We start from the raw sequence: 142,215 nt of genomic DNA on the forward strand, positions 1-142,215 counted from the left end.
TTGTAGTAGTTATATTATTTTATTGTGATGTTTATATTATTTTATTGTGTTGAAAGCTAAAATAGATCCATTGCTGCAGCATGTGTGTAGGTAAAATAGATAAAGTAACTTTTGGTAGAGCTAAATTGTTAAATTTTTAGCTCCACTGCTGTGGATGCTCTTACACTCCATCCCGTTTGGCACCATCATTCACTTGTCATCACTCAATATTTTTTAACTCTTTGTGGGACCCATACACTGACCCAATGTCAATTGACTTTTTTTTTTCCCTTTGTTTTTCTCTTCGTTTTTCCCTGTTTTTCTTTGCTTTTCTCTTCATCCATGTTAACACATATTTTAATCAAGCCCACCATGACCCTTATTTTCATGCTTTTCTCAAATCTACAATATAACCAAATGGCTATTTAGTATTTCTCTTTTCCAAAAACCCAAAAAAAAAAAAAAAACACCGTTCCTTAAAGACTCTCAAACCCACCACAGCCACAACAGCAGCAGCAACAACATCAACATCAACAACGCTGACAACCTCGACGAACTCGAGAAGAAAAAAAAGGAATGGAAACCCAATGAAAAGGAAAGAAAAGAAGGAAAAAAAAAAGGAAAAAAGAAAGAAAAAGAAAACAAAGAGAACCCAAGCCTAGAACTTTGCTGTTGTGTTCGCCGCGAGTTGGATGAGGTGGGGGCTTGGTCAGCATGGCTAGGCAAAGGGGATGAAGTGTGATGTGCTTGGATTTGGGAACGGAGAAGAGTTTCTGTGGGTTGGGTTTTTTGTGTGAAGGAAAAACTGTTGGTGGGGATGTGAAGAAAAAAAAACTCTAAAACCCACCACAGCCACAATAGCAGCAACAACAACATCAACATCAACAGTAGTGACAACCTCAACGAACTCATAGACCAATGTTGATTATTTAATTCACATCATAAAAAAAATTATTTAAAAAAATATTGCATGTTATAGTCATAATTATTTAATCTAACAAATTAGTCATAGATCAATGTTGCAAGTCCATTTTTAAATAGGGGTAAATTTGTCTATTTAAATCATTTCCTCTCATTTCCATCCTAATTTTTAAAACCTCCAAACAAGGAAAATGACTAATTACTTAATTTCCCCTTATTAATTTTAAAAACATCCAAATAAGGTGGAGGATAACCACTTTCCTTTACTCTCCTCCCCACTACTCTCCTCTCTTCTACTTCATTCTACTCTCCTCCCTTTCTAAACTTCCAAACAAGCCATGAGTTTTGGAAACTGAAAACACCTAAAATGTATTTTTAGTTTCCATAACTCATAACTCAAAAATCAAAGAATTGATTGATGAAAACAAAAACTGGAAACAGAGTTATAAAAATCCAAACGAGCTTTTGAGTCATGATTCATGAGTCCCACCATTTTTGAGTTATGAGTTATGGAAACTAGAAATCCAAACACTTCCTTAATCTCCCCAATTATTTATTTATTTAATAATACCCAACTAAATTCTAATTTGAATGGAATTATTTTTCATTTTTTTCTTACCACAGGCGAGAAGGAAGATTCAAACCCAAATTTTCTGAAACGGTTAAAACCAAGTAATTTATTACCATAATTGTTTAGTTATAAGTTGTTCAAGACATGGTGTCTTGTATGATAAATAAAAAAAAAAAATAAAACACTTCAATACTTATTTGTTTGCATTCTAGTTTATAGAGTAATTCATCAAATTGATTAGATATAAAATAATAAGGGTAAATTATACTTCATTTTTTTGAGGTTTAGAGGAATGACAATGAATTCCTAATATGAAAGGAAAAAACACACCTTTTGACTAGATTAAAAAAAAAAAAAAAAAAAGTAGTTTACTTCCTTCCATTAATATTAGCAACAAAAAAAATTCTAAATTAAAAAAAAAAAATCTTTATCAAATCTTAACCATGATTAGCGATAACATAATTAATCCAATTTAGGATAAGAAGACAAAATTTCACCTTCCTATTAATTGGTGTTGCATACAAAACCATTTTGTGGTCATGGCTTTTATCATAACCACACTGTTTAAGCACTTGGACAATGGAAATCCTCTTGAAAACAAAAACTACTGTGTCATTTTTTTTTTTTTTTTGGTAACAATGGAAAATCAAAGAAGGGTTGCCATCTTCGCCAATTGCTGGACTTCTTTGAATATGGGTTCAGGAGCAACTTTGATTTGTAGACTTTGAAACATTCTATTTTGGGTTCGAATATCTTCTAGGAGAATCTCTGCTTCCTTGTTGTTTGTATTTATGGTTGCCAGCTCATCCGCTAAGTTTTCTGAGCTAACAAGTAAGATGACTTTTCTATATCCTTCCTTCCAAGCACCGTAGAGTGCTTCACGAATAGTTAAAAGATTGCTGGTCTTCTTATTCCTCGTATGCCATGAGAAACATCCCTTCTTGATGGATTGTCCCAAGTGATTTTTAATCACAAAGGCTCCTCCATCCCAATTTGTATTTTTTTTTTTTTTGAGAGGGAAATGAAATTTCATTAAGCAAGAGAAGAAAACAACAGGGCAGAGAATACAGTCCGAACACAGAGTCCACATAGGACAGAAACAGAGCACACTTAGAGATAGCATTAGTTCAATACAGAATGGAACAAGGAATTCAAAAACAGGGGAAAAACATCCTTCCATACATGACTAGCGTTATTCCATTTTGCATATTGGGCCAGCTCGTGAGCAGCACCATTGAATGCCCTGTTTACCTGCCCTGCTTCCAGGATACCTTGGATTAAGTGACCAATCTCTCCACCACAAGAGCCCTGAGAAATGGCCTGAATTGCAAGAGCAGCATCAGATTCAAAAATGACTTTCGAGATCGCCATTAGCTGAGCTAGAAAGATGCCTTGTTCTAAAGCAAAAAGCTTAGTCCACTCAGCTGGATAAATAGATGGCAGAGCCTTGCAAAGAGCTGCAACAACCTTTCCATCACTATTGCAAACAATTGCACCCACACTAAAGGTGCCATTGCCATCCAATGGCGACGCACCATCCACATTAACTTTGAAATATCTAGGCGGAGGGGCCAACCAGCCCACATTCGATTCATATTTCACATGACTGAGCTTATTGTTGGCTTCATGGATATCCTGAATAATACTTCTCGCCAAATCCCAGATTTGCAGCGGAGAGAGGCCCTTCTCATTATGCACTAGTTGGTTCCGGTTGTGCCAAATTGCCCAGGCAGTAGCAGAAAAATAATCTAAGTGCTCACCATTGGGGCTTGAACAGAAATGAAGAACTATATCAGTGAAGTCCAAGGCATTCAAAAGAAATAAGGGGCAGTTATTCCAAAGAGCCCAAACTGACAGAGCAAAATCACATTGGATTAATGCATGAGTTAGGCTTTCAAAATCTTCTCCACATACAGGGCAGTCGCAGCACAATTGAATTCCTCTATCCGCCATTTTCACATACACAGGGAGGCTATTAGCACAGGCTCTCCAAGCAAAGATCTTGATCTTTGGAGGGAGTTTCATTTTCTAAAGTTTTTTCCAAATAATGCTTTTTGAGTCTCCGGATGAGCTTTCTCCCAAATCCTTATCTGACTGAAGCTTGGCAGCAATGTGGTATGCACTTTTAACCGTGAACACCCCTCTTTTGTTCCCAATCCATATCAGTGAATCCTCTGGCAGCCGCTGGCCTAGAGGAATTTTTAGAATCATATCTGCTTCAAAGGGCAAGAACAGTGTCCTTACTACATTGGCCTTCCACCACTTAGTATCTTGGTCAATGAGGGAGGAAACCATAGGGTAATCTCCAAAATCTCTTGGAGGGGAAATAACTTTGAATGTGGAAGGGGTTGGGAGCCACTTGTCTTCCCAAATGTGAATTAGACGCCCGTTTCCAACTCGCCAACGAGTTCCGTTCTTAATGATTTCAATACTTTGGAAAATACTTCGCCACGTGAACGAGGGGCTGCTGTCTAGACCAGCATTCAGTATGTCTTCATATGGGAAATATTTAGCCTTCAAAGTTCGGGCAGCCAGGGAGCTTAGGTTCGTAAAAATCCTCCAGACCTGTTTTGCAAGTAAGGCCAAATTGAATGCATGCAAATTACGGAAACCCAATTCATCGAGGGATTTTGGCTTGCACATTTTCTTCCAACCAACCCAAGCAACCTTAGATTCTTGCTGCTTCTGACCCCACCAAAAGCTTCTCAAATCCCTTTCAAGGTCTTCACAAAGGCTCATTGGAAGAAGGAAACAACTCATAGTGTAGGAGGGGATGGCTTGCGCAACCGCTTTGATTAGGATTTCTTTGCCTCCCATTGAGAGAAGCTTACCTTTCCAACCAGCCAACTTCTTTCCCACCTTTTCTCTTATTTCTGCAAAGATTTGTTTTTTTGAGCGACCAATAATGGAGGGGAGACCAAGATACTTTGCGTGCCGCAAGTCGTTCATAGGCCCAAGAATGCTTAAGATTTCATCCTTTCGCTCTTGAGAAGTGTTTGGGCTGAAAAATATTGAGGACTTCTCGGTATTGATCTTTTGCCCCGAAGTCGATTCATAGATTCTTAGTATTTCCATCAGCTTGTTGCATTCAACTCTATTTGCCTTACAAAAGAGGAGGCTGTCATCGGCAAAGAAAAGGTGGCTGATTTTTGGTGCCCCTCTACAAATGGTTATGCCATTCAGCTGTTGGCATCTTATTGCTTCATTGATAAGAGCTGTGAAGCCTTTCGCACAAAGAAGGAACAAGTAGGGAGATAGAGGGTCGCCTTGTCTAAGGCCCCTAGTTGGCACAATACATCCATGAACCGAACCATTTATGATGACTGAGTACGTTACCGAGGTTATGCACTTCATCACCAAATCAATCCAAGACTCATTAAAGCCCATTCTCCTCATTACCTTGTCAATAAAGGACCACTCCACCCTGTCGAAAGCTTTGCTCATATCTAACTTTGCAGCCATAAAGCTATCATTCCCATCTCTTTTACGCTTTATATAGTGCATAATCTCATAAGCCACCAAAACATTGTTAGTGATGAGTCGGTTAGCCACAAAAGCACTTTGATTCTCTGAAATAATATAAGGAAGAATAGCTTTAAGACGGTTAGCCAAAGTTTTAGAAATGAGCTTATAAACAACATTACAAAGGCTAATAGGCCTAAAATTAGTCATTCTTAGAGGATTTTTGCATTTTGGAACAAGAGCTATATTAGTTTTATTTATTTCAGCCATGGACATTCCAGAATTAAGTACATTCAGCACCATGTTTGTTACATTATTGCCTACAATACTCCAATATTTTTGAAAGAAAAATGCAGACATACCGTCTGGGCCGGGAGACTTGTAAGGATGGAGTTGCTTGAGGGCTGAAAGAACTTCTTCTTTGGTGAAGCTTTTGGTCAACTCTAAGTTCATTCCTTTCGTTACCTTAACCGGGATGAGATTAGTAACTTCCTCAATCTTGTTCGGTAATGAAGTGGTATAAATTTCCTCAAAATATGAAATGGCAGCCTCGACAATGCTATCTTGGTCACCACACCATTTATCAAATTTATCCCAAATACCCAAGATAGTGTTTTGCTTCCTTCTTTCCGAAGCCCAAGCAAGAAAATACTTCGTGTTTCTATCCCCCTCTTTGAGCCAATGAGCCTTTAAACGTTGACACCAGTAAAGCTCTTCATTATCAATGAGATCATTAATGTCTTTCCTCACTTGCTTTATTTCCTCGGCAAAATGACCATCCCCATCCAGCTGAACCAGAAAATTAAGCCTTTTCCTTTTCTCTTGAATCTTCTTTGGGATTTGCCTGTATGTGACTCAACTCTAAGCCTTTAAGTCCATGGCACAAGCCTTCAATGCAGCAGCCATTCCTTCTGTCGTATTCATATTGCCTGCTGCCATCCAAGCAGCCTCAATAATGTTTTTACATTCATCATTTCTTGCCCACATAGCTTCAAAGTGAAATCGGTGGGTGTTGGATTGTTTAGGGGCTTTGGGGTCAGCAGCATAAAGCACACAATGATCAGAAGTGGAATCCACCAGGTGATTAATTTTTACTTCACTGAACTTATCAATCCAATCAATTGTTGCAAAAGCTCTATCTAATCTTAGATACATCCTGCTGCCACCAAATTGCATATTACACCAGGTGAAATCTGGCCTCAGGTATCCCAAATCTTTGAATCCACAATCATTAACTACTTTCCTAAATTTATCCATCTGGCTCTGTGATCTCTCTGCACCACCAGATTTTTCATCCATAGATAAAATCTCATTAAAATCGCCCATACAAAACCAAGGGAGCTGAAATTGATTCTTTAAGAACTCTAGCAAATTCCAAGACTGCTGTCTCATATGAGATTGGGGGTGACCATAGAAGCCAGTGAAACGCCAAATAAAATTAGAGGATTCTTCAGTGATGACAACATCAATGTGGTGATTGCTGTAACTTTTTATCTCTAAATTTGTATCCCTAATCCACAGGAGAGCCAACCCCCCACTACGGCCATGACAGGGAACATAGAGCCCATTTGCAAACCCAACTATATCCTTAATTCTCTCCATTCTGCTTTTTCTTACTTTAGTCTCCGAGAGGAAGACTATTTTGGGACCCCAGCATCGCACAAGATCGTGCAACGCTCGAACTGATCGGAGGTTCCCAAGCCCCCGGCAGTTCCATCCTAAGGAATTCATGGCTTCCGGCGGTGCTGTACAGCAGCCACTGCCGATATATCAGATTCATCATTTGTACCGAGTTTAACACAATGCACATTAAGAGCAATATCATTCTGAGCTTCATTAGTATCACTATTATTTGCATCATAAGCAATATCACTAACACAATGCACACTAGCATTATCATTATGATAGACACCATGATCAATGCAAACATTACTCCCACCTTTTCTTCTCTTAGCTGAGTTATCTAAGTTTTCAAGTTCCTTTTCAGAGAGAAGCAAATTAATTTGACGTTTTGTACCTGAGTTTGGGCCGAGTGCTTGCTTCTCCTTTCTTTGGGTAAGGCCTTTCTCACGGGCTATATTTTTTATTCGGCCCCTTCCTCTTTGGTTTTTCTTTGCTTCTTGGGCTGCTGCTTGTTCTGCTCTTTCTTCTTGCTTTTGGGCCCAATGCTGTGTCCTGAGTGGGCTTGTGTCTTCATTGTTATTGCCTACGTGTGAAGTAGATTGACAGCTCACTTGCAACATACTTCTTTCACCCACTCTAATAACCGGATTTGGCTCATCTATCTGAATGGGAGTGGGGCTCTCTGTATCTACCTCAGCCTTTTGACTAACAACTCCCATATCAATTTCTCTTATGTCTCTTTCAGCCCTGACTTTAGCCGACTGCCTGTCTTGAGTATCTGACACTCCACATATCTGATTTTGAGCTGACTTGTCCCCTAAGTTTGAACTTTGGAAAAAGTCTTCATTGTTGCTTTCTTCTCCACAACCCGCCGGTGAAGTATGCAGAAAATTTTCAGCTGCACACCGGCTTCCATCTTCATTTGTATTTTCCTTGGCACCTAAATTTCTAGCTTTAAAATTCATTTGTTTTACATTTCCACCATTAAAGGCTCCATTTGCCTTTAACCACTCCCCATATTGCTTCGGGGTGTTTTGCCAGTCAGAATAGATCTTGCAATGTTTGTCATCATGACCAAGCAGCCCACACAAATAACAGAAGGTAGGGAGCCTTTCATATCTAAATGTAATCCAAAACTTTTCACCAATCTTATTCACTACATTTCCACCTCTTCGGAGTGGCTTCTCAATTGGGAGATCCACTCTAATGCGTAGGAATTTGGCTTGATCTGAGTGTTTGGCTCTTTTATCTACTTCAATCAAACGCCCCAAACTCTTCCCAATATCCTGACAAACTTCCTCTGACATGAGCTCAAATGGGAGAAAACAATATTTGTTGCCGTGAGACCTTTCTTCCATCTACACAGAAGCAGCAAATTGTTTTCAAAATTCCATGGCCCACTGTTTTCCACCCAATCGCGTTGATAACTTGAGCCAAATTTAAATTGTAAGATGTTGCTCCCAACGTCAACAATTCTTAGTTTCGATCCCATCTTCCATGCTGCCCTCAGTGTGTTTTTCAGAGTTCTAATGTTTTGCTGCCTATCTGAAAGAAGCCTTCCAAACAAGCTTAATGAACATTCTTCTAAGAGGTCATCCCTATTTTGAGTTGAAATTATAATATCCTCTTCTTCCTCTTTAGTCAGACAAAGGTGCTGCAGCTCTTCGATGATATCTTGTTCCATTGAGAAGACCAGTGAAGTGAGAGGGTAAGAAAACCCCCACAGGGGAGCTTAGTTCTCTACCAAAAGGAGAGGGAAAGTTCTCTTACAAGGTGAGAGAGAGAGAGACTCCTACATGGGAGAGCGTAGTGCTTTCATCCCAATTTGTATTGCCGTGAAGGTTTTTATTTCCTATGATAATTAAAATCTGCCATTCCTTATAGTTTGAGATATTTCTATAATATCTTTTCTCTTGTGGGTCATAGTAGTGTTGCTCTTGGAAAGTCATTGCTTGCATCCATTCACTCTTTAATCTTTGGACTGTACGCAAAGCTTGATGGATGTCCGGCTCTAGTCTCTCAAAAATAGCTCTATTTCTTGTCTTCCAAATTGTCCAAAGAATGGCTCCTTGTTCAATCAATATCTCTATATCCCTTTGACTTTTTATATTACAATTTTCAATTTGTGACTTCATCCAATTAGCCATATCTGTTGTGTATATCAAATGAGTTCTCAGCCCTTGCGCAGCACCATACCACATAGCTCTAACAAAGTGACATGACATGAACAGGTGATCTAGAGTTTCCTGATCTTCTCCACAAACCGCACAAGTATCATCCGTAATTATCTGCCTCTTGGCTAATTCGGTTCTTGTAGCCTGTAGGTAGTCCACGATAAAGAATTTTCCACAAGAAGGGAGACACCCTAAAAGGAATCCCAAGTTTCCATAGATTAAGCCAGCATTTTTTCCTTGTGTAGTCATTACGATTTGCATTTTCTTGATTTAGGGCCGTTAACATCTTGTAGCCCTTCTTCACTTGGTATTCACCACTACTAAAGAAGGGCCAGATTACCTTATCAATGTTTCCAAATTTGGAAAAAATCGTACTCAGGATAGCTTCTACTTCAATCCTATAATAAATAGTATTAATCAGATTACTATTCCAGTTCCTCGATATAGGATCCATAAGGTCTTTAACTGTACCATATAGTAGTTGAAGAAGATCTAAATAGTCAGCACTCCTTGGCTTGTACCAAAAGGAGTCTCTCACTCTAATGCTGTCCCCTCTTCCCACTTGCCACTTTGCTTACGCCAGTGGGGAGTTCCTTGTTTGCCATATATATTTTCCACATCTTGCTGGAGTTTTTAGGAACTTGATCTATTTCCCATATATGGTTGATCTTGCGGAAATATTTGCTTTTCAAGGTTTTGGCTAGTAACAATTGCAGATTTTGCCCTATCCTCCAGAATTGCTTAGCTACTCAAGCTTGATTGAATGTTTCTGTTTACCTGATTCCAAGACCCCCATTGCATCTTGTTTGGCAAATCTTTTCCCAAGCAATTTTAAAATTTGTCCGCCTACCTTCTTTTTTTTAGAATACATTTGTACCCTAAATAGTAAATTTGGGTTAGATACTTTAAAATTTAATGCATTTTTGATATATGCTCATACTTCCTGAGACCTTTGCAAGTTAGCAGTATTTGGTGAAAAGAATGTCATTGGAATTTCTTGTTTTTTCCCTTTAAGTTTGGAGTTGACTGAGGTTCTCCCAAACTTGAGGGAGAGTATAATTGACCCAAATGATAATATCTATTTTGTATGATTTTCAGTGGATAAATATACATACAAAGTTACGGTTTACTAAACACATGATGAATCATTGTCTGTCATGCTATGCATAATGATGCCCGCAACGTTGAAACAAGAGAGGTAAGCCTCATCAATTTTTGTATTTGTATTTTCTTTTGTTACTATGGTAATCCAAGCCATTCGAGCACCCCATCATTCTCCCAAGTGTTCATAATTTCTCTGTCCCTATACATGAATAATACAAGGAAAAATCCTTTTGGAGCTAACTCCATGGTACTACTAGGAGAGGATCTGAATCCACGATTTTCACATATAACAAGGAAACTGAGAAGATTGGTACTATATAGCCACATCAGTCAATTTAATAAGAACAAGATTGATTGGTATCATTGTCATATAGACAGAAAAATTTAGTTGAAGCCAAGTCAATGAAATAATGCTTGACCTGAGCTCTGCAGGACTTACAACAAGCCCAATTGGAGCTGACTTGAGGAAAAAAAGCTCAACTTAAGTTCTGTGGAATTGGAATTGACAACAAGATTGGTTTATTTTATGATGTTTAATTTGTGAAAACAATAAACTTGGAGACAATATCAGAGTGATTCAGGCACTGATTCTTTGAATTTGATAATGCAATCCAATGCCCGTTCAAATTTGCTTTCTTCTAAAGCAATTGCGAACCTGCAATAGCCACGAATCCCAGTCCATGAGCTGCTGTTGATGCAAAAACCAGTGACTTTGAAGATGGCTTCCCTGATATTTATGTCATCAAGCTTGACTTCATAAGTTGCATCATTTTCTGTGCTTCCTCCATCTTTAGGCGATTTCTTGAGCTTAACAATCTTGTTGAGATAGGCAGAGGGCTTGGCCCCCATGGAAACAACAGCGCAGGATTCAAGAACATCCCACCCACAGTTTTCAAGTGTCTATAGCATTTACATGATGAGAAAGGAAGTTAAGACAAAAGTGTTAAGGGGAAAATAAATAAATAAATAAATAAAATGGAATAGAAATTAGGTCATGGATTGTAAAACAACAATACAACTGCTTGTTTTTAAGAGAGAAAGAGTGCTAAAACAACTAGTTTGAATTTAGCTTTCTGTTTGGCATTAGGAACAATGCTCAGAAAAGTTAAAAATAAAAAAAGACACAAAGGAAAGTTTTTAGCACGAAAGATAATTACCTCTTTTAATCGTCCAGATCTCTTTCTCAAATTCCTTATCTGTTCACCAACACCATCCAATACGTCTCCTGATTTCCGCTCTCCCAAACCCAACAACTTCTTTATAGCATATTCAACAGTACTATGAGGTTTGCTTAATCCAGGGAAATTATGAAATGCGTCAACCAAGAGAGTTTGGTTTAGAACAAGGAACCTGAATTTGAATGCTCCAGTCAGCATCTTAAGAGACAGTCCTCCAAGCAGAACGACACCAAAAAAGGGATTTACAGAAGTAAGCTTTGACAAGCTTCCATCCAAATCCCAACCACCCCAACTTTCAGAGTCAAATTCCAAACCCGAAAATGAAGTATGTTAGATGTTACAAAAGAACTCATTCGGATTGTGAAGTCCATCTCCTAAGTATTTTTTCTCACTTACTACGTTCAAATATATTTTATATGCAGATAATTTGTATAACTCTGGAAAGAAATTTACAATCATGATCTCTTAACAGGAAACTCTAGGAGCACGTTTCTTAAATTGTTCTTTTTGCATATCAACACCAGCCTTCTTTTCATTCAGTGGAGTTTGCTGGAGTCTTCCTATAATGACTCGTGAATCATGAAGAAAAACTAATACTAGAGTGTTGCCCTGAGAATATATATGAATTCTGAACTGAAAATTATTTTAGCCTCCCAAATATACAATGTTTCACACAATGTCCATACTTCCACACAAGGTGTTCACATTATATACATGAGGTATTGGATGTAAAGCAATCAAAACCATAAATGAATCATACAGTAGCATCCACATTGCCAGAGGTCAATCTATTCTGATGGTCCAAAGCTAACAAATGTGAGGAAGAACAAATTATAAAAACAAGTATCTAACAAATGACAAAAAGATAAAATCATTTACATTATACCAACTTAGTTACTATGAATTATATTTTTTTACATGTATATTTAAAAACGTTCAACTAATAAAATTTTTTGTTGTTTAATAAGGGATTTGGGTTTGAATCCTACCAACAAATAAATAAATTTTATAATATCTTAGGCTAATGATAAAGAGCTAATTTTGTGAAAAAGAGACCATTAGTTATAATTAAATTCTATTGTTTCTAATTTAAAAATAAATAACATAACATAATTTAAAAGAACGGGCACACAGAGAAGATAAAACTAATGATAGTGACAATGAAAAAAGTATATAAACTTGTCTTCTTCACCAGATGCAGGGCTGTCACAAGAAATACAAAGAAAACCTTTTTAAATGAAGTGGCAAACAACTATTCAAGATAATTCAAAATAATCCTTAACCACACATATATCACAAGTAACTAGCAACTAGTTTTGCAGAAAACACCGAAAAGACCAATGAGGTAACAAAATAAATACTACGTTAACACGATTATTAAAAAAGGCATCCCCCTGCTTTTCTCATCGTTATCAAAAGAAGACCTCCTGCAAGAGCAAGGAGTGTAAAAAGCACACCTCGCATAAGGTCACACAGTACAAGAAGGGAAAGGATAGCCTTGCTGCTCAGGGAATACGGCGTCATGATCGCAAGCATTTAGGCTATGGAGGGCAGACAAAGCCCGATGTTGTGGTGCCACAATGGGTTAAAGAAACTAGCTCGAGTATGTTTATATTATGATGGCTGATTAGATTTGTTATATGGATAATTTGTGACGTCTCTTTATATATTTGCGGCTAATTTCGGTTCAAAATTCAAATTTATTGGGAGAGATTGTAGTTATCTTCTTTATTACTTATACAAGTCATAGGGTTGAATAATCTCGGTAAAAAATGAGAATGGCTAAAAAATATAGTTAGATAATTCAGTGAAATTTTATATTATTTTTCTATCAATGCCTATTTTTGTACACGTAAGAAAAACACAATCCTCTAAGCAAATTGTTTTCCATAAGCATTAGATTACGCTCTAAAAAACTACTTAAATCCATTTTAATAATTCATTTCACAGTTCATCTAATATCTCATTTCTTATTCTTCACATTACATTCAACATTATTTATTTTTAATTTATTTCACTCTCTCTTTTTCAATGTTATTCATTGTCTCGCTCTTCACCATGACAATGCCTCTCTTCCTCTCTGTTTCTCCCCACATCACAACAACCATAGCTCACTACCACTACAACCATCGAAAATCACATACCTATACTCATAAAATCACATACCCATGTTCATACTAAAAATCACAACCATTAGCAGCAGCAGCAGCAGCAACTAGCTACCATCACCACCACCACAGCCATCAGCATACCCCTGTATTGAAAATCACATCCATCATTCGCAACCCAACCATCATTATCGCAAAACCAAACTGACGCACCATTGCAATCCACTACCATATAGACCGGAATCAACCATTGCACAACCCATCTAAACCCAAAACCCACATCCCATGACCAACGCCACCACCACCGCACTACCCTATGACCAAATAAATCTTTGGTTTGGGATGACTCAAACGAAACCATAAATCCAAACCAACATACTCTTGAATCTTTTGTTTTGATAGAGCAGCATGGAGAGAGAGAGAGAGAGAGAGAGAGAGAGAGAGAGAGAGAGAGAGAGAGAGAGAGGGGGGGGTGGGGTCAATGGCGGAGCTAGGATTCTAGTTTAGGGGGGGAAGATAAAATAAAGAGTTGAAGGCAAATAAATTTCAATTTTTTTAATTAGTATAATTAAAAAAATACTTAACTAATTTATCAAAAAATTTGATTAGCATATAAAATATAATGTAAGTGATAAGTTGTTTCTTTTTTTTTTTTCCCCTCGTGCATAGCATTAGATTTATTTATTTATTTATAATTTTTTTTAAAATTGATTGTATGGCATTTTTTTTTTAAATCATAAAAGTATTGATGTTTATTAATTCTATGCTATATTGTGTTTATCGTAAAAGCATTATAGAAGAATTAAAGAAAGCAACATAAAAAATTTGGCATATTGGTTGGAGATGTTGTGATAATATACCATTTTTTTAATTCCAAGATTACATAGAGTACATATAAGAATTTTTCTCTTCATTACATTAGCCGAGTTTGAAATATTTTCAAAATAAAATTTCAGGTCAAAGCTATTATTACTAAAAATGATATTTGTAGGGGAATATAATGAGCTTCTTGGTAATCATCAGCCAAGAAAAGTACATTACAAGTGGAGCCAAAAGTCACAACCCAGTAGCACAATATTACATGCAGAGTTGCAGAATATAAACTTATAGCAAACAGAAACATACACAAAGAAAATATAGGAAGATATGCATATTAAGGGGGTATGAGTTTGGGTGAGGTCAGGGGGGGCAATTGCCCCCTCTCGACCCCCCCTAGCTCCGCCCCTGGGTGGGGTTGAGGGAGAGAACTTAGTTTGATTGCATCAAGACCAGATCACAAAAACTTGAAATACAAAACCAAACTCCCAGTACAAAGGAGTGTCATATTTTGCTTGAAACATACATATTACAACACAAAAGCGAGACACAATAAAACATACAAAGCATTATGCATTATATCTCAGCCTTAGTAGCCTTAATGTCTTCACCAGAGGACCCCTCCACATCAATGTTAATCACTTTAGGCTGCCTCTTCTTCTCCTCAGCAAACTTTGGCACTGTGATCCTCAAAACACCATTCTCAAGATGTGCCTTAACATGATCCAAATCCGCATTCCCTGGCAACCTGAACTGCCTCCAGAACTTGCCATTAGTCCTCTCAGCTCTATGCCACTTGTCACCCTCAGCTTCTTCTTCACCTTTCCTTTCTCCACTGATCCTCAAAACCCTGTTCTCCTCCACCTCAATCTTGATATCATCCTTGTTTATCCCAGGTATGTCCAAGGTTATGACATGAGCTGTGGGGGTCTCCTTCCAATCTGCACGTGCAAAAGCAAGGTTCTCAACGCCTTTGGGGATGGTTAGTGGGGTTTGTTCAAGGATTCTAAAAGGGTCCTCAGATGGGAGCATCATGTCCCATAGGGACCTTGTGTATGGCATCAACGCATTGGCCTGTGTGGCCATAAGACCAACAAGTACCATAACAAGCAGAGACATGGTATAGCCTGGCTTGCCCATTTGGGGGTTTCGAAGTTTGGAATACAAATGTAGTCGTTGAGAGAAGGATATATTGAGTGGTGGGTTTGCTTCAATTTGTGAATTTGTAACTTGGTTTGTGTTAAAGGCGGGCTTGGGGTTGGGGTTTTATAGGAGATGGGAGAGGTCAGTTTTGTGCGTTTGCTTTTCTGGATTGTTCGTGATATTGTCCTGAATTGAACGAGTGAAATGTGGGACAGTGTAGAATGTTCCAGAGAAAGACCGTATGATCTGGAAGTAGGGTAGGACACATGCCACTTTCAACTAAAGGGCATTTTTTTTTTTTCTTTTTCTTTTTTTGAATGGAAGATATAGAACTAAAGGGCTTCTTTTTTAAACGGTTCTTTAACCACCAACCCCCATTCTTATTATTATTATTTTTTTAATAATACTCAACTAAATTCCAACTTGTATGGAATTATTTTTAATTTTTTCTTAAGACAAATGGGAAAGAAGGTTCAAAACTTGATTTTCTAAAAAGGTTAATACTAAGTAAAATAGAAGCTTTAATACTATCGCATACTCTTAATGTGATGATTACTCTACAGTTATAAGTGTTTGTGAGGATAAAGAGAAAATGTTGGAGTTTAAGTTTATAGGAGAAAGTTTGACACAAACACACACACACACACACACACACACACACATATATATATATATATATATATTTTTTTTTTTTTTGAAACAGACACACATATTTATTTAAATTAGGTTAGAATAGAACTCCTATCTTTTATTAAAAAAAAAAATAGAAACTTTAATTTATTACCATAATTGTGTAGTTACAGGTTGTCCAATATATGGCATCTTACGTGATAAAGAAAAAAAGTCACTTCAATATTTATTTGACTGTATCCTAGTTTGCAAACTAATTCATCAAATTGATTACATATAAAATAATGAGGGTAAATTATACTTTTTATTTTTTTAGGTTTAGGAGAATGATATTGAACCCCTAATATGAAGGGAAAAAAAAGCCTCTTGATTAGATTTTTTTTTATGTTTTAATTTACTCCTTTCTGATAATATTAGAAATAGCATATTTTTTTTCTTTTTTAAATCTCTTTTACCAAATCTTAACCATGAACATAACTAATCGAATTTAGGATAAGAAGACATAATTTGACCTTGCTATGATTGCTGCTGTCTCATCGTCAACCTTCAGAAAAAACACTTATTAAGCCAATTATTAGAATCGTTTAACTTCAGCCATTTGAAATGCTTTTAATCTATTAAACACCTATTAAGGTTTTAAATTTCAATTTTAACTATGTATATGGCGGCTGTACAATATATGGGCACTAACATTCATCATTAAACTCAGCATCCACATAATGAAACCAAAGGCAAAAAAAAAAAATAAATAATATATATATATATATATATACATACATACATACTGAGAAAACTTACATGTATTATAAATGGTTTTCACATACTGCAGGGAAACTGAGAAGATTGGTATTATAAAGCCACATCAGTCAATCAAATAAGAACAAGATTGACTGGTATAATTTTCATATAGACAGAAAAATTGAGTTGAAGCCAAGTCAACGAAATAATGCTTGACCTGAGCTCTGCAGCACTTACAATAAACCCAATTGGAGCTGGCTTGAGGAAAGAAAGCTCAACTTAAGTTCTGTGGAATTGGTACTGACAACAAGATTTGGTTTATTTTATGATGCTTAATTTGTGAAAACAATTAACTTGGAGACTATCAAAGTGATTTAGGCACTGATTCTTTGAATTTGATAATGCAATCCAATGCCCGTTCAAATTCACTTTCTTCTAAAGCAATTGTGAACCTGCAATAGCCAGGAATCCCAGTCCATGAGCTGCTGTTGATGCATAAACCAGTGGCTTTGAAGATGGCTTCCCTGATATTTATGTCATCAAGCTTGACTTCATAAGTTGCATCATTTTCTGTGCTTCCTCCGTCTTTAGGCGAATTCTTGAGCTTAACAATCTTATTGAGATAGGCAGAGGGCTTGGCCACCATGGAAACACCAGCGCAGGATTCAAGAACATCCCACCCACAGTTTTCAAGTGTCTATAGCATTTACATGATGAGAAAGGAAGTTAAGACAAAAAGTGTTAAGGGAAAAAAAGAAAAAAAAACGAAAAAGAGGAAGAGTACTAAAACAATTAGTTTGAATTTAGCTCTCTGTTTGGCATTAGGAACAATACTCAGAAAAGTTTTTTTTTAAAGACGTGAAAGTTTTTAGCACAAAAGATAATTACCTCTTTTAATCGTTTAGATCTACTTCTCAAATTCCTTATCTGTTCAGCAAAACCATCCAATACGTCTCCTGATTTCCGCTCTCCCAAACCCAACAGTTTCTTTATAGCATATTTAACCGTACTATGAGGTTTGCTTAATCCAGGGAAATTATGAAATGTGTCAACCAAGAGAGTTTGGTTTAGAACAAGGAACCCGAATTTGAGTGCTCCAGTCAGCATCTTAAGAGACAGTCCTCCAAGCAGAGAGACACCAAAAGAGGGATTTGCAAAAGAAGTAAGCTTTGACAAGCTTCCATCCAAATCCCAGCCACCCCAACTTTCAGAGTCAAATTCCAAACCCGAAAATGAAGTATCAATTACAACTCTAGCCCCGAATTTAGCACAAGTAGATAAAACATTTCCTATCTCTTTGTTGTTATAAAGCAAGCCAGTTGGGTTGACTGTTGGTCCAGAAATGTAGACCCATGGCTTATTTACAGTATCAAGTACTTCAGAAAGTGTCTTCTCTGTCAGCTTAAATCCATCTTCACATTTAGTAGGTATATTTACAATGTTTGCTTTTAAAAATTTGGCAGCAGAAACATAGTTTCCATTCGAGCCTGCCGGGAGGCATAAAGTTCCACCTTCTTGAATACAGCAGAGGACCACCTTATTAAACAGAGCTAGTGAGCTGTCAGCAAATACAAATTCTGTGCTGCTATCAGTTGGAAACCCATAATTTCTCTTGATAAAATGTTTGATGCTAGAGGTGACATCTATTTCTGAATCAGCCATGTTTTGTCTTGCAAAACTTTCGAAGATCGCAGCCTTTACAGCAGATGGTATGGGCAAAAAGCTTTGATCGACATCCATGTGAATCAGGGCCGTGTCCTCTGCCTCATTGATTGACAACTCTGAGTTATTTAAGACTGAGATAGCTGAACTGGCAAATCCAATCATCTCGACCGAGTCGCATTTTTTACTTTCCCTCTGAAGGACATGCATCAAACATCAATTTGATGAGCAAACTTGCCTCCAGTGAATACAAAGTGCACATCTATCGAGCATTTAAAGTAGCAAATCAAGACAACCATGTGACCTACTTCAACGTGACATTTATAGCACTCAAGTTAAAGTGAGGAGTGCAAAATGAGAAACTCCCAAAAGGCCACCTGTTATAGTACTACCCTTCTCAAGCATGTCTAATTGTGGAGTTCTGAACATTCAGAGAACATTAAAAGAATTAATTAAATTAAAGAAAGATCACATCCTAAAGGGGGAAAGTGATTGCTTTTCTAGTGGTGAATCCTGAGTCTCCGGAGGATTTCATGTTCAAGGCTCCCAAGTAGTCAGGGAAAAAATAAGATAAGCTCTAGAGATCATGGTAGCCTTAGATAATGAAATGATGCACATGAATCAAAATTTCCTGCTATATGTCTTTTTCTGGAGGGAGGTGAGTGCTGCAATCAAGGTCTTTTTTAATAACTCTTCACTGGATTATTTTTTTTCACCATAAAATAATTGAATGTATCATTTCTTTAATCCTTTTTTATCATAAAAAGAATATTTCCTATTTTGCCTGTTAAACTTATTACATGCCACATGATATGATTAAATTTCCAGATAATCTTCATGCCATGAATGGAAGAGCTACTCCATCAAAGACTATGTTTTCACAAAATAACATATTCAAGTGCAGTTAATGGGAAGGATCTTAGGAAGTAATTTAATGACTAACAAACCTCAACAGATGGACGTCGGTCAGCAAGTTGAAAAGATAGAAGCTCGTGGAAAAGACAACCGTAATAATATTGATTAATTGGTGCAGTGATCCCCTCTAGTAGTTCTACAGTCTTGGACAATGCCTTGAAGATGGCCTCTTCTTCTGAAATGATGAAAGCTACTTCCAGATCTGAATAAACCTGGTAAAAGGTGATTTGACTACCATTAATTAAAAGAAAGAACAATAATCTAACAATAAGATGATAAGATTGAATCTAAAGTTCGATAATACGGCTTGTTAGCTTGATTAGATACCTATTAACCTTCATATATGTCAGCTAGACTAAGTTATTTAATGGATTATATGAAAAGAGAAAAATACCTGATTTTTTACTAGGCCACAGATAATTGCTGCATGTGAGGGTAGACGAGTTCCTGCAAGATATTTGAGGACACCACTGGAACCTGGGAGGCTGGATAGCTCAAAATTATCAGATATGTCTAAGAAAAGACGACATCCAATTTCTCTCGTAATACTTAAAAGGTGCTCAAATGCTGAACTGGTAACGGCCTCAAAATGAGCTATCCCAGTGACCACCACCTGTGGTTTTAACTTCTTAATCACCTCTATCATCAAATCTGATTGACGCGGTGCTTCAATGACTGTAAGTATATCCTGTGAAGGGTTATCACTTCCTGTATTCTACCATAAAGAAATACATAGAGTTACTAACATCCCTCAATTGAAGTACTCAACAAAACACCAAATGGTGTTTTGACATCCATATACGCTTATACAGTAAATTGTCTATTATATTTTGACGCATCTGGAGGCACGAGTCATTAAAGAACCAGAAATGACATCATTAAAAAACATTGAGCGACCAAATAATTTTTTCTATCCTTGAAAATCTACAAACTTGTCCAAATTTATTATAACAAATAAAGTCTTTTTAGGTTATAAAAGAAAATATGCATTTATGTGTAATGCAAGATGCAGGGAATGAATTGACTTCATGTCAATTACATGTCACTACACCATGGTAAACATGCTGGCAACATCTATGTCCACAGATATGTTGAAAAAAGAAGAAGATACTTGACAAGGGGAGAGTGGATGCTTTTTACGAGCATATTTATTCCAAAATGCCAAAGGGTGAGGGGGTTGATAGTTTGTTTCGGAAGTTAACCCGAATGGGGTTTTTGATGTGCGCTCGTTCTATAATTCTTTATCTGCTCCTCCTACCATTCCTTTCCCCTGGAAGTGTATTTGGAGTGTAAAGGTACCTAGAAGAGTTTCTTTCTTTTTATGGACAACAACTCGGGATAGTATTCTAAGTATTGATAACCTTGTAAAAAGGAACCTGCCTTTAGTTAATTGGTGTTGTTTGTGCTGCTGTGATGGAGAAACAGTGGATCATCTTTTACTTCATTGAAAGTTCACGCATGCCTTATGGAGTAAAGTTTTTTTTATGTTTGGTATACAATGGGTGATGCCAAAGACGGTTGTTTCTCTTCTTTTTGCATGGGAGAATTATTTGGGGATACACTTTTCTTCGGTCTGGAATATGGTGCCAGACTGTTTGATGTGGCTAATTTGGAGGGAATGAAATACCTGCACTTTTGAGGATGTTGAGAAATTTATTGATCTTTTTAAGTCTTTGCTAGTTGGGACATTGTTTGAGTGGTCTCGTATTTGGGGTTTTATGCAATGTATTTCCGTATTTGATTTCCTGCAATCTGTTTCTGTTTCTCTATGATTTTTTTTTTTTTTTGTATCAAGTACGGTCTATTCATCATCGAGAACATGATGTACTTTTTTATTAATGAAAATATCTATTACCTATCAAGAAAAAACTTGACAAAGTCCAAACTGAATGAATGATGACATATACTGATAAATGTGTCAAATACATATATGTACGTGTAAAAAATAATAAATGAGTATGGTTTTACATAATTATTTGAGTCCATTGTCTTGAATATAATTATCAACATTAGACAAGAACCATGAGATATAATAAGAAACAACTAGAATTGATGACAACAATGTTTAGCTCTATACAAACCAAGTTCCAGATAACATAAATCAGTGAATTTTTAGCATAACCAAGAAAATGTTGATGACAACAATGACAATGATGAAGGGTACTATACATTGATTTCTATTCATTAAAAAAAAAAAAAAAAAAACACTGAATACATCCTGACATATAAAGCCTTGCATTTCGAGGCTACTAATTTGGAGCAAAAGATCAAATCATTATCAGCTGGTTAGCCATAACTAGAATTTACATAACAACAGCCCCACCACCCCGCCCCCCCCCCCCGGCGGGGGGCGGCCAACACATAGACTCTTATACTTTGATGCGGGTATTTCTGCATCGTGCACACAAAAATTTGGATGATTTTAAAAGCAACACAGAATATTTTCGCCTGTCCAAAGCCACTTAATTACAGAAGGAAATTAACCTATCCTTGGCACCTGAACACCAGCACCCATACCACCAGCCATGGGCTATTGGTAGCAAGATCTTATAAGTTTTTTACATTGATTGGAGAATATTTCTGTTCATGTGTGCAGGAATGGTTGCAAAATGCTTTCCTTTTTTATAGGAAAGAAAAAAAAAAAAAAAAAAAATTATTGAGAAAAGTCTACATGCAAAAAGGCACAAAGTAGCCAAAAGAAATACAAAGGAAACCAAAAGATCATGTACAAAAGAGATGAGAATCCATAAACATCGGGAGGAATTCACTAAATGTGAGTCCCCAAGCCCTAGATCAATTAAACAAAGATGTTACGACTTATGAGTGCATAATATTAGATTTTTTATTTATTTTAAAAAGTACATAATACTAGAAACTTTAGCTAGGCTATTAGATAAAATTGACATTTGAAGTTGAAACATCATCACAAACTAACATACCTCAATTACCAAAGATGTTAGCCATGGCCTAGGTAGGTGCCGGGTCAGATGTTCATCAACAACTGCAAGACGGGGTGAGAACAACCTAAGAGCATTCTCAATTGCCACTGCCCTTGAAGGAAAGACAACAATGTTCTGCACAAGAATTGAAGTTAAAAAACAAGTCAGGACTGCAAGTCATAATGAGAGATACTAGCATTTAGAAAAACAGACCGACCAGAAAGGCAAAAGATTATGCTCAGCAACTTTTTTTTAATCTGGAGGCAAGAGGAAGAGAGGGGGGGAGGGGGATTGTGAAAGAAGCAGGATAACTAGAAATTAACAAATATAGTTAAATTTTCTTACATCAGCATTCAGTGGAACATGGTGATATGTTTTCATAAAGCCTGCAATGAGATTACGAAATAGTTTGCTTCCAGCTGGTGGCTCGTACGGGAAAAAGGAATTCTCTTTCAAGATCCTGGCAAGATAAGCTAGGAATGGAATCTTCTCGTCAGCAACAGAATCATCGTCAAAAGATAAGTCTAAAGAACTGCTGATATCGTGGAAGCCATTTTTAAGGAACTCGAAAATTGTCTTGACCTGTCAATTAAAATTTTTGTACTTATGGTTGCCCTTTCCCATCAAGTGCAATAAACTTCTACTTTGTAAAAATGCGAACTTAAATCAAAGTGATCACCTGATTTGGTTGACGAAGCTGGCAACTGTAAACTGATAAAGCATGAGAAATACTGCCCCCAGCCTTCCCATAGGCCCATGCTGTTCGAGCACAAATAGGCTGATCTCCAGAAAGCCCCATGAAGAACTCAAAACGGTGTGGACTGTTCTTCTCAATTTCAACCAAGGCTGAAATATCTGTATCAGCAGCCTGTAACAGAGCATTTCAAGGGTAGTGCATTTTGGATGGAAAATAAAATAAAATCCAGTGAAATGGGTTTTGCTTGCCTGAATAACTTTAGTCTGCCAAATCTTGTTAACACAGAAACCACGACGCTCAAACAAGCGTTTACAAACAGCTTGTCCTGGACGGCCTCCCATATTGAAGATTAAAATCCCCAAAGGTTTAATGACAGATATTCCTTCCTCAACTGCCCTTGCAATTAGACCTAATCCAAACTGGTCCTCAACAAAACCCTATATAGAAAATAATATATAAATTATAAAGGTAACAACTATTTAATCAAGGTTATGAAGTTTTTCAATCCTCTCCTTTTTTTTTTTCTTTTTTTTTTTGATAAGTGAATAAATTTATTATCATGAAAAAGAAGCAATGAAGTACAAAAGAAGTGCAACAAAATTATAGGAAAGTTTTTCAATCCTCTTTTAAACAGGGGGTATCGATAAGATATAGTATTTTATCAGTCATTTTCATGGCTAAGCATGTCTGATTATGGAATCAGTTTGCACGATTAAGAAAGAATATAAAGAAATAGTTTTAATTAAAAAATGATGTTGCAACCATAGCATGTTCGGAGAAGCAATATCCTATGTCAAAAAATTTTCTCTAATTTTTATCCATTCAACCAACTGCCCTACAGTAAAGAACTCAACAATGAAATATTTTCTCGGCTATCAAATGGACCCTGTTCATTTCAAAGAAAATGGAGTGAATTTTATCCAAATCAGGAGCTGTTAGAACTGTTTGTACCTCCCTAGGATTGAAAAGGTGTGAACCACAATAGCATTAAGTACCTAAACAAGACTTACTGTTTTTCAATCAGTGAGTATACCAAACAATTGTGCATCAGATATTTATTTTTAATTCTTAATTTCTCTGCCCATACAACTTTGTTAGCCAAGGACAAATGACTTATAACTACAAGTTTAGGAAGCAATGTGAGATATAACCTTGCATCATACAATGCTAACTTACAAGCAATTTTCAGGTACACATTAACATTAAAATATTAAAGATCTCTCCCAACCTGAAGTGCACAGTAGTTACTCAACGAATACAGAAATTCCTCACTCGCATTTTCAGTAATCATCTTAGACATTGCATCAGGATTTGGGTTAAGAATCTGCAGGAAGAACACAGATAAGGGCAAACTAGGTAAATTAGCATTCCAATGCCATTGAATGAACCAACTTCATCAAATATAACACCCTAGGCAATACCTGAGGTATGCATCCAACAATTCGTTCAAGTTGAATGCCATTATCTTTACAATAAGAGAGTAGATCAGATTCATGAAACTCCACCCTGTCCAGCAATGTTTTCTTCTCTTCATCATAAACGGGTTGACCTTTCTCATCCAAAGCATTCAAGTATAAGTTTATCCCAGAAACCTTTACTGCTCGAGGATTGATATCAAGGCCATACACCTGTAAAGGTTGTTTAGGCATCACTTAGAGAACACAACAAAATGGTTATATCATATCTAGCAGGCATCTGTAACATTAAAGATGGAAGCAAACTTCAATTGTTACATGCATATCCATGTGCAACTGTGTATAAATACACTTATATTCATTTAAATAGTGATGAAGTGATATGTTATAAAACACCACACCATGGCCAATTGGCTAATATTTGCAGATATGAAGATGAAATATACAAAGGGGATCAAAGATAAATATGGCATTTCTACAACACAGGATAAAGAAAGACAAAGAACCAACCTTTGATGGCAACCACTTCTCAGCAATGGCAATGGATATCCATCCATTTCCACAACCAAGTTCAGCAACTGTCTTGTCCTTGAAGATAGAATCTGGGTGTCGATTCAGTCCTTCATAGAAAGTGAAGGACCAGTCTTCTGGAACAAAAATGCTAGGGATCACCATTGTTGTCAATTTCTTTCTTCCCCGATAGCCTGCATTTGGCCCCCAAGAGAGAGAGAGGGGAAAAAAAAGGTGTCAAGAAGCTAAGTCAAGAAGCATGCTAAGTCAGTGTATCAGAGGCAATTTTCTTATTGGGAAGTTACACACACCCATGACCTCACACTCCATCCATTCTTGTTGGAGGTGGAAGTTCCATTTGAGCCATAGCTCATTGGCCAGGCATGCTAGATGCAATTGATGACTTGATATTACGAAGGGGTAAAATGAACTATGATTTATGTATAGAGCAAAAAAGGATACAGCATGCCCATGATAAACGTAGTGAAATGTTAAGTCAACATGACTATGTTAATATACTGTGAAAGAGAAAATCATAATTAATGCAGCTTATCACACAGAGAAATAGCCCATGAGCTAATAAAACAGAGCGAACACAAATTCAAGAGGGTTTTAATGTTTATACATTATCAAACAATTTCTTGAGAGAAATGCAATTCAGCACAAGCTGAAGGTGCTCAAAAACACAGGACTCTCTTGTATCCCGGCCTAGAAAGTAGAATAATAAAGGGACTTACCTCTAGCAAACTAAAGGTGAAACAGAGAATGGCCCATTAAAGAACGAAAGCACGGAATCATCACTGGACTGAAATCTGTTTTGCTGACAGTTTATAAAATACAAGTAAATAATGTATTCATTAATGTACAAAAAGGGTGCAACCCCAGTACATTGGAAGTTATTGGCAAGTCACACATGCACACAATAGGTTTTGAACCCATAACCTCACACTCCACCCACTTTTATGGGAGGAGGAAGTGCAACTTGAATAAGAGCTCAGTGGCAAAATCTGTTTTGCTGACTGCAAGTGACTGCTATGAAATATTTTGGAACATGATGGTGACACAATAAGTTCGAGGATAAAATGCTAATTATACCCTCTAAGTTTTAGATTACATCTAAATCGGTCCCTTAAATATTGAAAAGTTGAAATTTACACCATTGAGTATCAGAACAATATCAATTTGTCACTTCTGTCAACATCATTAGAATTTTACCGTTAACCTACACAAAATGACGTCTTTTTGGGTGGGAAATTATTTAAGTGAGCTAATGACAAAACTATGATGGACCATAATGGAAAGGGGCATACTGCTATTGTTGCAATAGTCGATGTGTAAATTGCAAATTTTGGAAGCATGACCAATTTAGAAGCGGGTGCATTTTAACCTATGCTCTGTGTTATCAGACAGGCAAGATGAAAACTTTTCTGCCTAACTTGACTGTGAGATGAGCAGCTTAAAAGACCTGGAGGCAGGAATCACTAGACACATGCTTCTAACCACAAAACATTTGCAGGCAATCAATTTCGATCAATGAAAAAAAAAAAAAAATTTGACATGAATTGATAATTTCACTATTTCAACCAACTACTACAAGCACAGAATCACATTCTCTCAAATGATTTGAACCGACAATTATACTATTCTTTCATTGTGTTAAAGTTAACTATAGCTTTCTTTTCATCAGTTATTCAGTTATAAGGTTGTGTTCTGTTTGGTTTCTAGGAAAAGAACGGGGCTTAAAAAAAATGGCAGAATTCTCACCAACCCACTTGGTAAAATGACTCAAAAGAGCACCCACATGTACTTTCCTATGTTGTTTAAATATTTTAATAAGTCATAGTTTAAGTAAGGTCCGGTTAACAAATCCGTTTTTGAAAAAAAAAAATTCGGAATTGAAAAAATTGTCAAAATTTTTTCAATTTCTAATAATTTTTTTTTTTTAATGGTATATTATTATGTGTCCCTAGCCACACGTTAGTAAAATGAAGGAGATTCGTTTGGACGAAAACTTTGTGCAAAAAAATATCTTGAGGAAAAGGACAAATTTCAATGATTGGATTACCAGAGACCGACTTCATTTTAGTTATTGGTTTCTCTTTTTTTTTTTTTTTAATCGAACTTTCACACACAATGGTTGGTCAATGAGAAACCCAAAAGAAGAAAAGAAAATAAACGAAAGTAATGTATGTTCTGAGTAAGTCACCAAAATTAAAGAACTAGTCTTTATGATAAATAAAACTGACCCAAATAAACAAAACATGTCCTGATGTCCATTATGTTCTTTTAGCTCTGTTTTCTTAGTAACCAAACAGAAAAAGGGAAATTGGGTTGCTATAGTATACTGAAGAAAGATGTCCTAGATCCAAAAATGGCAAAAGAAAAAGCAAAGAAGATATATATATGTTAGCTCTGTTTTCAGAGTAACCAAACAGAAACTGAATGGAAAAAAAAAAAAAGAAAAAAAAAAAAAGAGAGAAAATGGGTGACCTTGGAATTGGTCGAGGTAGATGTCCTCGATGCGAAAATGGTAAGTGTGGAAGCATTGAAGAGAATCGTCATTGGAAGGAAAGCGTTTCCGGAGATCGGAGAGGAAGATCCGAGCTTGGACACGGGTATTCGGATCCTCGAGACGCTCCAAGACCGATCTGAAGGCTCCGTAGGCAGCGTCTCCGGACTGCGAACACTCCTTCAAGAACTCATCCACCGATCCCATTTCAATGCCAAGAGAGAGAGTCTCACACGCCAACACTCTGATAGAGAAAGAGGTCTGGTTTGTGGGCTAATTAATTTGTGTGTTGTGAAATAGTAGTAAGCTTTGACTTTTTCCTTTCCAAGAAAAGAAAGAGAAAGAGAAAGAGAAAGAGAAACAGAGAGAAAGAGAGAGGGTAGCTCTTACTGCTTCCTTGTTTTGGTATCATTCCGTGGTTCTGTATATAGCTTTCAATTTCGGTGTTTTGGAATTAAAATATTTGTTTGGGATTGACTTTGACTAAGATAAATCAATTATATTATTATTATTTTCTTAAAATTCAAACAATAACCAATATAAGTAATATGTTATGTCCGTAATATTTTCACAACAAATCATAATCAATAATAAATTAAGAAAAAATTGCATTGGTTTAGGAAATATTTTTAAATTTCTTTGATAAGAAATGAGAAAAATAACTGTTTTTAACTGTTTTTTATATTTCCTATGAATTATATAATAACTGTCTTAAAATGGTTCATTAATAAATACCATAAAAACAGGGATTAATAGGACCCACTAATTAAACTTTATACTTTTAATGAATTAGGCACTATAATTTTGTTTGTATTTGGATTTCTTTGCCTCTAACGTAGGGGGACGATGATTCTCAACAAAAAAAAAAAAAAAAAGTCATTCAAGAAATGATTGCTATGGGCACTTTTGCTTTGATATTTAGGAAGGAAAACGTGAAAACTTTGGAAGTCATTCTAAACGACATAATCGATAGCGAAAGGCAAATGGAGAAGAAACTACAACCAACCTCATTGGTTCTTCAACAACGTGTTGGTTAAACACTTAAACGTTGCACCGACACTTGACCTAAGACCCAAATTTTGCAAAAAGTAGTCAAGGTCCAAAATTTGTACATGATACCCCAAATTGTGTGGGTTTTATTGGATTGGATTGGATTGTATGGTATATGTTTTGCGGGTATGTAAGGAATCCTACATTGAGTGTTTAATATATGGATTTTAAGTAAATAAATGATTATGAGGATCGTTAATTGTAAATTTTGTTTTTTAATTCAACCTTAAATGCAATTTGATTAGTCATTTTATGGTCCCTTTATATGGCAGGATCTAGGCCATGTGGATTTGGATTTAATTATCTATATAATTTAAAAGGACAAGGATTTAGATTTGGCCCAAAACCAACAAGGATTTCAAGTGATATCACAACCCATGTAACTATGTGTTTTATTTTTTATTATTATAAGTGTGGGAGTGAGATTTGAATAGTAGTTTTTCTTATAAAGTAAACCAAGTTATACCAATAAATTACAAGTCTTTTGGTACTATGTACTTGAATTTAATCCGATAATCTAATTATTGTACATAATTAGTTCACAAAAGCAAGAAGAGCACATGATATCTATAGGCTCCAAGGACGGGCTTGCTGGACCAAACCGCTATTTGGGCTTACAGTCTATTTGTATGGTGGGTTTGGGTATCCTACCTTGGGTTATTCTAGGCTTAGGGACCCAATGGGGACACTTCACTCTCTCCCTCTATGTTTCCTTCTTCTCAAATTCTCTCTTTCTCTCTCCTTTCTTTTCCCAAAATTGCATCCCCTTCCCATTCATTTGTTTCTCTTATTTATAGCCTTTGTTAATGGGGTAATCATCATTATCTTCTCCCTTAGTGCAAAGAAAGGTCCAATGTCGATGGACTTAAGTGGATTTTTAGGTACGAGTGGCTTTGGGAACGGTTCCCACTACAGCAAATGTGTTCGGCCGCGGAGTTTCCTAAGGTTCTGCCGAGTACTTAAATGGCAATGTGACCGGCCATGTATATAGAGCCCGGAAATAGTTTCCTGAGTAGCATATGAGCGGGGCATACGCAGTCTGCTTTTTGAGTATCCGAACAACACCCAGTTCAGACTGGTAGTTATCGTGGACTTGGGCCGGGACTTTTAATGGTGAGAAGGTTGGACTCCCGGCCCATATCATTAATCCATGGCCCAAGGCCCAAATGAACTTGGACGTTAGGTGCCGTACAATATCAATCCCCAAAAATTAATAAAAGTCATGGGTACAATGATGTGCAATAATTAGGATTAATATCATGTGTTTGATTATGGTTAATCATGTGATACTAGGATTAAGGGTCTAGTTAATGGGTGCCTTTAGAGCATTTACCTTTATTAATAAACAATTTTAGGAAAATTTTGAAATTACTTTTATGAAAATATAAAATTTTTAGAAAAAAATAGTTATTTTTTTAATTTTTCCATAAAATGTTTTTAAAAATATTTTATAAACCAATGCCCTTAAAATATCCGTTAACTTTCCCCTATGATTAATATCACTTTTTGTTTTTATTTTTATTTTTATGGTTGACTAGTTGGGTTAATTTCTGTGTTTATAATTAATTGTCAAGACAAAATCACACGTCTTCAAGTTACTAATGGATGGTCTTCTCAAAAAAAAAAAAAAAAAAAAAAATTACTAATGGATGGACAATATTGTGTCCCTCAAATTTAAAGCCAAATACAAATCTTATGAGTCCAGTCCCACTTTTTGTATTCTATTTTATACACCACTAATCATGGTATGTCATGTGTTTGATTATTATTATTATTTTTTCATTTTGAACTTTGGTTACGTCAAATAAAAACATGATAAGTTATGATTGTTGAAGCATAAGGTGAACACAAAAAGTGCATAAATGCTCCAATCTATCTCATCCATGGTGTTACTAAATAATTGGGGCTCTTATGGCCATGCTACCCAAAAAATATTATTTATGTTCATTTAACCATTGTATTGGCATTTCTCATTACATTCATTATTCTCATCATGCTCAAGTCAAAATCACATACAAAAACCAAGCAAGAACCCCTGAAGTTGCTTGTATCCGTCTAGGAAACGTTCATATTAACCCAATAACTTCACCAGAAATTGCTAGGGAGTTCTTGAAAAAACATGATGCAGTTTTTGCAACATGACCTATTACAATGAGTATGTTAGTCAAGGATTCAAGTCCTTAGTTGTTGTTCCATGGGGAGAGCACCAAAAGAAAATGGAAAAAGTGGTAGCTTCTGAGAATAACTATATATAGAAGTAGAACAACCAAAGAGACAACTAAGGAAAAGGCTTGTGTGGCACTCCAAGCTTTGAGCTTTAGCAAAGAAAACAATATGGCTATTGGTTCCTGAAATGGAATTTCACCCCTTTTGGAGTTTTGTCAAAGTGGGTACTCCTGGTTCTCAAGCTTTTGTGGCTAGTGAGTGTTGGTTTTGAGAAATCTCGTTGTTTGGCTTGGCTTGGAAAATGGGATGGGTCGTGTGCTTTTGTTTTTGGGTTTATGAAGTTCGGGGCTAGTACACGAGGCTGAAGCCTCTCACCTATGCAGGAAGGACGTTGGTTTTTGAGTTTTTGAATTTGGGCTTTGATTACTGAAATCGAGTTCTTTGGATAAAATGAGAGTGATATTCTTGATTCTTAATAAACAAAGTGTAAAGTGGTGGGCTGTGCTAGTGATGTTGAGCTGCTTCCTGTGGCACTAAGCCTATGTTTTCTGGATAAGGGAGTTAGGACCGGTCCAGCTGCAACTCAAGTTAATCCGGTTTGTGCGCAAACTAGGCCAGGTCTGCCAGGAACGTGCTTATGGCAGACAGAACTGTTTCAGGCAAGTTGTGGCAGATAGACATAATAATAATAAAATAAACAAAATATCTGGCCACTCAGTGGGAAATGACCAAACAACCCTTGAATACAATTACAGCAGCAATATTAATCATTTTACGGAAGGGAAAGAACAGAACAAAAGTTAACAAGTATTAATATTTATGGGTTAATTAGAATGTTAGGGAAATCAACTAAAGTCCGGTCCGCAGCAACAAAGTCAGAGAGGAAAGAACGTTCCTTCTCAACGCAATTAATCTCTTAGGAAAAAGTCCTGCCGTGGAGATTGACTGCCCTAAGGGAACTGACCTGAGTGGTTTTTTGCACAGAGGCTCCTTGAGGTTTTCACAGAGAGCAAAATTTCATGAGGGAGAGAGGGAATCAATCTACCAGTACATGCCTGTCATTCTAATTCTCACTTTGTCTTTCTTTCTGGTTGTTTTCTTTCTTTCTTTCTTTCCCACTCGTTTCTTTTTCTATTTCTCAGTTTATCTTTTTAAGTTCCTATTTCTTAGTCAAAGTTCCCGTCGTTTCTCTATTTTTCTGCTCACAGCAAGACCCTCTTTTTATAGTGCCTGCCGTGATCGAATTTTACTGTTTTAGCCCTTAACTTCCTTTGTTTGGTCTGGGTATACTGGCTGACCATCATTGTTTCGTCTGTGTGCTACCCTCCCATCACTAGACAAGGAAGAGTATTTTGTTTGCTTGTCTGCCGTGGCACCCTTTCCTGCTACAGTTTGAGTTTTTTCTCTCTCCCTATCCCTCATGGCATGCACCTAGTGGTTCCAACTCAATTTGTCTCTTTTGGGTAGTAAGTCATCCCAGCAGGACACCTCCCCGAAAGAACCTGAGCCGGAACCTTCAAAATAGATTTTTCCCCTCCCCATCACCAAACCATGCCTTCTGAATCTCTGACCCCTGACCTCACCATACTTTGTATTGGCTGGGTACAGGCTGGTGGTGCCTAGGTCTTGCGCGTGCCTTCCTTCCATATGTGTCCAAAATCTGCCTCCTACCCATTCGTCTGCCGTGGTCTGGAGGCTTGCCTGCCCTCTGTTTTCTTTGACCTTTTATGTGGGCTGCTTTTTGATTTCCCGCTCCTTTTAAGAGCTGGGCTTTATTTGATAATGGGCCTTATATATCTTTGGTCCACTTCTTGGTTTCCCTCATTTCCTGCCATATTTGTTCTGTTATTCCTGCTGTACTGATTTAATCCTACTAGACTTCTTTAGGCCAGCCGTTTACTCTTTCTCCTAGTGGCTTGGTATGGCCACTGGTTTTTTCTTACTTATGGGCTCCTGTGTCCCTTTTGTCTTTCTCTTGGGCGTCCTTAGCCCATTTGCTTTCTTTGGGCTTCCTTGGTCATTTTGCTAATTTTGCATTCCCATGAGCTTTTACTAATTTCATTGGGCTTCCCCGGTCTAATAACCTTATTCTCATCCTTGGGGTTCATAGGTCTGCCATAAACCCCTTACTTTCTTAGTTTGCATTACTTTGGGCCTGCGGCAGCCTTTTCTCACTTTTCTACATTATACACTGCCCGTGGGATGTTATTTTTCTTTTTCCAGGCTTCTTTAAGCCCACTTGCCTCTTCAAAGCCCATTTGTTTATTTTTTTAGGTCTGTGATCCATTATTCCTACCGCTTGGGCCTAATGGTTTTGCTGTCTGCTTGTCAATTCTTTGTTGCCCTTATTATTGGGTTTTCCTTCTTTCTACTTGGATTCTCACAAATGGCCCTCAACACAAAGTTTAAAGTAATGGACAGAGTTAAATTAGAGACTTCATAACTAGGGGTATTTTGGGATGTTTAATAAGATGTGGAGGTATTTATTTAGTCAATTTATGTATAATAAAATAGAAAGGGAATCCAGAATATACCACTTGGTCTTGTCAACAAAGCAGACGACAATGAATAGTGAACCACTCGCTTCACATCAGTGGATTTTATAGTTGGGAGCCAGGGAAAGTGAAAACTAGTAACAAGTCCGTTTAGATACAACTTACTTTTGCTGAAACTGAAAATTGAAACTAAAAATATTGTAATGAAATAATTTTTAAATGTGTAAATAGTGCTGTGAGATTCATTTTTAATGAAAAAGTTGCTGAAAAATGTAATTTATGAGACCCGTAAACAGTGCACGATGCACTCTTCATAATTGCGGGCTAAACAAAAAAAAAACACGTGAAACGCGAAACGCAACCGTGGATGTAGAATCCAAACACACTATAATTTCTATCACTCCTACGTTCATCGCAAGCACAGAAGTGATTAACCCAAAAAGATCAAGGATTTACTGCAAACAAGTTTGTAGGAGTTGCTATAAACAAGATTAGGTGGCAACTTATGAAGCTAACATGTGTCCTAGGCCATGTGCATGTCACATGTCAAGCTCACTTAACCACAGTTAAAACCAATAGCCTTTCTCTCTTTACCAACACAAGTAAAACAAAACCCTTTCAGTCCTGTATCTTCAGAGTAAGCAGAAGTGCAGAACTCGTGGCCTCAAAACAGCCAGCCTCCAGATTAGATTACAATAGAAATGGGTATTGAAGGACTACACTAGCAGGAAGCTTCATCATGCCCAAAATGAAAGTCATGTTCTCTCTCTTTGCAAGCCCAGCTCCCCTCTCTCTATCTCTCACACCACCACTTTTCATCACCGCCACCATCCCTTGGTGGTTGGTCAACTATTCTCAATTAAGCCAAAACACTCATTTCTTCCTCCATTTAGTCTTACTCTTTTACAAAAAATGGGAATATATATATTTTGGGTGTGATTGACACATGGTTTAATTAGGTAGATTTAGCTGTAAATATAACATTTGATTCACTTCAAATTTCCCGCGTAGAATTGTCAAGGTAAAAAGAGAAGAATTATTTTTGGGAAGTTTTGCTTGAAATGGGGACTGAGAATATAGATATTGAATTCAAAAAATTAAAAACTCAAACCCAGATCTATTCACTGAGAAGTTTAACCAAATCTAGAAAAATTCCTTTCTACCAAAAACCAAAAATTCCTTAAACCCATCATCTTGAGCAATTCGGGCTACATTAAGATCAAAAGCACAACAAAGAGTGGGTTCCTTTCTTCCACGCTTAGTTCCATGTCCATATTCACATGATTCTTTTGAGGAATGAAAGGAGGAAAATTCTGGGTTGAAGAAACAAAAAAAGAAGAACAAAAATATAAACAAGAACAAGAAGAACAAAACCCAGATTTGAAGCCTAAACCTAGCAATCCATTAACATGCTTGGCGTTCTTATCAAACTCAGAGGATAACATATTTGAGTTATTTAGCTTTGCTTCGTTCTTAACCTCTAAATCTTGTGGCTTTGCAAATTAAAAAATGGTCCTTTTGTTTTTTACCGTGAGGTGGTGAGCATAGCAGACTGAGGTATCGCTGTCAAGGGACAACAACGGCGGCAAACGGTGGTGTAGAGAGACTCGGAGAGAGAGATGAGTGCTGGAATGACAAGTGAGAGATTAAAGGGGTTTTGTTTTACTTGGGTTGGTATAGAGAGAAAGAGAGAGGCTGTTGGTTTTAACTGTGGTTAAGTTAGCTTTGCTGGTCATGTGACATGCACATGGCCTAGGACACATGTTAGCTTCACAAGTTGCCACATAATCTAGTTTGCAGCAAATCCTTACTCATATAACTTCGGTAGAGATTATCAAAAAAATAAAACTTTGGTAGATTCAACATGCTGCTAGAAGTTCCACGTTCCAAGTTATGAAACAACATAAAAATTACATGCTTCAAGTCCCATGGAAATTAAGATACTTTTTATTCAACACCAAACCAAAAAGAGGAATGCTGAAATACAAGAACGCCTGAGCTTCCTTTCACCAAGAGCCCATCTGCAAGATCAGCTATTTGTCAAATAATCAATTTACAAAGAACATAAATTATTTTTAAAACACCAAAACAAAAGTAAGAGCAGTTTGGTTATCTCTTGTTTGCAACCAGCTTTTTCAGGTAGCAAATAACTTGGCCATGTTATATCATGTACAGAGGTTAAGATATTAACTAAAAGGGAAATGTTTCTTACACACAAGCCTGTTACACACTTTTTTGAACTAAAATCGTGACTTGAAGTCATGATTTTTTTTTTTTAATATATAAATAACTTGAAGTCATGATTTCTAACTTGGAAATCGTGACTTCAACTCACGATTTATGTGCAAAAGTGGTGTGCGTGTATGTTGTGTACCAAGTGAGTGTAATATGACATTCACTCCGTTGAATGAGACTCCCCCCCCCCCCCCCCCCCCCCCCCTCTTTTTTTTTTTCTCTTTTGAGATGCTCTTGGAGTGCTGCTTGCTAGGGCATGTGACAAACCGGATTCTTGCAAAACACAAGTCACAACCAGAAAAATGACATTCACTCTGTCAAACTCTATGGTTAATTTTCAGCATCTATACCATCATATTACATCGGAGCTCTCTTTGATTCTAGGAATACTATAATTCAATTCATGCATAGAAGGCACCACCAACAGAAAACATTTACAAGATTTTTATTTCTGTTTTATGCATTGGTAGTGGGTTTTGAATCCACAAACTTGCACTCCACTCTTTCTTATGGGGGGAAAGAGCTGCCATTTCAGCCAGAGCTTTTAGCATAAAAGAAGTACAACATACAAGTACATTAATTATTTGATTATAGAAAAGTGAATCTCAACCAGCAAATGAGTTCTAACTGAAATGGCACTTCCTTCTCCTATAAAAATGAGAGGAAGGTGAGGTGCTGAACCCACTAGATGCAAGTGTAACTCACCAATCAATAAATAAATAAAAGCAAGACTCAACTACAAGGTAAAAGTTCATTTACATTGGGAAAAACCATGCCAGGAGAATACTATTTCAACTACATAATGAAGATGATAATAAGGAAAGATAGACACACCAAACAAAAACAACAAAAAAATCTTTATGATAACAATGTTGATGATATATCATGACATTTCATTTATTAGTAGTCAAATCACCATATGATGTGCTGATTATAAACTTTAATGCTAAATCATCTATTAACATTACTATAGTTACACAAAACCACAGCAAGCTAGACATTCTATAATTCTTTAGTCAAGTGACTTCAGTCACCCGGTGCCCTGTCAATTACTGTTATGATTAACTCTAAGTTACAGGTGCTCTTCTGCAACTACAATATCAATTGAAATTAAAAACATGAGCACATTGAGGTCAATGACATTCTTGAAATTAGAATCATGTCCAGCCTCACAAGTGCTTCAATCATGTTGCAAAACCAATTAAAACTTTGAGCTTAAGTATGTAAGTTGATGGATGATAACTTGAGGCTCCCTAATGCTGCTACAGAACTATCAACTAGCAACGAATTGCTGACATCTATCCCAATGGTAAAAACTCAACCCCACATTCATTTAGCAGAAAAGAGTAAAAGGCACTATCTCAGACCTACTTAAACAGATAAGTAACAGCATCATCTCTCCATTACATGGAAAAATAAAACAGATACCTCTCAAAAATTATCAATCAATTACCTTACATTAAACAAAATATTGAATCAATCGAGGGTTAGCTTGTAAAATCACCATTTCAACAAAGTGATGTGGAGATAACAATATCAGGATCTCTGTTTAGTAAAAGACGATATCAAAGGAAACCCATTTCACAAATAGCATAAGCTCAAATGGGTCAACGTCATTATCGGCACAAAGCACAAAATCGAAGCAGACCCATTTCGCATAAACCAATCTATAAAAGAACAAAACCCAACAATTTCAGAGACTTCGGACCCATTTTTCCAAAACCGGTCATTATACAAGAAACCCATTTCACCAAAATGCATAAGCTCAAATGATTCGACGTCAATATCAGCATAAAGTACAAGATGGAGGCAGACCCATTTCACAAAAACCAATTTTTAACAGAACAAGCACCTAAAACAATTTCAGGGGTTTGAGACCCAATTCGCCAAAACCAATCACAATACAGGAAACCCATTTCACCAAAAAGCATAAGCTCAAATGGGTTGGTGTCAAAATCAACATAAAGTAGAGGATCGAAGAAATATATCAGAGAAGAGAGATATGGGAATGAGTGGGATGGGGACTGACCTCAGTGAGAAGCAGCGGAAGTAGATTGATGGTGGTGGTGAGAAGGAGAGGGAGCGAGGATCCTTTTGTAGACCTGCTCGCCGACGAGGTAGACGCCAAAGGCAACGAGGGCGATGCCGAGGCCAGGAGTGGCGTGCCGGAACTGATTCGTCAGCATCGGGTGCTTCCTCCACTCGTCCCTCCTCTTGAAGAACTCTCCCGTGGGTCCCAGTGGCTTCTTCGCCATTCCTCTCTCTCTCTCTCTCTCTCTCTCTCTCTCTAGTCTCTACACTGTTTGTTCTTCTTCTTTCTTTGAGAATGGAAATGAGAATTGTTAGTGGATGATGATGATATCAATATCCTAGCTAGCATTTGGTTTTGTTGGTTTGGTTTGGTTTTGGGCTGTGTTTACTTTTTTTTTTTTTTTTGACTAAATTGGGCTGTGTTTACTTGATTGGGCTGAACCAACCCAATGAATTCTTTTTATTTATTTATTTGCACAATTGCGAATCATACAATTTAATTGAGATATGTTTTTCATATCGAGATTAAATTCGGTCCGGAACTAGCGTAAAAGTTACGCCGGCAATAAAAATATGTCACATCGTTAATTCACATATTTTTGTGTTTTATCTCTCTCCTCTCATGGACCCATTCATTTTCTTCTTCTTCAGATTTTCTCTCTCTCCGCTCCCTCTATTAACTCTTTCTTCTTCTTTTTTTTTTTTTTTTTTTTTTTTTCTTCTCATTTCTATACCATCAAATCCATTGCTTTCCTTCTCTTGTGTACTCATCTTCCCTACACTAATCCATGCATCAACACAGTGGCAGTGGGCATTAAATTTGAAAGTTTCAGACAGAAACAAGTGTTGAGGGCCATTTGTGAGAATCCAGGTGGAAAGAAAGAAAGTCTAATAACAAAGGCAACGAAGAATTGACAAAGCAGACAGCAAAACCATTAGGCCCAAGCGGCAGGAATAATGGATCACAGGCCCAAGAAATAAACAAATGGGTCTTGAAGAGGCAAGTGGGCTTAAAGAAGCCCAGAACGAGAGAAAAAGCATTCCATGGGCAGTGTATGAGGTAGAAAAGCGAGAAAGGGCCGCTGCAGGCCCAAAGCAATGCAAACTAAGAAAATAAGGGGTTTATGGCAGGCTCATAAACCTCAAGGATGAGAATAAGGTTATTGGGCCGAGGAAGCCCAATGAAGTTAGTAAAAAGCCCATGGGAATGCAGAATTAGCAAAAGGGCCGAGGAAGCCCAAAGAAAACAAACGGGCCAATGATGCCTAAGGGAAAGCCAAAAGGGACATAGGAACCCATAAATAAAAGCAAACTAGTGGCCACGCCAAGCCACTAGGAGAAGGAATAAACGGCTGGCCTAAAAGAGGCCCAGCAGAATTAAATTATTACAGCAGGAATAACAGAACGACATTGCAAGAAATATGGAAAACCAAGGAATGAGCCAAAGAAATGTAAGGCCCATCATCAAATAAAGCCCAGCTCTTGAGAGGAGCGGGAAAACAAAAAGCAGCCCACATAAGAAGTCAAAAAACACAGACGGAGAGCCTTCAGACCACGGCAGACGAATGAGCAGCAGGCAGGTTTTGGACACATATGGAATGAAGGCACGCGCAAGGCCCATGCACCACTAGCCTGTACCCAACCAATACAGAGTATGGTGAGGTCGGGGTGTCAGAGATTCAGAGGGCATGGTTTGGTTGTGGGGAGAGGTGAAAAATCTATTTTGAAGGTTCCGACTCAGGCTCTTTCGGGGAGGTGTCCTGCTGGGATGGCTTACTACCCAAAAGAGGCAAACTGAGTTGGAACCATTAGGTGCATGCTATGAGGGATAGGGAGAGAGAAATAACCCAGACCGTAGCAGGAAAGGGTGTCACAGCAGACTAGCAAACAAAAAACTCTTCCTTATCTGGCAATGGGAGGGCGACACACAGACGGAACAGTGATGGTCGGTCAGTACACCCTGACTAGACAAAGGGAGTTAAGGGCTAAAACAGTAAAATCTGGTTACGGCAAGCACTATAAAAGGAGGGTCTTGCTGTGAACAGAGGGGAGGAAGAACAACGGGAACTTTGACTAAGAAATAGAAAACTTAAAAGAAATAGCAAAGAAAACGAGTGAGAAGAAAGAAAGAAAGAGCAAGAATTAGAACGGTGGGCATGCACTGGTAGATTAGTCCCTTCTCTCCCTCATGAAATCTGGCCCTCTATGAAAACCTCAAGAGTATCTACGCAGAAAAACCACTCAGACCCGTTTCCCTCAGGGCGGTTAATCTCCACAGCAGGACTCTTTCCTGAGAGATTGACTGCGTTGAGAAGAAACGTTCTTCCCTTTGTGGCTCTGCTCCTGCGGATTGGATTTTTGGTCGATTTTCCCTAATATTCTTACTAACCCATGCGTATTAACATTTGATATCCTCTGTTATGCTTTTTCTCTTCCGCAAAAAAAGAAAACAATTAGTATTGCTGTTGTAATTGATTTTAAGGGTCGTTTGGTTAATTCCCCATTAAGTGGCTAGATACTTTCTATTTATTTTATTATTATTATGTTTGCCTGCCATGATTTGTCTGAAACAGTTTTGCCTGCCGTGAACACGTCCCTGGCAGACTTGGCCTAGTTTGCGCACAAGCCGGACCAACTTAAGCTGAAGCTGGGCCGATCCCAACTCTCTTATCTAGAAAACTTGGGCTTAGTGCAGCAGGAGGCAGCCCAACACCACTAACACAACCCACCCCCCTTTACAATTGGCGACTTCGCTGGGGAGTTGGGAAGCAGATAGGGGTAAAAAAAAAAATAAATAAAGCCCCTCGCAAACAATGTCACCAAAGTCCAGGACGACACGGAATATGAGTGTCGTACCCTCGCAAGCAGAATCCAGGCCAACAACGCCCCAGCAACAGCAACTTAACCAAACGGAAGGTGCCAATGGAAGAGATCCGTCAACTAAAAGCAGACAAAACAAAGGAGAAAGGCAGCTAGCATGACCCAGAACATGCGGCAGACAAAGAGAAGACATTGGCAGGAGGTGTCCCACGGAATGCAGAACAGCGCTTCATTACTATGGCTGAAGTAGCGGCTTTCCTGGAGAAAGAGAGAGCCAGAACACCAAAGGAGAGGTTTTACGCACGAAGACCTCCTTACCCTCTAAAGGTACTCAGCAAACCATACCCCGAGAGGTATGAGCCAAGGGCCTTTGCACAATTCGATGGCAGGAAGGGAAGTGTTGTTGAGCACGTGAGCAAATTTATTGATACCCTTGGCCTTTACGTAGCAGACGAAGACCTATGTCTGCGGGAGTTTCCAAAGTCACTGTGTGACCGGGCATACACCTGGTACATCGGCTTAAAACTAGGATTGATCCTAACTTGGGATAACATGGTGGATGTATTTTGCACTAAGTACTTCCACGAAGAGGAAACGGTAACACTCGCAACCCTGCAAGCGACCAAGCAAAGGAATGGCGAGGATTTGATGGAATACATCAAGCAGTTCAGGGACATAGCACTTGACTGCTACGACCATTGTGAAGAAAGGACCTTAGTAAAAATGTGCATGACTAACATGATTCAGGAATTCAGAGCTGTCCTGGAAAATCTAGAAATTTCCCAATTTGCACAGCTGTTGTAGAAAGTTAGGAAGACGGTTCAATCTGTAAAACCCAGTTCGGACAAAAGAAATGCCCCGCAGGTTATGGCGGTGTCCACTGGAGAGTGGAGAAGGAAAACAGAAGGGAGGGAGTATGATACGCCCTCACCCATACCATGTACTCCTAAGGAGTTGGATGTGCTGCTAGACAAATGAATAGTGAACGGGATCTTTAAACCCAACCAGGTTTCCAAAAAGCCCACATAGGAAGAAAAAAGAGATCCTCGCTTCTGCCGCTTGCACAACTATGTACAACATTCCACCGCAGAATGTTGGGCTCTTCGCAGGTTGGTGCACCGCAGGATTAAAGAAGTCACATTGGAGTCAACCCAGCAGGAAGTCCAAAGAAACCCACTCCCGAACCACAAGGGAAAGGGTATAGCAGCAGTGGTAATATGCGCAGACCTGGGAGAGGACGAGGAAGAGAACTTGGCCTTGCCTGCCGCAGCGATTACCACTCTACAGCAGAGTGCCAAGTTCAAAAACTTATTTGACCAGTTAGGACTCAACGTAAAGGAAAGAAAGATAGCCACGGAGGCTTTGGTGAGTATCGCCTCCAGGGCAGGGGTAGAGTGCTTGTCAACAGAAATGCAAGAAGACAGAGCCCTCCTACAGGAATCAACAGAGATCACGTTCAGCAGTGAGTATATGGAGGTAGGACACCCGGATCACAGGAGGCCTCTCTATTTAGTAGCGTCCATAAATCAAATCCTCATCAAGAAAGCCTTGGTAGATATGGGTGCTTCCGTAAACCTCATTCCGTTGAGCACCTTGCAAGCAGCAGGAATTTCAGAAAGAAAGATCCAAGGATGCCCGATGGAAGTAACGGGGTTCGGTAGAAGAAGTGAGTGCACTGTAGGCCACATTCAGTTGTGGTTGAAAGTAGGCCCTATAGCTTCTTTAGCTCGTTTCCATGTGGTTAGAATGAAAGTATCCTATCATGTGCTCTTGGGAAGGCCCTGGTTACACAAGCACTGACTGGTCCCATCCACCTACCACCAATGTGTGAAAGGAAGATTGAATGGCAGGATGATACGTATAGTTGGAAACCCCTTACCATTCGAGCAGGTAGAAGCTCACTTAGTGGAAACCATGTTTTACGACCAATGGGCTCCGTCTGGGGAAAACTTGGTTTCAAAACTGCGAGGTACCTTCGTGGCTAGGTGTGAAGATGTCCAAGGTGACCCAGAACCCAATCTAAGGGAGCTACTGGCGCGAAAGAAGAAAAGGAAAGAAGTGCCTACCGTAGAGCCAGACGACACACCCCAGTGCATCAGGGTCCGAGGCCTTGATGGCAGGATTGTGTATAAGTTATGAAGGCACGTGGGGCCCACGAGTGAGATGCAAGCAGGCCCCACCCAAAAAGGGCAATACGGGAGTTTGGCGTGTTGTGTCGCTCAAGAAAGTTTGGGAAAGGAAGAAGAGAAGGATGGGGAAGTTGCGGTAGAAAAGGACACACATGTTGTGGCAGAGGAAGAATTGGAGGAAGTTGACCTAGGGTCTAATTCACAAGAACTAAGGCCTATCTCAATTAGTGCAAGCCTGACAGAAAAGGAGAAGTCAGAACTGATACTGCTATTGAAAGAATTTAAAGACGATTTCGCTTGGGACTACAGTGAAATGCCAGGACTGGATCCCGGGCTAGTTGCGCATACATTAAATGTAGACCCAGGGGCCAAGCCGGTGGCCCAGCCTGCCAGGATATTTCACACAGAATTAGAAGGGCAGATAGTTAAAGAGGTGCAGAAGTTGCTGGCCGCAGGATTCATCAAGCTTATTCAGCATCCTCGCTGTCTATCCAACATAGTACCAGTGATGAAGAAGAACGGCCAGATAAGATGCTGTGTAGATTTTAGAAATCTCAACAAAGCCTGTCCAAAGGACGAATTCCCATTTCCAAACATGGATTTACTAATAGATTCCACGGCAGGAAGCGCTATGTTTTTGTTCATAGATGGTTTCAGTGGATACAATCAGATTAGGATGGCATCAAAGGATGCAGAGAAAACTGCTTTTAGAACACCCATGGGCAATTTCTATTACACTGTGATGCCCTTCGGGTTAAAAAATGCAAGCGCAACTTATCAATGAGCAATGACGGCCATATTTCACGATATAATGCACCAGGAGCTAGAAGACTATGTGGATGACATAGTGGTTAAATCAAGAAGGAGAGAAGAACACTTTTGCGTGTTAAAAAGGGTATTCGAAAGATGCAGAGCTTTTAAGTTAAGAATGAATACCCTTAAGTGTGCATTCGAAGTGTCCTCTGGGAATTCCTGGGTTTCCTGGTTCATAGCAGAGGCATAGACGTGGACCCGGCCAAAGCCACGGCCATAACAACAATGAGACCTTTGGCCACAGTAAAAGAGTTGAAGAGCTTCTTAGGAAAAGTCTCATATATCCGGAGATTCATCCCTACAATCACCTCTGCCTTCACTAAGTTGCTCAAGAAGGGGCAAAGTTTTGAGTGGGGGGAAGCGCAGTAGACGGCCTTCAAAAGGCTACAACAGATAATGATGAACCTCCCCACGGTGCAGGCCCCTATCTATAAAAGACCACTGCTACTTTATTTGGCCACCAACTCGTATGCCATCGGTGCACTAATCGCTCAGGAAGATGGAAGTGGTGCTGAGTAGCCAATATACTATATCAGCCACGCCTTAAAAGATTTAGAAACTCGTTACCCAAGGGCAGAGAGAGCATGCCTGGCCATTGTATACGCTTCGGAGAGGTTGCGTCACTATTTCTTGGCCTACGAAGTATGGCTGATGACTAAGTCCCATGCCATTAAAGCTCTATTACAACAACCGATCCTCTCCGGCAGAATATCCCAGTGGTTGCTGCGATTATCACAATACGACTTGAGAATGGGGACACCTAGGGCTGTGAAAAGTCAGGCTATAACAGATCTATTGGCACAGTTTCCAGGAGAGGAAGAATTTCCGCTGGATGATGAAGTTCCAGGAGAAGTAGCCATGGCAGAAGAGGTTAGAGAACAGTGGGTAATGAAATTCGATGGGTCTTCTACTACCCATTCCGGAGGGATGGGAGTAGTTTTGTATCATGAAGAAGACAAGGCAGTGGCGCTGTCATTTAAGCTAGAATTCCCCTGTTCAAACAACACAGTAGAGTACGAAGCCTACCTAACCGGGCTTGCCATGGCTCTCGAAATGGGAGTCAAACATTTGAGGGTATTGGGAGATTCGAACTTGGTTTTCTGCCAAGCCAAAGGAAGCCTTTCCTTAAAGGAGCCTAGCCTAGCCCCATACAGAGCGATGGCCCAGAGGATGGAAGAAAAATTTTCAACTTTCGAAATAGAGCATGCTCCGAGAAACGAAAATTGAATTGCGGACGCATTAGTCGCACTGGGTTCGCAAATAATCTTCAAAGGGAATAGCACCAGGATAGAAGTCAGCAAGAGGGAAGAATCCATCATCGAGGTGTTGAAGGAAAAGTTCCGGGAGGAACAGGGCGAAGGGGATTGGCGGATCCCCATAAAGGAAATCTTGATAAAGGGAGACGATGCAGCAGAATTAAAGATACTAAAAGACTACGCCTTGGTAAGAGAGGAGTTGTACCTCAAGATGCCAGGTGGGGTCTTATCCAAATGCGTGGGGTAGGAAGAAGCCCAGAGAAAATTGAAAGAAATACATGACAAGACTTGCGGGTCCTGCGGAGAAGTAAGTCTTTACCGCAGACTTCAGAGGGCAGGCTTCTATTGGCCAAGTATGGGTAAAGATGTAGATCAAGTCCAAACCCAGTGTGGGACCTGCCAGTTTACGGCAGACAGGGAGGAAAGTTACGCTGTATTCGTCAGCGAGGATTGGAGGAGCCATTTCATGCAATACTTAACAGAAGACATCCTGCCATAAAAGCACAGTGAAAGATACAAGCTTAAGAGGTTGGCAACATGCTACTTCTTGCATAACATGGTCCTTTTCAAAAAGGGATATGATGGGGACCCTTTGAGGTGTTTGGGCCCTGAAGAAGCAAAAGAAATGATAAAGGAAGTATATTCAGAGGAATGTGGTGAACACCAGGGAAAGAAAAAGCTTTACAGATGCCGTTGTAGATGGGCTACTACTAGCCAACCACGAAAAGAGATGCGGCAGAATTTGTAAAAAAAGTACCACAGTTGTCAAGTACAAGCCAACTTGATTCATACTCATCCGCAGGATTTACATAGCATGGTCACCCCATGACCCTTTCACACTTGGAGGCTAGATTTAGTAGGGCCAGTCAACCCACCATCATGTGGATACATATGGATACTAGTGGTTACAGAGTATTTTACTAAGTGGGCAGAAGCAGTGCCACTTCGTAAGGCCACAGGGGGAGCAGTGGCAAATTTCATCAAAGAAAATATAATTGTAAGGTTTGGGGTGCCTCACAGGATCATCAGTGACAATGGCATACCATTTGTCAACAGTGATGTAAGAAAGATGCTAGAGTTCTTCCAAGTCAAACACCACTGGTCATCACCTTATTACCCTCAAGGGAATGGGCAAGCAGAGGCAATAAACAAAATTCTCATAAAAATCATCAGTAAAATGAGCCAAGAGTATACGGGAGGATGAGCGACGCACCTGCCAGATGCTCTCTGGGCTTACAGAAAATCACCAAAGTCAACCACAGGCTTTTCACCCTTTTCCTTAGTCTACGGAACTGAGGTAGTGAACCTGGCAGAAATAATGACACCGTCTCTGAGGGTCATGCAGACGTGAGAAAAGGAAAAGGAGGAAGAAGTCTTCGCGACAGAAAGGTACGAGGACCTAAAAGGGCTTGATGAAAAGAGAGAAGAGGCCCAAGAACGCAGCCGAAGATACAGACAAAAGATGACTGAAACCTACGGCAGGATGACCAAGGAAAGAGTGTTCGCAGAATGACAACTTGTGTTAAAGGTGGCAGACTATGTCAGGCGAGGCCTGGTAGGACCATCTAAGTTTGCACCAAAGTGGGGGGGACCCCTTGTAATAAATAAGGGAAGCGCATCAAAGTGGGTATTATCGCCTAACTCAAATGGATGGCAGGGATTTAATGGATCCCATCAATGGGAAATGGCTGAAACGTTATTATGCTTAGGGAAAAGAGTTATGTGGTTGTCCCTTTTTTTTGTTAAAAAACTTTTATGTTTCCTTCACTGCTTTTTATTCCTCCAAGTGATTATGTCACAGAAGAAAAAATTATAATGTGCTTTCATGAATATGTAATGAAAAAGTACGAAGTATTAGCACCATGTCATAGCAATAGTAAAAGAAGTAGCAAAGTGTAGCATCATGATTACAAACCAAAACTGTGGCAAACACACGCTAAATAAATACTATAGGAAACATATAAGTGTCCTGTGCGACATAACAAAAACAGGAAAGCAAAGAAAAGGGAAGGGAATTGCGTCATCATCAATGGAGTCCGGAAATGAGAGTCTAGTCTCCAAAACGACTGGGCCCACCAATGCCGGAAAGAAGGTGCTCGCAACAACCCTCCAAATCCGCCACTTCTTTCTTCAAAAGCTCGATACGGGCATCTATAGCATCAACGGCTGGCTGAACTCTCCTCGTTAAAAGGGCTCGGGCAACCTCACGGAGGTGATCTAGAACAAACTCCACAGCAAAACCCACGCTGATAAGCTCCTGAACTACGACCCTCCACTGTAGGATCCTCTCGGCAGAGATAGAATCAATAAAGCTATGCTCAATGTCGTTCAGCACGCATCCCAGCATCTTCAAGAAATGCTCCCTAGCAGAACGGCCAAGACGAAATTCTTGCATAAAATTGCCACGGCTGTTGTAGATCATCACCAAGTGAGAAACGCAATCCTCGGGAACTCAGAAGCCATAAAAATCCACATAAGGAGGACCAGAAGCCCAGAAGTCTGCCGAGCCAAGGTCATTAATTTCTGGCTGGTCAAAGCGGGCAAAGAAGGTTGCAACATCATTCGCGGAGTTCAGGACGGTGGTAGAACTGCTACCCACCTCAAACTGAGAAGGGGCAGTAGGAAGTGGACCTATAAAGAAAAACGCGAGGCAAAATGAGAAACCATAGTCTGGGAAGAGAAGATTTACAAAAAAAAAAGAATATAATAAATGGGAAAGGAAACTTGCCGGAGCAACCAAGAATGGGGGCTGCGGGTGTAGCGGAAACAAGTACTATAGGTACAGCAGAAGCAGGTGTAGTAGTTACGGCTGAAAAGGGTGCTGAAGGTGCGACAGGAATGGGTGCTACTGGTGTGGCAGGAGTAGGCATTCCCACGCCTGCTGCGATTTCTGGCTCCTCAAAAGTCTCTGCAAGCAGGGAGATAGGCGTACAAATGAAACGCAAGTACACATAAAAAAAAAAAAAAAGAAAGAGAAGGGGAGGAAAGATACATACCCATGAAGTCAGGTTCGGGCGAAGCACTCTCCTCTTCATCGAAATCAGAAATCCTCTTCTTCAGGATAGGCGCATCATCAAGATCCTCAAGAATGTCATCAGACCCCTCAGTCCGTATCAGGACCATGGGTAGCGAAACCGGGAATGGAGGAAGGAGTAACAACAAGGGAAGCACCGCCCTTTACAGCCTGGGAGATAACTACAAGGGGTTCACTGGTGGAAATAACAAGCGGCAGAACAAAGGGAGCAGTCTTAGTCTGAACATCAGCAGGAGAAATGGCTCTCTCTGGAGGAGCAGGTGTCTCGGCGGGCAGAGGTGTAGTCTCACCAACCCCTTCGGTATGAGTACCCTCTTCTCTGGGTACCGGCTCGGCAGAAAGGGTGGGAGCTTTGGCAGGAGCCTTATATGCAGTAGTAAAGGGAGCGGGTGTTGCGAATACCACATCGACCCCATTGAAAAAGCCTTCCATGGGTACACCCATGGAGGCAAAAATCTCTTCGGCAGTAGGGCGATATATGGATAGAGGTTCAGACTCCTCCTAAAAAAGAAAAAGGGGAAGAAGGTGAATACAAATACTGATGTGAAGACCAAATGAATTATTAACAATGAGAAGTAAAACAAAAGACACATAGTAGAGGGAACACGTGCGAAAAAGAAAAAAGAGAAGTGAAGAAAAGAGACGTACCTTAGATTCGGGCTCATCAAGCAGAATAGGGCGGGTAACTGACGAGTCCTCCTTATGCTTAGACTAAAAGAAAGGAGAAAGAGGAAATTAGCAAGGTTAGCCGCAAGAAAGTTAAAAGGTATTTTTTTTCAAAAAAAGGAGAGATAACTTACCTTTCGCTCAGCAGCAGACACAGGATGAGGGGTTGTCTTCCTTTTGCTACCTCGGGTTCTGCTAGCCAGGAAAGCACCTGTAGGTGGTAGTGGGGTGGCAGGCTTGGATTTGCCGACAGATTTAAGCTTGACAGGAGCTTTCTTACTCGATACAGAGATGTTTATTACTTTGACATTTTTCTCCCAACCAGGAGGATAATCGCCAGCATGCCAGTACCATCCTTTTTTCTCTGCGTCCCATTCAAAGATGGCTGACCGGTTCTGTCTCCTAGCATACACCAAAACAGATTTGGAAGGGAGAAGCAAGCGAGGGTTAACCGAGATGACCATACCAAGCCCATCAGGGGGAATAAGAGAGAAGGCACAGCTACCCACTAGCTCATCCACGAATGTAGTCATCATCGCTTGCCAATAACCGTGCATGGGAGGAGTACAGAGGCCCTCCCTTAGTGAACCGGGAACTGTAACGGCACTGAAGCACTGCTTCCAAAATTCAAAGGCAGTATGCCGTAGAAAAGGGCGGACTGAAGTAGGAGATTCCATAAGGAAGGAAATGTCATCGGGGATATCCTGATCTAACCTAAACTGCCTTCTTACCTGGTTAGCAGGATAGTGAACGAACCTAATGCCTTTGTCGGTTAGGTAAGGTAGCCATCCGGCATTAGTGGCCGCCAGATAAGTAATCCCCGTTTCATCAAAACTAGCCAAGGAGGTAGTAGTACCAATGGTGTCAACAAACGAACCTATGGCAGAATCTATACATGTATAATTTGCACCCAAATTTCTATAAGTCTTCCAAGAAAAACCGACGCCCTCATCAAAAGACTCGACAACAGAATAACCAATGGGCTTCAAGCTAGACCAACGGAAAGCAAGCGGAAAATTAGACTCAAACCTACCACAAAAGTCAGTAATTATCCTCGGACATGTCTGGTACTTATCTCTAGCAAAACAAGCAGGTTTACACTTTGCCAAGTATTGAGCACAACGCTCAAATAACAACTGCTGTAGTATGGTACAGTGGACGGAAGAGGTAACTATATGGCAGGACTCAGCCTGACTCTCGTCACTACGCAGAATGTCTAATTGGACATACAGATGCCCTAAGAACATGGGAGCCAATGACATGCTCACCCCAGCAGATATTTTGATGGCTAAACGAAAGTACAAAGGCTTTATGGCATAGTGGGGTGGGACCCAAAAACAAATTTACAAAGCCAAAACGCAACAAAAGCTGTGCGGCGAGCAACTACAGAAAACTTAGAAGAAGAACTAACCCAATATGACAGTTTGGCATTTCCGACCATCCTTTTCCTCAGTTCGGCCTCAATAGCCTCTTCTTCCAGAGAAAACTCTAGAGTGGCAGGATCGGCATCACCAAGAATAGGTAGAAGTAACTGATTGGCCACGTCTTCAAGGGTAACGGTGAGTTCACCGCATGAGAAAAAGAAGGTGTGGGTGGTGGTACACCACCGTCGGACCAAATGTCGGAGGTTGTAGAGGTCGCGGACGTTCGACAAGCAACGAAATGAGACAATAGCTTTCAAGACGCCGGCTCGTTGCAACAACCCCATGAAGCCCGCATTAGATAACTCACTGTCGACCCATTCTCTCCAACCCAAGGCAGTGCCACCTAAATTCGAAGTGAATGGGTATTGGAAGTGAGATGCCTTGGCGAATGGCTAGATCAGGGATTGAAGACGCTAACGGAGCCCAAGAGACGTCGAGGTTTCGCCGGCCAAGGGCAAGCCATACGCGACCCGGCGGTGACGACGCATAGTTACCAAGAACTTTCGGAAAGTGAGGGTGGACTTCATACCACGGATCGATCAAAGGGGCGCATTCACTGTTGGGGTCGCGCTGTGTCTCTTCCCCAGTGGACTGCTCCGACTCGGAGTGTTCCATCTCCTCGCCTACGTCAGGAACGGTGGGAGAGTCGGAAGCGATTGCCTTCCCTTTATGGCGGGAAGAGCCTTGGCTTTTCACCGGCGACATGATAAGAGGACTTAGTCGGAGAAGGTGGGTACGAGTGTTTGAAAAGGAAAAGATAGTGAAGAGTAAGAGACGGAGAATATGTGTTCTTGGAAAAGAAGGAGTTTGTGTTTAAAGTGCAGAATGATTCCTCTTTAAATACCCAGGTAATTAATAAAGGCACGAAGAAAGGCGACAGGTCAGCCATCAGAATGGGATGAAATTAATGAAACGACGGCTATGCTTAGAGAATAACTGCCAAATTGGGAAATTCGAAGAGGCAACCTTGTTCGCAGCAGGGAAGAAAATATATATAATATATATATAAGAAGGGGTCCACTGCTTAAAAAGACCCTCGAAGAAAGAAGAAAAAAGATGAGAGGAGAGAGGACAGAAATGTCTTTTCATTCACATATGAACCGTAGGAACGTTTCATATGTTTAGGGGGCTAAATGTTGAGGGCCATTTATGAGAATCCAGGTGGAAAGAAAGAAAGCCCAATAACAAAGGCAACAAAGAATTGACAAAGCAAACAGCAAAACCATTAGGCCTAAGCAGCAAGAATAATGGATCACAGGCCCAAAAAATAAACAAATGGGTCTTGAAGAGGCAAGTGAGCTTGAAGAAGCCCGGAAAGAGAGAAAAAGCATCCCATGGGCACTGTATGAGGTAAAAAAGCGAGAAAGGGCCGCCGCAGGCCCAAAGTAATGCAAACTAAGAAAGTAAGGGGTTTATGGCAGGTCCATAAACCCCAAGGATGAGAATAAGGTTATTGGGCCGGGGAAGCCCAATGAAGTTAGTAAAAAGCCCATGAGAATGCAGAATTAGCAAAATGGCCGAGGAAGCCCAAAGAAAGCAAACGGGCCAAGGATGCCCAAAGGAAAGCCAAAAGGGATATAGGAGCCCATAAATAAAAGCAAACCAGTGGCAACACCAAGCCATTGGGAGAAGGAATAAACGGCTGGCTTAAAAGAGGCCCAGCAGAATTAAATTATTACAGCAGGAATAACAGAACAACATTGCAAGAAATAAGGGAAACTAAGGAATAGGCCAAAGAAATGTAAGGCCCATCATCAAATAAAACCCAGCTCCTGAGAGGAGCGGGAAAACAAAAAGCAGCCCACATAAGAGGTTAAAAAACACGGACGGCGAGCCTCTAGATCACGACAGACGAATGGGCAGCAGGCAGGTTTTGGATACATATGGAATGAAGGCACACGCAAGGCCTAGGCACCATCAGCCTGTACCCAACCAATACAGAGCATGGTGAGGTCGAGGGGTCAGAGATTCAAAGGGCATGGTTTGGTGGTGGGGAGAGGGGAAAAATCTATTTTGAAGGTTCCGGCTCAGGCTCTTTCGGGGAGGTGTCCTACTGGGATGACTTACTACTCAAAAGAGGCAAACTGAGTTGGAACCATTAGGTGCATGCCATGAGGGATAGGGAGAGAGAAATAACCCAGACCGTAGTAGGAAAGGGTGCCACGACAGACTAGCAAACAAAAAACTCTTCATTGTCTAGCGATGGGAGGGCGACACACAGACGGAACAGTGATGGTCGGCCAGTACACCTAAACCAGACAAAGGGAGTTAAGGGCTAAAACAGTAAAATCTGGTCACGGCATGCACTATAAAAGGAGGGTCTTGCTGTGAATAGAGGGGGGGAGGAACAATGGGAACTTTGACTAAAAAATAGAAAACTTAAAAGAAATAGCAAAGAAAAAGAGTGAGAAGAAAGAAAGAAAGAGCGAGAATTAGAACGGTGGGCATGTACCGGTAGATTGGTCCCTTCTCTCCCTCATGAAATCTGGCCTTCTATGAAAACCTCTAAAGTATCTACGCAGAAAAACCACTCAGACCCGTATCCCTCAGGGCGGTTAATCTACACGGCAGGACTCTTTCCTGAGAGATTGACTGCGTTGAGAAGAAACGTTCTTCCCTTTATGGCTCTGCTCTTGCGGATTGGATTTTTGGTCGATTTTCCCTAATATTCTGACTAACCCATGCGTATTAACATTTGATATTCTCTGTTATGCTTTTTCTCCTCCGCAAAAAAAGAAAACAATTAGTATTGCTGTTGTAATTGATTTTAAGGGCCGTTTGGTTAATTCCCCATTAAGTGGCTAGATATTTTCTGTTTATTTTATTATTATTATGTCTGTCTGCCACGATTTGTCTGAAACAGTTTCGCCTGCCGTGAACACGTCCCTGGTAAACATGACCTAGTTTGCGCACAAGACGGACCAACTTAAGCTGAAACTGGGCCGGTCCCAACTCTCTTATCCAAAAAACTTGGGCTTAGTGTAGCAGGAGGCAGCCCAACACCACTAGCACAACCCCACCCCCCTTACAACAAGTTGAAGGAAAAGAAAAGTCACACCAAAACTTATTCCGGCTGAAGCTTGCATTTTGGCTGGTATTCACTGAAACGCATCGAAATGGCTGAAACACATCGTAATGGGCCGAAATTTGTTCTAATGGGTTTTGTTTATCAGAATGGGTTTTGTTTGTTTATTGCTATGAATGTGTCAGAGAAGCTACTCTACATTCTAATTATTTGCTTCTTTATTTGTTTGGGTTCACAGTCTTAGAAATTAGAATAAAGTATGCCTATTTGGTAGTTTCAGAGAACCAATGTGAGTGAATGTGATACTCTGAAAGTTTCCTTTTTTGGCTTTTATTTATTTATTAATTAATTTATAATATTACTGATTGTGTTTTGTGTTGTGATGGAGGATTTTTAGCTCTTCATGTTAAGTTTAGAACTGATCTTGAATGATTTCAAGTGGCTCTAAATTTATAAATGAGATATTTTATGATTAATTTTTGTGGGTTTTGTTTGGTGCTGAATCTGGCTTTTTTGGGAGCTTAAAGATCTTTTACTTTTCAAGGTTGATATGCTTGTTTTCTGGCTCTCTTTTTTGCTTTCAGATTTAATGCCCATTGCCACTGCGTTGATGCTATGGAAAAGGAAAAAAAAAAAAAAAAGATGTGAGAAGAGAGAGTTACAGCGGGAATGGAGAGAGAAAGAAAAATCCAAAGAAGAAGATAAGAATTGTGAATCAAGCCAAGTAACAACGTGGCATTTTTTCATTGGCTGGCATAAAATCAGTGTTTTACGCCAGCTCCGGATTGAATTTAAACTTTTTTCATATAGTTCTTAAAATTTTATTTATTTTTTTTCACTTTGTTGAGGGCCATTTGTGGAAGCCCAGGCAGACAGAAAGAAAGCCCAATAATGAGGGCAACAAAGAATTGACAAAATAGATAGCAAAAACCCATTAGGCCCAAGCGGCAGGAAAAATAGATCACAGGCCCAACAAATAAATAAATGGGTCTTAAAGAGGCAAGCGAGCTCAAAGAAGCCAGTAAAGAAAGAAATAGCATCCCACGGGCAGTGTATGAGGTAGAAAAGTGAGAAAGGGCCACCGCAGGCCCAAGGCAATGCAAACTAAGAGAGTAAGGGGTTTATGGCAGGCCCATGAACCCCAAAGATAAGAATAAGGTTATTGGGCCGGGGAAGTCCAATGAAGTTAGTAAAAAACCCATGGGAGTGTGGAATTAGCAAACGGGCCGAGGAAGCCCAAAAAAAGCAATCGGGCCGTGGATGCCCAAAGGAAAGCCCAAAGGGACATAGAAGCCCATAAGTAAAAGCAAAACAGTGCCCATGACAGGCCACTGAGAAAAGGGATAAACGGCTGGCCCAAAAGAGGTCCAGCAGGATTAAGTTATTACGGCAGGAATAACAGTCTAACGTTGCAAGAAATAAAGAAAATCAAGAGTGGACCAAAGAAATGTAAGGCCCATCATCAGACAAAGCACAACTTTTGAATGGAGCGGGAAACCAAAGAAAAGCCCACATAAAAGGTCAGAAAACACGGACGGAGAGCCTCTAGATCACGACAGACGCATGAGCAGCAGGCAGACTCTTGGACACATCTGAAAGGAAAGCACGCGCAAGGCCCGGGCACCACCAGCCTGTACCTAGCCAATATAGGACGTGGTGGGGTCATGGGCCAAAGGTAAGAGGTAAAGGGGGTATGGTTTGGTGGTGGGGAGAATATCTATTTTGCAGTTCCTGCCCGAGCTCTTTTGGGAGGTACGTCATGCTGGGATGATAGACCACCCAAAAGAGGCAAGTTTGAGGGGGAACCGTTGGGTGCATGCCTTGAGAGTAGAGAGAGAAAGCATTTATACCGTGGCAGGAAGAAGTGTTACGGTATACTGAGGAACAAAACAAACCTGCCTCTGTCTGGCAAGGATGAATGTCGCACAGACCTGGTGGTCGGCAAGTACGCCCAGACTAGATAAAGGCGGTTAAGGGGCAAAACGGTAAAACATTAGTCACGGCAGGCACTATAAAAGGGCCCTTGCCGTGCCCTGAAAAGGGGATCGAAAAACAGAGCATTTACGGAGTAGAAAGAAAAAAAAGAGTAAAAAAAAAAAAAAAAGATAAGAAAGAAAACAGAGAAGAAAAGAGAGAAAAATACAGTGGGCATGCACCGGTAGATCGGTTTCCCTCTCTCCCCCTTCAAATCTTGCTATCTTCCAAAACGTAAACAAGGACTCCTTTTTGGGCAATAACCATTCAGGTCCGACTCCCTCAAAGCTATTAATCCCCACGGCAAGATCTTTTTCCTGGGAGATTATTTGCATTGAGAAGAGGCGTTCTCCCCTCTTTGGCTTTGCTTCGGCAGACTAAACTTAAAACTTGATTTATGCCTATTTGATTAGTTCGTATTATTTTCTTTACTGTTTCTGTGATTGACATCATCATGACTGTAATCATGCTTTATAAGTAGGGATTACATAGCCATTTATTTAAATAATCAGATACTTTGTTTTGGTTATTATTATTATATCTGCTTACCGTAACTTGTCTGCAACAGTGTTGCTTGACGTAAGTTTACTCCTAGCAGACAAGGCATAAGTTTGTGCACAAACCGGCCCAAGTTGAGTTACAATTTGACCGACCCCAACTCCCTTACTCAAAAACATTTGGGCCCATCACCGCAGGAAGCAGCTCAGCCCAATACACCATACACAAAAAAGGCCCCTACACACTTTATAATTTAAATTTAAAGTGTTTTCAATTAATCCTTTCATTTATCCAGCCTCATGAATTACATATGTGAGACACCATAAATAATATTATTACTATTAAGTTATTACTTGAACTTCAACCTTAATTCCATTTTTCTCCAACATACCCAGAGATTTATTTAATTTTGGTAATAGGCTTTTGGGAATTTCTTTGTTACTCAAATAGTCCCCTTGATACATTTTATAAAGATTTTCTTGCTCAATTGAACAAGATTGATCCATTTCGAGAAGCTATGTTCATTTGTGTCAAGGAGAGACAAACCCTTAGTGCAACTTATGTCGACCTATGGTTGTTGATCAAAGATACTCCAATGGTTAAACAAGTACTAAAACGTTTTTAAACAGTATAGAGATGACATACTTTGGTAAGCATAAATAGGAAGGATATGGATGCTTTTTGGTAGGAATGGATGATCACCCAAAATTAGGCATTTGAGCATGATAAGGGTCGTTCCCCTAAGTCAACTACAAGATGTATCCTTAGGTGGAGTGTTTAAAGATATAAATGGTGGTTTCTAAAAGAAAAAAAAAAAAGAAAGATATAAATAGTGGATTAGTTCAATTGCATCTATGTAATTGAAAATTGATGAGATATAATTGTTGTTGATATAAGAGTAATCAGATAGCTTATGGTCCACAGGCCAACCCAGTAGCCCACTAGGCTAATAGGTAACCCAACCCGATATTTTTGAGGTATGTGGGTAGCCTTATGGGCTAGAGTTTTCCCTTCTAACTCGTTGACTGGTTAATGGCCTGTTTGACCTAACTCACTAGACCCATGGGCTAAGTAAAAACAAGGCAGACTAGCCAACCTAGCCCATTACCGACCATGAAAATATTAATCAATGTAAAAAAAAAAGGTATTACCTTCATGCTAGGAGAGATACCAACTCGCCTAAGAAGTACAGGATATTATGGCCCAATATTGATCAATGCATAAAAGGTGTGACCTTTACTAAAGAAAATTAAACTCAACTGTATACTTTTGAGTTTCTCTTTGGAAAGTGGAAACCTAAGGTAAGTGCAACTAAACTTTAGCCTTCTTTCCTTCTCAAAAAATAAATTAAAAAAAAAAAACTTTTGTCTTCTTCTTCCTTTAGAGCATTAGCATTGAAGAATGCTAATGCCATATCTAAGGTTTTTTTGGCATTTCATGGCTCAAAAACGTTTGCATCAAAAAATTGTAAACCCACTATTGCAAAATTTTTTGCAATAGTGCTACAGTACAATTCTAACTTTAGAATTGTATTGTAGCACTATTCTAAAAAAAAAAAAAATATATATATATATATATATTTTATTCCCTCCGAAATTTCTCTCTCATCTCAGTATTTCAGTTCTCTTCTCTCTCTTCCTTCTCTATTTCTCCATCTGCTCTGTCTTCCCTTCAGACCCAAACACCATCTCTTCTCTCTCTTCTTTCTCTATTGGGTTCGGTGTTTGGGTCGTTGGTTGTGGTTGGGTTCGGTGTTTGGGTCGTGGGTGACGGCGTGGGTCAGTGGTGGTTGTGGTTTTTGGCGTGGGTCACTGTGGTGGTTGTGGTTTTTTTTTTTTTTTTTTTTTTGGCTGTGACCGGTGCTTAAAGGGGTTTTGGGTCGTGGTTGGGTTCGGTGTTTGGGTCGTTGGTCATGGCTGGGTCCGGTGTTTGGGTCGTGGCTGAAGTGGGTTGTTGGTCATGGATCAGCGAAACTTCACACGGCCTCTCTCTCATCTCTCATCATGGATCGGCGAGCTGGGTTTGGATCGGTGGGCTGGGATCGGTTGATGATGGGTTTGAAACGGTGAATCTGTTGATCGGTGGGTGGATCAGTTGGGTTGATCATCGGTAGCTCCGATGGTGGCTTCGGTGATGATTTTTTTTGAATGGGTTTGCTCCGGTGGGTTTCAAATCGGCTGGGTTTCAAATTGGCGACGTGGGTTTCTGATCGGTGGCTTGAGTTTGCTGATCAGTGGCTTGGGTGGTGGGTGTGGTGGCCGTTATTGGCTCCAACTGATTTGTGTATGTGTGGCTCTGTTGATGGTTTGATGGTTTATGTTTGTGTGTGTGGCTTTGTTAATGGTTTGTGTTTGTGTGTGTGTGTGGTGATGGGTTTGAATAGGTTGATCGGTGTATCATGGGTCTGTGTGTTGAACCGGTGCTAGAGGTTGAGGGAGACTGAGGAAAAAAAATACTGTTGGAAAGCCCAGGAAAATGGAATCACGCCTAGTTTGAAAAAAAGTATAGGTTAGAAAGAAATAATAAAGAAAGATTAAAGAATAATATTTTAATAAAAATAGAGTTTTGGGATGTGGGAGGTATTGAAAAATAGTATGGTATAAGTAATAAAGTGACTTTTTAATATGGTAAAATAGAATAAGATAACATTCTTTGATGCTGATTTTCTTACCAAACAAAACTTGTCTTATTATTGTTATTATTATTTTTTTGATAAAATAACTTTTGTCATTTCTAGAAAAGGCTGTGACTTTATAGTGAAATGGCTGAATTTATAGAAGCCGGGCGGGTGCTTTGCATTGTTGCATCAGGCAGGGAGGGAGAGAAATGGCACTTCTTCCAGTTGTCTTCAGCTTCCCTCCGACCAATCACCCTATTCCCCTCAAATCCATCCCACCACTTTCACTCTCACTCTCACTCTCACACTCACATTCACATTCACTCCCCAACCACATATTTCCAGGTGAAGTCAACCCTCTTTCCCTCCTTAATCCACTGTTTGGTTCCCAAGGAAGTTAAAAGAAAAAAAAAAAGAAAAAAGCTTGCATGCAACTCTACTTTTATTTTAATTGTAAAAAGTTTGATTTTTGGGTGGTGGGTGTTTGTACTTTGTACTTGTTTTCAGGTCCTAAACCCAGTTTCGTGGAAGAGCTGGCGAGACGTGGTGGCAAATCATCAAGAATCGCTCGCTGCTCTTCAAAGCCTGAGTCTAAGACTGAGAACCAAAAGACTAGAACTAGAATTGTGAAAGAGAAGAGCGTTTCGGTGATTCTATTGGCTGGAGGGAAGGGCAAAAGGATGGGAGTAAGTCTTTTTCCTTTTCAATTCACCTTCTTCATCTCACTCCATTTATCTCTATTCAATTCGTTTTATTTAGCCATACCCAGTTCATCTTTTTGTTGAATACTTATAAAAAATTTGGTCTTTGTTGAAAGGAATTGTGTTAAATTGCTTATATACCAATTCGGGCAATCCTTGATATCACAATCTACCTCCACTTATATCCCTCATGTTCTCAATTCCTTTCAACTATTTTTGAGTTTTGAAATTGAACTGTAATACTCCTCAGTGGTGTCATCAGTAGTCCTTGATAAATTACCACTTGGCTCCATCTCCATACGTGGGAATGGGATTTTTAAATAAGAGGTAGAGTGAAGAGAAGGTTCGAACTCAAAACCACTTGCTCTAATGCCATGATAAACAACTGCTTAGACGAGCAAGTTGACATTGATTTGATTTATCAGCCAACGCAATGCTGTTAGCATTAGGCTTCTGTTTGATCTAACGCATAGCCTTTTGTATTCTGCTTCATTTTAAATTTTATTCTTCTGTCATCTTAAATCTGCCCGACTAGATAATTAACATCAATTTCAAGAATATATAGTTCCATAGGAATGCATTGCCTTCACACTTTATATTATTCATACTGTTAATTGTGTCATTGTTATCTTTGAGATGATGTATGGTTTTGTATCTTTTTGCATATACATACATGCATGCATGTGTGTGTATGGTGTTTATATGTAGCACACTACACATCTCACATATGTACTTCCATTTTCTTTATTATCAATAGTTTTTCTATTCCTCATCTGCCACATGATGGATCTATTATGTTTTTGCAAATAGGCGAGCATGCCAAAGCAGTATCTTCCACTTTTAGGCCAACCAATTGCTTTGTATAGGTAAATGGAAACAACTCAATTTCTATATGAATGTCTTATTCCCATCACATGGGGTTGGCTTCAAATTCTTCTAGAGGACTTGTGGAAAGTTATCCTCTCATGACAATTGAATGGACAACCAGTATTTGGTCATATCAATATGCCGTTTATGTTTCATTTATTGAATGGATGGAATGCATTATACTAGTTGATTATCAATTTAGTCATTTGGGGGAAAAAAAATGCACAACGTGAAAGCTTGCTTTAAACTTTCAGTCAGACCATAAATGCAAGTTTTTATTCTAGAACTTATCGTTGCAATCAATATATAGTGACTAAAGATTTGACCTGATTCATGTTTTTATAGTTCTAGGTGTAAGACCTCCTAGGTGTGACACAGATGTAGGTTTGTCTCCCAAGGCAACTTTAGGATGGGTACCTTAAGTATTATTTATGTGCTTTTACACTCATTGTTCATTGATTCATTTTCTTATGAAGTGATTATATTCTGACTTCTTGCAGTTTTTACACTTTCTCACGATTGATTGAAGTGAAAGAAATCATTGTAGTTTGTGATCCCTCCTACAAGGACATTTTTGAAGGTTTCAGATCTCTTTCCTCTCCTCTTCTCCTCTCACTCTCTCACCTTTTGGACTTTAGCAGACTTCCTTTGTATAGCATATTGCTGCTACTTGACTGTGTTTTATCCTGTTGGTTCTAGTACTAGAGGAGATATTCAAACTAAAGTTTTTTGTTTTCTTAGGAACCAAAGAGAATATTCATGTGGAACTTAAATTCACTCTCCCTGGAAAGGAAAGACAAGATTCTGTCTACAGTGGACTTCAGGTACTTCAGACTCCCCCCCCCCCCTCCCCACTCACACAAGAAGATTTTAGTTACTAGCGCAGCTTTTTTAATTTTAAGTCTCTCAAATGGCACTTTCTCCTTCCATAAAAATAGGATTGAGGGCGAGGTTGTTGATGTTGGTTTACATGTTGTGAATTCTTCAATAAGCCCACATTAACTCCTAATAATACCATAAATTTGTAAGCTGATGCTGTGAACATATGTAATAAATGGTTACATTAGGTTTGATGACCCCTTTGATTTTATGTTGAATTTGTTTGATTATCTACGATGCTGCTTCTGTTTTCAGGCGGTTGATTTGAACTCAGAGCTTGTTTGTGTCCATGATTCTGCCAGACCTTTGGTATCATTAGGAGATACAGAAAAGGTTTGACTTTGTTCTATGCTTATCTAGCGTGCTAACTTTAGTTGTTAAAATCAGTAGTGGTCATCAAATGCACTATTTTCTAGGAGATCTATGCCTACAATCTGGATAATTCCCAAATCTTAAACTTAACAGGCAATTTCTCTTGGAGGTTGGATTTTTTTTTGAATTGAGGATTCCACTTCAATAGCTTACAGGCAATTTCTCTTGCGTTTATACTGTGTACCTATTAAGAAATATTGTTACCCTTGCCATTTGCCTTGCTTACAACCACTACAATAATATAGATTAAAGGATTTGAAGTCACAGTTATGAAGAAGTCAAAACTTGATCAAATATGCTAAGTGTAGAACTGATCTACAACTTGCATATGTTCCAAGGGAGTTACAATGACTGGTTCCCATTATTATACCCTAACAGCTTAAATTTTTGGGAGAATCGATAATTTATCATTCATTATATCCAACTCTTATTATCTGAAGGATCACATGCAGATGCAACTAATTGGGGGAAAAAAGAAAAGAGGATTTAGTGTGAATACTAGAAGGTAGTTTCTAACTTGTCCGATGGCCCAAATTTGAACAGGTTTTGAGGGTCTGTAGAAAAGACTAATCTTGATGCATTGAGTGGAAGAAATCATGAGACCTAGACTACCTTGTAGATCTATAGAGTAGGTATAAAAAGATATCATGTACAAAATTGACAGGTCTCAAATGCACACTATTCTGATAATATTTAAGAGTACCTATTGGGTTTTCCAGAATTGCTTCAGATTATATCTCCTGCTCTCCCTCCCAATCTCACTTTTCCAGCTATAACCTTACAAATTTGATATTTTTTGTTCCAAAATATGGCCTTTAAAGATAGAGGATGACTGGTCAATTGTTTGTTTTTAGGTTCTTAAAGATGGTTGGCTGAATGGAGCAGCTGTACTTGGTGTTCCTGTAAAAGCTACAATCAAAGAGGTACCGATTAACTGTAGATTGCCCCTGGGCCTTCATTCCTTTTTTCCCCCCCTGTTTTTTGATACATACCCCCCTCCTCCTCCTCCCCTCCTACCCCCCACCCCCCCCAAAAAAAAAGTGTAATGAAGATAATTTATTTGAGGCTCTTAAATTTTTAGAACAAAGATCAATTTAAAATTACATTTTTCTATAAAAACTGATAATTCTGTTAAATTTTCATTATTTACGAAGTTCTGTTGAATTGTATATATGATTCAGATAAATGTATAGCTGATTTTGAATGAGTTTCATGTATTTTTGTTTTTCCCAGAATGAATTCTTCCTATATGGTGTTTTCTTCTGGTTGTAGCACTCTGCTATTGTCATTTACTTCTCTATTTTGTTGTGGAATTTCTGTTTTCCATATCTTGTAATTCAATTTAAAAAGATATTGTCTTAATTCAGTGTAGCCCTAATGTCAGTAGAGCCAAGGTCATTAGTTCGAATCTCCCCCACCCCCGCACTTTGGGGCCAAACTTACTTATCAAAAAAGATAATGTCTTAATTCTGTAGCGTACTTTCTTAATCTTGTTCTTAATTTGTTATATCTATAATTTAATTTCTCATGGATTACATATTTCTAAATTTAGTTTCTTGCCTTGTCTCCTATAGTGTCAACATCCATATCTTTGCCATAATCACACATGAGTTTGGATCTCTTCCTTTTCCTAAATGGTACTCTAGGTATCTCATAGCCATTATTCTCGCTATGTTCCTGTTTATATCTAGTTTTACCAAGGTTATACCTCGTCTGCTGTGACTGATACACGTACTTATGTCCCATTGGTTGCTTGTGATGATGAAATTGGTGCAACTTTTTGGCCTTTTACATTTATTGTGGGGCACCATTTCAATTTACCTTTTTGTTATTGCTAGTAAAAGATAGTGCATAGAAGAGTACTTCAGTTTAGTCTATTTTGGTATCATTCCCTGAATTGTTTCTTGCATTATATAAAAAATTTGGTGTATAGAACAAACTCTTCGTACCAACCATTATGTTTCTGTTCTTCATTTAACACATAGAAGTTCACATTATGTTTCTGAGTTTTAATATCTTTTATTGACATGGTTCCCTACATTTATGCATATTATCAACTTGATTAGGAATAAGTTTTCTCCACCAATTGACCTTGTGAAAATTCAAAGTTATTTCCTGATCTTTGTGCAGGCCAACAGTGAATCTTTTGTAGTAAGAACTCTGGACAGGAAAACACTTTGGGAAATGCAAACCCCACAGGTTTAATGTTGAAAGCATATATCTATATTTTGATAATTTGTTTAGTTCTAAATGAGCTTATTTAGGTAATTAATAACATTGTTGCATAATTACTCTTTTTTTACAGGTGATTAAACCTGAGTTACTTAAAAAAGGTTTTGAGCTTGTAAATAGGTACTTCAGAATTAATTTTGTTATCATTATTTTTTTCCTCATAGTTGAAATGTATTTTATAGTTCACATTTCATAAGTATGTTGTATACTATCTGTTCATAAAATTTAATCATACCTGTTTGTTAGTGTAATACGAGACATTGTGATGCTTTTCAAACCTTTGGTGCAACTCTGCATTTGAACATAATTTTCAAATTTTATTTAGTAAAAAATTCATACCAGATGGATCTTTTGAAACTGCATGTCTTCCTGATCTGCACATCTATTCAGTGGGAAATGTTACCGAATTTTAAGTGCACTTCCCAGTTAATAGTTACAGTAATAGTTTCTTACTATTTGTATTTTTTTTGGGTACTTTGAAATCTTCAAACACATGTTAGCTAGTAAGAAACCATTGCTGTAACTACAAAGTGCCTACATTTCCAGTAAATATGACTTTATATCATCCTTTCAATACTGTGTTTGTACCTATGCAATGAATGCTTCTTGATGTCGAACATTTCTTTTTCAAGAACAACCTTTGGCAAGAGGATCATTAATTGTAATAATTTTCTCTTCAAATTCTAAGTAATCAAATTCTAAGAATTTTACAGAGAAGGACTTGAAGTCACTGATGATGTATCGATTGTAGAGCACCTCAAGCATCCTGTATTCATTACTGAAGGATCTTATACCAACATCAAGGTACTGAAACTTTCTGCTATGATATTTATCTACAAAATTAATTTATCATAAAGAATTCTTGAAAGGTGACTGACCTCATTTTGAGCTTTAGTTATTTCTTAATATATTTGAAAGTTTATTCTATGTAAGAGAGAAGGGCAATCTCATCTATTTGGACTGTAAATCATTTTGCCGAGATTGTTTTGCAGGTCACAACCCCAGACGATTTATTGCTTGCAGAGAGAATATTGAGTATGAGCCCTGGAGAGTCTTCTTAGTTGGCCCGACTACTAGGGCTTAATTTTGTATTTCATTGTTGTACAATTCTGAGGGCAACCTTTGTTGTATATCAATTTTCTAATTTATTGACTAAGTTGAGAGGCACTGAAGCAAAAACCCAAAAACAAGGATATCACTTGGCTTGATTATGTTTTAGCAATAGTACATAATCCTTTGGTTCAAATTTCCTTTAGAGCTTTAATACCGTTTAGCTTTACTGATGTCTAATAGCACTGCAATGAATAATAAATTAGAAGTAAGAAATCTATTCTAGGACTGTTCTATTATGTTCAAATCCGAAGGTTTTATGAGGTGCTCCAGTCTTATTAAAACTAGTCACAGACACCACCGCCCACCCTTGGCGTGATGGTCACTCCACAAGTATAAGTGCTTGTGGGGTGTGGGGGGCAAGGGCCCGAGGTTCAAGTCTCCAGGAGGGAGTTTCAAACACATATACACTTAGATTAGATTAAAGTAAAATTTCTATCTTGTAAAAAACAAATTAAAAAAAAAAAAAAAAACTAGTCACAGACTCGTGTAATGAGCAAGGAAAAAAAAAAATTGACGATTTGCTTTTTTGTTGAGTGAAAAATGAAAATAGTAAACGTCATGAGATTTATAAGTATTAATCCTAAACTCTTCTTAAAAAATGATGTGATTTTTTGTTAACGAAGAATAGTTGATACAATAAATTAAAATTTTTAAATTAAGTTATCTATATTTGTTAATTGAAAGTGTTTTAAATTTTGTAAAGAATTTTTTGTCTTCAAAGAAACATAATGCATTTTATATTTAATAATTATATAAGACAATGTAATGTGGTTAGAAATTGTTTCAGTACTTCTTACAAGCAATTTATTTTCTATCCCTTTTGAATGACTTAAAGATGAAGCAAATATAAATAAATCTATTACTTATATTAGGAAAAAAAATATGAGACTTTAATAATATAAGAAATACATAATTTTATCAAGAACTTACATTACTTTAAGAATGTAACATAATTGTTAATAAAAACAACTCCTCTTTATACATAAATCTCTCATCTCAAAGCATCACCTAAGTGGATAAAATGGACATGGACTGAAGTGAACCAAAAGGAACCCATATACTAGGTTGATGTGGCTCAATATATGTGTTGCAACAATAAATATTATGCTTCCGTTTTTAGAAAATAAGACAAAAGCCGAACCCTTTGCTAAGTGAACTGTGAAAGACAGATGAGTGGATGGAAAACAGCTTTCAGATTACCACCTGCAACAACAACCACAACCATGGCACATTTCCTTTCAGAATTAAAATAGAAATAGTGAACTTGCATGTGTACTAATTATAGTACATGAATGCATGTTACCATTCTCCCTAGGCTATGTCCAGAAATATTAATTATAGACCAAAATCCTCTTATTCAACAAGAGGTCAATTACTATTGGATTCAAAGTGATACTCCCAACTTTAAATGACGTCCACCATTCTTACCATCAGAATTTGAGATTAGGGGAGCAGTATACATCCTTTTGTATCCCCCTATTACTGTTTGATCAAAACTAGAAATAAAGGAAGAATAGAAAAAGAATCAACCGTATCTTAACCATCTGCAACTGGAACGACTGAAAAGCAAAACAAGAGAGATAATTTAAGCATCCACTGTCCTCCTTTATTAATTGCATACAATCTGGATGGAGCTGAAAAATGCAGAAGCCAACCACAAAACCTTTACATAGCATGTTTCCTTCTCGCTCACACCCTTGAAGAATGGCTCTCAAGTGTAAAAATAAATACAAAAAAAAAAAAAAATGTAACGAAAATAAACATTGGATCTGAAACTCCAAACTACAAAATTCTCCCATTTATCGTTCTAGATCTGCTCTCTGTTTTCTTTGGCCTCCTGCAATTTCCAAACAATGAAAATCGTCCACCTTTGTGTGGTCGAACAAGGTTCCCTTTAACCTGTTTACAAAGTGACAAAAGGTTTCTTCAAGGTTAAACAAGTTTCCCTACATAAAAATATAAAAACAAAAGGGGGAAGATAAAAAAGAAACAGCCTACCATTCCCCTCTTGTGAGGTTTGGTCTCATTCCAACAGAAAAATCCACTACAACCTCTAGGTCCTGATGCTGATTCATATCCCCTGAAAAAACAGCAGAAATGAGCATGGGTGTTAATAGGACAGATATAAGACCAGTGGGACAGAAGATCCTGCAGAATGTTACATGGACAGCAGTGAACTTTGCTTTGCAAGGAGTTACCTAGGGGGCTGAGTTAAACATCAAACTAAGATATACCACTTAACAAGATGACCTTGTTAAGAGAATTAGGGCTTATCAGTTTAAAAACTAACATTCAAACCATTTTTTTTCCCTGGAAAACTAATCATTTTTATTGAAGAGAAGGAACCATCTCATCTACACTTGGTGAAAACATGAAACAGCCCTAAAGAAATACAAAAGAGAGCGTCAACTAAATCAGTATTAGATTGAAACTCTCTGTGGCCCAAGACTTGAGACCATTCAAACAGTGATCTCATTAGGGAAAGTGAACAAGAAGTACAATTATATATTGACTAATAAGTTCTATTCATTCAGAATTAACATCAAGAAGCAGAGAAGCCTGACCTGTAATTCCTTTTAAAAGATCAATACTTTGTATGAAACCTTTGAATGATTTCATGCAGAGAATCAAAGCCTTAGACAATTTTCCAAAATAGAATATTTGATATGGAGTTTTATAAAGTTGCTTGGCACAGTAATGGAATTATATTTGTATCAGCATCCAAATAATATCTTTTGCAAGCATTTACATCTCATTATTGTTGATCAAAAGGAACCCAAAATTTGTCAATGATGAGAAATTCTTGAATCTCCTCTCCAAAGTTTGATAGGTTATGTGAATTCTGGATTGTGATTTTAAATTTCAAAATGCATCTTATAAGGTCACAAACCAGTGTTGCAATATAATCTGCAATTTTATGTTTTCAATCAAGTGAAATGCAAAGAAAGTTATGAAGAAAAAAAATTTATATATATATCGAGAGAGAGAGAGAGAGAGAGACTCACAGGTTATCTCTACTGGAATTGCTTGCTAAGATGTTATTATGCAATAAACTTGGGGACATGGGAAAATGATCAATCCTTCTACCATTCGATTACACAATTAAAGAATAATATAAAACAAAAGCATTCACCCAACTAAATTTTCTAACATATACAATTTGATCTTCTAGTCATTAAATTGAAATAAATGTTTTTTTTTTTTTTTAAGTTAAAAAATAAAATAAAAAGACTTCAAGGCCATGTCAAGGAAGCATTGGCAAAGCAAACTCACAAGTTCATTAACGAGAGACGTAGTAATTCTTTTCCCCAGCAAACTCAACTGTTCTAACATGGTTTCTGCATCTCGAAGTGAACCATCTGCATTCAAAGCAATCAAATCCAAAGCATCTGATTCAACATCCAGGTTCTCATTGGTAGAAATGTTTTGCAATCTGTCTACAATATCACCAGCTTTAAATTTGTTAAAAAGGTACTTCTGACACTGCGATTGTACAATATGCGGTACATTGTCAAGATCAGTCGTTATCAGTCGGGTCACAGGTGTGGTCAGTTAAGACTGCCAACACACAAGCAATTAGAAACTTTAATTACTAGTTTGCTTCTCAACAAATATAAACAGAAACACACATTAATATACATCCGTGTGAGTATATAAATGTATGCATATAAGTGTATGCACACGCCTCCATATGTACGATAGGAGACAAAATAAAGCCAAAAGGAAACAGAAAAGTATGAAAACAGAAAAGAACGAATTTTCAACTCAAGAAAAATCTTTCTATAAGGAAGTCACAGCCATAACAATTGTAATCTGTAGGACTAAATTCTTTAACTTTATTGGAGTGAGGTAAAATATACATTCAAAGGAGAGTAAGATTTCAAACCCACTTTAGCTTACTTTCAAAGTGTAAAATTTACATCATTAAGACAATCAAATCAAATATAACATCTGTTTTTGCAGATTTCTGTGAATTATTTGACCAAGTGTACACATTTGAAGGCAGAATCTAATGTACTGCAGTCTCATTTTAGCACAACTTCCCAAATCAGAATGTGAGGAATCTGGATAAGAAGGATGATCACTTGAATAAACTTACATGACTGCATGAGCAACTACTTGAAACAATAATTTTCCAGATTGATACAGCTGACAAGATATGTCAATGACCAGATCGCTTATATTTTCTTACACCACATTTCAAATTAAACTCCCCTCCAAATCTAAAATACACTTTCAATCAGAGGAGAGGCCAGGAAAGCCATTTGGGTCAAATGTTATCCTCCAAAGCATAGATTTTCAAGTGGTGGTGCTTCTTTGCCCGTGAACATAACCCATTCATTTTTCAAAATGATGATTCTCTCTCTGTTATGCAGCAATTTATCATTAGCAAAAGCATAAAACAGCTAGCTCAATGATACTGAAGGTTAGAAGAAAGTTCTCAACAATTCCGCCCTCTAAAGGACCATGATGCCTTGAAATAGCAATTGACTACAACTAACAAAATGCAAAATAATCATTAAGCCACAAGCTTTATTTAAGTCACTCAGTTACTTGGACATCCTCTGCATCCAATGTTTCAAGGCAATCATCATCCTCATCACTATAATCAGAGCCAGCGTCAGAAACGATATCTGAGTCCAAATCATCCTCCCCTTCCCTATCTTTTTTAACATTGTCCCCAACTGCAAAACTTTGAGAACCATTCTCCACAAACAAACTTCTAACTTGTACCATTTCATCATCTTCTCTATCTCTTCTATAATTAACTAATTCTCTATCCACCTTTGCCTTCCTTGGACTCAACAACACCAAGTCGGCCAACTGCCTCCTCGCCATATACAAATCATTTGGCTCAACCAACTCACCCCTCTTATATGCCTCCCTAAGAAAAACCGTATGCAGCTTCCCTAGATTCCCCCTTGTAGAAATATAAAATATCCCCTGATGCTGAAGAAGAAACTCCTTCAACCTCTTCGGCAAATTCATCGCCATCCTAAAATGAGCAATCCTCTCCAATGTAATCTTCTTCTCCACTGTCAACGACAACAACTCATGAATTGTTGCCACCGCCCTCTTCTCCATACGCTTCTGCGCCTCTAAAGACCTCAAATCATACCCCGAAACATCCTCATAAGGCGACCAATACGGAACACGTTGCCATTTCCACACAGCAATCCTATAATACTTACCAATCTTAAACCCGGGTGGAAAATTCACAATAAATGAAAACCTTATATCCTCAGCATCAACACCTTTCTCTCTATACTCTTTCTCCCTAGCTCTCTCTATAGCACACACAGCTAAACTCTCGTCTCTCTCAACAATCTCAATGTACTTATTCCTAGTTTCTTTAGCATCAAATAATCGAAAATAGTGGGGGTACTTGAGAATTACCGAGTACTCGAAATCATCAGGCAAACCCAACTCTTTCCTAGCAATCCTCACATGTTCAAGGCGCAATCGACCCGTGTTGGACATCATTATGAGCTTCCGGAGGCGGGTCACGGCGTCGGGGATTTGAGCAATGAGAGCTTGCTTTTCCTGCTGAATTTGCAGAATGGCTCTCCGGGTGAGTCGAATGTAGAGGATTCTCTGAACCGGGTGCTCGTAAATCTCGAAAACGTGAGGGAACTTGAGGACGAAAGAGGCGGCTTGGTGTTGTTTGAAGCCGAGGCGGCGAGAGAGGAGGTCGAGGCGAGAGATTGGGAGCGTGTGGTTGAGTTGGGAGAGAATGAGGTCCTGAAATTTCAGGACTTTGCGGGTTTTCTTCTCGACTTCCATGTAGTTGTCGTAGCCATGGTCACGTACACGTTGAAGCTTTTTGGGGATGGAGGTGGATTGAGACATGGGCCTTGTGGGAGTGACATTTGAGATTGAGAGTAGGGGTTGAAGGGTTTTGGGAATTGGGGTTTTGGGTTTGAAGGCTTTGGATAAGAGGATGATGAGCATTTTTCAATTTTGGGGGTTCTGGGGTTTTAGGGTTTAGGGTACCGACCGAAGGAGCAGATGCCAGCGAGCGGAACTAGGTGATCCTTCCGACGTCAGTATTTTCAAAACCGACCCACAAACCGATTCTTATATATATATATATTGATAGATTCCTTGTTAGTTTCACTTCACTAGGTTGTTAAAAAATAAAAGAAGATAGTGAAACGTAAGAGTCCTGGTTTCACTGGGTGTTAAAAAACAAAACAAAACAAAACAAAACAAAAGAAGACAATGAAACGGCGCCGTTTCACTTCACTGGGCTGTTAAAAAAAAGAAAAGAAGCATAAAACGACTACGTTTTTACTTTTCACATATTATAAATAAGAGAATCCTCAATTTTATTTCAGTTTCCTACAGAACAGAACAGAACGTCTCTTTCTCGCCTCTCAACAGCAGTATACAGTATAGTAAGCCAATTAATCTATATATATATATATAAAACCGAAGCTTTTGAACCACCCATAATTTTTTATATTCTCAACACCCTTTGGTCGTCAAAACCCTTTTCTTATTTTTGTTTCAAAGAGAAAAGTTGTGGTGTGCTTTGCAATGGTGCTGTCGGAGGATGAAACAAACAGGCTGTTTAGGATCCGAAAAACGGTGATGCAAATACTTAAGGATCGGGGTTATTTGGTTGCAGACTTTGAGGTTGACATGACCAAAGATCAGTTCAGAAGGAAATACGGTGAGAGCATGAAAAGGGAAGACCTTGTCATCAACAAAACCAAGCGAACGGATTCCTCTGATCAGGTTCGTTTCCCCATCAATCTTTCTCTTTCTCTTTCTCTATATTCAATTCTATTCTAATTTTTGATACTCAACTCGACGGCAAAAAAAAACCAACTTAGAAACCCTAAATTATATCTTTGAACCCTAAATGTTTTACCTCTTCACGATTCCATGAACTTTTACTTCGAATAGACTGTTTATATCATCAATAATATGAACCTATTGACAAATTTATACTATCCAATTTCAATCAAAATGGGACATGTTAATTAAGAGGGTGACATAGAGTATGCTTTTGGGTAGAATAGAATGATGGAAAAGAACAAATGTGGCTGACCCTGATTAGCCTGTTGAGAATCCTAGCTAACCCCTAAAATTTTCGGACCAAGCTTTGATTGATGTTGCTTGCCTACGTTTTGAGTTTTTCTTGCTTCCAGTATAATTTACTACTTCCCTGTGCAGAGTTTCCTCGTATGTGCTTTTAGCATTTACATTTTTATTGTCATTGATGTCACTAATTCTATGATTCTTTTGGGATCAGGGAAAGTGGAGCTAGATCAATTCATATGTTATAACTGTTCTATGTGCATAGTTTCTTTATTTTTTCTGTCAAGAGCCTTGTAGCTCAACTGGTTGGCACTTCCTCATGTTTCCAACAGAGACATCTAGGATTCAAAAAGAAAAAAAAGCGGTTATATGTTTTGATATATATGATCAGAATGTATGACGCATGGTACCTGTGTATACTTCTATGCATTCTTTTGTTGATTTTCTTACTGTTTGTTCCTTGTATACCAGATCTATGTTTTCTTCCCTGAGGAACCAAAGGTTGGTGTTAAGACAATGAAGACTTACACCAATCGCATGAAGTCGGAGAATGTTTTCAGAGCAATCTTGGTTGTTCAACAAAATTTAACTCCCTTTGCGAGGACCTGTATAAGTGAGATATCTTCAAAGTTCCACTTGGAGGTTTTCCAGGTGAAAGTGATTTCATAATGTTGTAAGAACAAAGTTGTGGTTCTTAAATCATGTCTATTGTCTAGCTTATCCATTATTTTCTTACGCAAGGAATCTTAGTATTGTATACAACAGGGCTGTTGCAATGGCCTGCTTAGTATGCACATCTCCCAAGGTTCTTGGTGGGTCTGATGGTTTAGCTATTTGAGTGAACTTGAAAGTTTGTCTTCTTAGTGGTGGTTTTGATGGTTTACTGAGCTAGAATGTTTATTCAACCAGTTACCCATTCTTGCAACTTGATGGTTGAAGAACTTTGGTCAAAGATGTTCCCAAAGAAATTTTTGTAGTGATTTTTTCTTTCCTTTTAAACTGATTTATCATCTTTATCATCAATTTGAAGAGATTTTACTCTAAAAGTGACAAAGTAATCATCTTGGGACTTTTTTTTATAAGTATGTTGGGACATCTTTGTGATACACGAACCATTTCTTTTATGTCTGTGTGTGAGGTGTTATTGGTCACATTCAATTTGCTTGATATTTGTGGAACATATTCAAATGCAGCTTTGTGTAAATAAGTTTTTTTTTTTTTCTTCTTAAATTCTTACTTATATCCATTCATACAGGAGGCAGAGCTGATGGTAAACATTAAAGAGCATGTTCTTGTTCCCGAGCATCAGGTGCTTACAACTGAGGAGAAGAAAACTTTGCTGGAGAGATACACCGTAAAAGAAACACAGGTCAGTGTAGGTTAACATTTCAGTTGCAAATATTTGGAAACTGATAGCGGTTAAACTTTTGTTAGAATCTATGAGATTTTTTGCTGAGACCGGAAGCTTATACTACAGAAAATATGCCTTAACATGCCAAAAATTAACTATTTAGGTGCACACACATAAATATTGGTTTTAAGAAATGATTATTATTACGCAAAATCAATCATTAGAGCATCATTTTTGTGCTAGACAACATGAAACTTGTTAGTCTGCTCCATGATTATAGATTGGTCTCTAAATATGCTAAAACTTTGGCCAAATGTTGCTGTGTTTAGCAGAAAGACTTTTGCTATTAGTGTGTATCCTTGGATGATGTGGCTTTGTTAATGTCCTTCAACAGTCCTAATTTTTACTGTGATCACCTTGCTGTGGCAAACTCTTACTTTTGTTTTTGTTTGTTTGGTTAATGAAATCCCTTCCTACAAAAAATAAAATAAAAATTTGAGGTTGAAATAAGGTAAAGCTTCGAAGGACTAGGTTCATAAGAGAGCCAATGAGCAGAGCTGAGGAAAATTTATCCTAGTGATTTTGAGTGTAGTGCTGTTCTCTAGGGTCCGAACAAATCAGCTGGGCTCAGGTTATCCATTATTTACAGTGTGCTTTACTGTCTGGTATCACTGGATATGATCTATGTCAGTGGACAAATTCTTGGGGTTTTCAGTTTTCCAAAGTGCAATCTAAGAATTGAATGTAATAAGTCAAACTAAGTTGTAAACTAATTGTTGTTCGTGTGTTCTAATAAGTATTACTGTTTTAAAAACTCTATATACTACTTTCGTGTTTGAGTGTTCTAATAAGTATTACTGTTTCCTAAATAAATAAATAAATTGTAAACTAATTGCAATTACACAAAACCGCCACAATATTTCAGAGTTACATAATCAGACAATGAGGCTACTATGAGAGTGCCCTCTTTATGTTTTTTTTTTTTTGATAAGTGAGAGTGCCCTCTTTATGTTACCTTGGACAACTTTGTAATTATCCAAATGTTTTGCTCTAATGTTAACATATCTTTTTCAATTTTTTTTTCTCTAATGAAGGCGTCCTTTTCAATCACATGATCATGAGCGAATTTGAATGTGCAATCTCTTCTTCCCTTTTTTTTTCATTACTGGGATATCTGTGTAGATCATGTAAATTTTTTCTACCGTCCCGCAAGATTGGGATTTCGGCCCCTTCTGAATGCATGTCATTTTGCATGTTTGTTACAAATACCATCAAATTTTGATATTTTATTGATTACGTTTTGGGTGATTGGAATGCAGCTGCCTCGTATTCAAGTGACTGATCCAATTGCCAGATATTTTGGGCTGAAGCGTGGACAAGTTGTGAAGATAATCCGGCCAAGTGAAACTGCTGGCCGATATGTCACCTACCGATATGTTGTATAAGTATTTACATTTTAGTGACTGCTTAGGAGATTAGTTGAGCTGGACTTGAGTTGAAAGTGCTGTTGTGATTGTCAAAATCGTCAAGAGGCCAGTTTTAAGGGATTTTGTAGTGGGGGTTTCAAGACAAATATGTTATGAAAATATTTATTGTTATTCTTCAGTTGTGCATCATAGTGTATGCTGTCTGTGGTGGTGGTTTGTAATCCTGTTTGCATTTTCTTCATGCATCTTAACGTAAGCGTTTTGTGTACTTGTTAAAGATGCAAGCTCTGTCTTCTCTGTTGCGGTTCTCTCCTCAAACAATAGAGTAATTCCTAATACCGCAAACCCTCTCATACTTGTGGTTATCCTGGTGATGCTGTTCATTGAATGTGCTTGACTAATATCCTACTGTCCAAGCAGCTAAGTTATTTCAGGCATTATATGCCCTTTTGACATGCTCATTTGTTCTCTTGAATAAGGCCATGCTGTATGAATCAAGTATAGCACTGGACGTTGTGCCAAGTTGGGTGACTGAAGATTCAACCAAAAGCAACCGAAACCAACAATTTTTTTATTATTAATTTTTTTTTTTTATAATTTATAAAGAAAACCAACCCTGGTTGGTTCCGCATCTATCATTAGTTATGGAAAATAAAAGGCATATTCTTGGCATTACATTCAGGATATCAAAGAGACGCTTTTGGGGTTCCAATTAGCAAATGGCAATGAAGAGTAAAGCCTACAAATCAAAAGTAGAACGAATAAGGGTTTGTTAGGGTCATGAGAAGTCCACCCCTCTGTTTATTTATTTTGAGTTCCACCCCTCTGCTTGTGGAACTTGCACACATCAGCTTCCATAGGCTTTAATAAGCTAAAACATATAATCAGATGCTATACTGGGAAATTTTGTGGGAGGTTAATTGCAGCTATTTCTTAAATAATTTGTCATGAAAGAAGAAGAAAAATTTTAAGCATCGATCACATGCATTGATATAGAAAATTTTAATAAGAAATAAATTTCATAATTCTTTTTTTTTTTTGGGGTCAAATATAAAGAGATCCCCTACGGGGGTCATTATCATACACAACCCTGTGCTATGAAAATGACTTCTTACATCCTTAAACTAATTAGTGTCCCACAAATTTTGAAACTTTAAAAAAAAATAATAATAATAATAGGGGGGGCTTAAACCAATTATTCAACAGCACTTAAAAAATTCATCTTAAAAATAAAAATAAAAATAATAATAATAGAGCACCTTAAGCTGCTTTGAGCTAGTCCCGACAACAACTTCATGATATAAGATTAGAATCCGGTACAATACCTACAATGCTCTAGGTATTGCATTAGGTGCAATTACACCATTTCTCTCTCTCACACACACACACCAAAAAAAAAAAAAAAAAAAAAGAGAAAATCTCTTTTTTTTTTTTAATTTATTTATTTAGGGTGTGTTTGGATACTGCTTATTTTGCTGAAAATTGAAAACACTGTAGCAAAATAATTTTTAAATGTGTGAATAGTGCCATGAGACCCATTTTTAATAAAAATTTTGCTGAAAAAAAGAGGTTTGTAGGTCCCGTGAACAGTGCATGAGACCCACTAAACAGTGCATAATCACGTGAAACGCTCTTCTCAAAAAAAGAAAACGCCAAAACGTAGACGCTGGCAACTGTATCCAAATAGGTACTTAATGATTGAGACGGAAAGTTGTTTTTTTCAACTCTCAATCTCAGTTGTTGAGAACTATTGCATTAGTTGCAATATCTACCCTAGGTATTGCACCATGACATGTGTGTTCATATAATCATTTTACATCCAATAAAAAGTGGTGGAAGTGTTAATAAGAGAGAGTCAATTGCATAATTTTAGTTACTATAAAAACAAAAAAAGTCAATCCCACATTTTCATGAAAAATGTTTTGCTTCAAACATGTTCAAAGGCTTGATGACAGATGCTTTGTCATATGCACTAAACCTGACTTATTTAGTTGGTTACGTTAAATGAGACATGTTCATTGCACATAATAAGAACTAATGTCATTCGAAAAATTTGCACAAAACCCATAAACCAGAACGAAAAATACTTAAGTAGTCTCAGAGCATAATGAAATGGTGTTCCCTCCTCTCACATTTATAATGAATTTCACTATGAATTTAGTGAGTGGACTCCACCGTGATTGTAAGAGGAAAGATCACCATTCACCATGTTTTAGACTTTTAGGTGTACCTAAGAATTACTCAACTGAACATATATAAAATCCGGAATTAAAAAACCCAAGCAGAGAAAGGGTATAGTTGTAAGTTCGATGCCAACTCTCAAGTCTCAAAGCACCAATGATCTATATCATATTAAGGAGAATCAGTAGATGTAGACGACTCCAATAGTAGTAGAACAGTAAAAAGCATAAAAAAAAAAAACTTTTTTCTTCTCTCTCTCTAACTCACATGCTCTGCTCTCTCTTTCTCTCTCTATAACTTTCCCAAAAAAGTAAATTCCAAAAGAAAAATTAATTTCGATTTAGGGTTTTTTTATTTGGTGTGAATAATGTCTCAGACAGGAAAATTGATGCCAAATCTGGATCAACAGAGCACAATAATGCTAGGTTGAAACTCTCAGAAAAAAAAAAAGAAAGAAAGAATTTAACATAATTGTTAATAAAACAACTCCTTTTTATACATAAATCTCTCATCTCAAAACATCACCAAAGTGGATCGAATGGACATGGACTGAAGTGAACCAAAAGGGACCCATATATTAGGTTGATGTGGCTCAATATAAGTGTTGCAACAATAAATATTATGCTTCGGTTTTTAGAAAATAAGACAAAAGCAGAACTCTTTGCTAAGTGAACTGTGAAAGACGAAGATGAGTGAATCAAAAACAGCTTTCAGATTACCACCTGCAACAACCACAACCGTGGCACATTTCCGTTCAGAAGTAAAATAGAAATAGTGAACTTGCATGTGTACTTAGTACATGAATGCATGTTACCATTCTCCCTAGGCTATGTCCAAAAATATTAATTATAGACCAAAATCCTCTTATTCAACAAGAGGTCAATTACTATTGGATTCAAAGTGATACTCCCAACTTTAAATGACGTCCACCATTCTTACCATCAGAATTTGAGATTAGGGGAGCAGTATACATCCTTTTGTATCCCCCTATTACTGTTTGATCAAAACTAGAAATAAAGGAAGAATAGAAAAAGAATCAACCGTATCTTAACCATCTGCAACTGGAACGACTGAAAAGCAAAACAAGAGAGATAATTTAAGCATCCACTGTCCTCCTTTATTAATTGCATACAATCTGGATGGAGCTGAAAAATGCAGAAGCCAACCACAAAACCTTTACATCGCATGTTTCCTTCTCGCTCACACCCTTGAAGAATGGCTCTCAAGTGTAAAAATAAATACAAAAAAAAAAATGTAATGAAAATAAACATTGGATCTGAAACTCCAAACTACAAAATTCTCCCATTTATCGTTCTAGATCTGCTCTCTGTTTTCTTTGGCCTCCTGCAATTTCCAAACAATGAAAATCGTCCACCTTTGTGTGGTCGAACAAGGTTACCTTTAACCTGTTTACAAAGTGACAAAACGTTTCTTCAAGGTTAAACAAGTTCCCCTACATAAAAATATAAAAACAAAAGGGGGAAGATAAAGAAACAGCCTACCATTCCCCTCTTGTGAGGTTTGGTCTCATTCCAACAGAAAAGTCCACTACAACCTCTAGGTCCAGATGCTGATTCATATCCCCTGAAAAAACAGCAGGAATGAGCATGGGTGTTAATAGGACAGATATAAGACCAGTGGGACAGAAGATCCTGCAGAATGTTACATGGACAGCAGTGAACTTTGCTTCGAGAGGAGTTTCCTAGGGGGCTGAGTTAAACATCAAACTAAGATATACTATTTAACAAGATGACCTTGTTCAGAGAATTAGGACTTGTCAGTTTAAACACTATCATTCAAACCATTTTTTTTCCCTGGAAAACTAATCATTTTTATTGAAGAAAAGGAACCATCTCATCTACACTTGGTGAAAACATGAAATAGCCCTAAAGAAATACAAATGAGAGAGTGTCAACTAAATCAGTATTAGATTGAAACTCTCTGACCCAAGACTTGAGACCATTCAAACAGTGATCTCATTAGGGAAAGTGAACATGAAGTACAATTATATATTGACTAATAAGTTCTATTCATTCAGAATTAACATCAAGAAGCAGAGAAGCCTGACCTGTAATTCCTTTTAAAAGATCAATACTTTGTATGAAACCTTTGAATGATTTCATGCAGAAAATCAAAGCCTTAGACAATTTTTCAAAATAGAATTTGATATGGAGTTTTATAAAGTTGTTTGGCACAGTAATGGAATTATATTTGTATCAGCATCCAAATAATATCTTTTGCAAGCATTTTCATCTCATTATTGTTGATCAAAAGGAACCCAAAATTTGTCAATGATGAGAAATTCTTGAATCTCCTCTCCAAAGTTTGACAGGTTAAGCGAATTCTGGATTGTGATTTTAAATTTCAAAATGCATCTTATAAGGTCACAAACTAGTGTTGCAATATAATCTGCAATTTTATGTTTTCAATCAAGTGAAATGCAAAGAAAGTTATGAAGAAAAAAAATTTATATATACTGAGAGAGAGAGAGAGAGAGAGAGAGACTCACAGGTTATCTCTACTGGAATTGCTTGCTAAGCTGTTATTATGCAATAAGCTTGGGGACATGGGAAAATGATCAATCCTTCTACCATTTTCTTTCTTCTGGAGGACCATTTCATTGTTAATATTCAAAACTTTGAGTTCACGATTTAATTCATCTTCATCTTCCCGGTGCTGAGAGGAGAGCACAGTTGAATTAATGTCCATTTGATCTTGAGAATATATGCCATCTTCTTGAGGCAGAACCTGATTCTTCTCAGGTTTCAAACGATTCAATGCTCCCGGTGTGCCTTTCTCTGCAGCCTGTAACCAGGCAGTCTCTAGCCTTTGCTCACGAATAATGGATTCTATTCTCTGCATTGGAATCTCCTGTTTCCTCTCTCTCACACCACTGGTTTGACTGTTGCCATTAGCCTGTAACTCTGATGAACCAGAGGTGGATTGATTGGTTCCATCCAGCAATGGAGAATGATTAGAAAAACCATTCATTGCATTTGTGTGAACTACCTTCCTTTCCCAGTCAATTGCTAGAGCTGTTTCTGCCTTCTTCAGACCTTCTGGTAACTCAAGCAGCTTTACACCATTTATGGAAGCCTCATTATCTGGCAAAAGGATAATTCTAACTTCAACATTGCATTTCAGAACCATTTCCATCGCATTTGTGATACTGCTCAAAAACCTTTCTGCTCTAGATTTAATACCTCCATCTCTAAATGCGATATAAGCAATGAGAACACCTGCATGCAGAACCATATAAGAATAAAGAACAAAAGGGGGAGAGCGAGAGAGCACTAGCGTGGTCTCCCATCATAAAGGGCATCTATGAGATCAACTTTTAAAACAAATTGATCCAATTAAACTCTTGTACTTGTTGAAAAACTAAGCCAATCAGCAATTGGTTCAAGAAAACTAGTCCAATGTTATGCTTAGAAGAAACTTTATTTTCTTAAAGCTCTACCACCCCAAGCACAGCCTGATATTACTGAGAAAAAAGCGGGGGGATGTGGGGGGGATGTTGGGTTTTGGATCCGAAAGTACATACGAATGATTGATCTGTATAGCATCATAAATTAAAATAGTAGAATATAGAATTTTATCGTAAGAGTTAAAGAAATCTGGATGAATAAATCAGATATGAGACCTCTTTCTAATCAGTTTGAAAATTTTCATTAGAAATTTAAACAACTGTCCCATAAGATAATTTGATTAATTTGCTTCACATCATCATTGTTGGATGCTCCACAATTTCAAACCATGTAATGCAATATATGAAGGTCAAAAGTTTGTTTCTGTTTCCAATACAATGAATGATATAATATTCTTTTCTTTTGGTAAGTGATATAATATAATTCAGACTGTAAGCACAACTATGGCTTAAGTAACATCAGTGTCCATATCAGCTAACAATCACACTTAACAGCAACTACAAGAATTCATGTTTTTTCATATCAGACTTTCAGAACACAAATCATTCAGTAGTTACATGAAACTTGCTCTAGCAAGTAGGAAAAGAGTAACACCATACACAGCTAATTTAGTGTGCGAATCCATCACTACATCAGCTGGAATCAAAATAAACATCAGTGTAATCTATCACTACACCAGCTGGAATTAAAATAAACATCAGTTTAAATAATTAGTTATTGGACTAATACATTGATGCCATAGCTGACTTTTACTATTATTTGATTCCCAGCCCCAATCCTCACCAGGATCAGCAGCAAGCAACTTGAACCTAATAATAAGTTGAGCAGATTTTTAAGCACTTATATAGAATTTTACAGTTAGAAAGATAAAACGAGAGAGTAAAATTTATGAGCTTACCTTCAACTTCAGATATAGATACAAGCCTTCCATGAGCATCAAGCAGCTGCCTCAGTGTCTTTGAGTGGCACCTCTCAATACAACGTGCCCAGACATCATCCAACTTTTCTGAGTCAATGCATCTAAAGATTATATTTCCAACCATAACATCATCACATGAGGAAGCTGAGGCTCCAGCATCAACGGACTGGCTTTGTGATGGCTTGGAATTGGAACTGAAAACATCAATCCGTGATAATAGTTCGGCCAGATGGTTGGGACTGCCACTTACTGCTTTGTGCAAGGATGCAGGAGAAGCTGGTTTTCGTGGCATATATTGAGCACCTGACTTCTGCTTGGATGCAGTAACTTCTCTTGAAGCACTAGATCGGTCATCCTCAGTTGTCTTACAGCTCTGCCTCCGGCTGCTACCTGAGTGAGCAAAGTCTGGAGAAGGCAGTGAACCAAGCTGTAATAGAGTTGCTGTGAACCATGTTGAGCGTTCACTTGAAACCCTTAGCTGTTTCTCGGCCTCTGAAAGAAGCTTCAAAGCATGCTTTAATCTCTCCAATTCTGCTTCAGTCACTGAAGCATAAAATGCAACCATCAATTGCAATGATTATCAAAAGATAAAATCATGAGATTTTCAATTGCTTAAAAAGTTTATTTAAAATGACAGTCAGCCAGTCACAAGAGGCAGCAACATATTTTTGTTTTTTTTTTTTTTTTTTTTGGGGGGGGGGAGGGGGGCGCAATGGATATCACTTAAACGTTATCTAAGGAGAAAAAAAAAGTGGTGTACACCGGTGAATTTTAAAAAGTGAATCCCAAGCCACCAAGTCAATTACGTAAGATCCCAGTAAATGTTGGGTTCAATTGCAGAATGCTATTTGAGCCAAAGCTCATTGGCCAAATCTACCAACAATATTAGATCTGTCAAATATTTATTCGTGCTTTTTAAGAAAACAAAAAACAAAGGATTATTATCAAATATAGATTATTTTTTCCATTGTGCTTTACAGTACACCATATAAGTTTATACTTGTTCTTCAAACATTTGCTTAAATCAAGGGTATTTCCAATCAATACCATAAATTTGATGTTATCCTGTTGTTTATGACATTGCCTCCTATTAACTCTACCAAAACTTGTGATGAAGAATGAAGTGCACTACAGGCACCAGAGTGAAGGGAATGATACTCACAGCTTCGTGTACCAAGGATTGAATCACTACATGTGGTATCAACGGCACTGTAAGTTCCAGCAATGATATCCATAATGAGACTGGCCAGTTGAGACATCAAAACCATTGGATCAACCCCAGAGTCCATCAACTCTCTGGCTCTTTTCACTGTTTCTGCAGTGTCTGATGACATAGCTAACTCCAAAAGTTCCAGTAATTTTTCATCTGAAACAACTCCCACCTGTGGAAGATTGTACACGCTAAATTATAGGTCTGAACCATTTGATTACATAATTAAAGAATAATATAAAACAAAAGCATTCGCCCAACTAAATTTTCTAACATATACAATTTGATCTTCCAGTCATAAAATTGAAATAAATGTTTTTTTTTTTTTTAAGTTAAAAAAATAAATTAAAAAAGACTTCAAGGCCATGTCAAGGAAGCATTGGCAAAGCAAACTCACAAGTTCATTAACGAGAGATGTAGTAATTCTTTTCCCCAGCAAACTCAACTGTTCTAACATAGTTTCTGCATCTCGAAGTGAACCATCTGCATTCAAAGCAATCAAATCCAAAGCATCTGATTCAACATCCAGGTTCTCATTGGTAGAAATGTTTTGCAACCTGGCTACAATATCACCATCTTTAAATTTGTTAAAAAGGTACTTCTGACACCGCGATTGTACAGTACGGGGTACATTGTCAAGATCAGTTGTTATTAGTATGAACACAACTCGCTGTGGTGGGTCCTCAAGAAATTTGAGAAATGCCAGCCATGTCTTAGAGGATAACAGGTGACACTCATCAATAACAAATACCTTGTATCCTGAGAAGTTTAAGGGGGGCCTCACCAATAGTTTCTTCAATAGGTACCTAACTCTATCAATCCCTTTCTTATTGGTTCCATCAACTTCCAATAGATCCCTACTCTTGCCAGAGATGAAATCGGTGCATTGACTACAGTAGCCGCATGGTTTAGTTTCATCAGGAGCCAGACAATTCAAGGCAGAAGCAAAAATCCTGGCTGTTGATGTTTTTCCAGTCCCACGGGGACCTTGAAAAAGATAAACAGGGGCAATCCGACCCCTCGTAATTGCATTTATAAGTGACTTAACCACAATATTCTGCCCTATCAATTCATCAAAGAACCTGGGTTTGTACTTCTGACTAAAACTCTTTATATTTTCTGGTGTGCCTTCCTCTTCCCCTTCCTCATTAAGAGGCACAATCTCTAATCCTTCTTGACTCCTACAGCTGGACGACCACCTCCTTCCATCCAATCTACTCAAAGCCTCCAAATCAAGCTCCCCAAAGTTAGTAGAGAGTTCATCATCACTCCTCCCAGTTCCTATAGATGAGCCTCCTCTGCCATTACCACTATCGGAAAGCAATGGGAGAACACCCCGGGCACTTTTCGCAGCAATACTCCGCTTGTTGGAACGTGATGATGATCGACGTCGACTATGATACATTGCTTGACTGCCACACAAGATACTACTTCCTTTCCTCCTTATAGTATCAGAAAGAGAAGGAGAGTAACAACTACCACAATCACCACCACGATGTCTCGGTGTTCTCTTTGACCAATAACAAGGAATCCCACACCCCTGGCGACCTGGCAAATCCAAATGATCATCCACCTCGTCATCCCCATCATTCATTGATGTTGTGGTGCCATCCCAAGACCCAACAGTACTCGGGTTTCGATTACGATACCTATTAAAAGAACTAGTCGACAATGCAGGTGTACTATACGAATATGAAGAGTTATCCTCTCTTAAACTACTTCTCAAGAACTTAGCCGAGGAGTGAGGCCAATTCCTACTCTTAAGCTTCAAAAGCAAAGGGGAAGCCCCGGAAATCGGCCTCAAATCTTCTGAATTACTGTATTCAGTATCATCAGATTGCTCAACTGAGTCATCTTGGCTTAATGCCATAGAAGGATGACCCTTTATCGAATTTTTTGAATTTCTACCAAAGTTAACATCTTTAAGTTGATATCTAGCTAAAACATCGAGATGGGTATTAGTTTTCTTACTTTTCCTCTTAATGGCGGCGAGCCTTTTGGCTGAAGTTGAAACCAGATTTGCATCTCTGCGTCTGAAAATGGAAGAACGGGTATCGCTCTTTGAGTCCCCACCATTCCTGGCATCGCTTAAGCTATCATCAACACTCCACTGAAAGGAAGAAGACCCATCGTTCTCTTCATCCCCATCTTCATCTTCATCTTCATCATCAACATCATTCTTAGCCGATGATTTGTTGGACTTCCAGTTGTAGAGAAAGACCTTCTTGTCCTTGCCATTGGTATTGTGGTTTAGTGAATACTGGAAGTGATCAGAGTGTAACAAGTTTAAAGGAGAAGTAGAAACAGCATTTGGTGGTCGTGGTAATGACAATGGTACAGATCTTGAGGAATTGAGAGGGGATTTTTTCCAAGAAGAAGTAGTGTCTGGATCGCGTAAAACACGAGCTGCTTTTCGGATTTGAGTTAGCTCCTTCTTCTTCAAGTGGAGCTTGCTTGGATCACCGACTCTCATTTCTGACATTTTTTTTTTCTTTTTCTAATAAGAAATTAACTTTCAGAAGTAAAAACCCATAAATCACAAAACCCAGAAACAATTTCTGAAATGGCAGTGTTCTACTTTGACAAAAACACACACACTCTCTCTCTGTGTCTGTCTTTTTTTTGTGTGTGTTAGGGTTTGTTTTGTTTTTTTGTGTGGGTTTTAATTGGCGCCTCTTCTTGAATAAATGACTGTTTGTGTTTTGTGTGTTGTGTGTGAGACTGTCTTTGAGAGTGTATGAAATGAATATGGGATTTTGTTTTGTTTTGTTTTTGTTTTTGTGTTTTTGTTAATTAATATTTAAATAAAAAAAAATTAGAAGGAGGATGATGATGACGATCATGAAAAGATGAAAAATGGAAACACGGCTTCCAGACCCGGTGTCTCCGGGATTACGCCTTCAATCATGTCCTTTTTATTTTCATTTACACTCTTTCCTTCTCAACCCAAAAAAAAAAAACACTCTTTCCTTCTTCTTCTCTTATTTATTTTGTTTCTATACTCAAGAGAATAAGCTTTTTTTTAGTGGATTACAGCATTAACTTAGTCATAAGCTTTTGTTTCTATAATAATTAAAAAAATATTTTGTTCACAATATTTTCATAATAAATTATAGGTGGCAGGTTATTATTTGTTATTATGAGTAAGCAAAAAATTAATTTAAGTTGTAAATTCAAATTAAAACTAATAACAACTTACAATCTATAATTTATTGTGAAAATATTTGGAACGCAACACCTCTCATAATAATTAGATCTAATTTTTCTCAAAGTTTTGAAGTAATTTCTTGGTAAATAATTATAATCTTCGTAATTTAGTCATTTAAATAAATATCACAATATTATTAATCAATGTTTATTTAATTGCTAATAATGAATACTTAAAAAAATTTGAGATTTTTTTTTGAAACAAAAATTTAAGAACTTTTCACCGTATTAGTTTTAAAATTTAAGAACTTTTCGTCATAGGTTAAAACTCTCTAAAAAAAAAAAACTTTAAAACAGCGAGAGATGCTACAACTATTACAAATTTTACTATATATGTTACAAATTGATAGGTCAACTTCCAAAAAATAAAAATGAAAAAGTAAGTAAACAAATGCATTTACTATGTAGTTGATGCAATATTAATCATGTTCATTGTTCCATCGATTTGTAAAAGAAAAATGTTATGTTCACAATATTTTCACAATAAATTTTAAGTCTAAAGTTGTTAATGGTTGTTACTTGTAGGTAAAAAAAATATAATTTTAATAGTGGATTCAAATTAGAACCAATAATGTGGTTTCAGTTAGCTCAATTGGTAAAGTCTCTGATGGTTGTATAAAACATCTGAGGTTCAAACCTCGCCTACACTAAAAACTGATTGGTGTCTTGGTTTGATAATAAAAAACTATCATAAGAAGCGGACGCCATAGGTTGAAACTTTCTAAAAAAAAAAAAATTAGAACCAATGATAACTACTAATGTAACAATTCTCTTTTTAAAATGAACATAACTTAGTTATCATTCATTTATTTAATTCAAATACATTGTTGCATTGACCAACGAGTTGCATACATTGTTATTTTTTTCAAAATATTCCTTTATTATATGAGAATTATAATAAGTATTAATTATTTTAAAATTTTTATATAATGTTGGTGTTTAAAGGGAGGTTAAATTCAGATCTTTTTCTCAAAAAATGAAGAAGGTGAATTTAAATCTTGGTTCTCTTAATAAAAAAGAGGAGACTATGCCACTTAACTACAAGATGTAAAATTTTCTCCAAAAAAAAAAACTACAAGATGTAAAATAATTTGAGTTTAGTTAAACCGTTTCAATTTTTTTTTCCCTCTGTATTTTACTATTTATAGAGAATTTAGTCATTAGTTTCAAATTACCTTTTGAGCCACACCACATTTTCAACTACCTTATAAACTATGGGAAGAAAATTTATAACAAATAATTAACTACTATTTTTGGAACATTACTTTTTTTTGACAATTCATATCAATTTTAAAACGGTTCTTTTTAAGATAGCAATAATGTAATGTCGGCAGGAGTGAGGAATTAAATTGGATCTTGTTCTAATTCTTTATATTTTGATGAAATGTTCTAATTCAACTCAATTTTAAACCTATTGTGAAATTTTGGATAAAGGTTTTAATTTTAATTTTTTTTGAGAGAAAGGTTTTAAAATAAATTGAGTGTTACAAGATAATTGGATTGTATAGCAAAATGGTTCAATATTGAGTTCAGCAGCCATGAATAGCTTAGTTCAACTAGTATCTCTTTGTATTTCTAACAAAAACATTCAAAGTTCAAATTTCTTTTTCTTTATTATAACTATTGAATTTTTTATTAAAAAAAAAAACCCTTTTATAAGAAGGCCAACTAATATTTCTTTTTAAAATATCAACCTCACTCAGTTCATGAGGAGTTTGATTTTGTTTGTTTTGTTACCTTATATTATTCTCAATATGTGAATTCCAGTTAGTTCAATTCCCGCCTACACCAAAAACTAATTAGTATCTTGGTTTGTTGATAAAGCACTATCATTAGGAGCGGACGTCATACGTTGAAATTCTCTTAAAAAAAAAAATTATTCTCATTATGAAAATCTCTTGTATAGTTCTAAAATTGATCTTTTTTTAGTCAAATATTAATTAGAATGAGATGTTACCGAGAGAAACTTGTGACTCTTTCTATAAGATCTTATCAAATGTTCATTACTCAATTTCACTTGTACAAATTGTGCATCAGGTGAGTTAAAACTTAAACATCCCACTATTTGGTTTACTTATTCAAGTTAAAAACTCAGATGTGTGTTAAGTATATTTGGGCTTTACAAAATATTAGGAAAAGTTCCAATTGTGATTAATTATTAGTTTTTTTTTTTTTTTTTTTAAGTATAACAAAGATGTTAATATATATTAGCAACACAATGTATATACCATGTTGTACATGCTAAAGTAAATGAGGAAGGGGGTGACATAGAATAGGAACACTGAAAACACGAAGGTTACGTGGTTCAACTTTTTTGGTTTACATCCATGGAGGAAACCCTTAAGGACATTTTTGTTGTATAAAAGTGTAGTACAATAACCTATATTACAATAAACCATAACATAAGTATATATAGGCGATTAAACCCTAGACTACTAGTACAAATAGGAGTGGACAAATATGTCTGAGAAATGAATAATGTGTTCTCAGATCATTTAAAATAAATAATAATAATAATAATAATAACGCAATTTTTTATTTAAAAAAAAAAAAACACGAAATCATGTGCTTTCAAAACAATTGTTTTATAATATTGTAAATCTTATTTTCTATTTGTTTAATTAATATATATAATAGGCAGAAAAGTGTTGGTCACAATAAGCACAGTTTGGTAGAACAATATTGGAGAGCAGCCTCTTTCTTGTTGTCCCTTTACATGTATTGAATCTATTGATTATGCATGTGATAAGAGAGTCCACAAGACCGGCTCCTCCTCAAGTCTCTTTCAATTATTCAACTTTTTATATTTATTTTCCAAATGAAGTTTCCAAACATATATAAAGGAAATTAAATAATAAAAGTATTCCGTCTCTCTCACTCAGGATAGAATCCAAACATGTGATTATTAGTCAAAGATGAGTATTCTATAATAAGAATTGAAACAACATGGCAATATGGCATATATTAGAATGCGATGGGACTTTCTAAATTCTACTAATACATTGGATGTGCACTCTACACACAAAAACAAATGCCAGATGACATGTGATCCTCTGGATAATTTAATTGAGAGACTATAACTTTATAGGCCCCTATTCATTGATAGAAGGGATTAAATGCAAAAGACAAGTAACCAAAACACTTTAATTTGTTCCAATAGAGAAAAGATTTTACACAAGATTGTTTATTTGAAATACAACAATGCAATAAGCAACCACATGTCATGTCCATGTCCCATGCCAATATTTGCTACAAAAATGTAAAACCAATCACCATAATGTAAAATTGCCTTGGATGCAAAGATGCCAAATATTGTCACAGTGATGTCAAGAAATGTCATTTTAGCAAATATATATAATTATATATATAAAAAGAAATGTCAGATAGATGTGAAAACATATAAACATGTAGGGTAGGAAGTTTCTATAGTAGCTATTGGAATAAATAGAGTTCACATTTACCTATTCATTAAATATACGTATATAAAATATCTTTCTATTATGAAAATTATATTAGTGATAGATCATGTAAAAGAAAATTGTGTTAGTGATAGATCATGTTGATGATGCCAAAATCGTCAGTCCTTGTGAGTGTGGCCAGATGGAGTTGTGTCCTCATCTATGTCTCTGCAAAATATGGACACCGATGTGATGCCTGCCACGACGTCTTTGATGTCAAAGTCAGTACAAAGAAACCTTTGGAGAATAACACAGAAAATCAAAGAACCTATGAGTGTTTTTTGGTGTGTCTATGTACCTGATTTATAGTTGTTTGAAGTGTATATATACAACTTTGTAGTTCTTAGTCGTTGGGGGCCTTAATTGTGGCTTTAATGCCCTTTTTGTAACGCCTCAGGGCTCATGAATATGGGTTTTGATGAGGCTCCAACGGTTTGCCAACTGTTTGGTAACTGCTCAAAGCATTGAATGTTCTTATTAATGGTTTCTATGTGTTCGTCCATGTCGCACCGAGGTGGACGAGTATGTTTGATGAGATCGTCCAGAGAAATTGAGTTCATTTGTCCCATCACATTAAATGTAATATTACTCCAATTACAAGTTACTATAACAATGTATTACTATTAACCATTTGGTTTAGGCAGGAGAAGATGAGCTACTCTATAAATGACTAGAATTTTTAGTTGAACCACAAGTTAGTAGGCTGACACAAGCCCAGAGCATTGTCATTATCATATAAATCACTATTTTTTCTCAAAAACTTAATGTCTAACATGTAGGACAATCATGATAAAATGTGTGTGATACTAGCATTTTTTTTTTCTTTAATGGGAGATACTAGCATTATTGGTTGTTGGGCAATTCTACACGTTCCTCTCTTTGTAGGAGTTGTCCAAAGCCACTATTACTAGGACATTCTTGGTTCGTCCACTTCCATTTGTTAGCCATGAATTATGAACATTGTTTTGTTCGTTTGTAAAAGCAGAGAGAGCTATCAATTTGACAGAAAGCTGTCTTAAGAATTTAAAACATTTAATTAAAGAGTAGGTCCATGTAGCATAGGTAGTTGTCCCACCATCACCATAGGATTTAATGGATGATATTGACTTTACTTGTAGATGAACAGAAATCTTTTATTTTTGGTACTTCGTATTGAATGTAGTCTATCAACCTATTGCAAAACGAGAGGGTATCTTATCACTTTGGGGTGCAAGAGAATATGGGAAAGGCAGGTTAAGTGAGAAATAGCAAGGTTCATGGATCAGAGGACTTTTCAAAAGCATTGGGTTCATAAATTTTGTAGAGGGCTGAATTGGGGCCCTCAAAAATGATCTCAACGTAACTATTGGCCTGAGTATTCAAAATATTCACCGTACAACTTGATACCGGATTCGTAAAAGGCAACTGAAACTTAACCTATATAATAAATAGAAATAGATTGGATAAATATATTTTGTATTTTCTGATTTTATGGGATAAAAAAATAATACTAAACAATTTAAAGAATAAAGAAGCTCACCATTTAAGTATAGATAGCACCACTCAAAAGCTAAGAATACGGAACTATTTTGACTCATTGCTTTATGAGATACAGATTAATCTTACTCAAGAGATACAAAAACTAAGACTCGCCACCCAAAACAATCCACCTAAGGGATAAGAGTTGATTTAGAAGAAATCAATCTTTTGAAAAACACAAGATTTTTAATTATGCAAATACACTCTGATTTGTATTGGATTCAGCCAAATGCTTAAATAGAGCTTGAAACAACCCCAAGCGTAGGAAAATGAAAATAATAATAAATACATTTACTTAATTTGATCAAAGTCAGATATGACTCTTATTACGAACTAAGAAACACAATAAATTATTTGTGCAAGAGAAGTAAAACATAAAGTCTAATTCATCCTAGGAGACACTAAATAAAGACATTTTAACTTAATTCATAATAATAATAATAAATATTTTAAAATAATGGGTTGTTATTCTGGTCTTCAAAGAAAGCTTTTGGACTTGGACTGACATCAAGTTGGGCTTGCTGGATCTTGGGACACTCTAGTGTCACAAGTAGATGTTAGATGGCTCCAATCAGTTGTTGATGCTCATTCCTCACTTCATATGCTAAGGGTGAGTTTGGGTATCTTTTTTATTTTGGACTTTTGAAAAAGTGGGGATTTGTGATTGCTGTTGATGCAACGTGAAAACACACTTTTCATGTTTACAACATTGAAAAGCACGAATTCAAATGACTACCAAACACCCAAAAGTGGTGATTTGAAATTGTTAACGCGATCCATCTCTGTTCGATTCCAAAAATTACTTCATAGTGTTGTTTAAGAAATTAGTTCACCTTTGGTAAGGTATATTGGTGTGTGCTGCTAAATGCAAACCAGTTTTTCTCATTGTTTCAGCATGCTAAATGCTAATCAAATTTGGTATTTTCTAGAGAGGGAAATGCTTATCTTTTTTAACAAGACTATATTATAAAAAATTTTATCAACTGAGTTAACTAGACTTTATTCATTGAGCTAATTAAACTTATTGTTTTGTCCAAGCTCTTTTGGGTCAATACCTTGGTTGTTAAAATCGCGATCTGAATCGTAAGATCGCACGATTTTATGATCTCACCTCACCAAAACGTTTAGAATCGCATTAAGATCGTAAAAATGGTATGATCGTATGTAGGATCGTAGGATCGTATGAGATCCTATCGATCCTACCAAAACATCAGTTTTTGGTTTTTTTTTTTTTTTTTTTAAGGGATAAATTTCGAGTTTTGATAAAGCTTTAAGGGTTTTTATTTTTCTATGTTGTGATGGTATGGCTTTCTATTTTTTATTTTTATAAAATTATGTTAACCTAAGCAAATGTTTTATAGTTTTTAGTACACTTGTAATCAAAATGAAGGAATACTTCATTATTTCTAAATGAATAATTTATATTGGTTTTGCTACATTTTAAGTTATAATGTTGTTAAATTTGTTTGATCAATATACTAATTTGTGTTATAATATTACTAAAATGTTTTTCTTACATATAATTTTATTAGCATGCTTGTATTTGTATATTGATTGATTGATTTTTTTAGCATACTCTTTAATTGTTGCTGAGTGGCATAACTTGAATAGTTGAGTATAAAGTTGTATTTTGATCTCTTTTACAGCTCTAATATACAAATATACAATGTCTACATAGATGATGAAATTAATGATGATAATTAGGACGATGGTTATAAGAACCCTGTAATGAGAATAATTATATATTCACTTCACCTTAATATTAATATTGATTTTGGATTTCATATTTTAGTTAGCTAGTTTTCATTTGATAACTTATTTTAGAATTTAAACTTGGAACTTGGAACTTAGAACATGGAAAATATTTCCATATTGTTGATAAATATTTTGGTATTTGGTTGCTCATTAAACATTTATTGAACTTTTTAGATATATTGAGTCAAAACTTAAATATATTTGTTTTGTTAGTATAGACGTAGCGATGTATGACACGCAAATTACATTATATAATGCAAATCTTTGTTTTTTTTATGGATAAATTCACAATTTATATGATTATTCAACATACAAAGTCATTATTAACGTGTTTTTTGCTTTAAATATGAAAATATATAGAATCTTACGATCCATGATTCGATCCTACGATTCACGATTTCACCTACCTCTCACAATCTTATGTAGGATCCCGATTTTGACAACCTTGGTCAATACGCACTTTAATCCTAATTCAAATGAAGTTTATTTATAGGTGGTTTTTGTACATCTACTGACATGTAAAAATATTCAATTATTTTCCTTTTTCAGTTTTCTAATAACTATTATCCATCCTTTTTCTTTGAAACTTTCCCTGATCACAATGATTAATGTTATAAAAAAATGTCTTCAGTCAGTACTCACTGTTCTTGGAGCTACGTTAATGGATTGTGTTAGCCCATAATTTGATTGAGTCATACCAAAAGTTGTACTTTGACTCAGTGATGTCCAGTTCCAGGATTGTCTCATACATCTCTACCGTAACCAGTACACATACACTCATTTTCATTTGGATAAAAATAGGAAATTAATTTTAAAATTTTTTTTAAGGCAAAACTTGTTGCTGACACGGTAATACACACATCGTTACACACATGAAAAAAAAGCAATTGAAATTGTGACGATTTCCAAGTTTAATGCGCGTGTAATAAATACTTTTTTTTAAAATTGTTACGAGATATGTTGTGATTGAAATTAATATCATTTTACGTTACCTATATCACTTTTAACTGCATTCTCAAAAAAAAAAAAAAAAAAAAAAAAGTCTCTTTTAACCGTACCAATCAAAACATGAACTTTTATGCAAGTTTCGGATAGACAGACGGTACAGTGATGACACTGAAAGTAGTGGGGTTCTTCCTTCCTCATGATGTGTACCAATAGGAGTCCTATGTTAAATCTTTTACTGTTTAACAAATTATTATTACACAGTTTGAACTGAAGTGAACAAGCTTCTAATTTGGCCTTTTGTTTTGTTTTGGGGCATACTCATTTATTTGGGAGCCAAAGCATGTCAACTTTATAATGTCACATTTGGGCTCCATAGCATGCAAAGTAACCAACCTAAAACATCTATCACAGCTTCATGCAAACCTCATTCAAAACTCCCTCCACCACCATAACTACTGGGTGGCATTACTCCTTACTCACTGTACACGCCTCCACGCACCATTGGCCTATACCCATCTCATTTTTAACTCTCTGCCTTGCCCTGATGCCCATGTCTTCACTTCCATGCTTAGGTATTACTCCCAATTGGGTGCTCATAGTGAAGTGGTTTCTCTGTTTAAACATATGCAATATTGTGGTATAAGGCCTGCTGGTACATTTGTGTACCCAGTATTGATTAAATTGGCTGGGGAGGCCTGCGTTGTGTTTCATGCCCAAGTAGTGAAATTGGGTCATTTTCAGGATCGTTATGTTCGCAATGTGATCATGGATATGTACGCAAAATATGGCCCCGTTAAGTTTGCTAGAAAACTGTTTGATGAAATGCCTGAAAGGACTCTTGCGGATTGGAATTCAATGATTTCTGGCTACTGGAAGTGGGGGGATGAAGTTGAAGCAAGTAGACTCTTTAATGTGATGCCTGAGTGGAATGTTGTTACTTGGACTAGCATGGTTACTGGTTATGCTAAGAAGGGGGATTTGGAGAGTGCAAGAAGGTATTTTGATGAGATGCCCGAGAAAAGTGTGGTCTCCTGGAATGCAATGCTATCAGGTTATGCTCAGAATGGGTTTGCAGAGAAGGCTTTAAGATTGTTTGATGACATGATTAATGCCGGGGTTCAACCAAATGAAACGACCTGGGTTACTGTTATTTCATCATTATCGTTGCATGGTGATCCTTGCCTAGCGGACTTACTTGTTAGAACACTTGACCAGAAGAAGATCCATTTGAATTGTTTTGTCAAGACTGCGCTGCTTGATATGTATGCAAAGTGTGGAAACCTAGAGACTGCTCAAAGAATTTTTGATGAACTGGGCGTGTATAGGAACTCTATTACATGGAATGCCATGATTTCTGCATACACAAGGGTTGGGGATTTGAATTCAGCTAGAGAGCTCTTTGATAAGATGCCAGAAAAAAATGTTGTTTCATGGAACTCATTGATTGCTGGTTATGCTCAAAATGGGCAGTCAGCCATGGCAATTGAGCTCTTTAAAGATATGACTGCTACTAAAGACTTGAAACCAGATGAGGTGACAATGGTGAGTGTTTTCTCAGCCTGTGGACATCTTGGAGCATTGAAATTGGGAAATTGGGTTGTGAACATCCTTAATGAAAACCATATCAAACTCAGCATCTCGGGATACAACTCTTTGATTTTCATGTACTCAAGATGTGGGAGTGTGGAAGATGCCTATAGAGTTTTCCAAGAAATGGAAACGAGAGATGTTGTTTCCTACAACACATTGATAGCAGGGTTTGCAACTCATGGACATGGAATGGAAGCCATTGAACTAATGTCAAAAATGAAAGGAGAAGGTATTGAACCAGACCGCGTGACATTTATTGGTGTCCTGACAGCATGCAGCCATGCTGGATTACTGGAAGAAGGTTGGAAGGTCTTCAAATCAATCCAAGCTCCTGCTGTAGATCATTATGCATGCATGATTGATTTGCTAGGTCGAGTAGGTGAACTGGATGAAGCTAGAAAGTTGATTGAAAGCATGCCAATAAAACCACACGCTGGAGTTTATGGATCTCTTTTAAATGCTAGCCGGATTCACAAAAGAGTTGAACTTGGGGAGCTGGCTGCAAGCAAGCTCTTTGAGCTTGAACCATATAATTCTGGAAATTATATTTTGCTTTCCAACATATATGCTTCAGCAGGGAGGTGGGAAGATGTTGAGAGGGTCAGGGGAACAATGAGAAAAGTGGGAGTGAAAAAGACAACTGGATGGAGTTGGGTAGAATATAAGGGTGAAATACACAAGTTTATCGTAGGAGACAGGATGCATGAACGATCAGATGACATCTATGGGCTATTGTCAGAACTGGGAAGGAAGATGAGGAGGAACGGGTATATTGCTGACAAAAGCTGCGTGCTGAGAGATGTTGAAGAGGAAGAGAAAGAAGAGATGGTGGGAACTCATAGTGAGAAATTGGCTATTTGTTTTGCTCTTCTGGTTGGTGAAGCAGGGGCAGTGATTAGGGTGGTGAAGAATTTAAGGGTATGTTGGGACTGCCATACAGCTATTAAGATTATCTCCAAGTTAGAGGGAAGGGAGATAATTGTGAGGGACAATAATAGGTTTCACCATTTCAGTAATGGGCTATGTTCTTGCAAGGATTACTGGTAATGAGAGACAATACATCTGGTAACATCAAAGGGGAGTGGAGACTCCTCACTCCTCTGCTTTGCGTCATATTCAATTCAAATATTGCAACTTAAGTATTGGCAATTTTCTTTTTTTGGCCATACAATATGAATAAAGAGTAATGATACAATCACAAATTATTTTACAACATTTTTACAAAATGTTGATGTGGCCAAAATCTTATGGGTTTTTATCTAGATCCACCATTAATATCACTTTTTCATTTACCAATAATTACTCACCACATCAGCAATTTGTATAAATTTTTATAAAATAGTCTGTATCTCTAACATTATTCATGAATAAATACCATCTGTAGACCAAATAAGTTTGATGTGTCATGACTGGGGAAAGATTATGGGTACTGACTGGTGAATGGTCATAAACCATTACACTTCCAAAGGTAACAACTAATAGAGAGATGGAATCGCTTGGTTTTAAAACCTTTCTAAATTCGCCTAGTTTTTGTAATTGTATTATAATTTGACTTTTTTATATGGAATTTTGTTTTGGATGTAAGTGAACATATGGCTTAGGTGCATTATTCTTGGACTCTTTAAGTTTGTAATTATTGTTAATGAATTTTGAAAGTATCTTTTTGAGAATTATTTTTCTTTGTGCATTTTCTTTTTGGATGGTCTTGAAGATGTTATTTATAAAAATAGACTTGTAAGAATATTGGGCTTAGGAGCTCACTATCTATGTATACGTTGGGCCTGGGGCCCAATCCAAGGACGTAAAGCTGTCCAAGGAGGAGTAAACGTGGTCAAGGGAGTCCGTGTTAGTATTTGGAGAAATTAGTTTTGGTCATAGGGGTCTAGGAGGGTGGATCGAGGATGAATACCTCTTCGGCTAATCAAAGCCGAAGTCAGAAGAGTTGGTTTGCCGTCCAAGGGAGCACTCCAAGAAAGTTCTATTGATACAGATAAGCATTACAGGAACACAGGACAGGGAGGAATCCTAAAATATCTAAGAAGAAAGTTGCTACCACTGCATTGAATGCTCTGCAGTTAACTTTCTGGCTGCATTAATATGAAGAAGACTCCTAAACAGTGCTGCTTTGGCTATTCCAACGCACAGAAAGCCTGAGAGGGTATCCGATGGGACAAGCACTCAAGTAGTGGCTTGAATGGTCAACAAATGGGGGGTCAAGATCGTTGTTAGGAATGCTATAAGCATATGGATAATAATTGTGTATTGAGATTTAGTTAGTTAGTTAGTTACAATTCCAAGCATGTTAATCACATTTAGCACATGTTGGAATTATTAATACACATGGGGAATAATAGAACCTAGTTAGTTAGTTAGTTAGTTAGTTAGTTACAATTCCAAGCATGTTAATCACATTTAGCACATGTTGGAATTACTAATGCACATGGGGAATAATAGAACCATTAGGATGAGGCCATGTGGACCAATGAGATTAGAGCTAGTCTCCTATAAATACATGATTGTAATCCAATATGAGGAATCAATGAAGAATAAACCAATTTGTTAGTGCATTTCTCTCTCTTAATCTTTCTCTTTCTCTATGGAGGGTGACTACCTCGAATTAAGTCAATTTCCCTACAATCCCCATCCATTCCCCTATAATTCCCATCAATCTCCATTAGGAACCACCGGGTTCCTAACAAATGGTATCAGAGCCGTTGATCCAGAGACGGGCAATTTTGATGAAAGAAAACTTTTGAAAAAAATACAAGGATTGTTGAACAAAGCTTTAGAAGAATCTAAGGATATTTCAAAGAAGATGAAGGCCTTGGATGAATCTAACATGGCCATGAAGGAGGAGCTCTCAAGATTGCAAGAGGGTCTCGAGAACATGACGGAAGGGGAGTTACAATCTCATGATTCAATGAAACTCGAAGAACAAATCAAGTTCCAAGAATCTACTACTGTTGTTGCAAGCCTAGATGTTGATTTTTGTGTCAAAGTGGATGATGATATACATGTACATGCTGCCCTTGAAGTTCAGTCGAAAGAATCAACAAAGAAGGTGATAATGATCTTCCAAGAACCCATTCTTGATGCACCAATGGAGGCTTCCATTCAAGAGTCTATGATTCAAGAATTGGCAATCCAAGTGTCGGTGATCCAAGAATCCAAGATACAAGCTCCAAGAATTCTAATGGTTCTAGAATCAAATGAGGTCTTGAGGATACTAGAACATTTCAAGGTTCAAAGAACCAATGAGACCTTGAAGATTGAAGAACCATTGAAGGCTCAAGACTTTGAGCAAAGTTTGAAAATTTACGAAGAAGAAACCTTTATGTGCACCGGGCCGCTTGTCAAAGAGAAATGCATGAATATGGTGATCAAAATGTCACTACGGTATTGGTCCATTGGAAGATCTCCTTTGATGAAGATGCTATTTCACAACAACACCTTGTGGGCAAGGTGTTTTCAAGGGGAGGGAAATGTTAGGAATGCTATAAGCATATGGATAATAATTGTGTATTGAGATTTAGTTAGTTAGTTAGTTACAATTCCAAGCATGTTAATCACATTTAGCACATGTTGGAATTATTAATACACATGGGGAATAATAGAACCTAGTTAGTTAGTTAGTTAGTTACAATTCCAAGCATGTTAATCACATTTAGCACATGTTGGAATTACTAATGCACATGGGGAATAATAGAACCATTAGGATGAGGCCATGTGGACCAATGAGATTAGAGCTAGTCTCCTATAAATACATGATTGTAATCCAATATGAGGAATCAATGAAGAATAAACCAATTTGTTAGTGCATTTCTCTTTCTTAATCTTTCTCTTTCTCTATGGAGGGTGACTACCTCGAATTAAGTCAATTTCCCTACAATCCCCATCCATTCCCCTATAATTCCCATCAATCTCCATTAGGAACCACCGGGTTCCTAACAATCGTTTAAAGGGAACTATATAATGGAAGAGACCCTTTTATGAAGAGGGGATCGAGAAATCAAGAGAAAAACACTGTAGCCATCAAGAACTAACTTTGTAATCACACTTGAAAGAAATATATATAAGAATTGATATGTTCGGACTGTGCCGAGGACGATTTTCTTTAGTTTAAATCAGTTTATCTTTATTTTCTTGTCTCCTGAATCCATTATACTTGTTGTCCAACTCATTAAAGTCCAGTTTTTCAACCCACTCTCTACAAATTCATTGTTTTGGGGTTTTTGAGCCCGAGTCCATCCATCTTTTTGCTTAAGGTACCCAAAACGGGTCCTTACAAGACTTAAATATGTTTGGTTGTGCCTAATATTAATATCCTTATTGTTATTGTAATTTTTCAAGCATCTTTTATTGAATTGTAAGTGTTTATATTTGCAATTTTGTTACTATTAAGTATTGTTTCTGTACTACCTTTGAGCTTGATCAATAGCTAGATGTTCAGCGTTAATGTGAAGGATAAGATCTACTCTACTATGTTTATTAAACATAATTTCAAATAACTCATTAACATTTTAAAGGGAAAAATATATAATATACTATTTCAATTATACTCCATTGGAACATTACTATATCCAATTTTTCCGAACCCATGTTTACAAATAGAAACGAACAGGGTGGTAGACTTTTTAAATTTGCTGATTTTATTGCTTGATGAAATTCTTCTTCTTCAGGACAGGTTTGGATTATAGAAAGAGAGAACAGTACATTTTTTTAATGATTATTTACCCTCTCCACCAATTCTTCATAGAAACGTTTGCACTTCAATTGAACACCAAAGGAGAAGAACTTGATTTTAAATTGCTCAAGAGAACTTTGCACTTGGAAGTTTTCTTCCATGTTTTCCCTGAATTTGAACCTGTTTCTTTCCCAACTTTGGTTGCCACTTCATTAAAATCAAATCATCCATGAAACAAGAAATTCAGAAATCTAGCCACAAATTGCACCCTCAAAAACGAGACCTCCAACCTGCAGTAGGTTTGACTTAACATCTTATACTTATGATCATACATGAGGCTGCTTAGATAGAGACATCTCCAATCGAGAAGATTCAAGTATAATGATGTTCAAAGCAATCCATTGGTTGCCAACTGCCAAATTAAGGTAGTAATCTGTAGAAACAAAAGATAATAAGCTCCAAGATCAAACCAGAAAATTGCTTGGACATAATATTTCTAGTTGCCATTCACTATTTTAAAACACAATTCCCCATAGAATTAGACAGAACAATTACCAAACGTAGCAAAACTAAAAATCCGAAATTCATCAGCAGTCATTCAAATTCATCAACTAAAATAAGACAGACTCTGTTTTACTTTCAAATTGTAACTAAAAAGGTATAAACCTTTTCAGCTTTTTTAGATTGGTATTCGTCTCCAAATTCAGAACCTAGATTTAAACTCTAGACCTCTTGTTACTGCAACTTGGGCACTTATACTGCTTGATATGTTCAGCCTTTGCAGGTGTAATCTTTACACATTTGCCATGGAACCATCTCTCGCAAATGTCACAGCAAATCCAGAACTCATCAGTACCATAATTATCCCCACAGGCTCCGCAAGTTGCACCCTGTTCATCATCTTCTTCTTCTTCTTCCCCACTCTCATCATCTTCTTTCGGTGGTGGAGACATCTTCACTCCCTTGGTCTGGGGCTCAGATTGCCGGGACTGTTTATAGGCAACATAAAAGCAGTGAAAACATTACACAAAGGAGCCATACAAAGGGGATAAAGCAAATAAGAACTTCTGTGAAACTGTGCCTTCTTACCGTCTTTCCACTTGATTTGCTTTTGCTACTGTTTTGAGTAGCAGATTGGTCCTTTGGTTGCTTGACATTGCCTGTCACAACTTCAAATATGGTTGGCAAATCATTTATCATCTGAAAAAGCCTCTTCCTGTAAATCCAATTCCAAACAATATTAGAACCACCTCCTTGATTTGATCTTATATGCAACAGTTATAGATAACATGTAGCCACTAATTCTTGGCTTTTATAGCTTCCTGCAAAAATGATAATATGAATCTTGGCTTTATAGAAAGGGGCCGCAGACAACATTTCCTGTATTATGAATCTAGGCTTTATAGAAGGCTTCTAACGTTGTACATGACCAGAACAATAGTAATACCTATTTTCTTAGTAAACAATAGTAGTACCTTTTTCTTAGTAAACAAATGTAATTTTTTATCAGACCAAGCATTCACTTTCTTTTACATATTAAATAGTTCACTGTCAATTTCAATGTCAAGGGTACTTCCAGAAGGCATTAAACAGAAAACTAAGATAATCTAACAATGGTTACTTTTTTTACCTAAAGAAATTCAGTAATACAAAATAGAATAAGAAATTACAACCAAAAAACAAAACAGAAAAATCTAACATTTTTTTTAAGGGAAAAAATCCAGGAAAATTTAACATTTATTTCTAAAGTAAAATAGTCATAGATAAATGCACATGTAACTAAACATGTATGATAAATTTCCCCATGCATCTCTATCCCTAGCAATCATGAAAAGCTCAGGATACCTTTCCTTAAAGAAAGAATTCCCATTCCAGCAATCATGCTAGAAACGAATCCTGGTACCATTCCCTGCCTCAAGCCTCAGACATAACTAATAAAGTTTTCCCAACCACCTCTAATGTGCTTCCATAAACATACTCCATAAGGACCCCTCACTACATACACACACCAACCACCCCACAAAATGCCATATTTTATATCTATTACCTTGCTCCATAATGCATCCCTCTCCTTGACATACCTCCACAACCATTTGCCAAGTAGAGCTTGGTTAAAAAACAAAAGTTTTTTAATCTAATCCTCCAGCTTGAACAAGAACATAAACAGTTTGCCAATTTACCAGATGAAATTTATTGTCATCCAGCATACAACCCTAAAGAAGGTGACATAACAAATTAGAGAGTTTGACTATGCAAGCTTATGGCAGGTTAATGTTTAGGGGGACTTGTGGATCTAAAGATTAGAACATTTTAAAAGTAAGGTTTTGTAGGGAAGAGAATATTTATTTAGGGTTGAAAAGGGGTAAGAATAAACAGAAATTGAATTTCTCCACAATCTGTGAACTGAGAGCCTGAACAACATTAGAGAGAGGGAAGAACAACAAGGCCAACATACCTCAATACTCAAAACATTCAATAAAACCCCTCTTTGTTTGATCCTACATCTTAACTTTTCCTAATAGAAGAAGGACTTCTAGGTTAATTAGTAAACTAAATCCTAATTGAATTGAATCAAACGCCACACATAATGACCCATAAACTAAATAAAACCCAAGGCCCACACCTAACAACTACATAATTACTAAAATACCACTAACTCTAGAAAAACCAAGTAAAACATAAATAAAATACTCCTAACATATTTAATTACCATGGGCACTTATTCTTGGACTTTTCCTTAATCTTAAGCTTCCAAAGAGGACCTTTCTCCAAAAAAAAAAAAAAAAAGCTTCCAAAGAGGACTTTTTTTTTCAAACCATACCATGGTTGTGCTATCAGGAGTCCCTCCACAAAGCCCTCCATTTTAAGCCACATATTCTCAAATTTAAAATATGCTTTTTGTCCCATTAAAGTCAAGAAAAATTCGGGAAGTGATCTGACAGTTATATAGCAGAAATATTTCTTCCCAGTTCAATATTATAAGAAACCTGTCTAGTTTGGACATAGATGGGGGCTCATAATTGTTAGATTAGGTAAATGCACCTCCTTCCAACTTCCAAGGGTAAATCCATCAGCCCAAGATCTGAAATGAAAACATAAATTTCCCATATGGCTATGTAGACCCTTTCTACATCCCCTCGTTCACTAGGGAAATGACTAATGAGTGAAGTTTTGATATCCACCCCATGCAACAAGGAACTCCTGCCAACTCCTTCCACAATTGTCTTCTTTCCATATCTGCATTGGGGCCATATACACCAGAGAAATCTCAATCAAAGCCATCAGCAACATTCTTCAATTTTTTTCATGATACTGAGTAATTTCCCACTGCCTCTGCCAGTTTTTCTAGCACTCTTTTGTCAAAGAACATCAGAATACCATTTGACACACCCACAGAGCTCAAATAGACAAGTTACTAAGCTCATGTTGCAAAATTTAACTAATTGAAGCACTCTGAATTATGAACTTGAAACACAACCCCTTCCTTGTATACTAAGGTTTTTTTAACAATTTGATTTTATCCATAACAATTTCATCCTAGCATCCTGTATTCAAAGAAAAAGGAAAGATGATCAACCTTTAATCCAGATCATATAACTGATCCAAAGAAAAAAAAAAAAAAAATTTGTCTCTAGTTATTTACTCATCAACTCAAAGAAATTTGGAAGAACTGATTTAAGCTAAAAAAACAAGAGCCCATTGCTGATTGTGGTTCAAAATTAGCTCAAAGAATAAGCGACATAGTTTTGCGTTCAAATAGGTAATGATGAACAGTCAAACAGCTTTATTGCTTGTCTCTAGTAAGAGTACAACCAACATAAACTCCTCTATCTTTATGCATTCTCTCTCTTACTTGTCCTTCTCCTTAGACCTCTTTAGCTTCTTCTGTACTGCAACTGAAATAGGACTTTGGGTCTTATTTCCCATTCTTTCCCCAGTACACAACAACACATGCTGACAAGTCTATCAACATTTCCTGCTATTGAAGGGCCATTTTCTACAAATCACTAAGCAACATAATTAACTCGCAAAACAAGAGAACAGAACAATGGGAAACCTCGTTCTTCTTCTATGGAGTGGCCAAAAAGAGAACCATCTAACGTACATTTTATCATATACTAAGTCATTGCCATAAGAGCTAATCACAAAATATGGAAAATGAAGTTAACATAACTCATGTTAATCGCTGTGGGAACATTTGCTAAAATTGCCAGTATCAGCCAATGCATCAAAATAATTAATTAATCTGGAATAATAAAAGGCTCCGTTTGTTTTAAAGTAAAACACTTTCTTGGCAGCAATGTTTTTAGTGAAATATTCAGGGAAAACGACTTTTTTTTGTTTGGTTTAAACCCTTTTAAATAATTTTCTAGTGTTTGGTTGCACTAAAAATTTCTATGCTTAAAATAAATAAATAACTCATAAAAAGTCATAAAGCATTGGCGGTGGTGGGAGGAGTTGAGGGGAGAAGAGGGAAGGGGAGGGAGGGACATGGTGGTGGAGGCAGCGTGGGTGAGTGGATTTTTTCTTTTTCTTTTCTTTTTTTGGGGGGGGTGGGGAGGGGGGTTGGTGGGCGGAATAAGTACTGATGAAAATATATCACTTCATTCTTTTCTCATTAGCACTTATAAAATATCTTTGCACCATTACAGAATGATACCAAAAATTATATAAATAAATTAACACGAGCTTATGGAACCCACAATCTTATTATTTGCTTGAATTAGATATAGAATAATTGATTACTACTTCTCCAGATATTTGACATATTAATCATGTAAAAATAAAATGCAGCTGATGCGGACATATCCAAAAAAATGTTAAATTCAAATGCAAAGACAGTTTTGAGCTCAGACAAAACATAATTATTCAATGAGTGCTGCCTGAGACAACCTCTCTTTCTTTCTTATAATTGTCTAGGAGACAGAATAACATGAAAGGAAAACAATGAGAGAATCTATAATAAGAATTGGCAACCGGTAAATCTTGAGTCGATATTATAGAAAGCCAGAGTAATCACAGCCACTGCAACTATCAGTGATAACAATTTCAAAAAGTAGAGAAAACAATTACATACCTTTCGTTCTTACCAAACCCAAAGCGTGCACCGAAATAGAAAGCAACAGCAAGTAACCACGAGTCACTGTGAACTGCAACCAGTGATAACCAGTCCTTTTCTTGCATCCCATCCCTAGCAAAGTTGATACCCAATGCTGGCTCAGGGAGCTCAGGAGGCACTTCCTCAACGGGCAGATTAACCTCCCAGGTCTCATTTGGAAGTCCATACAGACACAAGTTCTCCTTCTCTAAAACCAAAACATTAATACCTTAAGAAAAATGACACAACTCTCCGCAACTACCAATGTAATCAAAATCACATCCATGCCTCCACACCGGGGTTTTTTATATGGCAACAAAACAAATATTTAGAATGAATAAGGACAGTGTAAATAAATGACAGATATTTCAAACCAATAGTGATGCTTCTAGGTCCATTTGGATGTATGTTTAATGACAAAAAAGCAGAAGCAAAAGAATGATATCTTACATACACTTATTAAAAAAAAATTACTGCAAGTGATCAAACTTAATACATATGGTATTAATTGCTATGGATCTCTTTACAACTGAAATGATCAAAGACGCAAGAGTAAAAAATAACTTAAGATTACATTTGGTTTTCTCAAAGAGCTCTTATGTAACAATTACAGGAGAAAAAAATATATTGAAAGATTACAACTAGAATGAGATTGTACCCCTCAAAAACCTAGTCCATCTATAAGTAGGAAAAGCTGCCTCCAATTGTATGTATTGAGAGTGAGCTCACCTTAATTTAGCAGCTTCAGCTGTAAAAATTACTTCCAATAACCATTATAAAACACTACCATCTATAGTAGAACAACCCAAATATTTTAGATTTATGAAGTACAAAATTGGGACCTCCAAAATATAAACAAGTAAGCCATCTATGCTACAAATGAAGATATGCATATATTGAAAAGCACTGTTAGGTCTTCTTTATCTCCACACTAGAGACAACAAGAATGTACTGATAATCCTTGATATCCCTTAGTAGACGTTTCACAATTATTCATCAAGCCAAAGCTGTTGACAGGAAACCGTGATATCCAATGTACCATAGGCCAAACAGAGTAAATTTATTAAGGCACGTCGGCCCTTGAAATCCTGAATTTAGATTGACCTTTCCCTAAATAACAAGTTGTGACTTCTTGTCACTAAAGCAAACATAAGTAGAAAGTAATACAAAACCAAAACAACAGTAAAGAGGACATGTATACGGTATCAACTGTTGAAAACAAGAACAACATGCAGCAAAGGTTAGAACCTTCTTAAAAAATAAAGAATTTTTGACAAACTCTCAAAAATTACAAATACAGATAACAACCCACAAGTTGTACAATCAAAATGTACAGTCAACACCAAGTATGTCATCAATTGCAGACTCACAATAAAATTCACCACAAACCCATGTCACATAATATTAAAAAACTTTTTTTTTTTTGGTTTTTTGTTTAGAAAAACAAAAATACAGAAAGAAAAAAAAAAAAACGCACCGGGATCGCACTGCTGGTAAAACTTGTCAACGTCTGCAACATTGAAACCCAGAAAAAAAAATTCAAAAATTCAAAATTAGCAACGTAGAATTTCACAAACAAAACAGAAATTAGAGAAAAACCCACGAAGAATAGAGTGTACCAAGAGTAAGGGCTTTGATCAAACCAGCTCGACGGCCCTTGAAATCTTGAAAAACCTCTTCCACTGTTCTGGGTATTGGATGTGGTATTGCTTCCATTTTTTTTTTCCAAGCTCTCAACTTTGCTCTCTCTCACTATCTCAATTTTCAATTCCCACCCCTATTTAAATAAAAAAAATGCAGCTCTCTGTAAAAATATGAAGAAATTAATTCCCAATTTGAGAATTAGGGTTTCAATGACCTTATTAGGGTTTTTTTTTTCTTTTCTTTTTTTCTTTTTTTCTCTTTTTGGAATTGGGTTTTGTATTTGTTGTTGTTTATATTCCAATTTCGGAAAAAGCGCTTTTGTGAAGAGAGAGAGAGAGAGAGGGAAGGAGGGAGTGTTTGTGGAATTTAATTTTAGTCCAAAGTCCAAACAAAGTAGAGAGTATAAGAAGAGGGAGAAGAAGAAGAAGAAAAAAGAGGAAAGGAAAAATAAATAGGGGTTTTTGTGTAATAGGATATGAGAAAGACAAAATGACAAAATTTTAGAGAAAAGGGCTTAAAATAAAGATGAGGGGTTGAGAGACTTTGAGAGAGAGACCAACAACAACCAAGAAAAAAAAAAAAAAAAAAAAGGGTTTTAGACTGCTCCTCCTAGGTCTAGTGTAGTCCCACCCTATTATTTATTCAATTAATTTGTGTCTTCTCCTCTCTCTTATTGGTTGTCTTTTGAGAGTTTGAGGTCATCGGTCATCCTCAAGCTTTTTTTTTTTTTGCTCTTTTCCAAGTATTGTTTATTATAGACTATTTTCAATATGGAGGGATATAAAGTGGGTTTTACACTTTTACTTCAATTTTTCACTAATGGGTTTTGCTTACTTAGCCTTTTTGTGAATAATTGGGTTTTCAAATCTGATCTGAAATATATGTGCGTTACTTTTTCTCTAAATATTTTACAGATGCCTTTGGTTTCTTATTCTACCTTTTCTTCTCTATATTTTAGTCTCTCTTTATTTTTCCCTCACAACATGAACAAAATTGCGTACAAATGCTTGGATTTGGTTTTAATAATACTTTAGATGTTTAATTTTAGATTAACGTGTTAGAATTTGATTTGTTTAACACCACCCATAATAAGATAAATGAACATATCTGATTTTTTTCAATTTTAAATGCAGTATATTTAAGGTATAAAATGTTTAATATATATATGAATTTTGGGTTCAAGTGGTAATTAAAGGTCAGTTTGGATTCACGTCCACATTTGCGTTTGGGGTTTTTTTTTTTTTTTTTTGAACCAGCATGTTATGCACTGTTCATTGGCCATGAACAGTGAATTTAGGCCAATGAACAGTACCAAACAGTAATAAACAGTAAAAAAAATATTTTTTTATTATTTTCAGTTTTCAGTTTTCAACAAAATAAGTTGTATCCAAACGCATACTAAGTGGTAATGACTAATGACATTTTCATAATGCTTAATATCTATGGTTTGAATCTCATTTCACTCTCCTCCATTATCTATCCAACATGTTGTTGATCCTCACTTTCAATACACAATTCTCAATGATGGATATAAATGGTCACATAGTATGCATGAAATTGACATTAAGGGTTTGTTTGAATACCGCTTATTTTGTTGAAAACTGAAAATTAAAAACAATAAAAAAATAATAATAAAGTTACTGTTCATGCTTTTGGCACTGTTCATAAGCCTAAAATCACTGTTCATGGACAATGAACAGTGCCAGATGCGTGTTCAGGAAAAAAAAAAAACGCAGAAAATGCAACGCGTAAAACGCAAAATCCAAACACATACTAAGAGGCTATTTTGGATAATTCTTAAACCATAGAGGTTAATAAATAAAAATTGATAACACAATGGGTCTATATTTGCATCTGACTCTGACTCAAATTGCAAGGGCTCTCTTTGCATTTTTCTGTTTATTTTATTTGAATTTGTCTTTTTGATCATATACCAATTTTTTTTTTTTTTAAGAAAACGTAGTTTGTGTTTTTGAGAAAACCATTTTAAACTAAAATAATAGAGATAGTTCTGAAAATAGTAAAAAAACAAACACTTTTTTTCCCTAATCAACGATAAAAGGAGAGGTGCAAAGCTTCCCACATCACTTCTCTTAGTACTGATGGAGTTTTATTGTTGTTGATGTTCTCCATAGATGAGGTTACAATTGTTTTTTTCTTTTTCTTGTTCTTTTTTCTTTTTTTGTTATATTGCAAATCTAATGCCAGTTATGTTGTTAGCTATTGGTGTGTAGACTTCTTTTTTAAACATTCTTTTGAAAGAATTTATTTATTTATTTATTTAAACATATTTGTTACAATTTATTTGAGCATTTATCAAATATATAAGTTATATATACACACACAAGTACAAAGGGAGAGATTTGTGGTCAACTAAACATTACTAAACTGGTTCACATTCTAATATTTACAAGATATGTTTTTAAATGAAAAAAAAAAATATATATATATATATATATATATATAATCACACAAATTAATAGAGGATAACATAAAATAACAACAAATTTTTTTTGTATAACTAGCCATTGTCAGCCAAAAGAACATCATGAAGGTGGGAATGAACATTTTCCATCCATATCGATAAACCTCTAGCATATCTTGCATACTTAACCAGGTTTTGAGTTATAGAATTGCCAAGTCTATGGGTATGAGAGAGAAATACTACTAAAGGCATCTATAATGGGTTTCATTGATTTCAGAAGGTGACCAAAGGAAGCAAAAGATTCATCCTCGCTCCTCAAAGTCTTGATAACAATCTCTGAATCTCCCTTAATGATAAGAGAAGAGACGCCAAGTTCTTGTGCAAAAAGAAGTGCCCGAATTGCTGCCAAAGCTTCAACATCTTTTGAAGAGGGATGGAGAGAGACTTTCTCAGAACGAGAAGCAAGAACAATTTCTCTACTATCCCAAATCACAGCAACAAGACTTGCTTCATTAGAATCCCCAAAAACCGCTCCATCAAAATTGACTTTAAAAAAAGAAGTTAGAGGAAGTTGAGGAAAAAAGACCGTGCGAAGTATGGGCCAATAATTATTATATATAAAAGCAAAAATTCCATGTGAAAAAAGTATGAGATTCTACTATGTAACACGTTCTTTGAGATCCTTTTTGTCTAAATTTTATCATAAGCAAAGTTTGCATTTATATCAAAATATTAGTTCATTGAGTTAGCTGATAGAGTAAGTACACTATACGTGTGTGTGTGTGCATATTTACAACAATGGATAACACATACTCCTCAATTACTACTGTTTTCTATCAACAAAAAATATATGTTTAATTTCCATTTCTAAAACCAAATGGAAATTTTCATTTGAAAAATCATGTGTATTGTTTGTAAATTAATGTAATTATGTCATTTATAACTTGTAAAAGGAGTTGCTCAATATATTGGTTGAGCGAAAATTGGATTTCGCTCAAGCCACCATTAATGTTAGAAAAAAAATTTGTTCTACTTTTAAGTATGATTTACCCTAGCCTCTTGGTATATCCATAGAAACCCTTTGAAACATGATTTTCTTTTTTGAACGAAAAACACGATTTTCAAAAAGAAGACAGTTGCATAAAGCTAATCTAGAGAGCCTTTCTCCTTAAGTATAAATGAAACTAAAAAGTCTGTTCCTCAATCATGAGTTTGTTGTTATTGTTTTCTAGCGCGCGTTCCCCCCAAAGTGATTTTTCATTTCAAGGGATTATTTATTGGTACTTTACTTTGTCACCAAAATTTGAGTGTTGTTTTCATTGTAGTTATTATTATGGATTATAGATTTGGTGAGTTATATCTATAATTTAGATATCAATTTATGCTATCACTTTTCTCCAACAAAAAAAAAAAAAAAAAAAATTATGCTATCACTTTGGAATAATACATAACATGATCAATTTATCCGTTGATTAAGTACTTTGGGGTGTAAATCATATTTCTTCACTTGCTATGTTACCTATGTACATGTTTTAGAGCTTACTATATGCCGATAAAAGTTGCTTAAGGGGCAGCTTTTCATAATCATCCAGTCTTTTCATAAAAAAAAAAAAAAAAATCATTTTAAATGGAACTCTAGAGTATGTTTGGATGATTTTTTATATTGGCTTATTCAGTTTTTAAAAGAAGTTATGTAAAGATACATATAAATTTAGAAAAATTAAGGTTTTAAAAATTTGTATGGAAGGTGGAGTTGGAAGTAAGTTGACATTTTAAACAAACATCGGAGGCATTATGAATATGATAAGAAAAATGAGGGGGGGGGGGGTGTCCACAAACAAGTGTTTTATAGAATTTCAAGATGTAAGAGTATTACCAATATACTATCAAACACGTTACAAACTTACATGACAATTCATTACGGAGCAAAAAACAAAGGTTGAAATACTATCATAACTATAATAAAAAAAAAAAAAAAAATTTACATAGAAACTTATGTAAATATGTCATGTCAACAATATAATAAATAAATTGTGGTCTTCATAAAAAATAAAAAATTGTGGTCAATTTCTTAATTTAATTTAACTTTTATTTAATATTTATTTTATACATAACATAAATTTTAAAAAATTACTAGACACAATAATTTTCAATATAATATATATATATATAAAATAGAGTATATTTCTTAGCTTTGTTTTTTTTTTTTTTTTGTTGGTCAATGTTTCAATCAATTATTTCACCTATATAACGTCAATGGTGGTGAGTGCTTTTGTGAACAGTAATATGTTAGTTTTACAAAAGCACTATTCATTGACAAACTAACACATCACTGTTCACAAAAGCACTAACACATCACTATTCAACTTATTTTTACTATTATTTATGGGTCTTACTGCACTTTTTAGTACTATTTATGGGTCTTACTGTACTATTTTAACTAACTTTTACCTTTATCTATAGTACTTTCAGTAATAATTTTTTAGTTTCAACAAAATAAGCGGTATCCAAATACACCCTTAGCGTGAGTTTGGATACCAGCATTTTTAGCGTTTTCAGCATTTGCGTTTTTGGCTAGGTCGTTGAGTCCCATGGCACTATTCACGACTTAGCCAAAAACACAAAAACGCGCATACCAATGCATTTTTGGGTCCAATGGCACTATTCACACAATTAAAAATTATTTTGTTACAGTGTTTTCCGTAATGAGTTTTTAATTTTTAGCAAATAAGCGGTATCCAAATACATCTTTAGTATAAAATTTTGTGATTATTCATCAAATGATGCTACCCTTGTCCGTTGCAAATGGTAATGGACACCAAAATTTTATGTTGTGTTGCTGTCTGCTACTGTTTCCTATTTGTTCTTTGGGTCATGCTAATCAGTGCTCTTAGGGCACTGATTAAGAATCTAGTTATAAAATGTTTTTATGGGAAAAGAAAAAAAAACAATTAATGTTTTGATAATTTTTTTTTAATTTCTCATAAAAACGATGTCAAAATTTTCTTAAAATAGATTCTTAATCAATGCTCTAAGAGCATTCGTTAGTATTTCCCTCGTTCTTTTCCTCTATACTACTCTTTCGAGGAAAGAGGGTTACTTTAATTTTGGTTAATATATATAGCTCTCTTTATATTAATAATAAAATAAAATATTTATATGTTTTTTAAAAAAGCATAAACTACATGTCGTCTAGTCCCTCGCTCATTCCCTTTCAAAAAGGTGCGACAAGGTTTGTTTTGTGGCGCTGCTGAATTTGATAGTTGCATGAACTTGGCTGCAAAAGCTCTGGCCTTTGATTTTCTTTTCGTATTTTCATAGTTGAAAACCCAGAAAAGAAATCGTTTTTTGTGTCATTGTCTGCTTCTTCTCCTTATTCTTCTCCAACCCCGGTAGGTACTGAAAACTTTTCCAAGTTGCAAAGTTGTTTCATTTTTCCAGGGACGCTTACCATCTGTTTGATATAAAGCTTCAAAAAAGTGATTTTCTTTCCGGGAAAAGTTTAGAATTTTGTTTCATTATATTGGATTTTTAGAAGTTGGGATTTTTTGGTTTAGTCTTAAACATTGCTGTGCCCGTGCCTTTTATGCTATACCCGTATTGATATTCATTTTGTACATTGTAGTTGGAGTATTTGGTGGCTTTGGTAGCAAGGAGTGGGAACTGTATATGTGTGTGTTTCTATGAATAGTGGGTGGCTATTAGAATAACCAAAACATTTGGGTATGTCTCATTCATGGGTTCGAGCCCTTTCAGTCCGGAAGAGGCAATATGGTCTTGTTGGTTTACTTCATAGAAGCACTTCTCTACACAACTGTGTGACTGAGCCAATCCCATATTTCTACGAAGAAAGACACCACCTTCATTCTATAGCACATTCTGATCATGTTATCAAGATCATATCCGGTAAAAGCCCTAATCTTGTTTCATTTGTCTGACCCTTAACTATGACAAAGGTTGCCAACTCTATGGTTGGTCATGATTTTGTTGATTTCCAGGATCACTATCTAGTGCGGCCATTGTCAATGGTAATCGAAGGAAATCTTCAGTTTGGAATTGCTGCAGGTCAATCTTGAGCCTGCATCTGCCTAGTGCAGTTCAGGCTACCGGGGGACTTTGCACTCTGGCTGAAAGTGAACTGTTGGATACTGAGTCGCGCAATGATGCAAGTGGTCATTTGGAAGAGCCATATGCTGATTTTGAATCTGATAGTGGTGATGTTATTAAAAAGAAAGTTAAAGGTGTGTATGAGAAACCAGTGGACTTCACTAAAGTTGACATTAATTTGCTTCCAACCGTAATAATTATCGGGCGGCCAAATGTGGGCAAATCGGCATTGTTTAACCGGTCAGTTTCAATTTTACATGCTTAGATCTATATTAACTGTTGTACAAATGTAAATTTAGTATTCTTCAGTGGATTTTGATGTGTATGTTATTTTCTATTTCTTGTTGATTATTATTATTAATTGTTTATGTGGGTAAATTTTAGTTTAATTCGAAGGAGGGAGGCTCTTGTGTATAATACACCAGATGATCATGTTACTCGGGATATACGAGAAGGTGTTGCCAAACTGGGTGATTTGCGATTTAGAGTATTGGATTCTGCTGGACTAGAAACAGAAGCATCTTCAGGGTCTATTCTCGGCAGAACTTCAAAAATGACTGCAAATGTGCTAGCAAGGTCCAATTTTGCAATGTTCCTGATAGATGTGAGGTTAGTTTCAGGGATGACTTTCTGCATCTTTCATGTACTACACTCATTTAGATATGAAAATATGGCCTACAAGTTGGGAGAATTCAAGGATAAATATGAGAAGAAAATAAAAAATTCAAAGAGTCTTATGTTAAAGAAAGAACTATTTACAGTTGTACAGGTTACAATTGGTCATTCTGCAGTATCCATATAACCTGGGGTTGTTTGTTGGATGTGAGATTGGTGTACATGAATAATGAACATAAATTTATAGTCACCCTACCTGGAATGCTTGGGTGCATACTTTTGTTCTCTTTTCATTCCTTTTGTTTGAAAATCTCAAATTTTTTTTTTTTGGATTTCGTTTTGTGACTAGAGCTGGACTTCACCCCCTTGATTTGGAGGTTGGAAAGTGGTTCCGCAGAAATGCTCCTGGGATCAAACCTATAGTAGCAATGAATAAATCTGAATCACTTTTTGATGGTAGTAACTCTCTTAAGGCAGCTGCTGATGAAGTCTATAGGTTAGGATTTGGGGATCCTATTGCAATATCTGCCGAGACTGGACTGGGTATGACAGAACTTCATGAAGCTCTTAAGCCTATGCTTGAGGATTATATACTTCAGGTCTTAAATGGTAAGCAAACCTCATTTCCAAAAAGGATTTGTCATCCCACATTGAAAAATTGGCTCTTTTTTAAATTGAGGATCTCCCTCAATATTTATAAATTATAAAATTGTGCTTAATTTCCATGAAGGAACTTTGAACATCTACATGATTTTAGCCTTTTAGGGCTTGCATGTTGTATGACATAGAGTTGATTTTTAGAGGCAATTGAAAAAAAAAGAACTGTGGCTATTGAAAGATAAATGCAGTGCTTTTCAAGGTTTTTTTTTTTTTTTTTGGGCATTTGGATGATACAATTATGGACCATTTTCTTTAAAATAATCTTTCAACCTAAGTTTCATGTGGGATGACTGCTATTTTCCGTAAGTGATACATTTCTATAATTCTATCAAGGTTTTCATTATTCCAATATCTTTAGACTTTGGATCTAGTATAAAGTCATGAAACGGAAATCTTGCATATATTTCTCTAATTGTGTTGTCAAAAAAAGAAAAAAAGAGAGAAGTGCTGTTATCTTCATCTATTGCTTTTAACTCCAAGTGGTAGTGACTTGGGGATAACACCCCATAAGTGGAGGTCATTAGTTAAAATCTCCTCTTGGGTTCAAAACTTAATTTTTTTTTTCAATTATGTTTTGATAAAAAGAGCAAACTATGTCATCATCCTATTACTTTCTAACCCTACTTTCCACTTTTCCTAATCCTAGATGAAGATAATCAGAGCAATAGTGAGGACAGTAGCTGTAGTGAGGATGAGCAAAGCAAGCTGCCATTACAGTTAGCAATTGTAGGACGGCCTAATGTTGGAAAGTCTACCTTGCTGAACACATTGTTACAAGAAGATCGTGTTTTAGTGGGCCCAGAAGCTGGTTTGACTAGAGATTCAATTAGAGCTGATTTTGAATTTCAAGGGAGAAAAATATATCTGGTAATATATGCTTCCTCTATGTTCTCTTTTTAATTGTATGCTTTGTTGCTGCATTGTTTTTATCTAATCTTGGTTTTCTTGTTCTATTTGTTTGTTTGCCCTTAATGTTTGATAACAAGTTAAATGGATGGATTTCTCTTCATGCATGATCATTTTTATTGTCCTCTTTGCAAGCTTTATTTAAACTCGACAATCTAAAAATTCTCACATAGCATTACTTCATTTTTCTACCCCAACTTTGACAGCATTCTTAAAGAGTCCATTGACTGTCATGGCAGCCATTGATTATCTCAATCTTAAGTTCCCTTACTTGTTTAGTAATTTTTCTTTACTTTTATTTTGTATTTATGATATTTTCATTGTTAAACGTAAGAAATTAAGTACCTGGATTTGGATTTCTGGGTCCCAACGTACCCGACCACAATGTGCTCTATAGAGCCTGGTGGCTATAATGTATTTCAGTTATGCTTTCTAAATTGAAAAGTTAATTTTTATAGGATGCTATTGGAGATTTTTATGTTTGATTCTCAAGTATGTTGTATGATGTTGTCTCTTATTTTGCAGGTTGATACTGCAGGTTGGTTGCAGAGGACAAAACAGGAGAAAGGACCATCATCTTTGAGCATTGTGCAGTCAAGAAAGAATCTAATGAGGGCCCATGTAGTTGGTTTGGTCCTTGATGCAGAAGAGGTTTGTCAATACATTTTGTTTTTCTTTCTGCATTTTCTGTGATGGTATGATGAACCTATGACCGTCCTTTAATATAATAGATTACTGTTAAGATGCCGAATTGCAGTTCCACCAGAAAATTTTTCAGCTGTCATGTAGTTCTGGAATGGACATAACAAAATGTGGTACATTTGTTTTATTTTTTTGTTACCAGAAAAAAGAAAGTTGTAGAATTGATTGAGAACCTTAATTAAGCAATACTATCTTTCTTTTTCTTTTTATTTTCATAGAAGGTCAAACATGAAACCTAAAAGCAGAACTCCAGTAAATATAATGAGAATTCTTTTTAATTTGAAAAGAATGAAAGAAAGGGCTATCGCAGATCATCCATGAAATATATATTTAGTTATGATTAGTTCTATACTTTTTTCCTTAGGTAATTAGACTGTTTGTGCATTTTAAAGATAGTTAATTATCATGTACGGCTTGCAACAACTATTCCTAGAAAGTGGATAATTATGATTCTACTAAGTTCTTTTTGTTAACTTCTCCCATTGTACAACACTTTGGAGTATGGCTGTAATATAGTTGCTGATTTCTGAACCAGAATGATACAGATTTCAGAAAACAGAATGATAGAGTTCATGCTATTGTTTCTTTGCTATGGTTATTGCACAAAGTGTGATGAAAGTTAATAGTAAATTACTATTCATAAGCCCAGTGTTGGTTTTCCATTATAAAGGATGATAATTCAAATGTGTGAATGACATGAATATAGTGGAGACTGTTTCTAGCCTTGTCTCAGGTTTTCTACATGAGATATCTAACAAATAGCTGAAACTGAAGATGGTAGTTAAAGTAACTGAATGATGAAGATAGCAGTTTTACATGATCCATTCCCTATGTTAATTTGTGTGGATTACACATTATCAATGCTGTGACCTGGAGCATCTACAGATCACTACATTTTTTGTTATAACTTTCATACATCTGATGATCAGATTGCAAATGCTAGACGAAGCATGACACATGATGAAGTAGTTATAGCAAGACGAACAGTGGAAGAAGGGCGTGGTTTGCTTGTGATAGTGAACAAGATGGATCTTCTTAGAGGGAAACACAATTCTACTCTAGCTGAGAAGGTCATGGAAGCTGTTCCTCTAGAAATTCAGACAGTAATACCACAGGTGTGCCACTTTATGATATAGTTGCATGATTGTATTGCTCAAGGTGTCTGTTATTATCTTCCACAAATGCGAATTTCATTTTTTGATTTTGTTTTCTAGTGAGACTGGGTACATGAATTATCATTTAGTTCCTTTCTGGGAAGTGAAGGAAAGTTTCTGGATTGGAGAAGGTCCTTTATGGACTGAAACAGTCCCTGTAGCTTAATTTAAAATTTTATTGGAGTTCTAATTAGAATCACACCATTCCAGGCTTCCACCTCAGCCTATTGGTGGCCCATCATGTTGGCATTCAGATCAATTCTCACCCCATGACCCTGAGAGGTGGACACCATTGCCTTGCATGGGCTTTGGGAACCCCATTAAAGTAGAATTCCATTCCATGCCATCTTGTTTGTAATCTGTGTGAGTCATTGCCTGAGGGAAGGGGAAGGCTAAATAGAGGAGAATTTGTTTGATGCTTCACAAGATTCAAAGAAAAATTGAGGAAAATAAATAGAACAGAAAAGGAAGGATGGACCTAGGAATCACCACCTAAGGTTGCTTGGAATCACTATCAAACTATAGAGAGAAATTTTAATTCCATATTATTCATCGAATTCAACATGACCATAACCTTTCCTCAAGGGCCAATAAAGAGGGTCCCAAATTACTTTAAATAAGGAAGAAATGTCAAATCCTTTAAACCCCACAAATTAAAATGAAATTCAAATCCCATGAATTTGAATTAATTCATATCTCACAATCTAGTTCAATGGAATCAATCAACATTATTTGGTGTCCGCAACACTGTTCACTCAATATATTTCCCTGGATGGTAAAATACAACCTGTTCAATCTATGTTAAAACAAATATTTGAAATAGAACAGTGGCCTGAACTCTGTCATTGTTGGGAAGTTTGAGATATAAAAATTTGGTCAACCAAAGTCACTTTTGGCACAAAAGTAGCGTGGTTATATGGGGGAATTTCTATTTTTGGTTAAGTACTTGATTTTCTGAAAGATATTGTTTGATTTGAATGTGGTTTGTCATTGATTCAATCATGAGATGGTTGATGAATAAGATGTAGTTTCTTCTAGTAGAAGTAGACATTGAGGCTGCATGTAGACCTTTCCTTAACATACCTGATATAGCTTATGTTATTAATCTTGTGAGCCAATATTCATACGTTACTTAACTGCTTAAAGAAAGAGACTCAACCACACATTGCTATGTGCTCCTGATAGTTCAATCATCACTGATGGTTCTGGTTCAACCCCTGACCTCTATCCTTAATACCCTCATTTAGATAATTTGATTTCCTGATAATGCTGTATGTGCTGTACAAATCAGATATTAAAATTGATGATAAAGTTTTATCATTTAAGCTTTTGGAAGTTGTGAACCAACAGGAATATGTGAATAGTTCAAGTGGAGGATATTGTAAGATAGCGTGCGTAGATTGGGTTTAAAAAGGAGTGGATTTTCACAAGCTTATAGTACACATGTATGCACATACACCTTACTGCTGGTTTCACTTTTTCAGCAGAATTGTTTTTTTTTTTTTGATAAGTAAAAGGAATTTATATTCTGTTGCCGGGACTTGAACCCGGGTATTTCGGGTGGCTTTTTTCAGCATAATTGTTTAATAGCTCAAATCAGGAATCAAAGTGAGAATAGGAAATTAGAAAAGATGCAAATATTAAGTGGTTAATCGGGACAAATAGTAAGTGCTAGATATTGTTGAAGAAAGTTCTGGTATAGTCATATTGTTCTATTGTTTTTGTTTTTAAAATTTCTATGAAGCAATACTTTAAAAAAAAAAGAAAAAAAAAGAAAAAAAAAGATCATCTATGAAACAATGTCCTTCAAATGGTGATAAATTAAGTATTTAGCATTGACATGACTTTGTTAGCAGGTAACTGGAATTCCTGTTGTATTTATTTCGGCATTGGAGGGAAGGGGCCGGATAGCAGTCATACGTCAGGTTATTGATACATATGAAAAATGGTGTGTAAGATTGTCCACAGCTCGTCTCAATCGTTGGTTGCGTAAGGTGAGTAGCCAAGGCCTTTTATTTCCTCTCTGAACCCTGCAAACAGTTAAATTGGTAGTAGTAAAAGTTTCTTTTCTGTTTGGTCAGGTTATGGGCAGGCATTCTTGGAAAGATCAGGCTTCACAACCCAAGATCAAGTACTTCACCCAGGTGAAGGCCCGGCCACCCACTTTTGTTGCCTTCGTGAGTGGAAAGGCACAGCTCTCGGATACAGACCTTAGGTTCCTATCCAAGTCTTTGAAGGACGACTTTGATTTGGGTGGAATTCCCATTCGGATCATGCAGCGGTCTGTTCCAAGAAAAGGTATGGATAGCACTAGTAAGAGCAACCGATCTTCTGGCAAGGGTAAAAAGATATCGACTGACAAGAGAACTGTCTCTGCTTAAGTGCATTTTTGATTTGACTAGAGGAGGTAATTTTGGTCCCCCACTGTTCTAGCTGCCTGAATTGGAACTGCAGTGATCTTGAATAGGGATCCTACAGTAATGGATAGAATCTCCATAAAAATACCATTTGTCACCAGTGATTTTGTATCAAATCAAAATCTTGGCTAATTGATCTCAGTGGGTAGCTCCTGGTTAGATGCTAAAATTAAGTAATTATCTTTATGGTCAAAAATATGATCTTTGGCTCTTCAGTACTGGATACTGTTTTGTCCTGGTTGGTTGTTTTTAAGCAATTTAAAGGAATTTGTGTGATTAGTATATGTAAATTATTAGTAATCGACGAAATGGTAATCCTGCATTTTTGTTGCTTTCTTCAATTTGATGTATTGTATATCAACGTGTTTCAGTGGGAATTGCCATGAAATGTCTCAATGAACATTGCCATGGTTAATTGAAATGTCTGCACACAAATTTGGCTTGTACAGTGTGACATATTGCAACCTGATTTGTCCAACTGGCAGGTTAGCTAAAGTTTATGCAAGGATAATTGACCTTCCTCCTTAAATTTTAATATGATGGAAGAATTCTAATAGAAATACTAACTGGGCCAATCATGGATCACAGTCAACTGAGCAGACCTTCAAATCTCTTTGGCCCACTAAGCATCTTTTTAGTCAAGCTTGAAGCTTCCCTTCCACAAAGAAAGAGAGAGAAAGACAGCCTTCCATGATAGCTGCTCATAAAAAGAAGGGGAGGGGGGGGGGGGGGGTGGTGGTGGTGGTGTTGCCAGGTGCTGAAGCACGGGTGCTTTGTATTCATTTCCCAAAGCCGGGTGGTAATTGTATATAGCGGTATTTCAAAACATTTTTTGGAGATGCCTCAAAGTGAAAAAATTATGAAGGTTGTAGAAGGTGATGCAAGCATATACATTTGAGGTCTACAGGTGCGATTTGATCCCAAATTCCTGTGCAATGACGATATCTTTTTTTCCTCATAGCGACAAGAGGTTTTATTATTACATAAAGTGAAAAAAAAAGGGATAAAAATATAAAAGATATAGCCAAAAATAGCCTCTAAATTTGATAAATATATATTTTATAGCTTTCTTTTCTACTGAACTAGTTTTATGGAACATCAATTTACGTGATTTAAGGAGATTATTATGATAACCAAAACTTATATCATATAATTACAATTGATATTACTCAAATAATTGATAGTACTCTCAACCCAAACTTGTATTTTCTCATTTAGGTATGCTGAATTAGACTGAATAGACCTAAGTGGACTGATTGGACCAAATTGGCCCGTATAGACCGAAATGGATTGAATGGACCGAATTGGATGGAATGGACCAAAATGGACCAAATTGGATGAAATGGACCAAAGTAGACTGAAAAGGACTGAATTGACTGAGGTAGACTGAATTCCAAAATTCACCGAATAGACAGAATTGGACCAAAGTAGACCGAAGTGGACTGAATAGGACTGAATAAGAACAAATGGACAAATTAGGACCAAAGTGGGCGTAGTGGACCGAATATGAACAAATAGGACGGAAGTGGATAGAATAGGACCAACGTCAACTAAATAGAACCAAAGTGGACAGAATGGACGGAATAAGATCAATATGGACTGAATAGAATCAAAGTGAATAGAATGGACCGAAGAGGACCAGTATTGACTGAATGGCTCTAATAGGACTAAAGTAGACCAAAGTGGACAGAATGGACCGAATAGGACCAATGTAGACCGAATAGAATTGAAGTGTATAGAATAGAACCAATGTGGACTGAATGGACTGAATAGGACCAAAGTGGACCGAATAAAACCAAAGTGGACTGAAGAGAACATAATGGACTGAATAAGACCAAAGTGGACCGAATAGAACTTTTGAATATTTATCATTTTTATTGCATTTTTAGGGCTCATATTTCAAAATTTTATTTCTATTTTGTTTGTATTTTTAAACTCAAAATTAAAGAGTTTAGCCCATATATAATAAAATTTCATACTTTTCAACCCAAAAATTAAGATAAAAAAATGAAATTTTGAGCTAAACTTGAAAAGATAACCTACAAAAAGAATCAATTTAAGACCCAATTAGTCCAAAATGGATTGAAGTGTACTGAAATTGACCGAGTGGACTGAATGGGACCGAAGTGAAACGAAGTAGACCTAATTGGATTGAATGGAAATTATTTAATTTTTAGGAAGAACAAATTATTTTCAAAAAATTTTAGAGAACAAATTATACATTATATTACAATTACAAAATAATTATTTATTCTCTCGCATTGTGTGGATCTGCGACTAGTAATTATAAAGAATAATGAACGGAGTTGAAAAAAATGCGAGCACTTGTAAAATTATAGAAGCTTACATAATATAACTCTCTAACATAACGCCCAATCACTATTGTAAGGGGTAAAATTTAAGGGAATAACGAAATTGCAACAAAGGCTTTGATTGGGACTGAACATTAGTGGAGTCATTGCAACTGGATAGTTATGCTGTTAAGAAAGAAAAACCTCAAATTGTCCCAGACATGGGATACATTGAGGGTTAGTTAGAGAGGCTCCGATGGTTAACTTAGTAAACCAGTGGTAAAACTAAAAATGGCAGAGTCTCAATATATGAGATTGTGCATCTTATCCAACAAAATTAAGAGGTATTGATAGGTGTGTAAGGGGCCGGTTTTGGCAGGAAAGTCATTCTCCCAAGACTCAAGGCATCTGGTCGTACTCTCAATTTGATCGAGGGTACGTGTGTCATGAAAATAATTTCTAGTTAGTAGGCGGATAAGAACTTGCTCAATTACATTAAATGTGATGGTTTGTTGTGGGCACAATAAATGCTAATGTGAAGTAAGCAAGTAGGCATTGCTTTTGAGTGTTAGAATTATGTTTAAATGATTAAATTTACTATTTTCTAACATCTTAAACTTTTAAGACAATCAATAATTTAATATAGTATCAGAATAGAAGATCTTGAGTTTGATCTATGTCTCTACTTTACATTTCATTTAAAATGTTAAAAATTCTACATATTGGGTCTCTCTTGTCAAGGAAGACTTTAAGTCCACACGTGAGAGGCAGTATATTAGAATAATGGTTTAATAATTACATTCATTACTTTCTAGAGATTCACAGGTTGGTGACTAGGTCAACCAAGATGATTGGATAGCTTGGTCTTCGTTCTGAGACCTGATTGTTTCTTGAGCGACCCCCACAATAATCTCACAAGTTTCCTAACACACTTTTGGACTCGGACAAAACAATCTCTCATTTTCACTTTGCTATATATTGTAGGGAATTAAGCCGAATTCCCAACTTGTGAGAAACAAAAAAAAAAATAGAGAAAACACACGCCAAAGAAAAAAAACAATCACATGCACAAGACAATATTTACGTAGTTCGGCAATTTGCCTACGTCCACGGAGTTGCAGGAGTTTCACTATTTTCAGGGAAGAATACAATACAACATGCGGCTACAATATTTTCTCTATATATGAAACACGGCAACCAACTCCACACAAAAAAAACCCTAATTACAAAAGGCGGTTCCACAATGGGCTAAACGAGCCAAAAAAATTTTCCCGGGGGCATTGCCCCCGAACCCCCAAAGACTTGTCCATAAGCACTCCAGCTTAGGCCTATCAGTCCAAGCCTCCACTCCATGAACTAAGCCTTAGTAAATCTCTCATTAAAAACCACACAATATTATTCAAGTCGGATCATCAAACCAGATCAAACAAAACTAGGCTCTACAAAATCCAACAAATCTCCCACTTGGAGACTAATTCAATCACCAACATCAACCGCAATCCTCCAAAAACAATCCCTCATCCTCCTGTCCTCAAGTTAGAAGACCAATTGAAGTTGCGTACAACTTCTCAATAGTGACACTCTTAGTCAACATGTCTGCTGGGTTCTTAGATCCACAAATCTTCTCAAGTATTACTAGTTTATCTTCAATAAAGGTAACGAATAAAATGGTATTTTGTTTGTATATGCTTTGACTTTGAATGAAAAGCCGAATTTTTGGCAAGAAAGATTGCACTCTAACTATCATTGTGTAGAATGCTCATCTTCTGCTTCTTACCCAATTCATCTAAGAAACCATGTAGCCAAATCATCTCCTTTCTAGCTTCAGTTGCTGCAACATACTCAGCTTCTATAGCAGACAAAGTAACAATCTTCTGTAGATTTGAAGCCCATGATATAGTTGTACCGCCCAAAGTAAAAACAAACTCAGTAGTACTCTTTCTACTATCAATATCACCAGCAAAATCAACATCTACATAACCTTGTAGTTTCAAGCTTGCACCTGTGAACCAAAAACATGTATCTGATAAACCTTTCAGATATCTCAAAATCCACTTGACTGTCTCCCAATGCTGCTTTCCAGGCCTACTCATGAATCTGCTCACAACTCCCACTGCATTTGCAATGTTTGGCCTCGTACACACCATAGCATACATCAAGCTGCCAATAGCTGAGGCATAAGGCGCCTTGCTCATGTGGTCCCTTTCTTCTTCTATCTTCGGTGACTGTTCTTTGCTTAGTTTGAAATGACTACCCAAGGGTGTGCTCACTGGTTTAGCTTCATTCATGTTGAACCTGCTGAGAACTTTCTTCACATACTCTGACTGTGAAAGTTTCAATGTACCATTAGCCTTGTCTCTAATGATTCTCATACCAAGGATTTGCTTTGCAGCTCCCAAATCCTTCATTGCAAACTGTTTGGACAATTACTTCTTCAGATTATTAATCTCCTCAATGCTAGACCCTGCAATAAGCATATCATCCACATACAACAGTAATATAATGTAAGAATTGTCAAAAGACTTAGCATAGCAACAGTGATCAGTTTCACATCTCTTGAACCCAATTCTATGCATAAAACTATCAAATTTCTTGTATCACTGCCTAGGAGCTTGTTTTAGGCCATACAAGCTCTTTCTCAGTTTGCAGACTAGATTCTCTTGTCCCTGAACAATGAACCCTTTTGGCTGAATCATGTAAAGGCCTTCCTCCAAGTCACCATGAAGGAATGCTGTCTTCACATCTAACTGCTCAAGATGTAAATTTTCTGCAGCTACTATTCCCAGTACCAGTCTGATTGTTGACATCTTCACAACTGGAGAAAATATCTTTGTGTAATCAATGCCTTCCTTCTGCTGGAACCCTTTAACAACTGATCTAGCCTTGTAACGTTTGCTACCATCATGCTCATTCTTTATTCTGTATATCCACTTGTTGTGCAAAACCTTCTTTCCTACTGGCAATTTAGTCAATTCCTATGTCTGATTCCCCAACAAGGAATCCATCTCATCCTTCATGGCTAACTTCCACTTGCTTGAATTCTCATCTTGCAAGGTTTCATCATAACACTCTGACTCACCACCATTAGTCAACAAGAGATAATTTAGAGTGGGTGAATAACGCTGTGGAGGTCTAATGTTCCTGGAAGATCTGCGGACTTCAGCTACAGGTGTACTCGGATCTACCTGTGAATTTACATTCTCTTTATCTTCTTCACCCCTTTTCTGGACAGTACCTTCAGTCAATTCATCTAAGTTGACAAACTCAGATTTCTTTTGATCTATCTCTGTCACATTTGACACTACAATTGACCTGTCCTTGTACATAACCTGTACATTAAATATCACATTTCTACTTTTGATGATTTTCCTGTTTTGTTCATCCCAAAACCTATAGCCAAATTTCTCATCACCATAACCAATGAAAAAACATATTTTAGACTTTGCGTCAAATTTATTATGAGCATCAGAATCAATACGAACATAAGAAACACAACCAAAAACTTTTAAGTGTGAAAATTTTACATCTTTACCACTCCAAACCTTCTCAGGAAGTCTGAACTCCATAGGAATTGATGGTCCTCGGTTTATCAGGTAAGCTGCAGTGCTAACAGCATTAGCCCAGAAAGTTTTTGGTAGTCCAGTATGCAACCTCATACTTCTAGTACGCTCATTAAGAGTTCTGTTCATGCGCTCAGCCACACCATTCTGCTGTGGTGTCCCAGGAATGGTCTTCTCCATCCTAATTCCCTGTGCAGCACAATACTCACTGAACCCTCCATCTATGTACTGTCCTCCATTATTTGACTTCAAACATTTTACTTTCAAACCTGTTTCTATCTCAACCATGGCCTTTTACTTCTTAAAAGTTTCAAATACATCAGATTTATTTTTCAGAAAATAAACCCATACCTTTCTGCTTGAGTCATCAATAAAAGTGATGGAGTACCTTGAACCTCCAAGGGATGTAACCGGAGAAGGCCCCCACAAATCAGTGTGTATTAACTCCAATTTTTCAGCCTTCGGTGTCCTGCCAGTTTTCAAGAAGCTCACATTTTTCTGCTTTCCTAAGATGCAGCTTTCACACATGTCAAAATCAATGGACTTCAATTCTGATAGTTTTCCTTTTGACAGCAGCATCTTCATCCCTTTCTCACTTATGTGATCAAGTCTGCGGTGCCATAGGCTTGTATCAGTACTTGCATCAGCAACTGCAATGGTGTCTCTTGAACATGAGGTCATATACAGAGCACTAGTCTTCTTTCCACGATCCAATACCCTAGCTCCCTTTGTAACCTTCCAAGTACCACCAACAAATAGTATTGCATGTCCTTCATCATCAAGTTGTCCAACAGAAATTAGATTCCTCCTCAAGTCAGGAATATGTCGAATCTTCTCCAGTAACCAAACAGACCCATTGGGCAATAATATCCAGACATCTCCCATACCAACAACATCTAAGGCTGAACTATCAGCCAAATACACCTTACCAAAATCACCTGCAACATAATTCTGTATGATTTCTCAGTGTGGAGTGGTATGAAATGAAACTCCTGAATCCAAAACCCAATCATCAAGTGGACTGTCTACTGCAAGAAGTAATGCATCTTGTACATCTTCTGTTACAGCATTAGCAGAATCATCATCATTATTCTTCTTAGGACTTTTGCATTGATTCTTAAAGTGACTTGTTTTCCCACAGTTCCAGCATTGTATTTGTTGGCCTGATCTAGATTTGCTTCTGTTCCGATTAGAATTTTTGGATTTTGATCTGCCCCGGTTTGAATTTCTGTCATTACCTCTGCCTCTTGTCTCAAGGTTTAGGGCAGAACCAGATCCTGAGGTTTCGCCTGCATCTTTTCTGCGAATCTCCTCAGCCAGAATTAAATCTCGTATGTCATTGTACTTCAACTTTTCTTTTCCTGTAGAATTGCTTACTGCCATCCTCATTGCCTCCCAATTGTTTGGCAAAGAAGCCAAAACGATCAGAACACGAATCTCATCATCAAAATTAATTTCTACAGATGACAATTGATTTGTGATAGTGTTAAATTCGTTCAGATGTCGTGCTACTGATGCATTCTCTGCCATCTTCAAATTGAACAATTTCTTCATCAGATGCACTTTGTTGTTTGCAGACGGCTTTTCATACATACCGGACAAAGCCTTCATCAGATTTGCTATGGTCTTCTCCTTTACAACATTGTGTGCAACAGACCTAGACAGAGTTAACCTAATAACTTCTAAAACCTGTCTGTCAAGAAGCGCCCATTCCTCAGCCTTCATAGCCTCAGGTTTTTCCCCTTGAAGCGGCAGATGCAACTTCCTCCCATAAAGGTAATCCTCGATTTGCATCCTCCAAAATCCAAAGTCTGTGCCATCAAACTTTTCTATTCCAGACGCCTTTCCTGCTTCCTCTGCCATTGCTCCCACTCAAACCTAACCCTAGGTTCTGATACCAGTTGAAGGGAATTTCACCTAATTCCCAACCTGTGAGAAACAAAAAAAATAGAGAAAACACACGCCAAAGAAAAAAAAAAATCACACGCACAAGACAATATTTACGTGGTTCGGCAATTTGCCTACATCCACGGAGTTGCAGGGGTTTCACTATTTTCAGGGAAGAATACAATACAACATGCGGCTACAATATTTTCTCTATATATGAAACACGGCAACCAACTCCACACTAAAAAACCCTAATTACAAAAGGCAGTTCCACAATGGGCTAAATGAGCCAAAAAAGTTTCCCGGGGGCTTTGCCCTCGGACCCCTAGAGGCTTGTCTATGAGCACTCCGGCTTGGGCCTATCGGCCTAAGCCTCTGCTCCATGGACTAAGTCTCAGTAAATCTCCCATTAAAAACCACGCAATATTATTCAGGTCGGATCGGGTCGTCAAACCGGATCAAACAAAACTAGGCTCCACAAAACCCAACATATATAATGTGCTCATGTCACACTTGTCCGAAGTTGATTGTGTCAGCTGACATGAGACTTGAGAGCTTCATGCTTCTTCTAGGTGATGTCCTTATGCTGGCAATGATTCATGCAAATAAACATGTGATGCAAGCTTCTTCACTCGACTTCATAGTTCAAACAGTACTAAATTATTAAGTTATCACATTTTTTTTTCTTAAAATTTATATATATATATATATATATATATATATTTATTTATAATTGATGACATATACTATTGTGATAAGAGAAATATCACCTTCATTTGGTACATTATTGATATTACTTTTATTATGCACTAATTATAACAAGCCATGTCAGTTGTTGTGAAAAATGATACTGACTTCATGATGCCGAGTTGAAACTTTTGGAGATGTGGTACTGATTTGATCAACAGCCTCAAATCTTTAATAACCATGGCTAGTGAAATCACCTTATACACTGACTGTCGCTGTTACATTAAGTTGTTGGCAATAGGGTTTGCAGGAGCAAAAGTCCTTACTTTCTGCTAATGCTAATGCTGTTTTTCGGATTGTGCAGGGACAGTGCAGCGCGCAGTAGTGGTGAGTACCGGACTTAAAAACTTATTAAGAGTCACAACAGATTGCAATGGCTTCAATTTTGAAGCTGTTAAGATTGGCAAGCTATATATTCTGTTTGTGGAAGGAAATACAAGAAAAAGAGGAGCATGAAAGGTGCTGCTTTTATATGCAAACACAGGACTGGTACAAATTAGTGTCATCACGTGTACAAAGGCCTGAGGTGTTCTTCATGATAACCTAAAGATACCGACAATGTTGTCTTCAAAAAGTAGTAGTTAAAACAAGAAGAAGAGAAGAAACTGATGGAATATTTCAACTAGAAGTAGTGAATCAAGTGCAATGTGCTAATGCTAAGGGCCTTTTGACATTATAGGGTTAGCGCTTTATATATATAGAGCAACCTGATGATCACATTCACAGGCACAGCCTGTTGATTGCTCGATTTCAAACCTTAATAATCTCAGCCCATTTTGCAGCGTTACAAAAGGACAAGGAACTCACACTCTAGACTTTGCTTAGTTGAAGTCACTTAAAGGAGTTAACAAATAGTCAATACAAGTAGGATTTCAAAGAAGCAGAAGTAAACATTAAACATATATTTACATCAAATTAAATATATTGGTTCTGTGATTTGGTCTTCTTCTCTATTGGAAATATGAGTATCATGTGATAGTGTACAAAATCGGTGTCATCACGTGTTAATGGCATCTTATACTTCTTTGGTAAGATAGGCTCGATCAGCATCATCGTAGCTTTTATAATGTTGTTGAATCGATTCATGTCATGACTTCTTCTTCATGTCTCAATTGCAATTCCTCAAAACCTTTTACGTTGAAATATGTTTTGCCAAGAAAAGAAGTAACTAACTCTTCTACTTAGAATCAATTATTATTATAGAAGAAAATAAATTTCACCTCCCCACCACACATTCATGGAAGAAAAATTAAACCTATTTCAAATATGCTCTCATTAATTTTACATTCATTACACATCATCCGGCTCTTCAACTCAGTTTGGGACTGATGATCATGTGGAGCATAAATCATAATAACTACTTAATTATAAGAATTAATAATCGATTATGGATCATTTTTGTAATAAATTAGGGTTATTTTCAATCAAGTAATATTCTCTAAAATTCTAGTACTCCAGGCTGTCTCTAGGTTTTTATACGCATTTATTTTAATTGTCTCTAGGAAATAAAAAGGAATAAACTAATTTATGAATTGATAAGGGTTTGAATCAGTTTTAATTAGACGCTCTTTAAAAAGGCTGAAAGCTTCACATGGAGTTACATTACATGCATTACACAGAATCATTGAAAAGCATCTCATGGAGTATAGTAGTTTAACCAAATGCAAGTGAAAGGCATCTTAAAAATCAACAAGGAATTATGTACGAGTCAGAAGAGGTGTTCTAAAATTTGCAAGCATTTTATGAGATGTTAATGTTATTAAATGTGAACTACATATATCAGCAAACACTGTTAGGAATAATCAGGGGCAGCTCCATGTTGAACGACCACTCTGACTTGGAAAAAAAAATTATATATAAATTTTAAAAATTTTATGATTTGTCTTCTCTTTTAAAAAAATTGTGACCATCATAAATTTTTAGGCTCAATAAAATTAAACTTTTTTCCCCTTAACAATATATTAGGTTTTTTTTAAAAAAAAAACCAAGAAAAATTTTATTGAACTAAAATTTGAAAGAGATATTAACTTACAGCACTGATAATAAGACTATTATACAATGATTTCAAAATATAAAAATTATAAAACTTTATATATTTGTATGTGTTTTTATTATTTTATTTTTGTTAATATATAAAGTTATCTTTCTATTAAATTTCATATCATTCAAATTTCTTAATGACTACCCTGAAAGAATTTCTTGGAGCCACCACTGAGGACAATGCCATATGGAACTAACAATTTTAACTAACATCAAGTAGATGAGAAATATTTTGACTTGACCAGATTTTTTTTAGTGTTCATAAAAAAAGTTTATTCCTTATCATAGAAATAATGTTATATTTTTGTTCACCATGACATAAGAGTAAGGCCATTTACTTGAAGTTAACAAAACCAAGCCTTAGTCTTAAAATATTGGGATCTGCTATATATTTTTAACAAACTAGTCATGATTAGTAACATGTATTTTTTTTTAATGCCATTCTAATATTCTATTATATTTGAAGTTATATTCTTTTTGTTACTTTCTTAATTGATGTACATAATTGACATATATAATATTTTTAGTCTTTCTCTAATTTTTTTTTCTTATCTCAACTTGAATCAACTCAGTTTTCTCATATGTGCATTAATTTCTCTCCTCTAAGCATGACCAAACCATCTTAAATGACTTTTCCTCTTATTTTCATTAATAGAGGTTACCCTTATCTTTAATCAAGTTTTCTCATTTAAAATCCTATCTTTTTGTGTATTTTCAATTATTCATCTTAACATTCTCATATTAGCTACATTCATATTATAAATATGTTACTTCATGGCAACCAAACATTCGGTACCATAAAGCATAACTGGTTCTATACAGTAGTTGAAATTTTCCATTTAATGTAATAGGTTTTACGACCATATATACAATACTCTTTATGCACTTCTCCACTTCATTCATCACGTTCCTATCCTATGATTCACAACCCCTTCATCCCATATGTAGGAAAAATACTTTTAGAAGAACACGAGTAAAGTTTTTTTTTTAACATTTAAAGTGATTTAGTAATTCTTTTTAAGGTTGAAAGATACCTTTGTGTGTAAGTTGATAGTTTGTCTAATGTTTATGAGGGGTTAGGCTTGTGAGAGTAAAGTGTTTGTTTTGGACGTGATGGAATTTGGTTTAGTTTGCACTTGTGAGGGTTTTAGAGTGTGTTTATGTTTTTGGACATTTGTCAGCGTTGTTTGTAAGAGCTTATGAGTTTTATCTGTGAGGTTTGGCTGAGTGTGATTATAATCTAGATTATTGATAGTCGATTTTGGTTGATGTTTCTGTGGATGCATAGGCACATATATGATGAAATTTTTTTTTTTGTGTGTGTGTGTGTGTGTGGTGTAGATAATTTTATTTCTTTATTTGTGTAACTTCTACTTATGCCAGATCACAACATATTGATATCAAAGTTTCTGTTGTCACAACAATATCAGATGCATTGTGTAAACAATCTTTTAACAATTAAATTGCTAGGGAAATTTTAACATAATAGCAATTTAAAATGGAAATTTGACATATATTAGGAACATTAGATAAACAATAATTATATTTCTAGGAATAAAAAAATATTCACAATTTTTTTTTTTTCAGAATTGTTGATGTAACTTATTGTGATTGATACTTGTTAAAAATGGTGTCAAAAGTGGACTGATGTAAAAGTGATATTCAAATCATTGATTGTTAATTTAACAAGTTGTAAAAAAGGTTGTGAAAAAAGTTTCTTCAACATTACTCTTCTAGATAAAAGAAAAAACAAAAAAACAAAAAGTAAAAAACAAAATAACAAAAATATTTGGACTAAAAGGAGTTTGCTCATATATGGATTCTCTTACTTTAGATACTAGGGATTCGAGATGGGTCCTTACATGTTAATCATGATTTGATGTTCATAAGCAATGATCATGTTACTTTTGGAAATATAATCTTACCCTAGCACATCGGTTATAAGTAAAAAATGTGGTTTCTCCCTCAACACCCCATTAAAAATCCCCTCATTTGAAGTTAAACTTCATAATTTATCATTTTTCTATGAAAAGTAAAGTGATTGTTAGGGTATGCTAAAATATAATTGTTGATGATAGGGGCACAATGCTTTGTGTTATTGCTTGTTATAGCTTCCTCATCCTAAAGTCTAAATTCCAAGAAAATTTGTAGGCATCTAGCTCATTATAACCTTTTGGAATGTTAATGTCTTAAATCTGCAGAGGAATAACAAACATGTGGACAATAAGTATTTTAGGCCATAAAAGCATAGTGTATAGTGCACACACAAGCGTTACAATACATGGACCTCTCTAACCCATAAAATGCTATACTCAATGTAATGCACACATGCACGCCCACAAAGTGTGCATATGTGGGGTTTTGTTGACTTTGCAGTAATAATTATGGCATACTACCACTAAATACTATTTCACAGCTATATATGTCCTAGACTACAGTTGCTATTTCTAGATCAGATCCCTATGAGAATTATGTTTTATATCCAATGGCAACAAAATGTTGTTTCTAAATTTATCGATGACAGTACTGCAAAATATTTTTGTTAATTATTAACATAATTAATAAAAACTGTATAATATTTAGCAAAAAAAATAAAAAATGTATAATAAAATTTGGGATAAATTACAAATTACACCCCTAAAGTTTAGGAATATTTAAATTTTATACCTTAAAATTTTAGAATTTGAAATTTACCCTCTAAAATTTGTGGTGTTTAAATTTTACATTTTGATATTTGAGAATTGAATTTTACCTTGTAAAATTTAGGAGTGTATGGATTTTATACCCAAAATTCTAAAACTTTAGAATGTAAAATCCAAACATTTTGAAAATTTAGGGGGTATAATCCAAATTCTAAAATATTAGGATATAAAGTTTAAACACTTGCAAATTTTAGAGAGTAAAATCTAAATTCTGAAATTCTAAGTTATATAATCTAAACACCCTCAAACTTTAAAGGTGTAATTTGTAATTTACCATAAAATTTATTTAAGTAATAAATCTAAATGAAAATAATATTACTTCAATCACAATATGCCATATAAAATAATATCATATCTCTAATATTACTTTATACCCTTTTACAGAGAGAATATTACTGTACATATCTCCAAAGATTAAAATCCAATTGATTATCCAAATTAAGGTTCATAAGTATAAGCAGTGAAATTGGAATTTAAGAATGAAGTATTGGGTCTAGAGATACTACCTCATAGGACTGAACCCTCAAAAGAAGTCTGATTTACATGCATTTCACCATTATCTAGCTAAGAAGCACGAAGAAGTAAGACAAATTTTCTTTTTGGGGGGTTAGTTAGTCCCCTCACCAACCAGAGAAGCAAAATGGGACAATCTTCCTGTCTCCATTTTTGTACGTTGGCTTGGGCTATATGGGTCCAACCCCACTTCTTCGCAATATTCGATATCTATCCAGATACCTTTATCTACGCATACTAATTAAAGCCCAAAACTTTTGAGGCCAGTAATGGATTTGAAGTCTCCGAATGAACTAAACATGCATTTAGGAATTGATCTATTTTTCTGCAGTACTATATATTATTGTGAAAAGTTTTTTCAGAACCATTCAATTTGTATTAGCCCAGCACCAGCATGTACAGCTCTTCTAGTTAGAACAAAGTTGAAACACAACACAAGAGGCTATATAACAAGAACTTGAGATGCTAAAAACAAATTTAACTAGAAGGATCAAGTTGTATTCTCATTTAATCTGAAACCCTAGTAGAGCCACAAATCATATTGATCAATATAGGTCAAATATGAAAGCTAGCTAATTAGCTAAGAACATTAAGACTTAATTAGATATATATAAATCACTAGAATTAACATAGAGTATTTAATATATATCTATGTATAATGATCAATTCATTTGATTACTTGAAGGGATTTGTGTACTCTCGGTTTGCCTCTGGAATTGGATTCCATTCCCACAGTCTGTCGGAGAAGGCGGTTGGAAGCATATTGGGTAGAGTATTGAGGGACAGAGGTTGTGAAGACTGTGGTAGCAAGCTAGGGAGTTGGAATGGATGATGATGAACATTGTAGTAGTGCTGTTGTTGCTGACCGATCATATTTGAAGCTGGTTGGTAATGCACTAGTTTATGGAGATCATCCACCGCATTAATAGATGATGAGCCAGCTGTAGTGAAGAAGGTGGTGCAAGTGGGGACTAAAGAATTACAAGCTTGCTTTGAGTGATTCATAAGCATTCCTTCCTCTTCCATTGGAGCTGGTAGCCCCAGCTGGGTGGGGCTAATTGGAGCTGATCGGAATGCATTATTATTGTGCTTGGAAAGCCCAAGAGCTGTTGTGACATCATCTGAATTGTTAGTACTACTGCTTATTCCATCTGCTTCTTTCAACTTCTCCTCCTCAATTTGCTGTGACTGTAGTACTCCTCCTCCAAAAGCTTGGAAGTTGTCCAATATGGAACTCTGAACTAAGTCATGCTGCTTTCTACTTGACTGAGCCACTCTAGATGAGGATGCCCTCGATGGAAGAGAGCGAGGGAGAGACGGGTGGTCTTCCACTCCTGCTCTCTTGTACACACGGCACAACGATATTTCTGCCTGAAAAGAAAGTGGAAGGAAGGAAGGAACGAAGGAGGAGTTGGTGATGAATCATGCAATTTCAGTTAAAAATAAGTGACTACTTGATTCTGTTGTATTATTCAATTCATGATATGTTCCCTAATTATGCGTCACTGAATTTAGAGTTCATGCATGCTTCTATTAATTTCAATGATGAAAGATTAAACAAACCCAATTAAATGATAAAAGATTTGAATACTCAGATTGTTAGTAGCTTCCCTGGAAATTTTCTAATCTTTATCCTTTTTATTTTCTTACACACACACACCTTGCAGTTTTAATATTGGTAGTATTATATTGCGTGTTGTATAAGATCCATGTCTTGGAAGCGAACCTTTGAACATCTCAAACTTTGCAAGAAATTTCTGTGAAAAGAAGAGATTGTGTTCTAAATCATGATCTATTAATTAGAGATCTATGAATAACGGTTAGTGAAAATAAAATAGTTATAAGATTGGACTTTTAGGCTCTATAACTCTGTTCTGATTATAAGGGTTTATGATATTGGTGGAGCAAAATCAAAATAGTAGCGAATAATATTGAGAGAGAGAGAGAGAGAGAGTATGATGATTGTCCTTCATCAACAACTGAGAGTCTCGTGCTTATTATCGCTTACTAGTTTCCCTAGAGTTTTTCTTTGAAGATTGATGATGCATAGTAATTAGATTCATATATATATATATATATATATATATAGATTCATATATAACATACCTTTTGGTATCGTTCAGTTTCATGTTGAGGCAAGCGATACTCGTTCATGATCCAGCTGGTTCGGATGCCCTTAGGAGCTTTACCAGAATAGAAAACTAGGGTTTTCTTCAACCCAATTGACCTGAAGTTCTCACTTCGAATCATTCGGTCAGCTCCAGTTGCCTTCCAATACCCAGAAGTTGTAACACGATTAGGCCTATCCCCGTTTCGATACTTGCGGTCTCTAGGCACATAGAAGTACCATTCCTTCTCTCCAATGGCCGCCAAGGCTAACCGACACAAACATATATACACACACAATAAGTATATGTATATATGTATGTATATATATATATATATATATAGCTATCTAGATAACATATATACGAACATACATATCTGTATATAAACAGAAAAAGTGAGATAATAGAGATATATATATATATATATATATATATATATAAAATTGCACATGCTAATAATATATATACATAGGATGCCTGAAAAGGGGGGCAAGAATATATATTGGTAATTACCAGGAAGCTCCCAGGGGTCATAGCGATAAAGATCCAGAAAAGTAATGAGTTCAACGTTAAAGCGCTTGCCCTCTACCTTACGGCGAAGGTAGAACTCAACAAGTTCTTCTTCAGTGGGGTGGAAACGAAATCCAGGCATAACCATATCATGCTCATGATCATCATCATCATCATCAGCGGCCTTGTTGTTGTTGATGTTGTTTTCGTCGTTGCTCATGTTTGAAGTTGTTGCAGCAATTGCCATAAACTAAAAGAAGTTAATAATGAAGCCCTTTTTGGGTTTTGGCTTTGGCAAGCAAGCTCTGTCTTCCCCACTTTTTATATATGCCCTGAGTAATCAGTAGTACGAATATTGACGGGAGCAAGTGGTAGGCAGGATAAGAGATGGTTAAAATGTCGTACCAAGAAATTAAAAAAAAAAAGATAAAAAAAGAAGAAGAAAATTCTCTCTCTCCCTCTCTCTCTCTCTCTCACAAATTGCATAGTGAAGGAAGAAAGAAGAGAGAAGAAAATTGGTGATAGGGAGTTAATAGAAAGATCTACATAGCTTTCAGGCCCTACATGTGTTTTAAGATGAGAAAATGACATCTCAAAGTAGGACAGGGTGGCCACAGCCCCCTTAGCGGTGCCTTTGGACCTTTCTTCCATCATTACAATTCAAACTTTATAAATTATAAATTCAATAACTCTACCAATTCATCATCTCTCTCAGTCTCTCTCTCTCTCTCTCTCTCTCTTTTTATTTTTTATTTTTAAATTGTTGTAGTATGTTGTGGTTACTACTAAAATGGTGTCAAGAGTGAACACATACGAAAATGATGTAATCACAACTTATTATATATTATAACTAAGTTAGAAAAATGATTATGAAAATTGTTTTGTGCTAGCTTTATAAACTCTACCCCACTCACCAAATTATGACACATGAGTTGCTATTGGTCACCTAGCTAAATGACTATACATTACATTGATACTCTTTACGTATTCTTCAAGTGCAGCGTCATAAAGAGCCTACAGATTTGCAATATTTTAAGTTAGTTTCTTTTATAATCCTCCCTGGATTGGTGAAAAACCCATACTTTAAACTTAAAATATTTTTACCTGAAACTTGAAAAAAAATAGTTTTCCAGAGTAATTAAAATTTTCTACAAGGAAATATTTTTCTTTTTCTAAAAAATTATTTTTTAATGTTCCATAATATTTTTGAAAATCATTCTAAAAACTTTTAATATTTTGACTAGATAAATATATAAAATCATTAGTAATTCATGTAAATATGAACACAGTAATTATGGTGAAGGCGGTGATGGCCATGACAATGTCAATAATTGGGGGTAATGATCTTAATTAAGGCAGTGGAGGTGAAGGTGATAGCGGGCAGCGACAATGACAATATTTGTCTATAAATGTTTTTCTATCTCTCAAAAGTAAAATTCAATTTCCATCGATTTTAAGTTATTTTTCATTGATCAAGATTTTTTATTATACAAAACATTGAAAGATACAGAAAAGTTTTTTAAAAAAAGCTTTTTAATGAAACAAATAAATGTAATATGGCTTTATTTATTTATTTATCGAGGTAGACAAATGTATTATGACTTATGTATTGATTAAGGCAGTTTCTAACTTTAAACTGGTTTGGAGTTATCTTATTCTAACCCACTATGTAGAGATTTAAGAGATCATACATGTGTAGTTTTAGTAACATGATTTTTAATGAGTCATATGACTTGTTTAAATAATACTTATAAATAATCTTATAAAACACAATGTAGTGGGTCGAATGAGATAGCTCCAAACTGGGTTGAAGATAAACTTTGTCCCTATCTATATAGTATATTACCTTTATTGAGGTTCTAAAAATCATACTTGAATTTTTATGTAAGTATCAATATATTTTTTATCTTCTTTTTTTTTTTTTTTTGAGAAGGATGTAAGTATGAATTTGATCTTTGGGTTGTCTATATAATGTATCGCCTTTAGTTTCATGAAAAAACCTTAATTATTGTCATCCGAATGGATGGAAAATACCAACTTGACAAATGAAACTCATCAAATCAAGTCTATGGAGCTTATGATGTGTCATAAGCTTTATTTACCACATTGACATTTTTTATCCATCAAATTAACAACGACGAAAACATTTTTGAAACAGTTTTGAAAGTATATAGAGTAGGGTGAAATATTTTAAAGTATAAGGACGATGTTTAAAACATTTTTGTCTTACCTTGCTTGCTGTTATACAATAAAACATGGATTTCATCTCTATAGTCTATACCATCCAACCAGTGCATTCGCTATTGTGATAATAAAACAAAAAGTTTTTGATGCTTTGTGTTGACAATGTTGTGAGAATATTGACTTGGTAAGGATGGATTGTAGCGCTGTGCTAGTGGTGGGGAGATCAATGGACCGACTGTGAGGGCTAGAGGCTAGTGCCCGGTGCTACTATTGTGGTCACCATTTTACCAGCAAAAAAGAAGAAGAAGAGGAAGATCGCCGACTTCAATCTTATTTATGCAGCTTTTATGTAATACTACTACTACTATTATTATTATTATTTTATGGGAGCAGTGTTTTGAAAATTTTATAGTAATTGATCATCTTTTCCCGTTAATGCACGAGGAAGATGATCATTGTCTTCATTCGGATAAGTGATCCCTATAGATGAAAGTTACACTAGCTAGGGTAATATTCAAAAATAGAAAGTAAAAAAAATTAAAGGGGACGAAAACCATATGTGTTCTTAGAAGTCCACTACAATTGTTATCTAAAGGAAAGATTTTCGTCTCAAATTAAGATCAATTTCTTAAGAGTCAAAAAAGTTTCTATAAGTCTAAATTGATAATGAAATTTCTTGAACTTTGCCTATATATAGAATTTGAACAAAGTAGTATTTTAAACTCTTTTTTAATAATTTGTGTATATATAATTAAAAAAAAATGGCAAAAGCATGTCGTGCGTGTAATACTTATGGTGCAAATATTGAGTGTAAGACCCAACTTTTATTCTTTCAATTAATAGTATTTTCATACGATGTAAAGATTAACTAAAATTCATATGTAATTAAGGTGAAGAAAAGACCTTTAGTTTATAATGTTCTATAATATTGTAATAATAAATATTTTATTAACTTTTTTTTTTTTTTTTTTGAGGAAAAGCTTATTAACTTAAATAACTGATGTAGACATAATATAAGAACGGCATCAATTTTTAGTAACCATTAACCAAACATTAAAAAAGTCAATTCTTCAATAATGTGTGCAGTAAAATTCTAGATGGGCCTACTTTTAAAGATAGATTAATGTACAATTTTGATCAAATTACCACTAATATACAATCAATATAAAAAGTTGCTCTCACATGGTCGTGGCGTCCATGCCTTTCTTGGCCCACCCTTAACTCTAGACCTCATTATGTCACATCCTTAATATCATATTTGACTGAAATTCATAATCGTATATACTTGTATTAAAAACAAAGTTGCGATTATCCATATATTTTGCTTTTCCTTTTTTTTTTTTAATATAGAAAACTTTATGAATTAAGTTGCCATGGGTTCTTCCAAGTTCCAAATCAAAGGAGACCACGCTAGACTCTCAAAAACAGGAAGAAAAAAAGGAAGTGACAATGCTAGCCATATAGGCCTTCTTTTTTTGGTGAAATGAAAGGGCATATATATGCCACGTAATGGAGTGAGAATTTCACTAAGAAACTTATTGATTTATGGCATGCAATAAGAGATGGAATCTCCTCAATTAAGTACCACGTTGATACTGGTGCACAATTTCCAGTCTCTAATCAACCTGTTATTATTAGCATGAAGTTAATATTAAATTGCACCAAATATTTTTATTTATTTTGTAAATATTTTTATTTATTTTGTAAATATTTTTATTTATTTATTTATTTTGTACTCATTGCGTCATTAAGGAAGGATTAGGATTGTGTATAATTCTAAGCTAACTACATCATGTTTTTTTTATTTTTTATAAATCATATTCATTTATTTTAAGATAAGTAGATTATATTTTACTACATCTTCAACATTTAAAATAAACACTAACTACTTTCTCAAAATAAATAAATGTTAACTATTACTCCCTCCGTCCCAATTTGTTTGTCTTGTTTAAAAAGTCAAAATTTTTAATAGAATATCATTTATTATCTTGTCTATCTTATAAAAATGTATAAGTTTACAAAACTACCATTAAATAAATTTATTAGTTTTTTTTTAAGAGTTATTCTTAATGAGGCAACTAAAAATGTGCCTCAATTAGAATGATTTTTTTAAATATTTGTTAGTTTTCTTTTCAAATAGTTTTGAAAATAAAGTAGGGATATAATAGGAACATTAGTAAATTAATAACTTTTACTTTAGAAACAGAACAATATTTTGGGATATCCCAAAATGGAATAAAGGACAAATAAATTGGGATAAAGGAAATATCATCTTAATATCTATTTAAATTATTGATGATGGAGCAAAATTTAATTTACTCATTTCAAGATGTTCACAGATAGATAACATTTTAGGAACTCTATGATGAAATAACCTTAAAAACTCTAAAAAAATCTTAATCATGTGATTCAAAAAATGTACACAGGACGCATAATACATAACATATAAATATTGGAAAGGAGAAAAAGCTTTTTTTTTTTTTTATTATCATTTTTTTTTCTAAACACACATAATCCTAACCTTTGTTTTTCACGACTTCCCTCTCCCCCCTTTATTTTTGACTTATAACCTTTCTATTTAGGGCCATAAATGAGTTAAATTTTGTCAAGTAATGAATGTTCGAGTTCGGATCAACAACAAAAGTAAAATGTTCACATTTGAACCAAACTTAAAAACAATATTTGAATTCGAGCTCATGAAAAATTCCAAAAGCTTGAGTTTAACTTGATTCATGATTCAAGCTCACACTTAAGCTCAATATCAAGCTCTTGAACTTGAGATTCAACACAATTACATATCAAGCCCATATAAAATTTATTATCAAGCCCATTTTGTTCAAATGAGTGGTCCTAACTTCCTATTAATTAAAGACTAAGATATGAGTTTATTTGTCAAGCTTATTACCAAACACATAAGCAAGCCTAGGCTCAGCTTGTTTTTTTATCGAATTCTATTGTTTACGAGTTTGTTCATAAACAATATTTTTTGCTTGGGCTCAACTCCTTTATTTAAAAATCCTAAAACTAAAAGCACATTTCCTTGTTTATAAACAAACAAACATGGACAAATTTTTTATCGAACCAAACTAAAACTATTTATGAATGACTTGGTTTATTTACGAACCCTACTCCTATTTAGCAAAAGGATAAGGGACGGTGGGGGTGGAAGAGGTCGGTAATTCTGTATCCAGTGCATAAATTTTTTGAAAAAGATAGTTGGTAGACAATCTAACATACAATTCCTATTCAGCAAAAGAAAATTGAAAGAAAGTAATTAATAAAATAGCAGTGGTGCATCCAATTGTAAAAAAGTAATTGTTAGGGAGGTGATGGTGTGGGGGCTTGGAGGGAGCAAAATTCCTGGCAAGGCATGCATAGGTGGGGGATGGGTTGGATGTATAGCTGAATGTGCATATGTGAATATATATGTATGTGAGTCAAGAGAAACCCGTGACCGCTCTCCTAATCGTGACAACAACAAGGCCGTCTTCTCTTTGTTTTTATTTCCTTTCACGTCATATTCAGATTTCAACTTATAATTTTGTGATTTTTTTTTTTTTTTTGTTTTTAATTTTCCTTAGTGAATATATATTCTTGAGGGATCTTTGCATTTGTTGAAATTATCACTTGAATTAATGTACAGTTTCTTTCATCATCCAATCCTACCATCTCTCTCTCTCTCTCTCACACACACACAGATACAAACACACTCAAATTGATCATTAAATGGTTGTTTATCAAAGTTATGCGCTTTGTTATGTAAAAGCCAAACCGTGTCGCATTAGAGGACTAATAAATACATCATCATGGGTCCTTAGGAATCCAAGAAAAAGAAGGCTATATTTTCTCTCTCTCTCTCTCCATCAAATTGTTAACGTTTGACAAGCTAAAGCCAGAAATATTCTTATAAGTTTCGTTTTTTTCTTTATAAGTCTCCAAATGGGTAGAAAGAAAAAGGATGCCTTTTAGAAATATCACTTGACTCTTGCATCGTGGGAGGCTGCATATATGCATACGAGTTAGATGGAGTAGTACTGAGAGAATTTTCAATGATAGTGACACCCCTACTCTCATCAAAATTACCATTCTTTAAAAGAATTAAAAAAAAAAAAAAAAGTGCTGGAAAGCTTTGAGACCTTATTAAATTGTATAAAAAAGAAAAAAGAAAAAGAAGAAGAGAGTGCTGGAAAGCTTGAGACCTTATTAAAGTCAGTGAGTAATAATAGAGTCATATAAGCCCTGTCCTTACTAGAATATCTGTTGCTAATAAGGATTGGTTACCAATTTGGCGATATCATTGATTATCAAATTACAGTTAGGTGATTTACTTTAACAAGAATGATGAAAATGTGGCTTGTAATTTTCACCAACTTTCAATATGATAATCGTCATTAGGCCAATAGATATTGTTGACTTTATGTTTATATATATATATATATATATATCTTCATAAAATGAAATAATCGTTTATATATTCTTATTATATAATCTTATTATTATTATATCTTCATGAGGTCAATGTTTATGCAAGAGAATTCAAAATAGGAAGGCAGGACTACTACAACCTTCCAGTAAAGACAACTTTTCTTACATGCATAGAAGAATGTAAGATTGATGTGAATCTGGGACGAAAAGGTCGGTCCACTTTGAAAATATTTTTTTTTTGGTTGTTGTTGAGAAAACTTAAAATTAAAAAAAAAAAAAAAAATTCAAAGTGGACCGACCTTTTCGTCCCAGATTCACATCAATCTTATATTCTTCTATGCATGTAAGAAAAATTGTCTTTACTGAAAGGTTGTAGTGGTCCTTTTCCTTCCCATTGTGAATTCTCTTGCATGAACATTGACCCCATATTATTGACGTTTCAAATATTATCTTGTGAAACTGAACTCAAATATCCCCAACAGTACTACTACTGAAGTCAGATTGACCCATAATGGACGGAAAGCACTTAGAAAGTTTATCCATGACAACTGGTATACTTTGGACTTGTGTGAGAAGTAAACGTTAATCAAGGAAATGAAGATCTCCCCAAGACTTAAATCATGAGATTGAGATCGCCGAATAGTCATTATGGGATTTATTAATTCCGTTCAACCAAACAAATAACAGTTTATACTAATTTGTCAGCAACTGCGAGTTCATCAATTTTTTCATAAAGACGTATAGCATGCACAAACATCCTCAGAATGTATTTTTGTAAGTGATTTGGTCTCAACCATCGAGGCTAGGTACGTTAGCCTATATAAATTTAGCAGAGAAAGATGAGGAAATTTTAACGAGTTAATGATGTAGATAGTAATGCCCTGAGCATTATTGGATCTAATGAAATCTACCATTCAAAAAGGGCTACCCTTGACGTAACTTCAATGCTCTATATATATATATATATATATATATATATAGCCTTTTCGTGAGTTATGCTTTAAAATTTCTCCCCAATCATGATTTACTTACTAGCTAAATTCAGTTTAATCGAGCCCTATATTTGATTGCTTTATTATTGTGAGCTGGCTGCATTGACTAGAGAAATGACTTTTGAGGGACTAGTTTGATATTCATGTATGAGTGAAAATTCTATATAGAAGAAAAATAGAAAACTTGAAAAATTAATATAACATAATTGGTAAATTTGAACTTTTGGGTTAAATGGTATTCCCATATGTAATATTAAGACCTCAATTGGTTTTCCTAAGTGATTTCTTTATATGTAATATTAATACCTCAATTG

General features: G+C 36.3%; 14 protein-coding genes across 18 annotated transcripts; 5 read left to right on the forward strand and 9 right to left on the reverse strand.

Annotated features, from left to right (window-relative positions):
• Positions 1–2,593: 2,593 nt before the first annotated feature.
• On the reverse strand, positions 2,594–3,496 carry LOC115974112. Its single transcript, XM_031094328.1, has one exon. It carries the CDS (start codon positions 3,494–3,496, stop codon positions 2,594–2,596), a length of 903 nt encoding a protein of 300 aa, XP_030950188.1.
• Positions 3,497–10,259: 6,763 nt separating this feature from the next.
• On the reverse strand, positions 10,260–11,210 carry LOC115974113 (methionine S-methyltransferase-like). Its single transcript, XM_031094329.1, has 2 exons — positions 10,992–11,210; positions 10,260–10,734 (listed from the first exon to the last, which is right to left on the reverse strand). Exons 1-2 carry the CDS (start codon positions 11,208–11,210, stop codon positions 10,402–10,404), a joined length of 552 nt encoding a protein of 183 aa, XP_030950189.1. The 3' UTR covers positions 10,260–10,401.
• Positions 11,211–14,362: 3,152 nt separating this feature from the next.
• On the reverse strand, positions 14,363–15,171 carry LOC115965412 (22.7 kDa class IV heat shock protein-like). The gene has a single exon (XM_031084628.1). The coding sequence runs from the start codon at positions 15,074–15,076 to the stop codon at positions 14,513–14,515; it is 564 nt and encodes a 187-aa protein (XP_030940488.1). The 5' UTR covers positions 15,077–15,171; the 3' UTR covers positions 14,363–14,512.
• A 1,328-nt stretch (positions 15,172–16,499) lies between these two features.
• Positions 16,500–27,483, reverse strand: LOC115977664 (methionine S-methyltransferase). 2 transcript variants are annotated; one of them, XM_031099675.1, is made up of 12 exons: positions 27,076–27,483; positions 24,586–24,779; positions 24,082–24,288; positions 23,889–23,984; positions 22,909–23,097; positions 22,643–22,831; positions 22,309–22,545; positions 21,964–22,098; positions 19,419–19,739; positions 19,057–19,236; positions 17,336–18,304; positions 16,500–17,144 (listed from the first exon to the last, which is right to left on the reverse strand). In XM_031099675.1, the coding sequence occupies exons 1-12, from the start codon at positions 27,299–27,301 to the stop codon at positions 16,812–16,814; spliced, it is 3,276 nt and encodes a 1,091-aa protein (XP_030955535.1). In that variant the 5' UTR covers positions 27,302–27,483; the 3' UTR covers positions 16,500–16,811. The 2 variants fall into 2 exon arrangements, with proteins under 2 accessions (XP_030955535.1, XP_030955536.1); XM_031099676.1 differs by lacking the exon at positions 27,076–27,483 and adding an exon at positions 25,323–25,827.
• A 7,133-nt stretch (positions 27,484–34,616) lies between these two features.
• LOC115977665 (NADH dehydrogenase [ubiquinone] 1 beta subcomplex subunit 3-B-like) lies at positions 34,617–37,421 on the reverse strand. Its single transcript, XM_031099678.1, has 2 exons — positions 37,070–37,421; positions 34,617–34,826 (listed from the first exon to the last, which is right to left on the reverse strand). Exon 1 carries the CDS (start codon positions 37,293–37,295, stop codon positions 37,071–37,073), a length of 225 nt encoding a protein of 74 aa, XP_030955538.1. The 5' UTR covers positions 37,296–37,421; the 3' UTR covers positions 34,617–34,826; position 37,070.
• A 6,063-nt stretch (positions 37,422–43,484) lies between these two features.
• On the forward strand, positions 43,485–44,060 carry LOC115974114. The gene has a single exon (XM_031094330.1). It carries the CDS (start codon positions 43,485–43,487, stop codon positions 44,058–44,060), a length of 576 nt encoding a protein of 191 aa, XP_030950190.1.
• Positions 44,061–57,452: 13,392 nt separating this feature from the next.
• LOC115977666 (2-C-methyl-D-erythritol 4-phosphate cytidylyltransferase, chloroplastic) lies at positions 57,453–63,627 on the forward strand. The gene is made up of 11 exons (XM_031099679.1): positions 57,453–57,672; positions 57,835–58,013; positions 58,839–58,894; positions 59,396–59,475; positions 59,637–59,719; positions 60,030–60,107; positions 61,001–61,069; positions 62,277–62,345; positions 62,452–62,498; positions 63,092–63,182; positions 63,371–63,627. The coding sequence occupies exons 1-11, from the start codon at positions 57,537–57,539 to the stop codon at positions 63,437–63,439; spliced, it is 957 nt and encodes a 318-aa protein (XP_030955539.1). The 5' UTR covers positions 57,453–57,536; the 3' UTR covers positions 63,440–63,627.
• Positions 63,628–65,072: 1,445 nt separating this feature from the next.
• Positions 65,073–83,794, reverse strand: LOC115977667 (protein STICHEL). 3 transcript variants are annotated; one of them, XM_031099680.1, is made up of 7 exons: positions 81,452–83,794; positions 81,007–81,226; positions 79,824–80,387; positions 78,089–78,736; positions 66,497–66,578; positions 65,490–65,571; positions 65,073–65,390 (listed from the first exon to the last, which is right to left on the reverse strand). In XM_031099680.1, exons 1-7 carry the CDS (start codon positions 83,534–83,536, stop codon positions 65,274–65,276), a joined length of 3,798 nt encoding a protein of 1,265 aa, XP_030955540.1. In that variant the 5' UTR covers positions 83,537–83,794; the 3' UTR covers positions 65,073–65,273. The 3 variants fall into 3 exon arrangements, with proteins under 3 accessions (XP_030955540.1, XP_030955541.1, XP_030955542.1); XM_031099681.1 differs by lacking the exon at positions 66,497–66,578 and having other exon boundaries at positions 78,007–78,736; positions 81,452–83,793; XM_031099682.1 differs by lacking the exons at positions 65,073–65,390; positions 65,490–65,571; positions 66,497–66,578 and adding exons at positions 76,590–76,903; positions 77,000–77,081 and having other exon boundaries at positions 78,007–78,736.
• Positions 67,306–69,557, reverse strand: LOC115977668 (protein ROOT PRIMORDIUM DEFECTIVE 1-like). Its single transcript, XM_031099683.1, has one exon. The coding sequence runs from the start codon at positions 69,441–69,443 to the stop codon at positions 68,034–68,036; it is 1,410 nt and encodes a 469-aa protein (XP_030955543.1). The 5' UTR covers positions 69,444–69,557; the 3' UTR covers positions 67,306–68,033.
• LOC115977669 (DNA-directed RNA polymerases II and IV subunit 5A) lies at positions 69,862–73,593 on the forward strand. Its single transcript, XM_031099684.1, has 5 exons — positions 69,862–69,898; positions 69,949–70,232; positions 71,010–71,189; positions 71,794–71,907; positions 73,209–73,593. The coding sequence occupies exons 2-5, from the start codon at positions 70,032–70,034 to the stop codon at positions 73,332–73,334; spliced, it is 621 nt and encodes a 206-aa protein (XP_030955544.1). The 5' UTR covers positions 69,862–69,898; positions 69,949–70,031; the 3' UTR covers positions 73,335–73,593.
• Positions 83,795–92,037: 8,243 nt separating the features above from the next.
• LOC115977671 (pentatricopeptide repeat-containing protein At1g14470) lies at positions 92,038–94,650 on the forward strand. The gene has a single exon (XM_031099685.1). It carries the CDS (start codon positions 92,295–92,297, stop codon positions 94,575–94,577), a length of 2,283 nt encoding a protein of 760 aa, XP_030955545.1. The 5' UTR covers positions 92,038–92,294; the 3' UTR covers positions 94,578–94,650.
• Positions 94,651–98,666: 4,016 nt separating this feature from the next.
• On the reverse strand, positions 98,667–105,490 carry LOC115977672 (PHD finger protein ALFIN-LIKE 7). Its single transcript, XM_031099686.1, has 5 exons — positions 104,932–105,490; positions 104,790–104,822; positions 103,292–103,520; positions 99,304–99,430; positions 98,667–99,203 (listed from the first exon to the last, which is right to left on the reverse strand). The coding sequence occupies exons 1-5, from the start codon at positions 105,026–105,028 to the stop codon at positions 98,931–98,933; spliced, it is 759 nt and encodes a 252-aa protein (XP_030955546.1). The 5' UTR covers positions 105,029–105,490; the 3' UTR covers positions 98,667–98,930.
• A 5,075-nt stretch (positions 105,491–110,565) lies between these two features.
• Positions 110,566–118,283, forward strand: LOC115977673 (GTPase Der). 2 transcript variants are annotated; one of them, XM_031099688.1, is made up of 10 exons: positions 110,566–110,777; positions 111,007–111,287; positions 111,380–111,728; positions 111,873–112,097; positions 112,453–112,712; positions 113,410–113,630; positions 114,195–114,320; positions 115,301–115,486; positions 117,382–117,519; positions 117,607–118,283. In XM_031099688.1, the coding sequence occupies exons 2-10, from the start codon at positions 111,107–111,109 to the stop codon at positions 117,904–117,906; spliced, it is 1,986 nt and encodes a 661-aa protein (XP_030955548.1). In that variant the 5' UTR covers positions 110,566–110,777; positions 111,007–111,106; the 3' UTR covers positions 117,907–118,283. The 2 variants fall into 2 exon arrangements, with proteins under 2 accessions (XP_030955548.1, XP_030955547.1); XM_031099687.1 differs by having other exon boundaries at positions 110,566–110,773.
• Positions 118,284–132,158: 13,875 nt separating this feature from the next.
• Positions 132,159–134,707, reverse strand: LOC115977674 (NAC domain-containing protein 35). Its single transcript, XM_031099690.1, has 3 exons — positions 134,304–134,707; positions 133,789–134,057; positions 132,159–133,053 (listed from the first exon to the last, which is right to left on the reverse strand). The coding sequence occupies exons 1-3, from the start codon at positions 134,545–134,547 to the stop codon at positions 132,358–132,360; spliced, it is 1,209 nt and encodes a 402-aa protein (XP_030955550.1). The 5' UTR covers positions 134,548–134,707; the 3' UTR covers positions 132,159–132,357.
• Between the last annotated feature and the right edge of the window lie 7,508 nt (positions 134,708–142,215).

This window comes from Quercus lobata, chromosome 2 (assembly GCF_001633185.2).
Source record: "Quercus lobata isolate SW786 chromosome 2, ValleyOak3.0 Primary Assembly, whole genome shotgun sequence".
In the NCBI taxonomy this organism is placed as follows: domain Eukaryota; kingdom Viridiplantae; phylum Streptophyta; class Magnoliopsida; order Fagales; family Fagaceae; genus Quercus; species Quercus lobata.

Bases quoted from the DNA above. Each gene is read 5' to 3' on its own strand.
- LOC115977664 (XM_031099675.1), bottom strand. From the start codon at position 27,301: ATGGGATCGGTGGATGAGTTCTTGAAGGAGTGTTCGCAGTCCGGAGAC. The intron at 24,780-27,075 runs GTCACCCATTTT...GGCCAAATGCAG, and splicing joins CTACCTCGACCAATTCCAAG to GCTATCGGGGAAGAAAGAAA. The intron at 19,740-21,963 runs GTATGTTAGTTT...TCTTTATGGTAG, and splicing joins TAACATCTTTGGTAATTGAG to AATACAGGAAGTGATAACCC.
- LOC115977673 (XM_031099688.1), top strand. From the start codon at position 111,107: ATGTCTCATTCATGGGTTCGAGCCCTTTCAGTCCGGAAGAGGCAATAT. The intron at 112,098-112,452 runs GTTAGTTTCAGG...TTTTGTGACTAG, and splicing joins ATGTTCCTGATAGATGTGAG to AGCTGGACTTCACCCCCTTG. The intron at 114,321-115,300 runs GTTTGTCAATAC...TCTGATGATCAG, and splicing joins TGGTCCTTGATGCAGAAGAG to ATTGCAAATGCTAGACGAAG.
- LOC115977672 (XM_031099686.1), bottom strand. From the start codon at position 105,028: ATGGAAGCAATACCACATCCAATACCCAGAACAGTGGAAGAGGTTTTT. The intron at 99,431-103,291 runs GTATGTAATTGT...TTGGATTTACAG, and splicing joins GGGTTTGGTAAGAACGAAAG to GAAGAGGCTTTTTCAGATGA. The intron at 99,204-99,303 runs GTAAGAAGGCAC...GCCTATAAACAG, and splicing joins GCAAATCAAGTGGAAAGACG to TCCCGGCAATCTGAGCCCCA.
- LOC115977667 (XM_031099680.1), bottom strand. From the start codon at position 83,536: ATGTCAGAAATGAGAGTCGGTGATCCAAGCAAGCTCCACTTGAAGAAG. The intron at 66,579-78,088 runs GTAGAAGGATTG...TGTAATCGAATG, and splicing joins CCTCCAGAAGAAAGAAAATG to GTAGAAGGATTGATCATTTT. The intron at 65,572-66,496 runs GTGAGTCTCTCT...CTGTTTTTTCAG, and splicing joins AATTCCAGTAGAGATAACCT to GGGATATGAATCAGCATCAG.
- LOC115974114 (XM_031094330.1), top strand. From the start codon at position 43,485: ATGACTAAGTCCCATGCCATTAAAGCTCTATTACAACAACCGATCCTC.
- LOC115977674 (XM_031099690.1), bottom strand. From the start codon at position 134,547: ATGGCAATTGCTGCAACAACTTCAAACATGAGCAACGACGAAAACAAC. The intron at 134,058-134,303 runs GTAATTACCAAT...TGTGTCGGTTAG, and splicing joins TGACCCCTGGGAGCTTCCTG to CCTTGGCGGCCATTGGAGAG. The intron at 133,054-133,788 runs GTATGTTATATA...CTTTCTTTTCAG, and splicing joins AAACTGAACGATACCAAAAG to GCAGAAATATCGTTGTGCCG.
- LOC115965412 (XM_031084628.1), bottom strand. From the start codon at position 15,076: ATGGGCAAGCCAGGCTATACCATGTCTCTGCTTGTTATGGTACTTGTT.
- LOC115977668 (XM_031099683.1), bottom strand. From the start codon at position 69,443: ATGCTCATCATCCTCTTATCCAAAGCCTTCAAACCCAAAACCCCAATT.
- LOC115977669 (XM_031099684.1), top strand. From the start codon at position 70,032: ATGGTGCTGTCGGAGGATGAAACAAACAGGCTGTTTAGGATCCGAAAA. The intron at 71,190-71,793 runs GTGAAAGTGATT...CCATTCATACAG, and splicing joins TCCACTTGGAGGTTTTCCAG to GAGGCAGAGCTGATGGTAAA. The intron at 71,908-73,208 runs GTCAGTGTAGGT...ATTGGAATGCAG, and splicing joins ACACCGTAAAAGAAACACAG to CTGCCTCGTATTCAAGTGAC.
- LOC115977665 (XM_031099678.1), bottom strand. From the start codon at position 37,295: ATGGCGAAGAAGCCACTGGGACCCACGGGAGAGTTCTTCAAGAGGAGG.
- LOC115977671 (XM_031099685.1), top strand. From the start codon at position 92,295: ATGTCACATTTGGGCTCCATAGCATGCAAAGTAACCAACCTAAAACAT.
- LOC115974112 (XM_031094328.1), bottom strand. From the start codon at position 3,496: ATGAAACTCCCTCCAAAGATCAAGATCTTTGCTTGGAGAGCCTGTGCT.
- LOC115974113 (XM_031094329.1), bottom strand. From the start codon at position 11,210: ATGCTGACTGGAGCATTCAAATTCAGGTTCCTTGTTCTAAACCAAACT. The intron at 10,735-10,991 runs GTAATTATCTTT...TAAATGCTATAG, and splicing joins GATCTGGACGATTAAAAGAG to ACACTTGAAAACTGTGGGTG.
- LOC115977666 (XM_031099679.1), top strand. From the start codon at position 57,537: ATGGCACTTCTTCCAGTTGTCTTCAGCTTCCCTCCGACCAATCACCCT. The intron at 59,476-59,636 runs GTTTCAGATCTC...TTGTTTTCTTAG, and splicing joins CTACAAGGACATTTTTGAAG to GAACCAAAGAGAATATTCAT. The intron at 62,499-63,091 runs GTACTTCAGAAT...AGAATTTTACAG, and splicing joins GGTTTTGAGCTTGTAAATAG to AGAAGGACTTGAAGTCACTG.